Below are 115,631 nucleotides of genomic sequence, written 5' to 3'. Positions count from 1 at the left end.
AATCCATAGGCCTGTCACAATAATCAATATATCGACTTATCACACAATTTATGTACATAACCTCAATATTTGTTTTGTTGCCACAATATATTGTCCATTATATTTACATAATTAATGTCACCATGTTTTTTTGCATTTCACTTGCGCCTGTGTGTTTTGCAGCTTCTCGTATATAATGTGTTGTAGTCATGAGGTGCTCGTTCGAATTTTAAAAATGCTTTTACAAAAAGAGTTTTATGTTTTTTAGGCCTTTTTTAGAATCTGTGCCTTTGTGCATACAGACATCTGACTGCTAAGTAAGGACTGTGTTTTCAGCAATAGTGTGCACCCTTGATTTACAAAGAACAGAAAGTCAGGAAAAAATCTGTAGATGGAAAAATCTCCATACGTCTTGCATGATTATGCTGTTATATTATGATTATATATTCAGTGGCATAAAACTGTCTTAAAATGACAATAATATTGTTTATTGCAATTATTTCTGGAACAATGTATGGCACAACAAAAGTTGTTATCGTGACAGGCAGATTACATGTAATCAGTTACTATATCCACCTTATCTTTCCCGTAAGAACGTAAAATTAAATGTGTAATTTGTACGTTTAATGTGTCTGGCTTCCGGTCTCATTGGTGTCCAGCTATTTTTAGCTGTACAAAACAACTTGCTTTGCTGCTTGATATTGCAAACTGGTGTGTCTTACCATATGTATTATCTTAATTATGAACGGAAATCTTACATTTCCAGAAAACATTGTATTGTATTTTGGGGTGAAATAACCCTTTAAATATGCACAGCCTTTCCAAAGAGCCATTTTCTTTTTTTCTGAGTTCTTGGTTTATTTGATTCTCTGAATTTAGCTGTTTTCTATATCATGGACCATTAGACTGGAGCTCTTTCACATATTTCAGTGTTTTTCTGAAGCACATGAACCTTTTTTTCACATTCATTTTCATGTTTAGAAAAATAAGGACGGTTTATTTGAAGCTACTACAACAAGCATAATATACTCATTTGTCTTGCGAGTCACTGCAACACAGTCTACAGCCAGATATCAACAGTTGTCATTTTTTTTCAACAACATTCGCCCGTTTCCCATTCTACAAACACGTTTGAAAGGACACACATACAGTATCATATTACTTTAAATGGTCCAACACTGGGTTAGTGGGTTGTCTATAGTTCTGAAGTCTTGAATCTCTAAAAATCAAACTACAATAATACAACTGCCAACCAGAACAGACTTGTCCATTTACTGTGGCTAAAAGAGCTTATTTACAATCATCTTTGCAAAATAATGAATGGCCATTAACTGAAGAACAAACTGATATGTGCTAGCCATCACCAACCGAATGAATGAACAGAACAGAACGAAACGCAACTTTTACTTGATTGTGCTTTTTAACCCACAAAACCACTTCGTCGTTGAAATGGAGCGTTTTCGTAGAGGCACCAAAAGAAGTGCGCGAACATCATAAGAATTTCTAAAGCTATTGACTAGGACCGGAAGTACAAACAGTATTTGTATTTATATATATATATATATATATGTATGTATATATAAATTTATACAGTTCTGTTCCATGTCCGTACCTTTTATTGTACGTTCTTTCTTCTGACGCTCTCTGCGAGTTCCCATGCAAAGCCCTTACGAACGCAGAATCTGGCAGAGTCCTTTCTTATTAGTGATCAACAAACACATGATAAATGAATGGATATGCACACAGAATCGTCTCAGTATTGACTCTAGAGTAGCTGGTGCTGGGTCAGTCACTGAAGAACTGCTGGAAAGGATCGGATCGAGTCTAGACTGGCTCTTGTACGCTTCTGTTCTTGCTTGGGCTTGTGGCTCAACCGTCCGTGAGTTCGCGAGCGGTTAAACAGTCACTTCGGTCTTGCTCCCTGTGCGGTAGTGATGGTGATGCTGCTGCTGCTGCTGCGGGACGTAGTGCAGCTGCTCCACCGTTTGCGTGCGGCGTGAGGCGAAGGCCTGCCTCTTGGAGGCCGTCTGGTTCATGGTCGCAGTGTTCTGCGGGGGCGTGTTGTTTGAGGCACTGGGATGGGAGTGCATTTTTGTCATCTTATAGCGGTCCAGGATGGGCGTGGTGGGCATGAACACGTCCGTGTGGGATATGGCTCTGGACATGGACTTGTCGCTGTGGAACCCGGAGCGCTTGATGGACATCATCTTGTCGGGAGAGATCAACGGATCCTGGGAGTGAAGGCGGTCCTGCGAGTAGAGGCGGTCTTGGGAGTAGAGGCGTTCCTGGGAATGCAGGCGTTCCTGAGAGTGAAGGCGTTCCTGCGACATCAAGCGGTCCTGCATGTGGATGCGGTCTTGGGAGTAGTGGCGGTCCTGCGAGTGCAGCCGGTCTTGAGAGATGAGGCGCTCGTGGGAGCGCAGGCGCTCGGCCGACAGGAGCTGCTCATCGGAGAGGATGCGTCCGCCGTATGGGGAGATGCCATAGGGGGACACCGGGTAGTCGTTGCCGTTGCTGCGCTCGGGGGACAGTACCCGGTCCTGGGACATGGCCCTCTGAACTCTGCGGGGGCGCTGGCGAGGCGCTTGCTGCTGTTGCTGCTGCTGTTGTTGGGCCTGCTGCTGCTGGCTGCTCTGGGACTCCTGGTTCATCTTGATCATGTGCAAGGGAAGAGTTCCTCGTGCCGCTAGGTCTGGAAGATGCCTCTTTCTGCTGTAGTAGTCATCAACGTCCTTATCCGCTGTGTAAAAGCACAAGCAGTGTAAGTTTCAGAACATTTAAGTCAACATGAAATCATAAGTTAGTTGCTGGTCAAACTGCCTTTGTCTATCAAACGACTGACTTTTCGGCTGACTCTTTAACCACCTGGGTTCTGTTCTGACATGTGGAGACTTTGTTAATGCATCGTCAATGGATTAAACCAGGGATAGGCAACGTCCGTCCTGGAGTGCTGATGTCCTACAGAGTTTAGATCCAGTCCTGAAAAAAACCTCCCCTGGCTGTAGCCAATTGGACTGTAAATAGTTCAATCCAAAAGTATTGTTTAGTGTAAAACATGTTGACAATTAGCTGATAGGCAGTCGATTCATTAAACGATAAGCTGTATATTCAGCATAGTAAATCCTCTCCTCCAGTGACATCCATTCAAAGAAAACGGCCTCTGGTCTTCTTTCCCAAACTGGAAGCGCTAACTTTAGCCATCATGCTTTTCTGGCTAAAGGTTGCAGGCTTGCCGTCTATTGGCTTTGGCCTTAGTGATCCTGAAGACTTTGATTAGCTTGTTCAAGTGTGTTTTATTAGGGTTGGAGCCAAACTTTGCAGGACAGCAGCACTCCAGGACCGGTGTTGCCTATCCCTGGATTAAACTGAGTCCCATACAACTTTTTTTTGTTACACTTTGTATGCCAGATAGCAGTCAGAGTATTAGTAGACTGTCTGCTTCATATCTGCTAACACTATTTTAATAGATATTCTACTGACTAGAAGGAACTTTGCAAGTACATGTCAACTTATTCTTCTAACCCTAACCTAACAGTTGACTAAGGAGAATTAGTTGACATGTAATTGCGAAGCTACGTATAGTTAGTAAAATGTCTGAAGTGGATTATTGAAATAGAGTGTAACCCTTTTTTCTTGTTGAACATTCTTTTTTGCTTGGAACTGCATCAGATAGTGGAAGTAAAATGGTTGCGTATGCCACTGACAGATGTGACAGAAGATACTTTAAACACAAGAGACTGTCTTTTGTCTACAATATTCATCACAGCATGGAAGCTTCAGGACACAAACACGTTCAGGACAGTCCGGGCAGCCAGCGACTGTACTGTAACGAACTGCGTGATTGGAACTGGAAATAATGAAATTATCCTCTGCTCGGAGGTGTAATGAATACATTCTGGGAGAGCTGATGTCCTTGAGATCTCAGTTACACTTGATAGATTTCTCCGCACATTTAGAGGCCGAGTAATATCGAAGTGAATGCAATAAAGGAGTGTATCAAACAAAATTACAGCCACAAATCTTTCTATAAGTGAGAATTAATCGAATAACTGGGATGAGAGTTTTGTGAAAAATAAAAAAAAACAGCACAATAATTCACAGCCCGAGGTAGTGGCAGTCATATTTGTGGGACATCTAAAACAGCGTCTCTTGAGGGGATTAGATTCAGTTTGTTGGGAGATAAAAGAGCTAAATAACACCATTTATCTCACGCTCGGCGAAAGGACGAACACTCCGTTATTTGGGGAAATTAATGGCACATAATCTGTTTATGGCGATTACAGATTAAATTAATCTTTCTTCATAAAGGAGTCTCCTTTTGAAGGTTTGTGGATATTAGCACAATAAACATCAGGAGAAGGAGGAGGATGCTGGAGATTATTAACAGGACTCTACCGTGCAGAAACGCCACAGCGCTCAGCTCTTGCCTGCTGGCTGCATCCAACACGATCTGTCAGTGCAAAACGCCACTGAAGCTCCAAAAGAAACAGCTAAGCCTTTCGGCTACACCCTACAACAAATAACTTGCTTCAGAGGCATATCTGAGCTTCGATGGAGGCGCTGCCGCAGGACAATTTTAAGGAGGGTCTGCTGCCATGAATAGTTTAGTGTATGACTGCATGTTTTCGCTGGTGGAGGCTCGGCGGACGCGAAAGAATTGCAGATGAGCGGGGCTGTCAATTTCCCCAGCCTCGGCTGGGTTCAGGGCCAGGAGTGATCTGGGGCGTTCTTTATGCAATTACACAAGCCTCAGGGGAATTTACTCTTCACTTAGGGAATATAATGAGCTGAGACCTTATTACACAGCAAAAGAACCTGCCACTAACTGAATCAATACGATGGGGCTAAGGCCACGAGAAAGCTTTACTCAGTGATATCAGATTCAGATCGAATCTGCCTGTTGTGGAAGCATACTAACAGTCCTGATGAGATAAAATGAAGGCTCTGATCTCGGCGGTGAACCGCGAGCGCCGGCGTACGAGACGCCCCCGCAGCCCCCGTTACGTCACGCTTACAGTGATTTTACTCTGCGTATAGAAGTAAATGTATACAGTGTGTTTACAAAGATAGCTGCATAAGTGCATTCACACAGGCGTCACAATCGCAGAAAACAATGCATCACGGTCGAATGTTGATTGCTGATTAGCTTGCACAGCGGACAGAAAATAAGACACGCTGATTGACATGATGGAGTGACGAAGACGCCGCAGGAGCAGCTTCTGTCACTCCGACTGCTTTCCTGGGATCTGAAGGAGCCTTGTTCTTCAGTCACATTGATAAAATGCTAAATCTCCCATATTAACAACTAGTTGCAGATCAGATTTACGCTTTCTGAATTTTATAAATCTAGAAAAATCCACAGAAAATATGATATGCAATAATTGAATTAGCAATGTATTCAGGGTTCTTGATCCAGATTATATATACTTTTTATTATGACTACTAATTTATGTTCGTTCATGATACATTATTCTTAATTTATTAAAACTCTAAAACTCTAAATTAAAAGAGCAGATCATATGGGTTTTCAAAAAATATATATTTTGCAGTTTGTAACATAGCTATCCTTCAATGTAATTAGTTTGCAAAGTTATTAATCAAAAAAGTGCATGATAAATAATTGTCTCTCAAAAGAAAGAGTCGACTCTGAGCTGTCTTAACGAGTCGTCATATTTTCAAATCTTCTGCCTGTTAGGGATATACGTCACTAGGTAACACAGACACTTCCGTTAGTTAGTGTGTTTACATCATGTCGAGAATTTTTTTTTTCCAAAAAGTTTCAACATAAAATAATTCGTTAACCCGCTGCCTTAATTTTTAGTCAACTTGAAATTTTAAGTTACTCAATGTTAATTTAAGTGACAACTGGAATATTTTAGTTGATTAAACTAAAAATTTTAAGGAAGTCGGGTAACAAATTATTGTAAGTTGAAACAACTTTTTATTTTATTTTTTTTTTTACAGTGTGTGTTCTGCACTGTGAAAGCAAGTTTCTTTAGTTTTTATTGGCAAAAGATGATGATGTGAAGAATCAGTGGTTAATTTTTTATTTTTTTTCCCCCACAATACCACAGCAAAACAATTCGTAGCACATACAAAGTTTAAACTTGCCACTGGGAAATGTCCTGATTAAGTCATACTTGCGATGGAGTTTCCGGCTAAGCGACTGCATCGGAATCGATCCCATTTTTTTAACCTTATAACATTTTGGTTTACAAGTAACCCTCCGGAGCAAAAAAAATTATTATGGTAATGGGCATTTCGTTTCCAACACAGAGTGTATACTGAAGGACCAATCACAAAAGACTTGGCCAGCTGACCAATCAGAGCAGAGTAGGCTTATGGAAGGGAGGGATTTACAGACCTTGAGCTCAGAATTGCTTCGGACGAACTGTTTCGAAATCATTGAAAAATGATTCTATTATTATATGTATAATCTGAGAAAATTAAAGATGTTTTCTGACCTTAGATGTATTTAAACCTGTTGTAGGGGACTCCAATATAATATTAGGACACTTATCATACATATCAAACATATGACCTGCTCTGGACACTGTAAAAAAAATTAAAATAAAATAAACAATTAAAAAAAAAGTTGTTTCAACTTAAGTTAAGTAAGTGTTCATGCTGCCTTAAAATTTTAAGTTTACTCAACTCAAATATCCATGTTTTCATGTAGTACAACTTAACATTTCATGTTGACTAAACTTAAAATTTAAGGCAGCACAAGCACTTACTTTTTTTTTAAAAGTTGAAACGTTTTTTTTAAGTATTTTTTTTTTTTTTTACAGTGTAGAAATTAACCTACAATTGAACCTAAAAATTAATGAATGCTGTGAGTGTTGTATATAACTTTAACTGAGACCTTATTTCATAATCACAACTAATGTTAACTAAATGAATACTTATTTTGAATTATTACTTTATAGTAAGTATCTTACATAAGCATTTTTTTTTGTATTGGCAACTCTACATCTCACAATTGGGACTTTATTTTTCTATGTGGTTAATGTTAACAAACTAAACCTTATTTAAAAGTTTAGCTGAAAATGAAACAAACAGAACAATATTTGCTAAGGGTAAACTGTCAGCAATCACGTGCACATGACATCCCGGTTCTGTGCTGCGTCACTGGCCCCTAAAGAAAGATCATGCTTAGCAGAGCTGAGGACATACTTAGTCTCTTGAGCGAGGAGTATTTGTTGAGGTCAGCTTTCACGGCAGATTCGTAGGACGGGGGGAGGTGGGAGAGGCTCTGGAAGGAGCGCGAGAAGGACAGATCGTATGGCTCGGTCTGTGAGGTGAGGATACTGTTCATCCGGGTGCTCTCTGCGGGCAAGACAAAACAAACCATCCAATCTTTAACTGGGCAAAGTCAAAATCACAAATGCAAACATGTCCACTGTCAAACGGAGGCTCTGTTTTCAGGTTTTCTGCACACATTTGACATGTTGGAAGACATTACTGTGAGGAGGGATGATTGGGGGGACGTCTATACTGGGATTTAGTGACTATAAAAAGACCAGAGTCGCAGTGCCACGGTGACCAATGGCATTCGATCGGCCGTCTCATTGATAACGGAGCGGTTTGGGTGACTGATGTGATGTGATGTGTGTGCGGCGGCCCCTGCGTGCCCGTCACGCCAGTCTGAGTCTGGGCAGGATGAGGATCAAGCCCTGGTTAAAAATAGGGCAGCGACTAGCGCAGCAGAACGGGCCGGGACGCAACAACCCTCCAGGGAGCCGGTGGGACGCACGCTCGGTGGGTGAACGGGACGGGACGGGACGGGTGGGGGAGATACGAAGGACGAGCAATGTTTACACAACAGCATTTTGCACTCGCTCAGCTCATGCCATGGGGTTCAGCTGTTTGTGGTGTGTGAAGTGGAAAACATTCATCTTCATTGGAGGGAGAAGGAGGAGGAGGAAGAGGAAAGATAGAGAATCAATGATGTTGAAGATAACTTACCATGCCTTAGAGATCTGTGAGCTGGTCAATTCAAGGGAAAAAGAACGCAGTTCAATAACAGCACTATGTGGAGAGAGCAGATGAAATTGAGTTGGGGACGGGCTGCTTTGTTTTCTCGTGCTCTTGTCATGATGAAGCATTGTGAAATGGCAGTTTGAGCTGGGTCTTTCGTCAGAGTGACTATTTGCACCAGCTGTAGAGAACAGTGTTCACACAACGTGACGGGTCTCACAGCAACAGTGTGGTGAAATCAGACAAACTACGAGAACATGTGATGTGGATGTTAGAGACTTGTGGAGACCTGTGTGCGGTACTGGTGTTCACAGGCGAGCCCTATTTAAAACCGGCTTCATTTTCTGCATACAGATGTCATTCTGTCCACCAGAAACACTCTAGGATCCAGAGTGGGCTTTTGGGCAGTTAATGAAAACCGACATTTTTTTTTTTTTTTTTTTGTATTATTATATAATCGTACTAACAGTGGCCTGGGCATTGTGTTGTTTTTTTTGTTATGAAATCATTCTTTGTTGTTTAATAAAACATATTTTCATAATTCAGGTTGTCCTACAATGCAAGGTCATCACAAAATTGATGCATTTCCAAAATGTTTGGAGAGCACTGTATATTTAGAAAGTTTGTATATTAAAACTCAGAGGTTGCGTTAACCGAAAATTTTCCGTCATTGACGGAATTTTTTTATCAGTGACAGGAAAATCTGAAGGCCGATTGTCATTTTGAAAGATTACACTGAGGGTGATCTATTTTAAATTTTAGCTGTAATTCCCACCTCTGTCCAGTTGGTGGCGATGCGCTCCAGTGTAACAGCGGAGCACTGGATCCAGAACAAAAACGAAACTGTCACAAATGTTTTCCTGTTTTTGATTACGCACAGGCGAGTACACAGAAGCTACAACGATCTATCACGCCACATCAAAGAGCGCCAAAATGGTATTTATTGCTTGAATTTCCTAATAAAATGGACAGAATTTGAAATCTGAAACTATGTTTTATATCAAAAGTAACACAAAGCCTAGACTATTGCTATTTATTGGAAGGAAGACAATCTTTTCATTCATCAACTGACAACAGCATAGACCAAAAAGATCAATTGTGATTTAAGAATCATTACTGGTTCATTAAAATGAGAATCTATTAAAATCGAAAAATCGATTTTTGTTTTGTTTACCCAGCCCTAGTGAATTTTTTTTTTTTAAACACTGCGCTGTCGTCCTTTAGGTTCATGATTAAAAATAAAAATGTGAACAAAAAATCAATTAAATGTGTTATTCTATATAAAATATAAAAATTAAAATGACGGGTAATAATAGATTATAACAGAGTTTTTACGCCCCGTCCGTCAAAATGACTGACAATGTTAAAGTCTAGTGCAACCTCTGATTAAAACATATACACTACCATTTAAATTCTTATCTTCTGCTCACCAAGGCTGCATTTATTTGATCAAAAATACAGTGAAATATTATTATAATTTAAAATAACTGTTTTCTATATGAATATATTGCAAAATGTAATTTATTCCTGTAATCAAAGATAAATTTTCAGCATCATTACTCATCTTTAGTGTCACATGATCCATCAGAAATCATTCAGATATGCTGATTTACTGCTCAATAAATATTTCTAATTATTATCAATTTTGAAAACAGCTGTCATGCCAAATATCTTTGTGGAAACTGTGATGCATTTTATTTTTTAGGATTCTTTGATGAATAGAACGTTCAAAAGAACAGCATTTGTTTGAAACAGGAATCTCTTGTAACATTCTAAATGTCTTTACTGTCACTTTTGATCAATTTAATGCATCTTTGATGAACGAAACGGTTAAATCCTTAATTTTGACCTTTCTCACAAATGTAATTTAGTGTAATTAAAAATGATTTTTTTGATATTTCTAACTTGCTGTTTCACAAGGAAATATTTTTACTCTAAAGCAGAAACAGGGTTCCATATGCAGGTATGTATAATACGTATTTATGTATGTGTGTGCGCATATTTGAATGTGCGTGTTGTTGTTAAATATTAATAGCATAAGTTGCTAGACAAACTGCAAATAGTATACAGGCTTGTATAATATTGATCTCCACTGAGACGCTAAAAGGTTTGACAAAAGTTGACTGCAGGTTGCGCTGACTAATGCTACTGTATAAGCATATGACATTATAAATCACAGCAATATGGGAAGAGTATCTCTTTTCATTCAGTGAATTAGCTGCTCTGTGTGAATGCAATAACAGGCTTTGTCATAAAAACACAGATCCATTGGGGAGTCTTTGAAGCTTGTTGGGTGGGAAAGCGATCCATCTTTAGACTCCCATACTCCACCAACCCAAGCCAGACTTGAGTGCTTCACCAAAGGCAGGGATTTAATCGGCGCTAACAAGCTGAGCCGCTTCTGCTCACTAGCGAGAAGCTTTCCAGCCGCACATTACAGAAACATCAGCTGGAAGATTTAAAAACAGCCTGAGCCTTGCTCTCTTCAGTAATACATTCTGGGGACAGACGATGATAGGTTTAAATGGATGGTGTCCTCTGAACACAGACGCCATAGTGCTTTGAAGAATTGGGCATGGAGAGCTGTAAAGGTTTCATTTCAGGTCACGGAAATATAACGTGAGGCTGCAGGTGTCAGACTTATAAGCTTTGACATGTCAGGAGAGCGCAGTAATTCACTGCATGTCTGGCTTTAAATTGCGTCCTCTTCAAGACCACTGACTCAAATCAAGATCCTCGGTTTGTTTCATGGCAGCCATGATGATGAAAATGGACAGCACCATTGATCTGTTCAAAGAACCAGCTGATCTTGTAGGCATGCGAACACAAATAATCAGTGAAAAGCACTCATACCCTGTGAAATGGTGTTGTTAAATGAGGAATATGGTTCTTACCATTTTTAGGCGTTCGAGTTGGGCTACTGAGACCAAGATGGTTGTAATTATGTTGATGGGCTCCTGCAGAAAAAGCAATGACAAGTCTGATTTGGTTGCAAAGTAAAGGCAAGCATGATCGATTCTAATCCAGAGCGGGATCGCTCCAATGGGAGAAATGGCCTTTGGCAAAAAGGGAAGCACATTAATAGCAAGATAAGCATTGCAACATGCACTACATGGCCAAAAGTGTGTGGACCACCAATATGCGCTTGTTTTAGATTGCAAGTTTTGGTGCAGAAAAGTCAATCCTTTCCATACCAGAAACACTTTCCATGAGTTGTTATCATGCTGAAATGATAAAGTCTCCTTATGCATGCACGCTATTAATTTGTGTACCGAAAATAGCCAAACCTGTCCATATACATTTGGCTATATAGTGCACATAAAGCACATGACAAAAGAAGCATCAGCAACAAACAACACATGTGCAATCAACACTAGTGGTCCAGCTTTAAGTTACTCTAAATTTAAAATGAACTCAAATGTTTACTCAGAATCACTGAGATGATACTTGAAAACACTAATTATGCATTATCCAATTGTATACTTTCAAATTGGCACTCGAATGACCACTTTTGTTAATCGCTCATGAAGGCACAGTTATTGAATGATGGCCGGCCACAATCTCAGCGATACAATGCTCTATCACTCACCAACAGCTGCAGAAAAGCAAAACCTGTCATTTACTAAATTGGCAGTTGCAGTTGTATGTTGCAGCAATAATTGGAGCGCTGCATATGCCGTGTGCATTAGTTCAGAGTTCATCATCGGCATGTCAATGAAAAGTGTTGCGGTTGCTTCGCCGGTTGACATTTCTATTTGCCCTGCTTTCAGGAGCTCTATTACAGGACTAAAGTTGCTCTGTCATCTGTCATGAAGTCCGTGTGCACGTGTGTGTAGCGCAGCGGGAGGCTGATGCGGTTGGCGGCGGTGGCTCTGTGATGGGCTGAGATGGACCGCGGCATCCACGCGTGAGGACCACGGTGTGCTGAGCGGTGATGAATGGCAGCTATTCTGAGTTGGCAAAGATGGGCTCATGAAGCGCCCGTGATAAATGGATGAATACTAGAGGGAGCACAGCGTCATGCTCGTCTGGATATCTGCTGTTGTGCCTGTTTAAAAATGCATTAGAGTGACTAGTTTAACATCCATTTACATCTGTCATGGTGCTCAGATGAGCGAAGACCCCTGTTTCGATAGAATGGAGTCGATCGTTGCCGTTACTCGATGAGATGGGCATGTTTTTACACAATGACTGCGGTTCCCTGTCTGTTTACTGTAGATTTAGTAACATAGCTTTAGTCTATACCAGGGTTCTTCAACCTTTACAGGCCGACCCAGACTCTTAACCAACCTATGGGAGGAAATTCGGTCTCACTCTGTCCCTGCTTACATCAAAAAATAAGTACAGTGTACCTATTGTTTTCATATTGAATTGCAAAACACTTTTGCTGCTATTGAGGTGGGATACCCGATAAGGTTAGGTACAGGTTTGGTGGTATTTAAGCATTGGTTAAAGTGTAAAAGATAGGTCAACAGTGTAATTCAAAATGTAATTACAGAAATTAATTACAGATGTACAGTTGAGGTCCAAAGTTTTTATAAAGAGGGATCTTAAGAAGGATCATACAAAATGCATGTTAATTTCTACTTAGTACTGACCCGAATAAGATATTTTACATAAAAGACATTTACATATAATCCACGAGAAAATAATAGTTGAATTTAAAAAAAATGCCCCCCGTTCAAAAGTTTACATACGCTTGATTCTTAATACTGTGTTGTTACCTGAATGATCCACAGCTGTTTTTTTTTTTGTTTTTTTTTAGTGATAGTTGTTCATGAGTCCCTTGTTTGTCCTGAACAGTTAAACACAAGGCAGTAAGAGCCGGGGAATGAAACCTTTTGAATTTGAAGATCAGGGTAAATTTAACTTATTTTGTCTTCTGGGAAACATGCAAGTACCTTCTGTATCCTCTGAAGGGCAGTACTAAAAAAAAAATAAGATTAATGTCAACATATTCTTTCTGTTCAAAAGTTTTCATCCCGCCTCTTATTGCGGCGTTTTTTCCTTCTAGAGCATCAGTGAGCATTTGAACATTTTATAATAGTTGCATATGAGTCCCTCAGGTGTCATCAGTGTGAAAAGATGGATCTTAAAATCATACAGTCATTGTTGGAAAGAGTTCAAATATACAAAAATGCTGACAAACCAAAGAATTTGTGGAACCTGATGGATTTTCTAAAGAACAGCGGGCAGTTTAACTGTTCAGGACAAACAAGGGACTCATGAACAACTAAACAACAAATCACAGCTGTGGATCATTTAGGTAACAACAAAGTATTAAGAATCACGTGTATGCAAACCTTTGAACGGGTCATTTTTATAAATACAATTATTATTTTCAAAATAATAAATGTAAACGTCTTTAATGTGAAGTGTCTTATTCAGGTCAGTACTAAATAAAAAATAACATGCAATTTATATGATCCCTTATATTTTGGTAAAATAATTAACATTTTGCAGATTCTGCAAGGTGTCTGTAAACTTTTGACCTGAACTGTAGATGTAAGTACATAGTAGTTAAGGCCACCTATTAAAAATTGGGATTGGAAATCCTAATACACTTCAGGCAAATAATGTTTACTGATAACATAAAAACATCATTACATGTAGAAAATATTGTATATTCTCAAAGAAAATCCTATTCTATGGGTCAAAAAAGTCTCTTCTGCCCACTAAGGCTGCATTTATTCACTCAAAAATGATTCCTGTGATGCAGAACTGAATTTTTAACATCGTTACTCCAGTCTTGTGTCACATGATTCTGCCAAAATTATTCTAATATGCTGATTTGTTGCTCAAGAAACATTTCTGATTATTATCAATTTCGGAATCAGTTGTGTGGAATCTGATACATTTTATATATACAGATTTTATTATAATATAAAGTTCAAAAGAACAGCATTTATTTGAATTATAAATGTCTTTACTGCTACTTTTGATGAGTTTAACCCCTTCACTGTCACCCCCCATTTTTGAACATAGACTTTAAAGTACACCAACCAAACTTAAATTGTTATAATTCACAAATGCTTTTGAATGCAGACCTAAAGTTGGTCATTTTTTTAAAGGAGACAATCAGCAGATTATTAAATGAAATCATTAAAAAAAAAAATATATATATATATAAAGATATAGAAGTATAAATTTACTGTAAAGAAAATGTACTGTACATTTTTTTATTTTTATATAAAATAAATCTTATAAAATTAAAGCCTTCTGTTCGTAAATTAATGTATTACTGTTCCTGCATAATTTGTAACAAAAAACAGTGGTAAAATATCTATTAAGTCTTAAGTCTTAAATGTAATATAATAAAGGCGTCCTGCTAGTGGGACGGTGACAGTTAAGAGGGTCCTTGTGTCCTTGACGAATGAAAAGCATTTTTAAAAAATCTGACAGACCACAGTTTTTGTGTGTGTGTGTGTGTGTTGACCCCCTGCAGGACTTTTAACGAACATAAAAAATCCTGTTTCTAAAACAATACATTTCAAAAGGGAAAGTAAGCTTTTCAAAGTTAGCTAAAACCCTGATTTTATTATTTTATACTGTATTTATAGGATCTGAGGCAAGAACTACTGAATTAGTCTGATGATCTCCTCTGTACTGTCTACAACGACTTATTAAAACTGACAAAGTAAAAGTTAAGGAGCGCTTAGGAGGCAAACACGTCCCAAAACGTCTCAGGTCCACTACATTCACAGCAGCACTGATAAAAAGCCAGAGCTCAAAGCGCAGTCTTAAGTTCTAATTAATAAGAAGCATCGTCCAGTTCAATGATCCTGCTTTAATCTGGGGACCAATTAGTTGCTTTTGAGAAGGCGGTTAGTTGAAGTCTGGCTGCGGGCCGGAGGTCTGCGCTCTCTCCAGTCACACTCTCTCTCTCTCCCTCAGCATACGTGCCAATTTAGGCTCGTTCGGCCTGAGTCTCTCAGGTCATTTAGTCAACAAGAAGGGGCTCGAGCCGACTGCTCGTAATGCGTCGCGAGGTTAATGAAGAGTTTCACCAGCTCAAGGAGAGGCTGCGTAACGCTGTCTGAGGTCTTCGCTGATATCAAACTCAATTAGGCAAAACTCTATCTTGTATTCCGGTCCTTTTACTGAGGTTTGTTTCTGAACCAGACAGCAGGTTGTAATGTTTGTTTTGTCTGGTTTATGACTGCATAAAAGAACACATAATACCTTTAATAGCTTAAAAGCTGATGATTTCAGAGAACGCACGAAGAATTATTGTTATCTTGAGCTGTTCGGAGCGACTCGCTGACATTAACCGCAGCGTGGTCGCTTTTAGAAGTCATAAGCTGTGCATCATTTTTAATATCCGCCCCGGTTCACGCTGAAATTTACTTTGTATGAATCAGACGCCACAAATGGTGTTGATTTGGCCTTTTGAAAGCGAAACCGTAGCGACGCCAGAGCCTACAGCTGATGAATCGTCACTTTGCACATACTCCTGTTTCACATCTAATATAACCTGACAACAACACTCGTTCCAGTTTGAATAGTAATGTCCAGATGGCCAAGCAATGATTCAGTCGTTTGACATTTCTCTTGCTTTTCCTCCAGAGAATGAAATGCGTCGACATCATCAGAAGGGGTAGCTGTTTGTCATCGCATTTGCATGAGATCTTTGTGGGCGCGTTTCATTTTACAGTATCAACACATATTCCAGGATTAGCGCAAAAGTAGCTCACAAGAAGTCAGTGTGCTTTATAATAAATCTCACAATAAACAGACTTAATCACCAGAACAATTACAGGAGTAATATAATACATCTCGTGAGACGTGATATTAAATTACCCCAATACAGCTGATACCTGGAATAAAAAAAGAGTTAAAAGTTAATTTATGATGATGGCATGATTAACATTCCCTCTGATTGTGGAAACGAAGTTCAAATCAAATCAAAAATTTATTGCAAAAAACAAGAAGTAGCAAGTAAACAAGGTCATGCGAGAACATTTGCATGAACAGCTGTGTAGCCTCTAGTGCTCGTTCCCTTCTGTCTCATCCGGTCCAGCCCTGCGTTGACGAGAATTAACAACACGCTTCTGCCTCCTTGATGAATACATCGTGCCAAAATCGTAGGTCAGTAAGCTTTCGGCATGCCGCGCACATCTTAGCGCAGCCGAATACATCTGCTTGTCTGAGTTCCTTTGTTAAAATATCTGGCTCCGTATGACAGAAAACCCAATCGTCCCTGATAAGAACGTGGCGCATAGTCTGGAAAACCCACTCGAGCCTGCCGCTCTCCAGAGGTGACGCTGCTCAAACTAATGAGAGGCCGGAAGGGATTGAGACACGAGTAGGAGGGAGGGCGAGTACGAGAACGTCACATTCCCTTCCAGAAGTTGGTCGTGTTTATGCACCTGTGCAAGATGCACACTGCTTTAGAAACAGGGCTCTAATGATATAGTCTTGTGGGGGACGAGGTCCGGGCCGACGGTCCTCGCTGACAGTTTGAATTCAATTCGCTTGCCCTTCTCCTGTTTTTGACAATCACGGAGCCGGAAAGCCACTGGGGTTTGGCATTTAACCACTGACAAAAACGGTTAACATTTAATTGTGAAATGTCGTAGTAGTCCTACATGTATGAAAATGCAATTCCCCACTGAAGCGCACGGTTTGACCCGTCCTGAAATAAATAATGCTGTAACTGAGCTGCAATCGAGTTCAAGCGTATGACATCTAATAACAGTACAGGCTGTTCTTCCTCAGTGTTTTTGTCTTGTTTTCCAGTACAAATATCTAAACATTCTTAAAATCGATACATTTTTAGAGAAATGAAATGACAGTAGACAGGAGGTTCAAATTGAGGGTCTGCTTAAAACAAGAAAAAATATTTGCCAACGGGGTCAGAAAAATTTGTTTTTCCTTTGAATTGAAGTTGATTTTTTTCTGACCATGATTGTTTTAAGCAGAGCCTTGATACCTGTAGATACATTTTTCACAAAACAAGACTAAAAATCTTGAAGAATTAGTAAAAATTCCTGATAATTTACTCACCCCATGTCATCAAAGATGTTCATGTCTTTCCTTTTTCAGTTTAAAAGAAACTAATTAACAGGATTTTTCTGCATATAGCGAACACCAATGGGGATCAGTGGGTTAAAGGTCTAAATTGTAGTTTCAATGCAGCTTCAAAGGGCTCTACACAATCTGACTTGCACCAGCATTTGTGGTGAAAAAGTATATAATTTTTTTTTTTTTTTTTGGCACAATGTCCGATCGTTTGGCTCGATAAGACCCTTTTTCCTCGGCTGGGATCGTGTAGAGCCCTTTGAAGCTGCATAGAAACTGCAGTTTTGACCTTCAACCCTTTGGTACCCATTGAAATCCACCCTGGACCACAGAACCATAAGTGGAATTGATGGATAAATAAGCTTTCAACTGATGTTTAGTTTGTTAGGACAGAACAATATTTGGCAGAAGATACGACTATTTGAAAATCTGTAATCTCAGGGTGCAAAAAAATCAAAACATTGAGAAAATCACCTTTAAAGTTGTCCAAATGAAGTTCTTAGCAATGCATATTACTAATCAAAAAATTAGGTTTTGATATATTTATGGTAGGGAATTTACAAAATATCTTAATGGAACATGATCTTTACTTAATATCCTAATGATTTTTGGCATAAAAGAAAAATTGACAATTTCGACCCATACAATGTATTGCTGGCCAGTGCTACAAATACACCAGTGCGACTTATGACTGGTTTTGTGGTCCAGGGTCACATATGGAAAAGAAATCCTGGAATGTTTTCCTCAAAAACCTTAATTTGACTGAAGAAAGAAAGACATGAACATCTTGGATGGCATGAGGGTTGAGTAAACTATCAAGAAATTTTGTCAGGTCATTTTGCTACTCCAGTAAATGTATTTTGCTTTAAGAATCTTTAGATATTTGTACTGGAGAACAAACCAAAAATACTGAGTAGGGAAATCATTTTTTGCAGTGTATCCTCTCTACCAGAGAGTTTTCTTATCATTAACTTGTGGATTTCGAGACACAGTAACCTTTGGCTCTTGAAGCAGAAGGTTGATGGGTAAATAAAGCTGGTGTATTTGCTTTGAAAGTTGTGGTGCACAGACAAGCACATACTGATTGAGTGGCTATACAGCTTCTCTCTCGGGATAAGATGGAAAAGCTCTGTGCTGGATCATTTAGCAATATCACAGACGTTTCAGCAATTTCATGGACATTGACCCAGACACGTTCACTCCATACTAAACAGGACATCAAAGCATTGAATGTACCTGCAGATCATTTTGAATGTGTTTTATTTTGTTTTTTATTCATTCACTTCTCATAAGGGTAATAATGACAGTTCAACTCACAAGAAAAACAACAAAAAGAAATCATGTATAAACATTTAAAAAAAAAAAAAAAAAAAAACCTTCGGCTTGCACATACCAGGATGGAGGACGCCGGCAGAAGATCTTCTTGCGAGGAGCATCATCACGTCGCCCACAGAGATAAGCACAGATTTTTCTGATGTCTTCTTTAATTAATAAGAAGTAACATCATTCAAAACTGTCTTTATCCCTGCGCTAGCATGTGTGCTCCTCTGTCTGTCGAAGGCACTCTGAATCCGAAGCAATGGAGGAACAGAGAATCCAGAGGAACAAAGACACTACAGGGGTGCAGATTAAGCAGGAGAAGAATGATCTAATCAGAGCTACATGGTGAGGAGTGAGGTTACACAGACTTACACATCCACCACAAACACAGACACAGGGCAGAGGCAGAGGCAGAGGGAAGAAACACACTCAACTACACAGAAGCAGCGTTCCTACCATGATGACTCTGAGACCGAACTGGCCAGTGCTTCTCCCCTAGAAGACACAACCAGGCAGAGTCAAGGTGAGTCAACACATCAAACACCTTTCACACCAGCATCATTTGCAGCAAAGCACAGGGAGGCTAGCTCATCGCAAAAAAATGATCACGCTCGCGTCCAAGTTCTCCTTCCGCTCGGCAAACAACGGCTTTAGACAAAATTAATTAGGAAGGAGTGAATCATCGTGCCGTGTTGCAAACGAGAATGGAACTGAAAGAAATGCGTCACTCGGATGAATGCGTTTTCAAATATGCTGCAATTATTGCTGTGAGCGTTTGAATAACTTTGGGGGAAAAACACAAAAATAACTGTGTTCGTAACAAACAACATTGCCTTTTCATGCTCTGGACGCACATTTTCACCCAAAACCGACAAACACAAAGCAGGTCATTGATGAGCGAAGCCTCCCACCTTTCCTCAAAAATATTTCAGTATTGTTCACCGTCTCTTTGTACAGTTCCCATTTCTGAGAGGCCTGTAATCTGCTCGTGGCAGGATAATAGTTGACTTCAGTATTCACTGTGAGACGCATCAAATCCGAGGTGGCAGAAAAATTCAATTTCTGAGTTGCACTCGCAATGCCCGTTACATTCTGTTATCCGCATCCGCCCAGGCGTACGTACAATATAACTGATTATATATCGAATACAATTCAGCGTTCATCCGGCTTGATCTCTCTAAAGACCTTATGAGTTCTTTCAGAGCTTTGAGCTCGACTAACACTGTCCCTTCAAGTGATTAATAATGAGAGAGAAGCACCACCAGGAAGGAGATGAAAAGATGCTATGAAGTAGCAAACAGTAATGCGCTCTGACCACAGGCTAGTGGAGGTGTAGCGCTTTGATCCATCATTATTGATTACATATCAGCATTTTTCACCTCGGAACTGTCGGCCACGGCACAGTCCGACAGCCGCTGTGACTGAACTTTATTACATACTAGGTTAATCCTGGGAATAATGCAAGAGAAACTCACAGGATTCATTCTCTGAGGGCAAAGAAAGTGATAAAAAACATCTTATTTTCATTGTGTGTTTTGTCATGTAGATGAGTTTGATGCTCTGTTAGGTGTAAAAGTACAATCTGTCACTGACAGAACTACTAAGCCATGTAAGCACAATAATTATTGATGACAAATTCTGCTGATTTTATTGCATACATATCATTTCTGGGCCTTTTTGTTCATTTTTATTAATGGAGCTGTATAAAATTAACCACAGTTTCAATCCACCTTATATTCAACATGAGAATGTAAGAAAAAGTTATTTTCAAACCACTTTTCATGCTTTTTCTTTCTGCACAAAAATACTTCATGACTAAAATGTGTGAGTGTGTCAAGTCTAGTCATCTTTATTTCTGTAGCATTTTACACAATACAGATTGTGTCAATGCAGTTTTATAGTAGAATCATTTATAGAAACTCAACTATAAAGCAGCTCTCAATTTCAGTGTTGGTTCAGTTCAGGTTAACAACAGTGTATACATTTTGAAATTAGTTCAATTCGGACATTAAGAGTTCAGAAGAAGGCAGCAATGTCATTATTCAGTTCACTGTTGATTCAGTTCAGAACTGCAATAGGTGTAATGCAGCTGTAAAGCAGCACTACAAAAGTTAACATCACCCAGCTTAAGTTTTGTTCATTCAGTAACGTTAGTACAGTCAAATCAATGATGAATGAATATGAAGTGTCTTATGTGTTGTATGATTGTGTACTAGTGACAAGGCTACGTCTCTGGCACAACATTGTATTAACATTCAGTATTGGACTGATTTCAGACGCTGTAACAGATGCTGTCTGTAATGGAATGGAATCAGATGTTGTCAGTAATGGACTGCAGTTCAGATGCTGTCAGTAACAAGCTGGATTCAGACGCTGTCAGCAATGGACTGGAATTCAGATGCTGTCAGTAACAAACTGGATTCAGACGCTGTCAATATCAGACTGGATTCAGACACTGTCAGTATCAGACTGGATTCAGACGCTGCCAGTTACAGACTGGTTTCAGGCACTGTCAGTATCAGACTGGATTCAGACACTGTCAGTATCAGACTCGATTCAGACGCTGTCAGTAACGGACTGGATTCAGTCACTGTCAGTAACGGACTGGATTCAGTCACTGTCAGTACTGGACTGGATTTAGTCGCTGTCAGTACCAGACTCGATTCAGACGCTGTCAGTAACGGACTGGATTCAGTCACTGTCAGTACTGGACTGGATTTAGTTGCTGTCAGTACCAGACTGGATTCAGATACTGCCAGTATCAGACTAGATTTAGATGTTGTCAGTAACAGATGCTGTCAGTACTGGACTGAAATTAGACACTTTCAGTAAAGGACTGGATTCAGATGCTGTATGTAACGTACTGGACTCAAGACACTATCAGTATTAGACTAGACTCAGATGCTGTCAGTAACGGACTGGATTCAGACGCTGTCAGTATTGGACTGGATTCAGATGCTGTCAATACCAGACTGGATTCAGATGCTGTCTGTATTGGACTGGATCAAGTCACTGTCAGTATCAGAGTGGATTCAGACGCTGTCAGTAACGGACTGGATTAAGATGCTGTCAGTAACAGACTAGATTCAGACACTGTCAGCAACGGACTGGATTCAGACGCTGTCAGTAACGAAGTGGATAAAGACGCTGTCAGTATCGGACTGGATTCAGACACTGTTAGTAATAGACTGGATTCAGTCGCTGTCAGTACCAGACTGGATTCAGACGCTGTCAGTAACGGACTGGATTAAGACACTGTCAGTATCAGACTGGATTCAGACGCTGTCAGTGTCAGACTGGATTTAGACGTTGTCAGTAACAGATGCTATCAATAACAGACTGGATTCAGACACTGTCAGTATCAGACTGGATTCAGACGCTGCCAGTTACAGACTGGTTTCAGACACTGTCAGTATCAGACTCAATTCAGACGCTGTCAGTAACGGACTGGATTCAGTCACTGTCAGTACTGGACTGGATTTAGTCGCTGTCAGTACCAGACTCGATTCAGACGCTGTCAGTAACGAACTGGATTCAGTCACTGCCAGTACTGGACTGGATTTAGTTGCTGTCAGTACCAGACTGGATTCAGATACTGCCAGTATCAGACTAGAATTAGATGTTGTCAGTAACAGATGCTGTCAGTACTGGACTGAAATTAGACACTTTCAGTAAAGGACTGGATTCAGATGCTGATGCTACTGGACTCAAGACACTATCAGTATTAGACTAGACTCAGATGCTGTCAGTACGGACTGTATTCAGACTAGACTCAGATGCTGTCAGTAACGGACTGGATTCAGATGCTGTCTGTCACTGGTATTGGTACTGGATTCAGATGCTGTCAATAACGGACTGGATTCAGCTGCTGTCAGTCAGTATCGGACTGGATTAAGACACTGTTAGTAGACTGGATTCAGTCAGTACCGGACTGGATTCAGACGCTGTCAGTAACGGACTGGATTAAGACACTGTTAGTATCAGACTGGATTCAGACGCTGTCAGTATCAGACTGGATTTAGACGCTGTCAGTGTCAGACTGGATTTAGACGTTGTCAGTAACAGATGCTATCAATAACAGACTGGAATCAGACACTGTCAGTATCGGACGCTGACAGTATTGGTTTGAAAATAGACATTGTCAGTAAAGGACTGAATTCAGACACTGTCAATAACGGACTGGACTCAGACGTTGTCAGTAACAAACTGCAATTAGATGCTGTAACAAACTGGATTCAGACGCTGTCAGTAACAGATGCTGTCAGTATCAGACTGGAATCGGATGCTGTCAGTAATAAACTGGATTCAGACGCTGTCAATAAAAGACTGGATTCATATGCTGTCAATAATTGACAGGAATCAGATGCTGTCAGTAACAGATGCTGTCAGTATCGGGCTGGATTCAGACATTATCAGTAACAGACTGGATTCAGACGCTGTCAATAATAGACTGGAATTGGAGGCAGTTAGTAACAGACTGGATTCAGACATGACACTGTCAGTATCAGACTGGATTCAGACACTATCAATAATGGACTGGAAACGGATGCTGTCGGTAACAGATGCTGTCAGTATCAAACTTTATTCAGACATTATTGGTAACAGACTGGATTCAGATGCTGTTAGTATAAGACTGGATTCAGACGCTGTCAATAATGGACTGGAATGGGATGCTGTCAGTAACAGACGCTGATAGTATTGGACTTGATTCAGACACTGTCAGTATCAGGCTGGATTCAGACGCTGTCAGTATCGGACTGGATTCAGACACTGTCAGTAACAGCCGCTGTCAGGCTGGCGTTGCTATAGAGAAGTAGACCGCAAATGAGACGAGCTCCACAAACATGTCACTGAGGTGCTGACAGAACAGAGTCACTCCAACTGCCCAGCGGACTCATTCTTTCTCAACGACAGCAGTCAATGTTCACAGAGATTTTCATTTAGATTGTGACCAAGAGTAAACAGTTCTACAAGAGCACTGCAGGAGTTGTTTGCTTTTCATATGAACAGGTCACAGCATGCTGGAGTATTTCGAATGGAATCAATGAGGTCAAACAGAATGGAAAATCATTTATGCAGCATTCCCACGTCTTTTTGCAAATGAATTTCCATGAATTTACAATGATTTCTAAACACTTTTTTTGTCAAATGCTAATCATTGGAATAGCTTTATATATACATACATATGCAGAATAAAGGTGTTTATATATATTAAATAGCTTTATTCTGCATCACCTCAGTTCAAAGGTTTTCTTTTTTCATCTACTTTTTCGGTTTTCAAGTGTATCTTAAAGTAACAGCATCTTCCTAAACTAGTTGATTACGGCAAAGTTTCTATCACATTTTTAAATTACTTTTAAACACACGATAATTACAGTTTTATTATGCCCTGATATTTTACAGTTTTGAATAACTGTAGGAGTATTACAGACACAGATTTTAAATCTTTTTGCTGAGAAATGTTTAGAGAGCCCACATTTGACCCTACATTTTAGAGTTCAAGGATAAAGATGGTTGAGAACTGCCGGTTTTTCCTTAGACAGTCTCACAAGAAAATATGTAAAATGCCTGTTTAACCTGAAGGACAAAAATGTTTGAGAGTAATATGCATCAACATAACATGTTATCCACATGGAGGGACTTCATGACCATAAATCAAAGTAAAAACTACACAAATAAATAAAGCACAGATAACACTGACTTTGAGGATGGAAACACAGAAGAGGCAGTGTGCATATTCCCAGCACTGCGCTGCTGTGAACAAACGCATCAGTAACCAAAGCCAAGCCAGTCTCACTGCAGCCAGTTACAGAAATGCTGCTTGTTATTTACAGGCTTTTTTGTCTCTCCATCACTGTCCTAAGCATCTAAAATCAACACTTGCTGTGATAAGCACTCGGGTGGAGTAATAACTCACATTAATTAAACATCCCGGGCAGCAGCTCACTTCAGAGGGGCCTTTTGTTCCTGACCACAGTGGCTCACTTCCATTAACATATTAACAAATCAAAACTCTATGTACCTGTACCTGTAGAACGGAGGAGAAGCTGTGCATACTGTAAAACAGGGTCCAGCTCTCTGAGGTATTCGCTTATATCTGTCCGTGTGATATTAACGTTAGCATTCTCTGTTCATTCATTGAGTTTTCAGTTATTTACTTGTCAGATAAGCTAGTATTTGACTTCACTACAGAACTAGATGCTGTTTGCGCATCACGTTTCCAGACAGCAGAAAGAGTCAGTGCTCCGGCCTCCAGGAATTTCAATAGGTTCAGGGTTGTGATGATTCACTGTAGTCTGGAAAGCAGTGTGAATCCTGCCTGATCTTTCTGCATAATAAACACCAGAGGTTTAATTGGGCACATTTGTGCAGATCTGATGTATTAACTATGTAGATTTTGTTTGCAGAAATGTTTTCCTTTGTAATGAATATGTGCATGTCAAGGGAATGTAAATCCTGACAGCAAAGTGTGACAATCTGAAGCTCATCTGAAAGAAACACGCATGACACGCTTCAGCGACTACCAGAAAACTGATATCATTAGTGTTCTGAATGAAAATCTAAGATGATGGAAGACAATCTTTATGAACAGGAAACAAAATAGTCCTGGAAAATCTTTCAAAAATTTATCATCAAAAAAATGTAAACATTATTACAATATTATAAAAGTACAATAATAAAACACACAATCGAAAATGCTGTTAAGTGTAAAAACAACAATGTTATTATGATTATTTTTTACCATAGTAATATGATTCCTTTAAGTGCCCTCGACTACAATATACTTGTCTGAATCCATTGTTTTATACGGTGTACAGTGATAGTATCAGATAATATGCCATGGCATGTGATGTCAATATTACATTCTAATGATAAAATATAGTAGTATAATATGATAATATCTTAGTAATATAAAATAATATAAAATAGTAACCTTGGAACTGAATGTAAATGTAATGTAAAATAACCTAATGACTATCATAGTCACATACCATAATATTTACATTTACAATGTACTACAAAAAATACTATGGTATTACCATGAAATATGCCTAATGAATATCATATAATTATGGTTCTTTTTGGTTGATGACAATAGTAAAACTGTCAGAAGGTAGAGAAGACAGGAAGCAGAGAAGAACAGATAAGTGAAATAAACACATTGTAACGTGAGATTGGAAATTTTCTTTCACGCATTCAGTGCCATGATCAAATGTACAAAGGTGGTTTTAATTCCAGGAATCAGAGCCTTTCGCTTGTTGACAAGCTCATTATAAAGGGAAAAGTGCCATGGGAGACGGGATGAAATGATACTACTGATCATAAAAGTCATTCCTCTGCTGATTTATACCTGCTTGACTTCACTAAACTGCTGTTCAAGGCAAGTCACGATTAGAAAACCTCATGACAAATGAATAATCAAATATCTGACCTCTCTAAAAACATCATCACTTATGAGACAAGCATTTTACTGAAATTTGAAAGCCACCCAAATAAAAGCATCTCTAATGCATGCGTGTCTTTGCTTAAGAAAACGCCCTAAAGTCTCTCCTTTACTCCGATCAGAGGGCTGTTGCCATGCAAAACTCTCATAGCCATGGTGCAAAACCAACAGACACTTTTCCACACAGCATTTCCCCTGCATTATCAAAGATCGTTCTTTCTTTCTTTGTGTGGTATTGAGTATGAACCAAATTTAAACAGCACTTGACCCAAAAAGAGGTCAAGCAAAAATTCGCAAATTTAATTATCATCTGTCTTGAGCTCAAAAGAAAGATTTAGGCACGACATGTCATGTCTTGAGAGGAAGAGTTCATGAATAAGAATTTGTTTGCATAATAGAGGGGAAAATCAAATTAAAATCTTGACATATTCACCAGGAGATGCAATTTTCCCATCTTGGATGGCCTTTTCATGAACAAAAGAGACAAAACAGAAGGCAGGGTTAAATATTTTCATTTGTGACTGCTGTCAGTTGATTTTTTTGGTTATCGTTCTGTACTGTACCTCTTTATAATAGCTCTGATTATTTGGTGTTCGTTTGTCACAGACAGACAGACGAGTGAGTTTGCAACCATACAGAAGTGAAGGAAGAACTGAACAATTGTCTGCGTGTGATTGTGAACTGGAAGTGGGATTTAAATTGGAATGACAGGAAGAGCAATCGACTAAATTTTACACGTTGTGGGAATGAAGTGTTCAGTGTCGCTGTTGCTTCACTGGGAAACAGGCTTTAGCACATTATCAACTGCTGAGACAACAGCAAATGTGAAAAACCACTTTTATACACACCCTTACGTTCTTGTAAACAACATGCATGTCTGCAGACGCACACACACACACGGCTTGTGCAAACCCTTACGTAAGAGCCTAAGAGACAATGCCTCTGTAAAGTCAGACAAAACCATGAGACAGGAAGCTCCCGGCGGTGGAGGAAGCGGAGGAAAGACAAGTCAAAGCAATAATTTAGATAATGAAAACAATAAAAACAGCCAAAGCATAACAATGGGAACTCAGGCTGCAAAGGCTAAATTGTCGACTTAAGCAGCCATGAATAGATCAGCTAGTCTGAAAGGGAAATTAAAAAATAAATTGCACAACATTTAGACTGTTTAATTGTAATTAGGACTTATAAAGTTAAATATATAAACATGCTTTCAGTCTTTAAAGGTTCTAATGTATTCATGAAGAATGTGAGTCAGACAGAAGGAGCTGTTTAAGAATGAATGGAAAGTCTTTCTGAATTCCAAACATTGATTTGGTTCTTCAGCGCTGCGCCGCTCACAGCAGGACCCTCAGATCCATCATGTAGATAATGCAGCCTCCACCTCTGATATTTGTCCTGCGTCTCGATCAATCCCCAAGGCTAAAACACACTTACAATGGCCACATAGAGGCATTCTGAAGCCACTGAAAACAGGCTCACAACGTCACTGTATCTGGCAGACGGACATTATGTTCGCAAATGCCACAGCGAAACTGATCAAAATCTGCTGCACGTAAATATCAAAATGTTACTTGCAAACTTACCCAAAATGAGAGGCAGTACCAGATGGCATGTCTAGTATTCTTTATAGTGGCTGATCTGGAACTGATAAAAAGTTTCACTGGGATCTTCAGTCGGATGAATTGCTAAAATTGAACATACTGTGCATCTGGATATATGCAATGTTAGACTTGCTGTAGTAATGACACCTATTATGCAAAATTCACTTTTACATGTTGTTTAAACATAAATGTGTGTTGCCAGTGTGTGTACACAACCACCGTATAATGATAAAAATCCACCCATTCCTTTTTTTTTTTTAAATCCCCATAAATAATAAGCAGTGTCTCAGAACAAGCTGTTCATAGAATCTGTAAAATGTGACGTCACATTTACAGCCCGCCCACAACTGTTGATGGACACAGACGTATTAGCCGAGACCCCATCCTGAGTGAGCCGCACAAAATCTGCCATGTTTATCTTCACACTAGAGCATTTAAAAGCAGCATTCAAGTAGGAAATGTCTTTTTATTAAAGGTGTTATTCACTCCAGAGCAGAGTGATTTTCTGCTTAATTTTATTGTTTGGGTATTAACAGTGTATGATAGCAGTATAGGTACTGTATATTACACTGCTGTCACTCAATACACAGATCTAATATAAACGTGATTTCTTTCCCAGCTATTTACCTTTACAGACATAACCGACTGTTTTTGTAACTTATGTGTGTTTTTAACACAAACTTGTGTGTATTTGACAGTTTAAGCACAATAAGAAATAAAAGAGAAGTTTAGTACTACCAAAGACTATAGAGTACCCAAGACATGTCACTCGTATAGTTTTCGAATGGGGAAAAATGCAACGCTCATTATGGCCGCGAAGCCCCGCCTTTGGAATAAATGAGCCAATCGCTAATCAGTAAAGTCAGCTGCCATTAAAAGTCCTGGTTGCTATAGAAACAGTCAGCGTTCTAAGATATGTGCTCAGTACTGCACATGCGCAGTGGCTGATCTTGCCTGAAAAATAAGCTTTTTTTTAACACTATTAGAGCATAAGAAGCAATATTTATGAGGCAGTTGTTGTCAGATTTCACTGGTGACTTCAAATATGAAATTTAATCGTAAGCTTGGTGAACAGTTTGGAGAATTTAATGTTTCTCCATTCAAAGAGATAGGTGCTGCACTTGCCTGCCCTAGAGGCGTTTCAAAGATGGTCGCAGAGTGAAATTACTTGTCTTAAAGGGACTTTGGTACTACTAAACTACTACTAGTTTAGTACTCACATGTTGTGTGACAGACACTTTCTGTGTGTGCGCTTCAGATGTGTGTGCTCAAAAAAACATATATCAGAAGTTTAAACTGATATGGCTTTAAAATGCATGATTTCAGCGTGATAGACATGATAATCAAAACCAAACAGATGGTTTTTTTTTTGGCATAGTATCTGAGCCACAAGCTGTAAAGGCACATTGACTTAATGTTCATTGTCATCAGGGTTGGATTCAGTGTGTTCAAATATGTGACCCTGGACCACAAAAGCAGTCTTAAATCGCTGGGGTATATTTGTAGCAATAGCCAAAAATACATTGTATGGGTCAAAATGATTGATTTTTCTTTTATGCCAAAAATCATTAGGAAATTAAGTAAAGATCATGTTCCATGAAGGTATTTTGTAAAATTCCTACTGTAAATATATCAAATCTTAATTTTGATTAGTAATATGCATTGCTAAGAACTTCATTTGGACAACTTTAAAGGCGATTTTCTCAATATTTTGATTTTTTTGCACCCTCAGATTCCAGATTTTCAGATAGTTGTATCTCGGCCAAATATTGTCCTATTCTAACAAACCATTAATCAATGGAAAGCTTATTTATCCAATCTGACCCTTATGACTGGTTTTGTGGTCCAGGGTCACATATAATGTTGCACCATACTTGAAAACAGTTTGCCAAGACATTTTAACAACTGCAATAAAATCTGACAACAATACAATTTCAGTTTTGCTTCTTTAACTGTATGTCAATATGATTTTTGAATTATGTTGGTTCTGTTTTGTTTTGATTTAAATGTGATGTGAATTTGTTTAATTTAGGCAATTAAGTTATTTAAATGTATTATGTGTGGATAACCCCTCTGTCATTAATGGTATGGTCCCGGTAATCTAAGGGCTGGGTGTATTCATTCAAGGTGTCTTTTAGGGAAGGGGATCCTGACTGAAACATCTGTGCCCCCAGAATTCCATAGTTTTTCTTTATTTGTGCAGTTTTTCTTTTTTTTTTTTTTTTTTTTTTTCGTTTTTTGTGTTGGCCATGTGTTTTAATAATAAAATGCCAAAATTATAAACAACTGAGTTCACACGAATAATGCTTCCTGCGTTCACTGGACGAATCCTGACAGTGCAACAGTCAGTTGAGTAGGTGGTTGGTGAATAAGATGTACTGAAGCACTTTTCAACACAAAAACCTGCAACTGTTTAGCAAATTTCCTGTATTTTGTCTCTGTGCATCTTATTGATCAGTGTTACGATTGCAATGATCTGATAGTCATTATATTTTTATGCTTGGTAATGGAGAGGAAGCATGTCAATCAATATCGTCCCTGAAAACATCCATACGGGCTCCATGGAAACCAATGGCGTGCCAGCGACTCTATTGACATCTAGGTCATCGCACCGACAGAGATTCATTATTAGTGTTTAATTAGTGTTTTTGGTGAGGGGGGCACATTTACAGTGCAGATATCATGGAAAGACCTGAACAGTGGGATACCTAAATAATATTATTATCTTCACACATTGAGATGGGGGAGAGAAAAGCAGAACTGCAAAATCCTCAAATAAATCATAATGAGCTCAAAGGCCAAGAGCGACTGGGAAAATCTATGAAATTAATCTTCAAGACACTGGAGGTAATTTGTTTTGAAAGGCGCAATCTAACTCAGTGAGTGGAGCATGATAGATAATAACATTCTGATAGTGCGCGCCGCACTCGAGACACGGTAAATAAATACATCTGGACAAGCACACAAATGTGGAGAAAGGGCAAGCTAAAAGATGAGAGGATAGATGCTGAAAACCCACCAGCATTCGTCTGTGTGGAGGAGAAACCCACCTGCTGCTCAGTAACAGAGAAGCACTTTCTCTCACATTTGCACAAACCAACCAGCAAAGAGAAACAGAGAGAAAGCACTACTGAAGTAAATTCAATTTACAAAGATGACTAAAAAGGATTAAGTTCAAAATAAATCATTTATTTAATCACAAAATAAGATTGCCTAACTGGACATGTTGGCTAAGAATGCATGATGTTATTGCCATCATTTCATAAATACATTAAGCTCATGCCAGTGCTCGGCTGCACGATAAAAGTTAAACTGATCTTTCTTTTATGCAAAAAATCATTAGGATATTAAGTAAGGATTATGTTCCACGAAGATATTATGTATATTTCCTACCATAAACATATCACAAACTTAATTTCAGAACTTCATTTGGACAATTTTAAAGGTGATTTTCTCAATATTTAGGTTTTTTGCACCCTCAGATTGCAGATTTTCAAATAATTGTTTCTTGGCCAAATATTGTGCTATCCTAACAAACCATACATCAATGGAAAGGTTATTTATTAAGTTTTCAGAGTTTTATAAATCTCAAAAAATAAAATAAAATAAAATAAAATAAAATAAAAAATAAATAAAAAAAGAGCCCTATGACTGTTTTTTTTGGTCCAGGGTCACAAATGTGAACATGCATTTACTCATCTCACTTGCACAAAAACAGATTCATATTCCTCAAAATTAATATCAAAATTCTGCAAACCTGCAATAATTAAATGTTAATTAACATGATTCATATTCTTTAAGTGCATATATCCTTTAATCCCACTTTATTAACCAATGTCTTTGCAGCTTCTTTCTTTCTTTCTTTCTGTCTTTTTTTTCTGACTGAGAAGAAAGTGTTATTTCTTCTCCTGCATCCTATTCTTCATGCAATCCAGAATGGGAGCAGCTGAAAGGTTTGTTTCAGCTTTTTGTGTTTAGATTTCCTTCAGCCTGAGGCTTATTCATTTCACTTTTAGTGTGAAAACGCTCTTACATTTGCCAGAAATATAACTTTTTATATTAAAAATAAACAAGGAAATCCATGCCAGATGAGAAAAAGTAATGCAAAAGTAACATAATGCATTACTTTCCATAAAAAGTAACTCATCTCTAAAGCTTTTTAGAGAGCGCATGTATGTATGTGTCATCTGAAAGCTGAATAAATAAGCTTTCCATTAATGTATGGTTTGTTGGGATACGACAATATTTGGTCGAGAAAATTAAGAAAATAGCCTTTAAAGTTGTCCAAGTTCTTAGTAATGCATAATACCAATCAAAAATTATGTTTTGATATATTTATGGTAGAAAATGTACAAAATATCTTCATGGAACATGATACTTAATATCCTAATGATTTTTGGCATAAAAGAAAACTATTGTAGGTGATTATGCTTAATAAATTAACTGGCGCACTTCTTCAGTGAAATAAAGGTTTGTATATGTTTCATTTAATCTATAAAATCTTTACTGTACTGCAAATTATTTTATTTTACGCAGCGGAGCATACAGGGATAAGATGTCAGTCAGCTAATGCGTCATTTTGCATGAAGGAAATGCCTGATTTTATGATTCGAATACTTAATTTAATTTATTTTGATGTTAAAATATGTTCTCTAATCTCAGTACTGTTTGTTTATGGAGCTATGCTTTTTTCATCCAAATAAATTCAGTTTGTCTTAATTTTGTCTATGGGTGTTCTTGCTTATTAATAAATGTTCACCCTTTGATTATCACTGTTGCTTCTAGTAATTCTGTGTTCCAACCCATTTTAAGCCAGCAATATAGTAATTTTTTAAACAATAGTTGAGTTAGACCCAGCATGCGTTTTGTCCAATATTTAACCAGCGCTGGGTTGCCAAATAACCCAGAAGTGGTTGTTTTTAACCCAGCATTTTTTAAAGTGCAGAAACAACCCAGAAGAAACTTCTTTTGTAACTTTGTGGATGTGCTGGCCTCAAACAGAAGCGACAAACGGGCCGCAGCTCTCATCCAGCGCTCACCTCTCCCCTGGGCTCCCGATAACTGATGCGTGACTGACTTCACCGGCTTTAATTAAATGTTTTCATGCTTGCCTTCACTGCTGTATCTCTTACAGAAATCTGGCTTGGTGAAACTCCAGCACTGCAGATAGGATTTTTCTCGCAAGCTGACAAAGAGATCGCAATGCAGCGTGAGCCAGCAGGATCCCGCGCTTTGAGCCGTTCATCAGAAGGTTAATGTAATTACATTAAATGATAATTGCACTTGTACTGTTCCGTCTCCAGGAGATGAGTTTGAGATACGTGTTCGGCATTCACACTTACTTAGCGGAAGCCGTTAGGACCTGAAACCAGATCATGCATTATGCCCTAATATGCGGATGATGAAATTGACATTGCATGGGTTATATATGGTCAGGTGTTAATGTTCTCCTGACTCACTGAAAATGAATCATGCGTTCCTTAATTGTGCTTTACCGATTCCTCTCTTTTTTACTATTACATGTTTTGTCATTATTCATAATAAGTGCAGCACAGAGCTGCAAGGTGGTGTTTCTAGCTAAGTGAAAAACAGGAAAAAAAAAAGGTTTCACAACATTTTGATGTCTGTACCTGTGATTACACACGTTGGGTGTGCTGTTACCGCTCTCAGAGGGAGGCAGGATCCGTTCCAGAAGATTTTAAAGGAGCCAGACACAATATTAATAGCGCAATGGCGCGGCACTCACAGGAAGCTAATCAGTTCAGTGTCGTCTGAGATTTGATGCATTAAGTAAGCATTAAACACATGTTCCAGTGAACTGGATGAGAAAAGGTTACTGAGAATATAAAGAACTGCTGTGGATGCTGTGCATGATTTACCTAGACATGAATTATATGTGTTCAATAATTTAAAGTTTAAATTAACATTACTAGTGCATGTTTTTATTCATTTATTTTAATTAAATGGATGTTGTATATGACTTTGTTCTTTCAGACAAAAACAATCTGAGTTATATTAAAAAGTGTCCTGGCTCTTCCAAGCTTTATAATTGCAGTAAAAGGCTGTTGTTGTTTTTGTAAGTACAATAAACTGCATCCATCCATCATTAAAGTGCTCCACACAGCTTTGGGGGGTTAATGGGTTAATAAAGGCCTTCTGAAGTGAATCGATGTGTTTGAGCAAGAAAAATATCCATATTTTAAAGGGGTCATCGGATGCCCATTTTCCACAAGTTGATATGATTCTTTAGGGTCTTAATGAAAAGTCTATTACATGCTTTGGTTAAAATTTCTCAATGGTAGTGTAAAAAACGCCTTTTTTACCTTGCCAAAATCAGCTTTGCAAAAATCAACCTGTTCTGGTCAATGTTGCTTTAAATGTTAATGAGCTCTCTGTGGAGTGAGGAGCCTGTTTACTTTAGCCGCATTAACCACGTTTAGCCACGGAACTTGCTAACTAGCATCTTATTAGGAAAGGCGATTGCAAAGATTCATAAAAAAACAACAAAAAAATCCTTATACTATACTAATTTCTGCTATAAGTGAAGCTGGATCACGAATGATTTGCGCAAACATAGACACATTTGTTTAGATCAGAAGGCACATTCCCTTCACAAACAAACATAATCTACTGCATCTTCAGCGGCTCAGATGTCGGGAGGAAATGACGACTACTATGTTCATTATTACATCCAACAACAGAACACCTCAATCGCTTAGGAGCCATTCTTGTCTACGTCCCTGTTGCAGCATCAAAACAATGGCGATTTGACTGTTACTGCTCACCCAAGGCGGGTCTAAGGTAAGATGGCAGTGTCAATCGATCATCGTGGGAGTGGCCTCTGTCGGTGCGTCGTCACACAAACAAGATGCTGAAAATGGCTTGATTTGAAAAAGGGGAAATTATTTTTACAGATTAAATAAAAACCACTGGGTAGTTTTTTATCCTTATAGGGAGGTTGTGTACACACACTGCCAACACACATTTATGTTCAAACAACATGTAAAAGTGAACTTTGCATCCAATGACCCTTTTAAAACTTACCATATTTAAAACTTTAATCTCTAGCTTCTAACTTTGCATGTTCGAAAGACAGTGGCATTGTAAGACATAGGCAAACGCAAAGTTTTATGGATATTTTTCTTACACAAAGGCATTGATTCACTTCAGAAGGTCTTTATTAACCCCCAGAGCCGTGTGGAGAATTTTTTATGATGGATGGATGTACTTTATTGCACTTCAATATCTTGATAGCCATTCACCGCCATTATAAATCTTGGAAGAGCCTCAACATTTTTTAATCTAACTCTGATTATTTTCGTCTGAAGGAAGAAGAAAGTAATATACAATTAGAATGGCTTGAGGGTGAGTAAATCATGGGGTAATTTTCATTTTTGGGTGAACTATCCTTTTAAGGTGGATATTTTTGAACAATATTTATCAGTATTATATTACACTCTAACCAACAAAATGCACAATCGGGGCATGCACCACTTCAATACTTAATAATCCATTATGCAAAGTAAAATCTAAAAATAAACAGTGAAGAATACAGAGATAAAGACAAAATGCAAATTTTCATTATTATATATTTTGCCTTCATCAGAATGTGCAAATCTGCTAATACAAGGACAGTCTGGAAACACAGAGTGGGAACAGGCCTAAAAAACATCTTCATGATGAAAGAAAAAGATAAACACAACACATAAAATGTTACTAGATACAAACAGCATCTGCTTTGTCTATATTAGCCATTCATATACAATCCACACATTACACACTCAGTACCTGACAATAGCTAAAATACTTTCATCTTTGTAAGTATTATCATATCTGTTTTTCAGGTGTTCAGTGGCGACTGTGCTAGAGATTGAGTGGATGTGGCTCCACGTAGATCTCTCTGTTTCTCTGATGTTCTCGACTCCTGAGGTCACCTCGACTGAGAGAGGAGCAGAGGAGGAGCGGAGGAGATGAGGAGAGCACTCGAGGGATGCAATCTGACATCAAACATCCTCCCACAGATAGATCTGAGATGTCTGTGCTCTATTTTGTCCAGAAGATTACAATACACGTTCAGCATTAAAAATGTGTGTTGGAATAATGCCTCTGGATCAAGGTGATATTTAGGCTTGTAAAAGTGATTCATCAAGGATCAGGAGGAATCGATGTACTTAAAGGGATCAGAATTCATCAGTCTCTCATCATTTACTCCAAACCCATTCAAAATATAAGCCCTACAGATGCATCATTATAAAACTTGATATTATAATTAAAATCATTAATAATATTACGACCACTAACAATAATGTAGATATTGACTATGAATATATACAGCCGTTCATTATGCATCATTCAGTGAGCCTTTTCTTACAGCTTTAGGCATCAATACCATTCCATCATTTCCTCATAGAGCATTTAATGTAGAGTAAAACTCAGCTATCATTTCCACGCAGCACCAAAGTACAGACAGACCAGACACAGTGCTAATATGACATAGGCTACATCCAGCTTTGACAACCAGCTTTCTCAGCCATACTGTGATGCCTGCCTGGATTTCTGCTCTGCGTGCTTCCTAACGTCGCCTCAGATCTGCTTTCTGAGGCTTTTTACCCTCTGCATCACCTCAGCGTTAATATTGCACATCTGTATTTTTTAAATGAATATTGAACAGCTCTGCTGAGAGAATTCAGATTAAACTGAAAGCTTCTAACACAACAGTAAGTTCTGATCCTCAAATATATTTGATCAGGTGGCTAATATTTAATATTAATAGCACTTTGCTTATTTGTGTTTCCGACCATCTGCAACCGAATATGTGAAGTAGAATACATTCTTCTAACTACAAGGAATTTTGCAAATACACTACCAGTCAAGTTTTTGAATAGTCAAATTTGAAGTCTCTTCTGCTCACCAAGCCTGCAATTATTTGATCCCAAGTACAGCAAAAACAGTAAAAAGTGAAATATATTTACTATTTAAAATAATAATAATATATTTGAATATATTTTAGAATGTAATTTATTCCCGTGACCAAAGCTAAATTTTCAGCATCATTACTCAAGTCTTTAGTGTCACATGATCCTTCAGGAATCATTCTAAAATGCAGATTTGCTGTTCAAAAATGTATTATTATTGTTGTTGTTGTTGTTATTATTATTATTATTATTATTATTATTAATATTAATATTTAAAACAGCTGAGTACTTTTTTTCTACTTTTCTTTTTGGTGAATAGAAAGATCCAAATAAATTATAGAAATTAATACTTTTATTTAGCAAGGATTAACAGTGGTGATAAAAATATTGTTACAAAAGATTTCTATTTCAGATAAATGCTGTTCTTGTGAACTTTCTATTCATCAAAGAAACCTGATAAAAATTTTACTCAGCTGTTTTCAACATAATAATAATAATAATAATAAAAATGTTTTTTGTTTTTTTTTACAGCAAATCAGAATATTAGAATGATTTTTGAAGGATCATGTGACTGGAGTAATGATGCTAGACATTTGAAATCACAGGAATGAATCATATTTTAAAATAAAAAAATGGTAAAAATATTTTACTGATTTGCTGTACTTTGGATCAAATACATGCAGGCTTGGTGAGCAGAAGAGACGTCTTTAAATAACATTAAAAATAGTTGGCAGTGGTAGTGTATGTCAACTTATTCTACTAACCCGAACCCTAATCTAACAAGTCCACTAATACTCCACTGAGAGTTAGCTGATGTGGAGATGCAGAGTTACTTGTAGTTAGTAGAATGTCTAAAGCAGACTATGAAATAAAGTGTAACCCACATGCGTATAATTGTTTGCACGTTTGAGATTATCAAAACTGAAAACCATTAAAACAGATTTTGTCAACCCATCCCCTGAGGAGTGATTGCGCTGATCCATCTAATTGCACTCAACTTCTTCAAATCTAGGCTATTGTAAGTGTCCCGTCTGAAGCATTCATTGTGCTGGAGAATGACATAAAGGACCCTCCATCCATTAGCCTACATATCCAGCACTCAGAGTCTCAGTGGGAGTCGGACTGAACTCTTGAGCTCCTGCTACGCCTGTGTTTATTAATGCTCAGAAAAAACGAGAGTTACGCAAGCAGCACTTCAGGGAGGTTCAGAGTGACAGACCTGCCCATTTCACAGGTCACGCTTCCAAAACTTATCAAGATCTCCCACAACACCTATATTAATGCATTAACCGGAAGAGAACGCTGATGTGCAACCTGAAAACAGTAGATTTGAAAACCAGCTGCCCTGTTTACCAAAAGGAGGCGTAAAAAAGTGATTTTTTTCAGAGGGAGCACAATGTCCTTCCCAGGTCTTTCACACATTTTGTGCAATTTCAAAATGGGCACCAATGAAAACCGTAATGAGGCAATTATCCACACACAGCTGGCACGGAAAAGCCTCACGGACACACTTTACTGCTCTCGTACACATTCATGCACACACGCACTTTATGGGGACATTCCATAGGCGTAATGGTTTTTATACTGTACAAACTGTATTTCTATCTCCTTACACTAACCCTACACCTAAACCTACCTCTCACAGAAAACTTCCTGCATTTTTAGAATTTTTTTTTAAATAAACAACATTCTGTATGAAATTCCCACAAGGACAAGGATTTTGGATATTGCCATCTTTGTGGGAACATTTTGAACTGCGCGCACACACACACACACACACACACATACACTCTCTAATACAGATATAAATATATTAGAATTTGCCACTGATTCTAATGGTTTTTTTTTTGTTTGTTTGTTTTTGCTGTTATATAATTGCATTCTAGAAGGCACTGAGAAATAAATAAATTACATGAATTAATAAATTGTCTGCTACTGTAATTATCACAAACTAATAATTTATTTATTCTGATTTTGAACACTATCCCAATTATGAGGTAATTTTCCACTATTTCATCATTGCTTCATTTTGTTTTTGCTTTGGGCCAGTGGACGAGTGTATTTCTTTCTATTTGTCATGTTCTTCATGCATCATTAATGTTATGCACAATGTATTTTTAAGTGACAGAAAAGTAAGTGGACTTTCACTAATCATTTTCTATAATTTACAGATTTTAATTTCATTTGACTACAGTATCAATTATTAAAAGGGTCACAAACTGCAATTTGTATTATTTTATAATGTTCTCTGAGGCTCACTTATAATGTTAGTGTGATTTCACATCATAAAATGTCATAACTTAGAAGTACTAGTCTATTTTCTATCCTGTTTTTGAGCCTCTCTGCAGTACAGTCTGTTTTTATAAGCGGAGCGCATTTAAGACTCGCAAGTAAATGCCCACTGACGTGATTGGCTAACAGTTTTACTCATTAACAACAGATGGATGCTGATGTGATTTGGGTTAAAAATGTATAAATACTCAGTATATGTCAAACGATCTGGAACAGAGAATGCAATAGCCTTTACTCAAACGTATGTGTTGCGACATTACTGTTGGATCCAATATAGTCAGACTCTGTACGCATTATTTTTTACTTTTAATGTCTCTAAACAGCCTGCATCATACTGCATCATAATGTCATTGACCCTGATATAGGCCTAAACATGACAACCAATCCTAAGCATCGAAATTTTGGATGTGAGCCCAAGTGATAGAGTCTAGTTCTCATTCCAGACGTAACGTCACTTTCCGTTCTCATTGCATTTGTGTGCTTTTCCACTGTGTGTGAGAATGGATCAGGTGGGATGAGCTCTGCCTTCCACTGTCTTCATTCCCGCAGCTTCGATATGAATAATAGATTATAAACCAAAACCAGCGTTTGCCTCGCAGGTGTCAAGCACTACTCTTGTAAGGTCAAGAAAGTGTGCTGGGAAGGATATTATTTATATTTCACTTCCCAAATATGATATGCTCACTTCATCGATCCATTAAGTGTGAAATAATACATTTTGTGAAGAGGCTGATGTCTCTGACCATAAATAGGTCACCTTGGGTGGCGGCTGCTTATTCAATCTGGAAGGAGCTCATTAAATCTTGATGGTATGTAATCCACATTAATCCATCTATAGGAGTTTCTTTATGTGAGGTCCTTTCATATAAAAGTCAGTCGTTCAGAAACAACGTCCTGACACGATCATAAATGCATACATTCACACACAAAACATGCCATTTGCAAACAGTATTGTAATTCACGTCTCCTCCTTTGCTTTGCCTTTCATCTGCTAATGTATTCATGAAAGCATTGTTGGTAGGGGGTTTGTAAATTCTTTTCCTCCTCATGCACATCTGAGATTAGCAGCGCGCCAGTGTCTGTTTCGTGCTGAGATTAATGCTCTGAGAATCAGCTATACAGTCCAGCATATCCGGCATACAACCACAATCAGATTAGTGTCCATTTTAACTTCACTCAGTGGTATTTATGTCCAAAGGAGAGAGAAAGAGAAAGTCATCTTTCAATGTGACACAATTTCTAATTTAATTTGTAGCATGGGGAAGTGAGGGCAGTGTTAGCGCATTACCATAATAAAATAAAGGAGACGAATGATAAAGCCATAATTTATTGTGTGTCATATTGAATGCACTGCTTTTTCAAATAGCATAAGTTGCTTTATAGCCTGGCAGTGACAGCCCTACAGCTACAGTATATTAATCAGCAATGAATATCATATTTAAGCACTAAGGCACTCGCAGCTGTGCAATATTGTCAATACAGTCATGGGCTAAAAAGCGTTGTTGGGCGCGACATGCAACTGACCGCTTGCAACTGCTTCAGCCGTCAATGCATTCACAATATAGTGCAAAGCCAAATGCTTCATTGCTTTTATAGGACACACTGTAATAAAAATACTGGTTTTCATTAACAAATGATTTTATTAACCATATAACATTCTAAGAAGATACAGACCCAGCAATGTAAACAAAAACAGAATGTTCTGTCATGCTTTAAATGTGTGTGTGTCATTGCTGTTTGTCTTTACAACATGTACAATATTGTGTCATCACTGTTTTGACTAATGCAACTGAAACCATTTTTAGACTATACTAGAATTCTCTGCATTCTTAACATCAGTGATTCTCAAATGGTGAGTCGCAACCCAGAAACAGGTCGCAAATCAGTTCTCATATGGATCACGAGCAGCAAGATGGAAAAAAGTGATACATGCACAAATAAAATGCAACTAAGCATATACTAGTCCAACAGTATAGCAAAATAAAAGGACTTAAAGAAGAAAACTATTCTTGAATCATCTGTTATTTGGAAGCTGATGCTCACACAATAATCATCCCACTGTCTGACCAATAATGTTTTGGGCTGGTAATGGTTCATTAATGTACAAAATTTGGTTGCCACTTGATTTAAAAGGAGGCGAAAGTCACTTGAGGACCGCTGATGTAAAAGGCTTACATATCCTACCATGAATAAACCATACGTCACCAATTTAGCTAAGGAGACAATCAAACCGCTTCATTATGTGCAGTTTACTGAGTACAAGGAAGCATCTTATAAAATGGAGAAATTAATCAGTGTGGCACAGTGTGACATATCCATTTCCATTACGTGTGAATAATCTGCTGGTATGAAGTATCTGGCTGCAGTTCAATGACATGCCAAGTGGCCTCGTCTTAATACCAACATGCTGTTCCACTAAATGGTTTCTTTTTCTCCCAAATGATGTACGGATTCCTCAAAGATAATAAATATCTAAGGCGAGAACATTTGCATGAAAAACCTCTCAGATTCGGATGCATAAAATATTAGCACTTACTGTAACAAGCTCTGATAAAAAGCTGCCTGGCCCATGGGGACAGAGTCCTGATTGATACTGTACTTTAGTGAGAAGCCCACCAAACCAAACCCAAAGTAAATCAAATCAAACCAAACCAACCTAATGCAACCAAGCCAACCCACCCAGTCCAAAACCAACACAATCCAAAACCAACCCAACCCATTCCAAGCCACCCAACCCAGTACAAACCAGCCCAACCTAACCTAACCCAACCCAACCAATCCAACACAAACCAAACAACCCAACCTGAACCAACCCAATCCAAACCACCCAATCCAACCCAAACCAAGCCAAGCCAAGTCAACCAAAACCAACCCAGCCCAGGCCAGCCAAACTCAATCCAAACAACCCAATCCAACCCAACCAACCCAGGCCAGGCCAGGCCAGCCAAACTCAATCCAAACAACCCAATCCAACCCAACCAACCCAGGCCAGGCCAGGCCAGCCAAACTCAATCCAAACCACCCAATCCAACCCAAACCAACCCAACCTAACCTAACCCAAACCAAACCAAGCCAAAAGCCAAGCCAAGACAACCAAAACCAACCCAGCCCAAGCCAGCCAAACTCAATCCAAACCACCTAACCCAAACCAAATCAACCCAACCAAACCACACCAACTTTACAATTCACTCTTTTCTTTTCCTTCTTTTTCAGCTCATTATTGTGAACAGAACCTGAAGTAGAGGAACATACAGTGGTGAAAAGAAAATAGCTTAAGAGCTTAAGTGATTTGGAAAGGCAAGAGTTTTTGTTCTTTTTGACAGTTAATACTTGCTTGAAATTTCATATGGGTATAATAGGATTTTTATTTATTTATTTATTTATTTATTCATTCCTTTTTTTCTAATCTGGTTTCTTTTACATATCTGGGTATGAGTATTTCACATTAGTATTAAAAAAAAGGATTCATGTAACAAGATGGAAAAAAAATATAAAAAAAATATTTTTAAAAAATATATATAACCACACAAAATTATATATAAAGAAGCATTTTCATCTTTGTAAAAGTAAATGATAAAATGTTGTCTTGCATAATTAATGAACCTTTGAAGACATTTAGGCCATTTCTCAAATGGAAGGCTGCATCCTCCAGAGGTCACATTTGTAGGCTGCAAATGTCATAAAGAAGATCTTATTTCAGAATATTAACAGTTACAAATTTGACCATTACTCTTAATTAAGTTGTAATATCTTTTTGATATAGGATGGTAGAGAGCAGACAGGAAAGTATTGGGTGGAAAGAGAGGGGTGCAATCAGCAAAGGACCTCAAGGCTAACCACAAGGCTATATCGGAGCCAACAGAAAACGTGATTTTTAATCTGGACTTGAACCAGCAAATACAAATCAAGATAAAAGCTGCATACACATAAACATCTACATCTCAAAATAATGAGAAACATATAAAATATATAGCATAATAAAGGATTTAAAGAAAGTCTTATAATGTTTGTCCTGTCAAGTACCGAAGCACGTTATAAAATCTCCATTCATAATATTTATATGATTAGTAATATCTAGCCATAATTTTATTACCCCTCAGTTTGTGGCATCTCTTCTCTGCGAATAGACACTATGAGGAATAAAACCAAGCTGGATGGTTATGAAAGCTGACTTTCTATGGATGCTTTGCTGCACTCAGGGAATATGGAGTGAGACAGCTGGACCAGCGGAGCAGAGGACGACTGCGCTGACATTTAGAGACTTTGCTGTTTATGGACACAGTGGGAGGCTCTTCCTGTTTGTTGTCGCACTAATGAATGCACTGCTAAGGATCCTGACAGCTCAGACGGGTCACCTGGACACAGATTTTAATCACTGCTTTCAGACTCATATGTTAGAAGCTGACAATGTGCCTTAACCAGTCACCATATGACAACTCTTGTGTCTGTCCATGAAGGCAAAACTGCTGTGACTTGATCAGAGCCAATCAGAAGACTGTGCCAATGGAGCAGACCAATCAGATTTCACATGGGCGGAGCCCTCAAGCACAAAGCTTCAAAAATAGAATCCAAGCAATCAACATGATCTTGTGTCTCTTCTTTTTATTTTCCCAGTTAATGTGTTTACTTCTGTTTGCATAATTGCACATTCCTCATCGCTGTTAAAAAACAATTGCCATTCAGGCTTGCAGTGGTGTTTGCACAGTCTCAATCAGTTTCCAAACACAGCGATAATGCATTACAAATCTACTCCATTTGGGGGAAAACATTTACGTCCACAGGCTATAAAACCCACTAGGGTGGCGCTGAGTCATACACAGCCTTGGTTTGAATGGTGCCGTATTTCCATAACATAATAAACTGCAATCAGGCATCCGTCAGGTTGATTTGATGTTGCTTATGTGAGCAAGGAGGTGCGTGTTAATAACTTTTCAGCCACGGATAAATCACTTAAACTCCAGTCCTTCCACCCACTGGTTGTTATGCCGTCATGTCAGTCAAAATGAAGCGTGTATTCCAAAATAATCATTCCCGTCATCGGAATAATCAATGATCGTAGGAAATGATCAATCCTGGTGGAGTTAGGCGAGACTAAACCAGTCATTGTCTTTGGACTGAGCTCAAATTATGATAAAATGATAAAATGGCCTGTTTAAAATTCCATCTCATTTGGATGCCGTCAATCAAAGCTTTCGGTCTGACGGTTCTTCTAAACAAAGATATTTCAAAACCGATATGCAAATCATCTATATTTAACATATCAGGAGAGAAATGCCAATGAGTTCTCAGCTCAAGAATAATAAGAGCATTTCTGAGCATTTTAATATCAGTCAGAATGACTTTTATTATTGGAATGGATATTCCAAGAGATTGTTTTTCAAAACAGAGAGAAAAGGGACCAAGATTGAAGATTGCTTAAACATTTATGGATGGCTAAAACGTGATGCGCCATCTCACCCAGAGAGGGAAATTAGGAAAACACATCCCATAAAACAAATGGAAGCCCTGTGTTTAATTCAACCAGTCTGAGCGCTTTTATTTTTCACATTAGCAGGCTACGGAAGCCCATTTCCACCCCAGAGTACAAAAATGGAAAGGGCGACTGTGAGAGAAAGTTTAAAATATGACATAATATCACTCTAAATACACCTAAAATCACACTGTGAGTTACAAAATTACAGTTATCAGAAACAAAGTTGCTATTACACTATGCGAAATACACTTTCAGTTTACTCTGAGGTGGAAACAGGCTTCCGTTCCTATATAATGTGTGCAAAACAAACTGGATAAATGTCAAATCTACAGTACAAGGGCAAATTGCTGCATTCCCAATGCTACTGGGTCAGTATGCAACTACTTTTTCTTTTTCCCCAACTCACCGGGGCTCTACTGAAAGATGACATGAGGACTAGCATATTAACAAGTTTATGTGAAAGGACTGTCTGGATCTCTTAGGGGAACTGCTCTATATTCAAGCCGAGCAGAACCAAAGGTCAGAGCCTTGAAAACCAATCATATACAGCTGCCTTCCCTCCCTCATCGAGCAGTTTGTGCAAACCTCTCCAGGAATGAGATGTGCGAATGAACAGCCACTTTGGGTCACTCGGAATATTACTCCGTTACATACATATATGAATAATTATTAGTGCGGCACTGTTTGTGAAGCATTTCAGAGAGGAGCTTTCCTGCTGATGGCTGACATACTCTGTGATACTGTGTGACTTCTGATGTAGAGGGACAATTGATGAAAATGGCATCATTATTTTCAGTCATATTTATGACGAGTTCTATGAATAAAAAACAAAAACAAAAAACTTTATGCAGCCTTACACAGTTTGTAGTGACCACAGCTGTTAAAAACAACCAAAAACATGCATGTGGTCCATACAACTTATATACCAATATAATTCAGAGGCATTTCCTCTGGAAGCAATGTCTCCTACTGCATGAGAAAAAAATGTGTACTACAAAAATAAAACAATGCCAATATTCCAAAATACAACATTTAAAAGTAGTATCTAAAACTAGTAGCAGGTAAAAAAAAAAAGTGGGAGTCCACGTCTCTCTCGCCTCCCCTGAGAACATTGAATTTGAATTTGAATTTGAATTTGAGTCCCTAAAGCGTGCAGTGAAAGTAATTGAGAATGAATAGGGGAAAGTCACTTGAGAGGAGGCAATGCCTCAAACACGTTATCATTGGATATGACTGGATATGTTTCGGCTGTGATTGGCTGTGATAAATTCCGACTCTTGCACTCGTGCACGTTCTGCATTCGTGAATCAGTCTGAATGAACAATATAATGGCGTTAATGGAAAGACTAATGAAAGTAAAAGTAGGTAAACAACTCCCTTAGATATAACCATCTGACTTGAAATTGCACGAAAACATGGTTGGTGAGAGTTTTTAGTGAGTAATTGGCTTGGTGTAATTTTTAGTAGTAAATCTCTGTGTTTGTGACCAATAATTACAAAGCTTTGATGACTGATGATCTGAAAAATTAAAAAATAGTTAAAAGTTAACTATTAAAAAGAATAGCTAAACATAAGTTCAGAAATAAAATAAAATGTTTAAACTGTTACTGCCTTGAGTTATTTTTTTTTTTAATAATTGTAAACTACTTAAAAACAAAGAAAAAAGAAGAAAAAACGATATGTTGAATCAACTTAAAATAATTTGTTACCCTGCTGTCTTAAAATCGTAAGTTCATTTAACTCAAATAAGTTTAGTCAACTTGAAATGTTAAGTTGTTCTAAGTGACAACTTAGATATTTGAGTTGACTTAAAAATGTGGTTTGTTAAACTTAAAAGCTGATTAATTTACCTGGCTGCCTTAAAATTTTAAGTTGAATCAACTCAAATATCTAAGTTGTCTCTTAGTACAACTTAACATTTCAAGATGACAAAACTTTTCCTGAGTTGACTGAACTTAAAATTTTAAGGCAGCCTGGTAAAAAAAATTATTTTAGGTTGACTCAACAAATTGTTTTTTACAGTGCAGTAACTTGATGAGATTCATACTTGGCTTTAATAAATAGAATATTGATTAAATCATTAATGTAAAAATATAAAATTGATTTTTTTTTCCATTTTCTTTTTCTGATAGTGTAAGTAATGTTTATTTAACCAAGAAAATGTGACTGGGACATGAATTTACATTTGATTAAAAAACTCGAGAAACACTGCATATGAATCTTGAGTCACTGAGTCTTGTGAACGAATCATTCAATCCAATCTGTGACTGATTCAACCAAATTCAATCACTAATTCTATTCTCTAGTTCAACTCACTGTCTCAATGATCTGGTTACAATAGCAGCTCACTGGAGAGAAAGATTATCAGGGAATAATGGCATACAGTTTGCTCTGTTTCTAAAACACAGCTACCATATGGCTTCAGAGGACTTGGAATATAGCGCACAAGCGGCTGTCATTTTCATTTTTAACAGATGTTAAAAAGCAGTTTCTCCTTTTGTATTCCACTGAATAAACTAACAACATGAGGGTGTGCAAATAATGACTGTGGTAAACAGAAAAAATCTCAATCATATTACATAACTCAAGTTCACAAAGCACAAACTTTAAGAGCTCCTTTCCAGCTTTTCTTTGACTGACTCAGACAGTAGAGCTCTGGGACATTAAGATCTGGGCTTTAAATAAGGTACATGGCATGATGACACACACAAGCATGACTGAACATTTGACAAGAGGTTGTTTTCTTGATCAGCCGTATGTGAAGCATGCAGCGAGCCGATGTTTGTTGTGACCTCTGTAACTCACCCTACAGGGAACGACAAACTATTCACACAGTCTCTTTGCAATTATGTACCTGGATGGACACGCGATTACTCAACAGTCTGCCCGCACACGGGTTCTACCACAGCTAGAGAGTTTTCCTCTGCAATGACCCTTTTAATCACCATGGTGAATCTCAAAACCTGGACTATTTTGGAACACGAGGCAAAAGCGATGAGGGCGATACACAGAATGAGAACTGGTAGCATGGCAACAATCAGAGGAAAAGATTGAGAGAGAAGGCTAGGAGCAAAAACAGAGCAATTTATCAAGGAGGATAACATTCCACGACATGTCCGCTTGTGTTATCGAGAGGGCCGTGAGCCCATCCTATATGCACCGCTGGTCTCGGTCTGATCGTGACAGCGGCAGAATCAAAGAAAACCATTGATCTTAGTGCATCATTATCAAGAGGAGAGCTGTGTTCGCTGCTCTCAGCCTCGCTCTGATGAGGCAATAGTTTTGCTGGAATGAATCAAACGTGATCACTGTCGTCAATAGACTTACGAGGCTGTGAGACATACAGTCTGCTCAATGGGTTGTACTGCTGTGCACAGCCTGTATTGATTGTTAAATCGATGAACATTGAAAATATGTCTTGTCAAAAATGTCTTAAGACATGCATGTCAAATTAAATATGGCGTCTACCTTGACTTAGGCTGTCAATGCTGAATGTACTATACTGTAATAACTAGACATCTAACGTCATATCAAATAATTTCATCAGCAGTAGACAAGTTTATAGGATGAAATCAGGTTTCGTGGTTTTAAGTATGTATGTTATCTTTAAGCCATATGCAAGTGCACTTCTGAAAAATTAAACTTTCAGAAGACATATGTATTATTAACAACAACAACAAAACAGTTTTACCCAAAAAAAGATCAAACATTCTAGTAAATAAGGTCCCTATAAACGAGCAAAACTAAAAAACACCAATAACAAAACATTGCAATCATGGCTATTCATATTGCAGCACCCGTCTAAGAAATGAAAGGTGTTTTTGTCATGTTCAAACGCAGCAGTCTGGAAAGCATTCACCCTGCAGCAGCGTCCATATCCTTTCTGCTCATATTTCATGACTAACAAAAATAGCCGTTCCTTCCACCACGACTAGATGGCTGAATAGGCCATTGTGAAAAGGGCACTAAAGACACATAACCCAAAAAAACAAACGTCTTGAGCGGGGTGGAGGCAGACAGACACGAAAAAAAATAAATGGATTTTAGGTCAATGCATTGTACCGGAGGAAATGAAATTCAGGCAGAAAAAACGCAGGCTTAATGGAGATTGTCTTGTCCTCTCATGGTTATTTGGGACGTGGATTTCTATGAGTTACCCTGGAGTACAGTGTTAAGAGTTGTTATGAGCAACTCAATAAGAGTTAACTGAACATTTTGAAGCCGATAGCATGACAGCATTTTATTTTACCAAAATAACAGGGATCATACAAAATCCATGTTATTATTTATTACTGAGAGACTCATATGTAACTATTGCAGAAGGTTCAAATGCTCACTGATGCTCCAGAAGGAAACACGATGCATTAAGAGCCAGGGGGTGAAAACTTTTTGAATTTGAAGATCAAATTCAGACTTATTTTTTTCTTCTGGGAACCTCGTAACTATCTTCTGTAGCCTCTGAAGGGCAGAACTAAATGAAAAAATATGATATTTAGGCAAAATAAGAAAAATGTAAACATTTCCATTCTGTTCAAAAGTTTTCACCCCCAGTTCTTAATGAATGTTTTTTTCCTTCTGGAGCATCAGTGAGCATTTTAACCCCTCAGTTGTCCTCAGTATGAAAAGATGCATCTCAAAATCATACAGTCATTGTTGGAAAGGGTTCAAATACACCGAAATGAATTGGTGGGACTGTTCAGGACAAACAAGGGACTCATGCAAACTATCACTAAACAAAAAAATCACAGCTGTGGATCATTCAGGTAACATCACAGCATTAAGAATCAAGGGGGTGTAAACTTTTAAATGGGGTCATTTTTATAAATTCAGCTATTATTTTCTCTTGTGGACTATATGTAAACCTGTTTCATGTGAAATATCCTACTGGGGTCAGTACTAAATTAAAATTAACATGCATTTTGTATGATTCTTCTTATTTTTGTATAATAATATAATATTAATGATTCTGAAAGGGGGATGTAAACTTTTGACCCCAACTGTACATGCACACATATCACTTACGCCAAAAGAAATGCCAACACCTCTTATATCTTACCTCTTTTCCTTTGTCCATCAAAGGAGTTACAAACATAGGCAGGTTCTTATGAGCAATTCTTTTGCATTGAGTAGATTCATTGTTAGCAGTCTGAGTCAGCAGAGAGCACATGAATATTAATCGCTGCATCACAAGTGAGAACTGACACATGTGGAAGATTTGTAAATGAGCGACCCTGCGTGTGGGATGAAGAAGCTCTGCCACGTCAGTCAACTTACCGCCGGCTATTAGATGAAGCTTAATGTTTTATGTACGTGTTAAAAATCACGCAGCTGGTGCAAACACTCCGCGTTCTGCTTATAGAACATTCTGACGCAGATTACTAATGTTACACTACAGATGTTGAGATTGCAAAAGACGCACAAAGAACAGAGATAAGACAGATACCACATGGTTTGGTGTAAAAATCTATAAAAATCTGTAAAACAAAATACAATGTCTGTTTCAATTTCAGTAAAGTTTATGGAACTCTAGCAAATCTCTGGAAAGAGACCTAACATAAGACTTTTTATTGTTTGTATTAATACACCTGTCTTGGAATAGAATTTAGAATTTTTATTGAATTGATAATCAAATAAAGTTAGTACATTTTATGTTTCATTTTCTTGTTTATTTAAATTTGATATTTTAAAATCACAACATTCAAAGTGCATTTTGATAACAGTGATGCAAAACTTCCAGATGTCATAAAATGAACAGAAAATAAAACAGCTTTTATGTGTAGAGAATGAAATCAGTGTTTAGCTGCAGTGAAGAGCCGAACGGAGCGGATTTCTTTCACCGGTGTTTGTGGAGCGAGTGCAGAGCGGAAAATGGAAAACACGGAGTGGAGCGAACTTATAATACAAAAAGCTTTGAGCAAGAAGTGGAAATCTCCATAGCTCCACTCACATATTGTGATCCAGTCAGTTTGTTTCTTGGCAACATGCAAAGCTCATACAACAAACTACTCAACATTAAAGGAGCCATAAACAGAAAAAAAAATCTAAATTTTCCTTATCTTTTAACATATGACAGGTCATTGTAGGTCATTTCCAGTTGGAATTTGCACTAGTGGTCAATCAGTGGTGTGCTTATGAATTATGAATATACCTTCAAAAACTAAAACAAGCACCTCAGATCAAGTCAGATTCAGTGTATGCAACCAGCACTGTGAATTCCTAGCCAACATGATGAGAAATAAATGTTAGACTGATGCTTTTTTTTGCACCTCATTTGTTATGGATGATTTCAGTGGCATTAAAGAGCGATATAGAATCTTGTTACCTTTTACGTGGCTCCGGCCAAGCGTCACAAAGCCTGACGATATGAAGTTGTGAAGGTCATGGCCGCCGCCTCGAGTGCTCTCCTTCGAGTAATGTGCTCCTGTAAATGGACACCAGAACATTAATGTAGAAGATCACTCAGCATCCTGTCGCACTTTGCTTCCAAGGTAAACAGCCGTCAGCAGCATAACAAGCAAAATTCCCAGTGCATTTCAAGACTTATGACTTTCCATAATTCATAGGGCAAGGTCACCTTATCCACTCAACAACACGCTGCTCTGTCATGAGAATATTAGATGCTGGCACCGTCCAAGGTGTTATATTTATTCTTGACGTTCTAATTATCAATGAAATACCAGCATGTACATGGAGGAGTCAGAAAAGTCACACAATAACCTTGAGTACCATCTGGGAGTTTACTGCGGTAGCATTCGTCGTGTTCAAATCTAGGCACCATATCAGTGTGTTTCTGGGTTTTAGTGAACACAGAATCTAATGCTTTTTATTCCTTAAAGGAGAAGTCCACTTTCAGAACAAAATTTAACAGATAATGTACTCACCCCCTTGTCATCCAAGATGTCCGTGTCTTTCTTTCTTCTGTCGTAAAGAAATTATGTTTTTTGAGGAAAACATTTCTGCATTTTTCTCCATATAATGGACTGATATGGCGTCCCGAGTTTGAACTTCCAAAATGCAGTTTAAATGCGGCTTCAAACGAACCCAAATGCGGTTGTAAACAATCCCAGCCAAGGAAGAAGGGTCTTATCTAACGAAACGATTAGTTATTTTCATTAAACAAATACAATTTACATACTTTTTTACATAAAATGCTCATCTTGTCTTACTCTCCCTGAACTCTGTGTATTCTGGCTCAGGACAGTTAGGGTATGTCGAAAAACTCCAATCATATTTTCTCCCTCAACTTCAAAAATCATTTCAAAATCATCCTACATCGCTGCAGAAGTACCGACCCAGTCTTTGCAAAGTGAACATGCAAAGAAGATCAAACACCCTTAACAAGAAATGTAAAACAGCGATATATGGCGATTTTGAAGTTGAGGGAGAACATGAGATGGGAGTTTTTCAACATACCCTATCTATCATGAACCGGAAAAAAAACAGAGTTTAGGGAGAGTAAGACAAGATGTGCATTTGACATTAAAAAGTATATAAATTGTATTATTTTTATGAAAACAACTGATTGTTTCATTAGATAAGACCCTTCTTCCTCAGCTGGGATCGTTTACAACCGCATTTTGAACTACAAGCCACATTTAAACTATATTTCTGAAGTTCAAATTCAGGGCACCATAGAAGTCCACTACATGGAGAAAAATCCTGAAATTTTCCTCAAAAAACAATTTTTTTACGACTGAAAAAAGAAAGACACAAACATCTTGGATGACAAGGGGGAAAGTACATTGTCTGTAAATTTTTGTTCTGAAAGTGGACTTCTCCTTTAAACTGTATGTGTTATCCACCTGAAAATTACAGTTGTGATTTGATGTGTTCACCATTATACCATTTCAAATCTGTATGCATTTCTCTTTATTCTGTAGAATGCAAAAGATGTTTGAAAATAGACATTACAATACTATTGTACACTGATTATCATATCATATTAAATGATAGAAAATCTATTTTTCAAATGGAGCGTTACAAAACCATTAGACAAAATCTAAAAACAAATCTTTAAAAAAATGTGCATGTGTGTTTCATGGCTTTTATGGCTCATATAGTCTAATATAGTGAAAATATGGAGGAAGAAAACAGAGATATGCCATTTGGTACAGATATTTATATGATGAAATTCTGATGCTTGTAATGTAAATCAGTCAGATCTTTATAACAGTATAGTAGATACTTACATAAAATGATATAAATATCAATTGTCGATCTATATCTCCAATAATATGTCATAGTATGATGAGATTTAAATGATCAACACATATAATGCAATGCAATACAATGAAGATTGACAGAAGAACAAATAACTTTTTAGAACAAATTTTTTTTTTTTTTAGGGAGTGGGAAGATCATTTCTTCACTGAGGAACAGTGAAAGTAAAGCTTCTGGAAACAAACATTCCTCAAAAGATCCTGATGACCAGATCTGCTTCAGTTCAGTAAGTGTTCATCTTGAAACATTATTCTTACGTTTACATGATAAAAATCATTAAAGATTTGACAGCAAATAGACACTTGAAGCATGATCTAAAGATGGACGTTTGTACAATTATACTAGACCTTTTACTTGATAAAGTCTAAACTATGAATCAGAGGACAGAAGGCATGTAGCAGTTTGTGTACGACAAAACTAACAATAACATTTTTGGCCTAAGAAATTATTTAACTATGCTTTATATGCTTAATAGTTAATTAATCCATCAAGAATGTGTTCTTTTCATAGCTAAATGACAAGCACAACAGGATGTACAAGGCGACGAATCAAAAGGTTGAGCTGCAGGAAACACTATGTTAAAATGTTGTTTACAGAGGCTTCAGAGATGGACAGATTCTCATACTGAGAGCCTGCATGTTCAGCCTTTTGCTTTGGATCACTAGGAACAGTTGGACAAACAGAAAAAACAACAGCACAGCACTCAGGTAAGAGAAAGATCTGACACAGTCCTCTGAATCAAATAAATGAACATGAGGCAGGGGGTAGAGAATGCAATAAAGCCACAATAAACTTCTTTCACACTAAACCCCGAGAAGCCCAAAGCATCTCGCGCACAGGTGAGCCGTCTTGCCGAGAATTCATTACGCTGTGCCGTTACATGACTATGTAGCTGAATTTAACAGGCTGTTATATTGCCCCCCTGAGGAAATCCCAAAAAGTGTGCTCAACCTTGCCATAGGGGCAAGAATCCAAGATGTCGCTTAAATGATAACGACTTCAGAGCCGGAAACCATTAGCGAGTCCTTGTGATGCTGTGCTTTGACACACATGTGCTAGAGGAGAAACACGCCATGCTCACGTGGGACGCAGGTAAGGCTTCTCAAACCGCAGGGAGAAATCACAGCCCCTACTGCACTAAGATTTTATGGCCCGTCCAACTTTGCTATTAATTGCTAAGTGCAGAGATGAGGAGGCAATAGGTTCAAAAATGTGTAGAGCCATATCATTATGAAATTGCCCATTGGCGCTCCACATCTTAATTAAACTAATTACATCATAGTTTAATAAGCTAGACACATTTTATACATGCAATGCTGATCTCTTAAAGCAATATTTGAGCAAACACACACAAACGCCTACAGAAGAACATTCGCTCTGCTGCTGTGCTACTTTCCTTCGGCAACTCGGAAAAAAAAAACTGCTCTGGTAGAGAGGCATTGTTATTATGTTCATCAGGTATATTTCTAATCAGATATTTTATGCATGCATGTTTCTCAGTGTCAAATCATTCTTTAGTCGCTTCGGTGTGCATCCTGCTACAAGTGAAGCATTTTTATACTTTCCCACGGCTGCCATTTTATAATTCCCTGCATGCTTCCATAAAGAGAGTGTTAGAATACAGTATAAAAACACTAATTATTCACAGTCAGGCAATGAAAACCAGGATTATTCTCTCAGATCATTTTATAAACTTCATTTTAGACTCTCCTCCCATAAATGCTTTTGTGCATCAGGGCATGTGGATATGCATTTTCTCTTTGAGTTGATTCAGTAGATGCTATCAGTACATCGCACTCCAATTTGTATGCCAATTACACACGCTTCTGTAGAGGCTGTCGCTGTCCCTTAACATCGACCCGGGCCAGGACTGGGGGTCTCTGGTGAAAAATATTGGCTCCACTCCCTGGGAATGAGATGTTGTTAGGCTCTGTCATGGCTGACAACACAAAGTCACCCAGCACAGCTCCAGCTCACAGCGTCCTACATGAACACACAGCTGCAAATACATCTGCATCCAACAGCACTTGTGGCATAATGGTGAATACCACAAAAAATAATCATTTTGACTAAAAATAAAAGTAATTTAGAAAAGCTAAGCTCTGGGTTAAAGTGAGGCACCGTGAATGGGTCAGTTTGTAAACCGTGTCTCTCTCGCCTCCCCTGAGCTCACGGAGCTTTAACAGACCTTCTAAAGGCTACCGTGGGTTTGGTGGGGGTAATTTAGAATGAATGGGGGAAAGTCACATGAGAGGAGGCAATATGAATGAATGTTCGCTGTGATTGGTTCCAACAATTATTCCCGCCTCTTGTGTTCGTTTGCGTTCTGCATTTGTGAATCAGTCTGAATGAACAATACAATGGCGTTAACTGGAAGACTAATTTAAAAAGTAAGTAAATAACTCACACACTGAGATAAAACCACTTTCTTACGTCAAAATAAGACTTAAAATGGTGTTTCTAGTGAGTAATCAGCTTGGTGAATTTAAAAGTAAATCTCGGTGTCTGTGACCAGTATTTACCTAGCTTTGTTGACTGATGATCCCAAAAACGTAAAAATAGTTCAAAGTTAACTATTAAAAAGAATAGCTAAACATGAGCTCAAAAATAAAATATATTATTAGGGGTTCAAGTGTGTAGCCCTGAAACCCCATTGTAATTGTTGGAATGGTCACGGATTAGCGATCTCCATGCCATGCAGACCAAACCAAAAATCACAGAGACTTAAAACTTGGAGGGATGGTAGTACTCACACCGCCTACAATGTGACCAAGGCTCACCCCAATCGACCTCACGGGGGCACTACAGCTCATAACTCCTAAACCATCAGTCGCAGGCTCAAGTGTCTTTTTTTTTAAATGTCTCATGCTGGACAAAATGCACGCCTCAGATTTGATTGGGTATTTCACATTTTTTGAAAAACCTACTTTATGCAAACTAGTCCTAGGTTTTTCGCCCAATCGAAACCAGACCTGTGCAGAAAAATTCTCTGGAGAGTGAATATTAATAAATATTAAAAAAAAGTTAAACTTTCGACTCACTGTTGCAAAGGGGCACCAAAACGTTCAAAAGGGACAGGGTCACTTTCAGTAAAATGTCTATAACTGCTGAACGGAATGAGATATCTCCGCCAAATCTGAGATCTCAGGAAAAAAATCACGGGGCTTGGCCACTTGGTGGCACTATAAGAAGGAAAAAACATAAAAATGGCTACTCTTGGTCCGGAGTGCTATAAGTGTCTACAAGGACATTTGCGTATCTCAAAAAACATGTCCGGCTTTGGCTGACGAAATTTGAGCACCTGTTAGACAGGGCTAACAAAGGCTGATTGGAATGAAACTCGGTGGGCCTGTTCGACTCACGGCCCCAAAGGTCTAAGAGAAATTGGAAAGAAATCGGCCACTGGGGGGCGTTATCGCAGTTCTCAAGTTGTAAACGATTATACGTAAATGATTGTACAGTTTTTTGCACATATGCGTGATATTCGTATCATACGATAGAACTCCTCATTACAGACAACTTTGCCTCTAGAACCATTGCTGTCAATCAAATTGTTTGTTAAATTATTGAGAAGATATTAAAACCTACTTTTGTGAACTAGTCCTAGGTTGTTTGCTCAATCTGGACAAAAAAAAAAAACTGCAGTATAATTCTCTGGACTCTCTAGGCCAATAATTTTTTTTAAAAAGTTGAAATTTACCCTTTGGGAAGCTATAACAGGGTCGGTTAGTAAAGGGGCCTGCCTGAATTTACCTCAAATCCTATAAAGTCTAAAGGAAAACTCAAAACTTTACAAAAATGGCTGAGCACATGCGACAAGTGATTCTAAACAAGCATGCAAAGATTTATGGAGATTGGACCACAGCTGGCGCTATAACAGTCATAAACATTAAACAAACATAATATTTCTATGGTAAATTACCTGGATTAGCCAAAAATGCTTTTTTAAATCATTGATTTTTCATATGTGCTTTGATGCTTTAAAACACTTGAACCACGATAACCGCTATTTGCAGCGGTTTAAATTGTTACTGCTTTGAGTTATTATTTTGGAATAAATAAACATAAAAAACTTAAAAACACTAACTTGAAGAGATTCATGTTTGGCTTTAATAAATAGAATATTGAATACATTGTTAATACAAAAATATAAAAAATATTATTTTTTTTTTTCTTTTTCTGATAGTGTAAGAAATGTTTATTTAAGCAAGAAAATGTGACTGGGGGGCATGAATTTACATTTGATTTAAAAAAAAAAAAAAAAAAACTTTGCCTCCTCACTGCAGAACGCCACCACACACCACTGAGATAACATGATTTTGGATGAAAAAAAAATAATTGCTTACCTAACCTTCCTGTCTAAAATCAAATGAGAATACAACTTTCGAATACAACCTCAAAATGAATGAGAACAACATTACAGCTCAAATAATACAGACATTTTAACCGAAGAATGATGCAAGTGCTTTTCTAAAATCATAAGATTCACATTTTTTGCTTTTAAAACCTCCAAAATTGGCCTCATTTATTTCCTCACTGTAACCCAGATTTCATCAACAAAACTCTTCTGTTGACAGTCAAAATCAATTTTGTTTCGAGGTAATCATCATCATGCCACAAATGCTGTCAAACTCGTATTGAACCATATCTGTTTCTTTAAAAAAACAACAACAGATAATTCTGGAAATGGAGAAAAGATCCTAAAGATCTTGGGCTAATGAGCTGCAGTGTATTTCAACAGCCTCGTATCGACCCTGAACCCAGGTCAGGAGTCAAGTGCCCTCATTTACATCATCCTGCACTACAAGGTCACTTTGTAATGAGGATATGGAAAACATGCAGCATAAATCTCACTTAGAGCACATTATTAGGGTTTCCAAGAGCTGTAGATCATCTAGAAGGATAGCTCTTAAATATAAATCGCCTTCGGTTTGCTGTTGTTGCCATATGAGTGACATTTATCTCCCTCAAGTCAAAACTGCCGCTTGTGCGATCATAACTCATGAGAACGTCCAACAATGCTGCGAAGTCCCTCTTGACCTTGAACATAATGAAATTCAGCGCAGCCTTCAATCCAAACACAGCTGAGAGGAGGCGGATCTTTATGGCTCGTCTATAATAGACTCCCATTTAAATATGCCATGTAGAAGTCAGATGTTTACCAAGCGTTAACCTGGCGGATTACACGCGACAGGGCTGAAACACATGCCGCGATGAGAACGGCATTAAATATAAAGCATCTGACTGACAGGCGTCTAGCACACAGTCTGCAGCGCAACATACGCAATCCAACAACAAGCCCCCTGATATATTCTCATATATGCCAATATCATAACTGTGACTGAACGTTGTCCAGTGCTCTGTTCCAAAGCCTAGCGAGCGGCCTACAGAGACAGCATTTAAGACATCATAGGAGGGCTGCAGATGCAAATGCTGTTCCAAAAGGTAGCTGGTTTAATTATGCTGCCAGCTCTGACGTCTCGTTCTGGCAAAACGCTAAGGCAGTAATCCCAGAATGCATGCATTCAAGCTCAGTGAAACAAATCATCAAATGCAAAGAAATATTTAGTCTTTCAACCAATATTTGTTCATGCAATGTGTCTTTATGATTTTTTAGAATGTCGTGCTGTTAGCTTAGCAAGATGCTAACACCAATCAGTTGTGGCATGTGTAGTTGCTGCCTATGTAATTATTCCAGATCAGTCACTTATGAGGTCCCATGATGGTTTTGGTGCATTAAGGTAAATCAGTCATGCATTTTATAAAAGTAACTCCTTCAGTTTGGCTTCTCAACAAACAGTTGAATAGCATCAGGCTGCGTACCGTGATTAGATTTGGAGCTGTGGACTGGGGTGTAGTGGTTTTTGGAGCCCGTGCGCTGCGGAGTGTTGTCTTTGGATGAGCTGTTCATCGCCGCAAAGTTCTCACAGTCGTACTGAGATATAGGAATGGGTCCTTGCTGTCTAAGAATATCCGCTAGGGCTCTGTGGAGAAAAATAGAGAACTATATGACATGAAGTCAACAATAACAACACCTTTTCAATGTTTGGGTGAAAGATCACCTCTGGCTACTCTGTACTCTAATTCCATTGGATTCATACAGAAATAAAGGGAGAACATCTATAAATAAATGCTTAATCATCAGCCACATTTCAATATTCTCAGGGTTGCACCTGGTATATATAGGAAGCCCAGAGGATGTGAATTCACAGCTGCATTATGAAAGTCACTGTTAGCTCTGTAAATGTTTACTGTTACCAGAGAAAGTGAATTATTTTTGCATTTGTTACCCTGCAGTAGCTGAACTGGCGGAAAAGTCAACAGCACACTTTCCTATTACATGCATTCTCAGTTTGCTTGTTTGCTTGTTGGTGTTTATTTGTGCGTTCCAGCGTATACTATACAATACAGGCCAGTTTAATACTTTAGCAGATATTATTTCTGCCACCAGAACAAGCCTTCAGACTAAATTATGTTTTATACATTCAGATGTTCATGTAAAATGGAAAAGTGCAGACAGTCTGTACTAGAGGATTCGAGCGTGAAGCTCTGAGTTCCATCCAACCATTCATATGGGCTGCAAAATGCACTGCAGCAATTCTATTTTATACTATGACATTTTTCTCTGTTTTTCCTATGGAAACTGATTGTACTTCTGCATATAACGTATCCACATCCCAAACTCGTGATTGAGGGAACTGTTTTTTAAAATGTTCCCAAGCCCTCAGCCTCAGAGTTGCCAAGCCAGTAATAAACCAACTGGCCAATGAACACGGAGCCTTGGTCGTGTCCTGCGTGAACGGTGTGGGGTTCTGAGTCCAGACAGGCAGACACTGTGATGAATCTGCGCTTGTTGTGCCCACCAAATGAAGGGGAAAATTGAAGCGTCTGTAATGAAGCGTAAACCCTCCCACCCAAACACAGAACTGAAGGGTGTTTGCTTGGCACTAGCGCTACCGGTGCATATTAAAACTCTACTTGGAATTTTGATCACAGCCCTGTTAGCATGTGTGATATTCCATATGGAGAAACAAAAGATCTTGCAGATACCGCAGATGGTGGAAGCGCTTCTATCCAGTCCACTTGCAACGTTATCAATCACTCCAAAGTTCTAATATGCAAATGAGATTTTGATCTCGTTAGGCTGTTAGGAGCAGTTTGGAAGCCCTAGAGTTCTGGGATAATGAATGCGAGGAGCTCACCTGTGAATGTTCATTTCCTGAGGTGGTTGGGTTGCTTTGTCATACGCGACTTTAGTGGAAACCCCAAGGACTATAATAAAAGCAATGACACCGCAGGTGATGTAGACCGCGGTGTTCGTTTGGTCCATGCTCGGATCGTAAGTGTCACCTGTTGGAACAGGAGACGGGGGCACAGTTTTCACCCAGTCAGGCTTTACGTAGTTCTTGCACGTTTTCTGGTCCAACCGGTTGCCTTTAAACTGGCAACAGAATCGCAGGTAACACGAGCCGCAGCAGTAGCGGTGGTCGGTGTTATTGCACTCGAACTCCTTGTCGAACTGGCCGCTCACGTCGTAGTAGCCCAGGCAGGTTTCGTGCGTGACCTGGGTGATCCGCTGCGTGGACGCGGAAGGCGCGACGGTGGTGCCGTTCAGCTCCTTCGGCTTCTGAGTCCTTTTGGGAGCAGGTTTGGCTCGTTTGGCAGTCAGCGTGCCAAACACGTTGAGAGGGTCCAGATAAATGAGCAGCAGCAGAAAGTGCCGTATACCCATGGCGCGGCGCGTCTTCAGGACCCTGTACAGCTCTCTGTGGTTCCCGCTTCAGGCGCGCTGATCCTCCGCTGTTCTCGAGTCCCGCATCCTTGACGATGAGCTGCTTATGAAGATGCTGATGAAAGGCGCCATTCATTTAACTCAGATTTTCTGCCCCCAGCGCGGTTTTGTGTTTGACTCAGCTGGGCGTCACTGCTGGGGTTTCCGACGAACTCTTGTCAAACGAGCCTTCCCATCTTGCTCTGGGAAGAAGTGGAGACCAACTTAATTGTTAGCTAATTAAATGTTTGCACACTAACTCTGATAATAAACGCACCAGACTCGCATTCGCATCAGCAGTGCCAGATTTCTAACGGTGTATTTAACATTTAGTATCATTATTTGACTTCACTCACGCTTTTTATTCTGTTTTCTAATTTTTAAACACGTTATGAAAATGCATGATTCTTAAACACTGCATCTATGGACATATATATATATATATCGATCTGATTTGGCAAACAATGCATCCGAAATACAATTGCAATGGCATTCGATGCCAATACCATCACAGTACATGGGAAGACGGTTGAATGTATTAAAAGCCAGTTTGACTTCCATGTTTTGCTTATGTGTAAATTAAATACAATCAATTAACAGCTAAAAATCACTTCAAACCGATGCATATCAACACGTCTAATGTTCATTAGCCAATGTAATCGCTTTTACGTGGTTACATGAATAGTGCATTCAGTCTTGATCAGCACTTACCTTGACTTTACTGCTTCAGGCGGGTGTGTTGGCTCTTGCCAAGGTGAAGTGAAGTGGCATTCAGTATCCTATCCCGAACAGACCCATCTGAACGGTCCGCCTACCGTCTTTCGCTCTTGCATCAAACGCTGGCGTCACCGTCCGTCTATGAGCAGCTCTCTCTTTCTCTCTCTCTTTCTCTAGCAGGGACTTGGGTCTTCATTTCCTCGCCACACACGTTACCACACCTATTCACCGGCTTTTACGTGTCATTTGTTATAGTTGCACATGCGTTCTATATGAATATAAAATTGCATGGATTTTCACTGCTGTTTAGCCAGACCTCAGACCGTGTGCAGAAAGTGCAGAAAAAAATCTGCAAACAGCACTGAATAGATTTCCTATAGCAGTCTGTATCCTATCTCCCGCTCCTGCACGCTGTCATTGATTTCAGTTCCTGCAGACTTTTTGCAAGTACTAGAAAACAGCTGTCATAGGAAGTCACTTAAAGCATTACTGTTGTTGTGTGACAGACTGTTTGAACGCTGCTCCAGCAAGTGCTGAAGGAATGAACGCGTATACTGTCTTCTCCAACCTGCTTTAACTCGCAGATTCTTCAGGACACTCTGTACACTCCGTCTGGCTGTTCTTTGTACCATGAATCGCTCCCTGTGCCCCTTAATTACTTTTAATCTTAAGGAGAGCTGGAGCTGCAGCTGGATTAGGCTGCAGAGAGCTGAACACAGATGATTTGGAGATGAATGATTCATAAAGGGGCCTGTGGTGCTCAGGGCTTGACTGACACCATCTCTGCCTTAAAGATTAAAAATGCTACTACTGTACAAACGTTGTGTCTAAGCACTATCATGCCAGTCTTGTAGGGTGTGGTAGTTATTGCACTATACAGTTCAGTGAACCAATATGACGCTATTGTGGGCGCTGGAATAATCTGCATGAAGTCACATGGTTTAACAGCTTTTCCAGGCAGGTATTGTGAAGTGCCTGTGCTGGGTTTTAAGAGATGTTCGACTCTATTATGTAACTGTAATTTGAAGAGAGCTCTTACAAATTTGGTCAGAGCGTTCTTTATATTTTGCAGTCAGTTAACAGGTGTATGCTGTTGGTTATAGTCTGAGCAAATGAAATTTATCAAACAAAAACAGCATTTTGTTATTCAGCTATCATAAATTAATTAGCAGGGTTAACATCAAGAAACAAGAATACTATTTCGAATATTTTTAAGTTCATCCTACACAATCCTCTGATTATGAAGCCTGAAAGCAGTTGCTAAGTTACAGCTTCTTAGTTGTTCTATTTTTTCTTTTTCTTTTCTTTCTCTCTCTCTCTCTCTCGCTCTCTCTCTTTTATTTTAACGATGCCATCCATAGTTTCTCTAATGAAATATTCAAGCGCTTCTTGTGAAATTCTCCCTTGGACTTCACATATTGAGCTTTAACAAATGCATACTTGTTTTAAGATTGCATTCACATTACATATTGCATGCTCTGGGAGGTAAACTATATAAAAAAAGAAAGTGAACTTATTATTAATGGAAAAATGAAACGCGAGAGTGGAAAATGCTATTGCATCATAGAAAATATCCACAAGGAAATATTCAAATCAGTCTGTTTCCAATCCAGGCATTAAAGTAGCTCTGGATATTTTATATCAAAACATAATTCTTGGCCAAAAAAAAAAAAAAAAAGAACAACTACAGACTATATTTAGGCTGTTGGCTATATTGGAATGAGAAAACGTCGAAACACAAATAGAGCAGCATGAGAATCTAGTAGCACAATATAGAAATCCAGTCAAATAATTCCATGCTTGAAGCATAGCAGGTTCTGTATGTACATCATTTCAGCTTTCTGTGGACCATTATTATATATATAAATGTGTGTTTTTTTTCCATTATAAGCCTCCTCATGCATTTCTCCCGAAGGCTTGAAGGGCTTCTGATGTGTCTCGTCTCTCTGTCGATATTTCTGACCCAATTCCTTGTGGAAAATTACTTAAATTACAGCACGAGTGTGCTGAAGAGCTCTTTAAGTCAACTGCCCTCTTGTGTTTCTGCATGTGTGTGGAGTCGCTGTAGACAAAGTGCTTTGTCAAGACTTTCATTTTTTCAAATGCTGTGTCTTGTACACTGGAGGCAGAAGAAGAGAAAGCACAAGCTAATAAGTGTCAGATTCAGTAAATGTATATATGTATAATCTACCTTTTATATAACATTTGAGAAGTGTCTGTTTATCTACATAAATAGATAAAGCTTTTGACCCAACATGGGTCATAATAACAAGAAACTTTATTTCATTTTATTAAAGAAGGTAATATTATAAATACAATATATACACTACTTGTCAAAAGTTTTTTTTTTTTTTTTTTGTCTCTTCTGCTCACCAAGCCTGCATTTATTTGAGTACAGCAAAAACAGTAAAATTCTGAAATATTTTTACTATTTAAAATCTATTTTAAAATGCATTTTACTCTTGTGATCAAAGCTAAATTTTCAGCATCATTACTCCAGTCTTCAGTGTCACCTTCAGAAATCATTCTAATATGCTGATTAGCTGTTCAAGAAACATTTGTTGTTATTATTATTATTATTATTATCAATGTTTAAAACAGTTGAGTACATTTGAGTATATTCTTTGATGAATAGAAAGATCAGCATTTATCTTAAATAAAAAGATTTTGTAACATTATACACTATACCATTCAAAAGCCTGGACTCAGTATATATATTTTTGATATTTATAATATAAATTATAGAATTGAATACTTTTTATTTAGCAAGGATGCTTTAAATTTATCAAAAGTGATGATAAAGACATTTATAATGTTACAACAGATTTCTATTTCAGATAAATGCTGTTCTTCTGAACTTTCTATTCATCAAAGAAGCTGAAAAAATTCTACTCCACTGTTTTCAACATAATAATACTACTAATAAATGTTTAAAAAAAAAAAAAACAAACAAAAAAAAAAAAACAGCAAATCAGAATATTAGAATGATTTCTGAAGGATCACGTGACTGGAGTAATGATGCTAAAAATTCAGTTTTGAAATCACTATTACATTTTAAAATATATTCAAAAAGAGGAGAGTTCTTTCAAATAGTAAAAATGTTTCAAAGTTTTAGCAGAAGAGACTTATGTAAGAGCATTAAAAATCTTACTGTTCAAAAACTTTTGAATGGTAGTGCAAGGCTTTGCATTGTCTGGGACAACAGAGCCAGATTTATTCAGCAACTTCATAGCAACATAAATTATTAACTTCATAGCAAACATAATTCTTCAAGTAAAGGCAACCACAGGACTTGTTTTACTCATGAAAAACACTGTTCTGGGGGAATGGTACAAATACACGCAATAAGTAGATACGTGTATACAAACACACATACATAAATGCTGCTTGCCCAAACTGAATTATTAAAATGAGTGAATGCAACAATTCTTAAACATTTTCTCACAACTTCATTACATTTTGTACAATCTATTTAAATTTGTTAAACAGAGGTTTACATAATACTTCTGCACTGAAACTACATTAATAATTTCTGCTGTGTTAGTGTAACACTACTAAAACAGGACAGGGGAATTTCTAGTACCCAGCATGCTTTGCATGGGACTGAATGGAGAGAGTAAATGTTAAAATGTTAAAATTAAAGTGCTTTTTCATGAGTCTTTGAGCAAGATGAAAAAAGTTGTTCTTTCAAACATTCCAATGTTCTGTAAAATGGATTTAGAAGAGTTTATGTTAGCATTGTGCACACGAAAAACATTGTATATAGTACTTTATTTTAAGGTGTCCTTGTTACACGTTAAATGTATTTACTATTATAATAACAGTTAATTATGAATAATTATATGCAAGCCAAACCCTAATCCTAACCCTAACCAGATGGTAAGTGCATGTAGTTAATCAATATTACTCAGTACTTAAATAACCATATTTAATACTTAAATAACCTTGTCAACAAGCACCGTCCTTCGGATGAGACATTAAACCGAGGTCCTGACTATCTGTGCACTGTGAAAAACAATTTGTTGAGTCAACTTAAAATAATTTGTAACCTGGCTGCCTTAAAATTTTAAGTTTAGTCAACTTGAAATGTTAAATTATACTAAGTGACAACTTAGATATTTGAGTTGAATCAACTTAAAATTTTAAGGCAGCTGGGTTACTTACCCATCTGTTAAGTTTAGCAAACACATATATCTAAGTTGTTACTTAGTACAACTTAACATTTCAAGTTGAATAAACTTATTTTAGTTGACTGAACTTAAAATTTTAAGGCAGCAGGGTAACAAATTATTTTAAGATGACTCAACAAATTGTGTTTTTTTATTTTTTACAGTGTGGTCATAAAAAATCCCCCAAATTTGCCTCTGAACATAACGGCCTCCTAACAATCCCCATATACTGAGATTCATTACTCTGTCTCTTCTTCACCAATAAGCTGGTGTGTGGTGGTCGTTCTAGCGCAATATGGCTGCTGTCGCATCATCCAGGTGGATGTTACACACTGGTGGTGGATGAGGAGATCCCCCCTCACAATGTAAAGTGCTTTGCGTGCTTAGAAAAGTGCTATATAAATGTAATGGATTAATTAAATGTATAATTACACTGTAACAAGGGCACCTTAAAATAAAATGTAACCAGCCTTTTACTTGTGCTTCCTGCTAACACCATTACATTGTGGTAATAAAAAGTTATAATTAGCTTGGTACTGTGTACTATTGCTAGCTAGCTATAATAGTAAACAGCAAGAGATTCAATTAATATGACTTCTACTTTTAGTGTTTATGCAATTCTAGAGCTTGCAGATCAAATTAATCAAATTAATGCCATCTATTCATGTGTCACTCAACTGCTTCCCAATGCTAAATGAGGAATCAAAGCGGTGGAAAATACAGTATAGTCGGAATAAACTCAATCCCATTCATTAAATCACACGCACACAGAGCAGCTGACACATAAAAGGTGCATTTATGCTGAAAGCTCTCATTCATTACGCTCTTTATGTCTTCTGAGTGTATTTTCAGTGAAATTGTCCCTGTGACGCGTGTCAAGGTTGTGATGCTTCTAATCTCATCCATCGTCTCATCTATCACTGATAGACTGAAACATTTTAGGATTTTAGACCGTATAATTAAAATGGTAATAAAGCAGGGGATGTAATCACAGTTTGTAAAATCTCATTCTTGAAATATAATCCATTACCTTTCATTCTCTATACATACAAAAACTCATTCTTCTGCATGTGAGACATGCAGCATTCGTCCCGTTTGCCATTTGTCTGCTAAATGAAATCCTTTTAACATCACATAGTAATCTAGGTGTTCTCATAAAGCGATGTTCACATGAGTATCTATACTTACCTTAAGCCATACTATACCATAAGGAAATGCTTTACTGCACAACATATGTGCGTAACATACTAGAACTGTGACTCCCTTCAGTGCAGCACAAATCCATCCTAACACACATATATATATACATATATACTGTATTGTTCCTGCATGGCTAAAGCATCACCAAAAAAAAAAAAAAATTCCTCTAAGAGTCAAGATCTTTCTTAGTCACAGGTGTTGTCAAGGCAACTTGGCCTCAGCTGTGGTCATAATTTTCTAGCTTTGTGTCTTGCTTGAGTGACTTAGCATTTGGGTTACTTGCAGGACTGGAAGTGCTATTTAAAGGCAAATCCCAGCTAACATTACCTCATCTCTATGGGACTTCTAACTGTTGTAGTTTCACAGAGTCACCACATACAGTACAAACCTGCCAGAGTGCTTACTAATGACACAGTGTTGATGATAAGTTTTTTTTTTTTTTTTTTTTTTTTTTTTTTTTCCAGTCACATTTACTTGGTTAAATAAACATTACTTACATCAGAAAAATAAATTCTATTTTCTATTTTTTTTCATTAACAATCAATATTCTGTTTATTAAAGCCAAGTATGAATCTTATCAAGTTAATGTTTTTAAACATTTTACATTTATTCAAATAATAACTAAAGCAATATCTTTTATTTGTAAACTTATCATCATCTATTCTTTTTAATAGTTAACTTTTAACTCATCAAAGCGCTGTAAACATTGGTCACAGACACCGAGATTCACTTTAAATTTCACCAAGCTGATTACTTACTAAAAACATCCACAGATGTTTTCATGCCATTTTAAGTCTTATTTTGCCATAACAAAGTGGTTATATCTAGTTGTTTACTATTTTTTTTTTAAATTAGTCTTGGCATTAACGTCATTTATATTGTTAATTCAGAAACACAAGAGCCGGGATTTATCATATAGACCAATCACAGCTGACCATAACCTGTCATATCCAATCATATCACAACTGAGGCATTGCCTCTTCTCAAAATGCTTTCCCCCATTCTCAGTTACCCCCCACCAAACTCACAGCACTACACTGATTTTTTGATGTAAGTACATAGTAGGTAAGGTTTTTAATGTTGTATTTTGTAATATAAGCATTGTTTAATTTTTGTACTACAAGAAAAGTCCCTACATAGTGTGTTTTCACAACACATCATCAGTCGGCCATGTTGGTGGCACTGAACATAAACAGTGCCACTGAACCCGAACAAAACTTGCATATTTTGCAGATTAGTACTGCTGAAAACGATCAATTATTGTTATCTTTTGGGCGGCAAAAATTAGAGACTGCCAAAAGTTATAACAAATCAAGGAAAAGGATGCAAAAAACTGAGGAACTGAAGGCATTTGTGGTTGGCCAAACTGAACCAGGATTTTCAGGGCAAGAATCTTGACAACATTTATGTTTGTTCTTATCATTTCTGGTCAGGTAGGTGAAATATTAGGCTAATATCTTAATTTATACGGCTTGTATGTATCTTTACCACTTATTAACTCTATGTGATTTAGCAGCTTCTACATGTTTTTCCATCATTTAGACAGCATAAATGAGCAGTAGCAGCATGAATGTAGTCAGTAGTACATTAACCGAGCAAAACAAAACAAAGTGCAAACCCTCTATAGCATGTCTATATGTCAGCAATATCACACAATGAAAAGTGTTACTGAATATCAACATGACTGTGATTTGTACTTACAAAACTACAAAATACCAGTGCACTTGAGAATTGTAACATATAGTATTGCTAACTTTGTGAGGTTTGTCAAATAACTGAACTGCTGGAGAAGTTTACAAAAAGACTTGAAACCTTCCTAGGAGCTCAACATAGAGCACTGAAACAAAACGGAAAAGACAAGACCCAACGGAGAGCGAGCAGGGATCTGACCCTCCTACCAAATTGAGCGGCTGGAGAAAAAGGGGTAATTGTCAGAAAAGCTAAAACACTGACAGACTTTAAGAGCTCTTTGGCTGAAACAGGAGAAACTGCCAGGACATCAACAATCTGTACATCTCTTCACAGGTTCAACCTCTCTGGGAGTGTTTTCACAGAGAAAGACAAAATCATAGCTGTTTGCTAGAAAAAAAAAAAAAAAAAGAAAACCTGTGGAAGGAAATGTAGCGAGTTGTTGTTGAGCTGCTTGTATTGGATGCAATTTCAGGTGCAAATCAAATACATGCATATCTCAAAACTCACCTGCTCAATCTTGTGTCATAGTGGCAGTAAAACGCTGATGAATGATCTGGATTCCTGCTCAACAGCAACAATAGATCGAAGCATCTAATCTTGCTCCTTTTTTCCTGCAGAGTTGATCTCCAACAAACCTGGGGTGCTTTTCTCAAAAGCATCATTAACCAACTTCAGTATCCAACTTCAGCTGCAAATTCTCTTGTTAGCAACAAGTGATTCAGTGTTTGCAAACAACATCGCAAACTTGTGGGTTGGAATACAACTTCAAACAATGGGTTAGAACAGGGGTGTCAAATTCCAGTCCTGGAGGGCCACAGCCCTGCAGAGTTTAGATACAACCCTAATTAAACACCTGATCCAACTAATCAAGTCCTTCAGGCTTAATTGAAAACTGCATAGTATGTGTGTTGGAGCAGGGTTGGAACAAAACTCTTCAGGGCTGCGGCCCTCCAGGAACTGAGTTTGACACCCCTGGGTTAGAAGCACAATTTCTTGTTAGTATGATGTTGACTTATATAGATCATGCTCTTGTGCAAAATAGCAAGCAAACATGCAGTACTTTTGATATCCTTCCCCACACACTCACAGCATGTCGTAAATCAGTGAAGAGTGCACATGGGCATCAGTGCATAAGGGAACCCCAGCGTATTACAGAAACGGGAAAATGCAGTGAATCAAACACTGAATAAAGCAAAACAACTGGGGAAAAAATAGTGAATTAGTCCTCAGACACCCTCACAACAGCATCTCAGAGATGGTTTCGGGAAACAGTTGGTGACTAGTTCATTTCTGTAATGATAGTTATCATACTATGGTGGTTAAACAGCGAGTTACATCATTGCACAGGAAAAAGAAAAACAACTTGGAAGTTTCAAGTGATCCTGAAGACCTTGATTCGCTGGTTCAGGTGTGTTTAATTAGAGTTAGAACTACTTCCAGAAACTGGGCATTGATTTTAAATAACCTGTTTTCAGAGGGATCATGTGAAACTGAAGACTGGAGCAATGATGGTGAAAATTCAACTTTGATCACAGAAATAAATTACACTGTGCTATATACATTTACGTAGAAGAAAATATATATTTTAAATTGTAATAATATTGAATAATATTACAATTTTTACTATATTACTGGTTAACAGAATACACTTCAGAAACACTAAAAATATTACCTAACACAAATAAATTGTAATGTATATTTAAATAAGTTAATAATATATTATATACAATAAATTATCTATTATATTATTATTCATTTTAGTATGTTATTTATTTTTGATGAAAACTATGGAAATGTTACTGTCAAGTTAAAATTACAAATAAAAAAAGATTAAATGTATTAAATGTGATGACACTGAACCTATGTAGTTAATCACATTGATTTAAAAAAATGAATAATTCAGTTTATTATACATTATGCAAACCTACCAACATCTGTTAACATTTGTGTCTCCAGAATTGTTCATACGCAGTGTTGGGAATTTTACTTTATAGTAACTGAGTTAGTAACTGAGTTACAGCATTATAAAAGTAACTAATTACCAGGGAAAGTAACTACTGTATTACTTTTTAAAAACATGTCCAAATATGTAAAATAAATTGGATACCCAAATATTAAATATGTTAAATGAACGAAATTTAAATGAAATGAATGAGATTTTTAGTTTACTCATCATAAAGTTTAAATACGTGAATGTACACTTAGCATTAGTCAGACAAACATTATGATATGACATTATGATAATTTAGCATTAAACTTTAGTAATTAGAACTTATTAGAACTAGTATAACCATGTATGAATGCATATTTGTCATACTGACTGAACTTAGGACTGGTGGTGGTGCTTACGATACTGTTTGTAATTTAGTGTTTCTATAAAAAAAAAAAAAAATTCTGAAAATATAACAAAAATACTATGAATTCTACTACTACTAATAAAATAAAATGCACTATTGATTCACAGATATTAATCACGTTGTCTGCATTTGCTCAAACTGATTTGCTGAAATCAAAATGGGGTGATAATAGGTGAGCGCAGCCTACTACTGGAGAAACTGACAGCTTATAAAAGCTAAAGAATTCCAGAGTAACTCTGTTATTTTGACAGGAAAATACAACAAAGAATATTGTTTACATGATGTCAATTTGGATGGTATATAAGACTCTCGATCTGTATGTTTCTTTGCGTGTGTGTAAGACTAAGCAACGTCATGTGCCTTCAAACTAGTGTTTACGGTTTGTTAAATACTGGTACGCTGTGCATTCCATTCAGATTAACTGAAAATAAAACTATAATATTATAATAAATTATAGTAACGCCACATTTTATTGTCAGTAACGGTAACGCTGTTGTAACGGGGGAAACTTTGTTTGATTACTTGTTACTGAATAAAATAACGCCGTTAGTAACGCCATCTATTTATAATGCCGTAATTCCCATCACTGTTCATACGTACATTGCTTTAGTTTTGTGTCTCAGTGCAAACATACAAGAATGTCTGTGTGCTGGAATCACAATACTACAACTCTAACTCACTTCTGGCCCTAATATGTGATTGAAGACAAATGGAGAAACAGCTCACCTTTGACAGAGAGTGCTAGAGCTCAGTCTTTCCTTATTTAAAGCCTTTCGGCCAGCCTTTCACTACACTCATCATTCCCCTTCATATCAGAGTGACTGAGAGCCAAAGAAACGTAAAGCACCACATAGCATTAGAGTTATAGGAACTGCTACGGGCTAACATGAATCATGAGTGTCTCAGAGGAATACTTTTACAGCTGCCACTGTTTTCCTCTTTCCTGACGTCGACTGTGGGATGAATGAATTAAGTGGGTCACAGCTGCTAAGACGAGCACATATTTCAGCTTGTTCAGACGAGTTTTCCTAAGGCTGTATGGGCAAAGAAGTGAGCATGCATGTTAGCCTGATACCCTCTCTTTTTACTCTCTTCTCTCGTAGAGCCAGAAGTGCATGAGACAGAATGCTAAATCATTCATTTACACAATGCTTTTACATCCTCCTCCTGTCTTTCCGTGTTTGTTGTGCTCAGATTTTAAGGATTTTTCCAGGTCTTTCAAATGTGTATGTGTCGTAAAGTAGACTATCACAGACAATACTTTTTGTCATTCTGGAGGCTTTAAAAACAGAAATGAGATGCTCTTATTTTTTCAGCTGAATTATTCCGTAAAATTGCATTTGTCATTTGAACTGTACGGGTGTCTACTGTAAACTGTCCGTTTTGAGGAAGTGGGACATTTCTACAGTAGGTGGATGAACATCTGGTTATATTACTGATATAATTCCTGTGGGTGATGTTTTAATTTAAATCCATGTTTAAGTGCTATAATCGGTTCCCCAGTGCATCTACCAACCCAGAAAATGTGAATAAGCACAACCCAGTAACATTGTTTTGGTAAGTCTTTTTCTGCAGGCATGTGAAAAAATGAGCGTCAGATTTTGCTCCCCCTGTGATGTAGTCAGGGGATCTTATTATACTATTACAGCCCTTGAATCTGCACGTTTCCACCCAAGGCACCGTCTTCTTGTTTTCATAAGCGACAAGGGTGTACCAGTTCTAACACCATGGTGAAAGTTCGAGCGAAGCATGCTAACTGTTCTGTTCTTGGCTGCACAGACGAGTCCCAGCCTCAGAGGAGACAAGAGAGCAGTGGATTTATTGATTTATTTACTGTATATTACGCTGTTGCCACACAGATCTAATATAATCATGTGATTTATTATTATTACTTGTGTGTATTTGACCATAAGACATGAAAGAGTGTTTAGCACTCACATGCCATGTGACAGCTGCTTTCTGTGCGCATGATTTGGATGTGTGCACTCAGAAAACCCTATATCAGAAGTTTAAACTAATATGGTTTAAAAGGCATGATTTCAGAGTATCTGAATTATAAGTTGTAAAGACAGCTCTATTCTGAAAAAGGGGAAAGGGGAGCAGCAGCTCATTTGCATTTAAAGAGACATGCACAAAAACAGCATGTTTTTGCTTCCACTCAAAATAGGCATTTTCAAAATGATATAATAAATGATCTGTGGGATACTTTGAGCTAAAACTCAGGGCCATAACTGGTCTTCTTTAACAAATTACAGTTGCAACAGGGACTGGCTGCCTTCTCTATGTGGTTTAAGTCAAGTCACATTTATTTCTATAGCGCACTACAGATTGTTTCAAAGCAGCTGATGAACAAGAAAATACCAGAATCAGTGATGGAAACTCAACTGTGTTCAGTTTTGTCATTATTCAGTTCAGTACAGTGTTGGTTCAGTTCAGATCAATAACTGTGTGAAATTCATCACTTTGAAACTCAGCTAGAAGTTGTTGTACAGAAGGCAGCAATGTCTTAATTCAGTTTAATGTTGATTTAATTCAATTCAATATCAATGTTAATGTTGTAGAATGTGATTAAGCTGGATGTGTTCTCATCCGATGGTGTCAGTCAACGTGGACATATCGACATATTGGCTTTCAGACCCCAGCTAAGTAAATTGTAATTTACACAAGATTTGGTTTAGAAATCAGTATAGTTAAACTGTCTTAAATTTCTGAATTAAACAGAGTAGAGCATTGAAATAATTAGGTTAGTTCAAACAAAAATGAAAATTCTGTTACTCACCCTCCCTTAAAGGAATAGTTAAACGAGAAGTCCACTTCCAAAACAAAGATTCACATATAATGTACTCATCCCCTTGTCATCCAAGATGTTATTGTCTTTCTTTCTTCAGTCGTAAAAAATTATGTTTTTTGAGGAAAACATTTCAGCATTTTTCTTCATATAATGGACTGATATGGTGCCCCGATTTTGAACTTCCAAAATGCAGTTTAAATGCAGCTTAAAACGATCCCAAATGCGGTTGTAAACGATCCCAGCTGAGGAAGAAGGGTCTTATCGAAATGATCGGTTATTTTCATTAAAAAAAATGCAATATAAATACTTTTTAATCTCAAACGCTTGTCTTGTCTTGCTCTCAATGAACTCTGTGTATTCTGACTCAAGACAGTTAGGGTATGTTGAAAAAGTTAAATCGTATTTTTTCCCTCAACTTCAAAAATCATTTCAAAAGCATCCTACATCGCTGCAGAAGTTCCAACCCATTTTTTGCAAAGTGAACATGCAAAGAAGATCAAACACCCTTAACAAAAAAGGTAAAACAGCGTTATGGGACGATTTTGAAGTTGAGGGAGAAAAAACGATCAGAGTTTTTTGACATACCCTAACTGACATGAACCGGAAAAAAATACAGTCCAGGCAGAGTAAGACAAGACCAGTGTTTCTCAGCTGGGATTGTTTACAACTGCATTTGGGATAATTTGAAGCCGCATTTAAACTGCATTTCGGAAGTTCATAATAGGGGCACCATATCAGTCCATTATATGGAGAAAAATGCTGAAATGTTTTCCTCAAAAAACATAATTTCTTTACGACTGAAGAAAGAAAGACATGAACATCTTGAATGACAAGGGGATGAGTACATTATATGTGATTCTTTGTTTTGGAAGTGGACTTCTCCTTTAACTTCCCGAACAAAAAATTACAGATAATGTACCCCCTTGTTATCCAAGATGTTCATGTCTTTCTTTCCTCAGTCGTAAAGAAATTCAGTTTTTTTTTTTTAGGAAAACATTTTAGGATTTCTCTCCATTTAGTGGACTTCTATGGTGCCCGCGAGTTTGAATTTCCGAAATGCAGTTTAAATGCAGCTTCAAAGGGCTCCAAACGATCCCAGCTGAGGAATAAGGGTCTTATCTAGCGAAACAATCGGCTATTTTTTTTTAAAAAAATTAGCTTATATACTTTTTAACCTCAAATGCTCATCAGTGTCTAGGTCTGCGTGAACTGTTTTTTTTTTCCGGTTCAAGACAGGGTATGTTGAAAAACTCCCATCTCATTTTCTCCTCCAACTTCAAAATCATCCTAAATCGCTTCAGAGGTACAGACCAGTGTTTACAAAGTAAACATGAAAAGAAGGTCAAACCCCCTTCACAAAAAAGGTAAAACAGTGACATAGGATGATTTTGAAGTTGGAGAAGTTGGAGTTTTTCAGCACACCATAACTGTATTGAACCAGAGTTCACGCAGACTTAGACAAGATGAGTGTTTGAGGTTAAAAAGTATGTAAACTGTAATTTTTTTTTTTTTAGAAAATAACCAATTATTTCACTAGATAAGGCCCTTCTTCATTGACTGGGATTGTTTAGAGCCCTTTGAAGCTGCATTTTGGAAGTTCAAACTCAGGGGCACCATAGATGTCCAATCTGTGGAGAGAAATCCTGAAATGTTTTCCTAAAAAAACATAATTTCTTTACCACTGAAGAAAGCAAGACATGAACATCTTGGATGACAAGGGGGTGAGTACATTATCTGTAAATGTTTGTTCTGGAACTGAACTACTCCTTTAAGACCTTTATTTGTCTTCAGAACACAAATTAAGATATTTTTGATGAAATCCAAGAACTTTCTGACTCAGTCTCCATAGACAAGTTTAAGGCCCTGAAAGGTAGTATGGACATCGTTAAAATAGTATCATGTGTCATTAGTGGTTCACCCTTAAATTTTAGGATGCTAAGGATATAAAAAATAATGAATTTATTTAATTTCATTGATGTCCTTAATACCTTTGTATGCGCTGAACATGGAAGTATCAATGCTGTCTATGTAGGGTCAGAAAGCTCTCAGATTTGATCAAAAACATCTTAATTTGTGTTCTGCAGATGAATGAAGGTCTTATGGGTTTGGTACGACATGAGGGTGAGTAATTAATAACAGAATTTTCATTTTTGTGTGAACTATTCCTTTAACTAAAATATGCTTTTAGAATTTCTGTGCTTTACTGCTTCTGTAGACTTTTTTTTTAAAAAAATCCTCAATGGAGAAAGGCATTTTTGTGTTGTCAAATCATCAAACTGAGTCATGCCAACCAGCCAAACCTCCAGCCTTTAGCTTTGCATTTGTCATTTTCTATCGCTGCTTGATCTCTTTGCTGAGTTTCTGGTTTCATCTCTAGTCTTGAATCTTAGTCTGTGTGTCAGTTTCAGACTTTACAATTCTCCTCTTATGTATCTGTAATATCTCATATTCTATTGCAGGTCACAGAAAAGTTACTCATAATTATTTTCTTTAATTAATTATAACACACTAACCGTTTACTGCAAATAAGCCTGTGTTCACACCTCTTGAGGCTCGCAGATCTGACAGCACGTCGACTTCCTGCAGCAAAGGTGTTAAAAACAGCGGCTCATACATCATATCTGAGACTGTGATGATGGATGGATGATCAAAGGTTTTGGCCAGCAGCGAGGCCAGAGAGCGAGCTCTTCCGCATGAGGACACATGTTCATTTACCCCACACAGCTGGACCACGTGTCTGCAATCCCCACGAGACGCTTTGACCTTTTTTTACTCCATCACAGAAAAGCCATTAAAAGCATGGCATGAGTGAGACATCACTTATGCTAAAATGTATTTTGGACCACCTACAGTAAACCTGTCGTGTCCGAGTCTGACGCTGTCCTTCTGCGCATCCATGCGGAAACACCGTTAAAAACTGCAGCCAGCTGTGCAATGAGAGAAGATGGATAATTCCTGTTAGATTTAACATGAGCACTATAATCAGCGCTTCTCCAAACTCGCTTTTTCAAAGACTATGATTCTGCTTAGAATCTAACAGTAAGTGTTAAAAACACCAGTGAAAAGAAAACCCAAAGGGCATAAAAACCTGTTTAAGAAATGCAGAGCACACCTTCGCATTCATGCATCTCAGTTTGTGTGTTGCATAAATGTGCATAACGCTGACACTGCACTGTACTGATGGATCAATGTCTCTTTTATGTACAGCAGAGCATATTCCAGCTATAAACAGGATTGACACAACAATACAAATCCCATTCTTGTCTTATCAAATCCTTTTCGAAGTAGAGAAGGAAAAGTTATACAGAAAAACTCAAATGACCTTGACTGCTGGATCGTTTGCATGGGAGGAATAACCATGAAGTTCCATATTTGAATGCTAAGGTACCTGGGAAGGTTCACACTGATTTTAAAATAATGTAAATGTCTAAAGTCATCTAAAGTCATACAATAGCTTGTGTGAGAAACACAATGTACACAATTACAATGTTAAAGGGATAGTTCACCCAAAAATGAAAATCACCCCATGATTTACTCACCCTCAAGCCATTCTAGGTGTATATGACTTTCTTCTTTCAGACAAATATAATCAGAGTTATATTAAAAATGTCCTGGCTCTTCCGAGCTTTTTAATGGCAGTAAATGGAGTTTAAGATTTTGAAGTCCATTTTTTATTATAACTCTGATTGTAGAATGACTTGAGGGTGAGTAAATCATGGAATAATTTTTATTTTGGTTTAACTATCTCTTTAAGTATTTTATACTTAGCTTCAACACTCTCTATAGTGCTCAATATCTGTACGTCTGTGAGCCACAGGCCCGTATCTGCAGCCGAATCACTGATATTCAGCACAGTGTGACTCTGCTTCATTTAACCACATTCCTTCCTCTTCTCATGTTCATCCTTTGGAGTGACTAATTTACACAGAATCCACTACGGTTCAATTACTTTGCCACTGCACCCAGACAAGTCAGAGACTAAATGAGTCAAAGCGTATCCGCACTGTCACTTTTAATCAAAAAGTTAATGGTTAAAGTACGGGCTGCTTTACCAGGTGCCTCGTTAGGTTTGACACTGATCGTCGTACCTTCATTAATATAAGGCTTTTTCATCTTCAGACCTCACAACACAACTTATACAAGACCTAAAATAAACTACTGTAAATATGTGATGGTGGACCACAAAACCAGTCTTAAGTAGCACGGGTATATTTGTAGCAATAGCCAACAATACATTGTATGGGTAAAAATGAGCAATTTTTCTTTTATGCCAAAAATCATTAGGATATTAATTCATCATGTTCCATGTTCCATAAGATAGTTTGTAAACTGTCTGCCGTAAATATATCAAAACTTAATTTTTTGATTGGTAATATGCATTGCTAAGAACTTAATTTGGACAACTTTTAAGGTGATTTTCCCAATATTTAGATTTTTTGACACCCTCAGATTCCAGATTTTCAAATAGTTCCATTTCGACCAAATATTGTCCTATCCTAACAAACCATACACAAATTGAAAGCTTATTTATTCAGATTTCAGATGATCTCTATTTAAAACAAAAACTGGTTTTGTGGTGCAAGGTCACATATTGCAAACAACATCCACTTTGTCACCAAAGTCACACTGAACTCATAATGGACAACTCTTGGACAACAACTGATGACATTTGCATCAGTGCGAGGACAGGACAATAATTCTCCCATCCAACAACTCGTCACTCGCATGAGATCACAACAATTAACAAACGACAATGAGCCAACAATCCATCAATTCCAGTTCAAGTCCAGCCCTACAGGCTTCCAGTTCATTCCAACTTTAAGGACAATTAGGGCAAAGACAAAAGTCTGCTTTTAAAGCATACGTGCACATATGGTTGGCTCATGAAGTAAGCTGTAGGAATTAGTTTCAGTACTTCACGCATGCCGTGTGATTTAAATAACGCTTTTCTTACTTTGGAATTTCCTTCCAGGTTCTGTTGAACTCATGACTGCAACACCTCTAATGAAAACAGATGGCTCAAAACAAATTACCACCGTAAAGCTCGCTTTGGCATTTTCTCCATACGTCTTGGTTCCCCTTCGTATGCTTCTCCGACAATATGTGAAAAATGGTCGAATCAATCGAGGAGGAATTTATTAGCCACCTTACTTAGACTGCCAAATCCGACCATCTGTTTTTATTGGACAAAACACAGAAATCCAATGCTTCGGTTTAATGTCTTGGCACGGGAACGATGTTGTGTTTTTCTTTTGTTAGACAGAAGACTTGCTTATTGCTTCTCTGACTGATGCATTTCAAAGCGCTCATGGTGTCGGTCACCTTGTTTGTTACTGCAAACTTTAATGAATCTACAAATTGACAAGTCATCAGAAAAAAACAAAACAAAACAACAAAAAAAAAATACAAATCTTAACTTGCACAAATAAAACAAATGTTATATCTGTGCAACAAAACAAATAAATCAATATATAAACACACATGAAAGTTCCTTTCCAAAGATGGCTTTGCTCTATGCAGCCATGACATTTTTATTTTCTTTCTGCAAAGTTCTCACGCTGACTGGTGCCAAGTATGCTAATACAATTGGATGTTTGTTAAAGCGTTCAGGAGAGTTAGCAGAGCTCTCAACGCTGTATTATTCATGAACTCTGAATCATAGCACTTTTTAATATTACATTTATCTAGGCTGTACAGGCGATAGCGAAATCAGCACCAGTTCATTTTATACCAGCTAAACATAATACGATTGCAGCTATCGGTCTGATGAATAAAGGTAACCATATGCAGTTATGCACACTACATGCAAATATGTACTTTAATCCTGCAGCATACTGAAATGGCTGAATTTACAATAGCATACCATCATATAACAGAGTATTATGGTTGTATTCTGAATTTAGCTAATGTTTTGTTTGCTTAGAGACTCTTTTTTCTTCGCCCCCTTATTTATTATTTAAAACCAGAAATCCACCCCCACTATATAATCTGATGGTTTATCAGCATTGTTGCCAAATGTTGGCACTTAGTAATGTTAAAAATGGCACAAAATGAACATATACTGGTACTACTAGCAGATGCTTTTGTCCAATAAATGAGCCAACAATGTTTAAAGTTTTTCGTATAGAAAACTTCCACATCGTTGAAGAAAAACACAATAAAAACTGCATATTTTCTTCTTCAGTGTTTTATTAAATAATTAAAAAATACACTCTTCATTATTGAATGAACAGGCCTACATCGATCTGTTATTTTCTATAAACTGTAAATGCATAAAACATTTTAATTACGGTATAAAGTTCATTCAGAATAATTCATTTTTTTAGTGTTCACCATGGCATACTTCTGGCAAAGTTGAGCCTGGGATTTGGTCGAGCCCCAGCAGCAATAAAATAAGATTTATAACGTAAAGGCCTTGGTTTTTTTTGCTTTCAAAAAGAAGGCTGATGCAACTGAGACATTTTACATAACACGAAATGACACTTAACTCAGAAATGATGAAACCTTTTTAACTTATGCAGATCTTGCCTTTTATTCAGTGGAGGAAGTGCAAACACTGCCTACACACACGACGCCTATAAACAGGTGGTGATATGATAAACAATTTAATTGGCTATGATGTGTAAACCTCTCGCTATCTCTATCTCTCCTGTTCTAAAGAATATATATTCTAACAACATTTAAAACCTCATTCTGTCTCTATTACAAACATAATACACCACTAGTTTTTCTCAACACCCACACTTGGACTTTGGCTGGAAAAAAAAAAAAAGAACACTAGACTATACAGCCTTTGGAAAATATATTATTACACGCTCCTCTGGGTTTAGATGTCAGTTATCGCAGTCTGTTGTGTAACGGCCAGCAGCTCTTTAAGAGGGACGTGCTGTAGGAGCCTTACTGGGCTGTCAGGGTTTGGAGACGGTGAGGACGGTACAACCGTTCAGTCTAATTTCTCCCTGTACTCGTTCTCACAGATGAGACCAGACAGCTCGAGCTGTCCGACATCATTGGAGTCAGGAAGAAAGTTTCCTCTCGTAGCCGAGACGTTACGCACGTCTCAGGCAGATGGGGCTCTCGGAAAGAAGTTTGATTCCAGTCAACAGCAGAGAGCCCTGGAGATTCAGGGGAAATTTAGTGCACGCATCGTTTAGCTCTTTAATTTCAGGCTCCTGACTAGAGCTTCAGTGTTCTATGGCTGATTGGCTTTTCTTCTCATTACTAACGTAGTCGCTCTCTAGAGAGTCCCTCCCGTTGGTTTTACCAAAAATGATTTATTAAAACGCACTACAACATATTCATAAACAAACCTCAGGTTTGGGTAAAATCTGTGAAATGTCATATCAACTTGATGCCGTGGAATTTAATAAATTACTTTCGTGCTGAAAGCCCATTTTGGTAACTCAGGTTGAGACAGGTAGAGAAAGATTGCTGAAGATGAAGATGAACCTCCTGCATTCACTTTCACACGGCAACACATTTTGATGTAAGTTTTGTCTGTACAGAACGATGATCCATCAACCAGTGTGTTATTAAACGAAATAAATAAAAATGATTGCTAATTTAGTTGATAAAGCTCACAGCACTGGGGTAAGAGGGCACAGCTTTAGATTTTGTTTTTAGATCATCAGTGATCTAGAGAAAAAAATTAAGTTGTGGGTCATCTTGCCCCATCTTATCCTACTCGATTAAATCAAGTGTGCGCTGTGCTAAAGTTTTTGTGTGCATGTAATGGGACCTCTCTCTTATATTCAGAAAAATATAGCAAAATCTTCTACACACACACAAAATTGGTTCTTCAGCAGTTCTTTGCAGTGGTTGAGGTGTTATAGCTCGCTACTGTATAAAGAACCTATTAAGCCCAGTATGGGTCTTCAGTTGTTTTTGGGGTGGTTAAGGTGCTATATTGCACCAATGCTATGCAAAGAACCTGTTAAGCCCTAGCTGTTTTTTAAAGGTTCTCTAACTCTCTTTTAGTCTCTTAGTTTAGTTGGGGATATTAGTATATATATATTAGTATATATAAACTAAAACATTGGAATACAGTGTATTTCCTGAAGATAGCGTGGTTCTCAGCCTTTCTACTCCCAAGGCCCCACATTAGGAAATATTCCAAGGCTGCCACATAAGACCTTTTGACCTCAGACAAGAATAAAAGTGATTCAGAACAGCTTTTCCAATTGCAGTAAATTTCCATTCATAGCAAACAAATGGGAGTGGAGTAACGTACACTACCAGTCAAAAGTTTTTGAGCAGTAAGATTTTTAATGTTTTTTAAAGTAGTCTCTTCTGCTCACCAAGCCTGCATTTATTTGATCCAAAGTAGAAAGCAAAACCAGTAAATTTTTGAAATATTTTTACTATTTGAAATAACTTTTCTATTAAAATGTAATTAATTTCTGTGAATCCTTCAGAAATCATTCTAATATTCTGACTTGCTGCTCAAAAAACATTTGTTATTATTATTATGTTGAAAACAGGTGAGTAGATTTTTTTTCAGATATATTTGATAAACAAAGTTCAGAAGAACAACATTTATCTGAAATAGAAATCTTTTATAACATTATACATTTTTATCATCACTTTTGAAAGATTTGCAGCATCCTTGCTAAATAAAAGTATTCATTTCTATAATAAAAAATATCTAAAATAAACAAACAAATAAATAAATAAATAATTATACTGACTAAATGCTGAACTTTGGATCTTTCTATTCATCAAAGAATCCTGAAAAAATCAAATGTATGCAACTGTTTTAAATAATAATAATAATAATAATAATAATAATAATAATAATAATAAAATGTTTCTTGAGCAGCAAATCAGCATATTAGAATGATTTCTAAAGGATCATGTGACACTGAAGACTGGAGTAATGATGCTGAAAATTCAGCTTTGATCACAGGAATAAATTACATTTTAAAATATATTCAAATAGAAAGCAATTATTTTAAACAGTAAAACATTTTTTAAAATGTTACTGTTTTGCTGTACTTTGAATCAAATAAATGCAGGCATAGTGAGCAGAAAAGTCTCTTTAAAAAAAACAAACAAACAAAAAACAGTTTGCCGTTCAAATACTTTTGACTGTTAGTTAACTCTAAGGAGGAGAATGGGGTTCCTCTTATGGTTTTACATAGCACTATTTATCAAAGGTGCTGTATTGCTTTACTGTGTTCCCCTATGATTACAAGCCAATGAACCACCTTTTTTTCACCTCATTTTTGTTTAGAATGTACTTTAACTGGTCAAATTTCTCTCTTTGTAAAGATTGCATTAGGCGTATTTTATGACAAAGTACTTCTACAGAGAAAGACATGCAATTTCTAGTCTGCTTTACTTGAGCCAGATGTTTATTTAAATGTTTATGGTAATCAGTCCCAAGCTTTATTTAAATAAAGATCAACCTTACAGATACTGTATATCACCATTTGTGGTGTGTGTGTGAGTGAGAGACTGAAAGACAGAGTGTCAGTGTTTGTGTGTTATACTATTTGTGTGTGTGAAAAGAAAGAAAAAACAAAGACACTGCTGTAATGAATTTGTGCAAGAATACTGTGACACATTTTGATGATTCATAGCAATATGGGAACTTTCTGAAGCAACATACTGAAATATATTGTTTTCTTAAGAACACTAACTTAAAAGAGTAATTTCCTTTCATTCTTAAATCTGAGAACAATTCTGTCAAATAACACAATGACTGATGTTCCCCTTGTGAAAAAGCACAGAGCGTTTCTTTAACAGTGTAGGGAGCACTGAATGTCTGACGATGACAGATGAGGCTTTTCTTAGAAAAATAAACATGAATCATTACCAAAGAGTGCTCAAATAAACTATAATAAATTACCCTAGGCATTGAGAAGCACAAAACGGTTAGCAAAAAAACTAAACAAAACATCAAAAATAATAATAAAAATAATTGTTCATCGTCATCTCATCAATCCCCCAACTCCCCCAGTTTATTCTGGTTTACTTAGGTAATGACTAATCATTAACATTTACTTTTCTTAGACAGATAGATAGATAGATAGATAGACAGATGTTCTGAAGAACATATAATAGTTGACATAAGAGGCGTAAGGTGCTACGCCGTACTATATCTTATAATAGCATGCAGGAACAAAAGTAATGTGCCATTTCTTCTCACAAGTACATTCCCATTTCAGCTCCAGGTTTACAGACAGGAGTGTGAAATAGGCAGGTTTGGAGTGGAGACATTACATTTGCAGAGTGCGGAAAGAGCGCCATTAGCACCGAGCTGTCTTGGTTTAATCTGATCTCATCGTTACACAAGGGCTTTAAAAGAGAACGCTGAATGAGCATTAGGAACGGCGCGTTACACCCCGCTGTACGATTATCGGTAAGGCTTCTGGTGTGAGCGAGTGCAAAGTAATTCAGAGCTATTCAGAGGAGCCATCATGAGCTCATTTGATTGTGTATCAGGTGTCTGTGTGGTTATTTACAGAGATGTTCTTTGCTTTAGTTGCATTGTAATGACTTTAGTGGGGCGCTGAAGAGCTTCCTAGCCTGAGGTGACTAGCAGCGATCGCTGATGAAATGTGAACGGCGGATCGCTTTCGTCTTGACCTTGCGCCAAGCTATGAGCAATTTCTCGAGGAAGCTAAGTTACATGGCTCGGGCATGAATCTGGTCGGCTGCCAAGCCTCGACTCCTGAAAGTCAAGTTTTTTCAGAGTCAATAATCAGCATGTAGCAGAGCTAATTTCCATAGCAATGAAGCTTATTAATTAAAGCAGTTCAGCAGTGCTTTAAAATTCTTCTGAAGCATTCAAGACACACTGTGGTCTTCAAACATCCATCTGCTGAAAACCACAGTCATTCAGTGAAAGTTACTCATTATGTATTCCTAGGATTCAGTAAGTGTTGATGGCGCAAATAGAAAACTATAGGCCTCTTCAAAGTAATTGTACAGTAATCACATAGTGGAGTATAATCGTTGTCTTTATATTGTTTAAATATATGCAGTCTTAATTAAGCCAAGTGGATTTTGAATAAATTATTTTTTTCATAAAAAACAGTATAATGGCTTTTTTATTTCTGAACACAGCAGGAGATCTTACTAACATATCAAGTTACTCTTTTCCACGCAGTCAAAGTCAAGCCGCAGTCAAATTCAACTTCAATTTTGCTTGGTTGAAAAAAATAAAAAATAAATAAAAAAATAAAATAAAAAAAATCTATTACCCATCTCTGGTCACACTTTGTGGCCTATGAGAAAATTCCATCAAAAAGCACTTTTATATCTCGGCTTTTCCTGCTGAACAAATGTGATGAAATTGGCTTACAGAAACCCTGTGCATGAAATGGACTTTCAGAGATATCAGTTCAGAGAGAAATTCAGCTGAAAGAAAAGGCCAGATAACCTCGTTTATTACTGGCTCTCTGGGATACTTGACTTAGATTGGTCAATTCCAGCATCCTGGAGTCAAATATTTCCATGTAATATCTGCCAGATGATCACTTGTTTATTTGCAACAATGAGCAGCGTAAAATTCAGCTTGTGTATCAAAGAACTCTAAAACTGGCTCTTAACTGGTGAGTCACAACCCAAAAAACACTCACGAGTCTGTTTAACAGCGCCATGTTACATATCTTTTGTTGTTGATGTCAAAGCCTGTACATTTTTTTGATGCTAATTCATGTGTCACTTGGTAGAAGCAGCAAATCAGGAAGATGCCAACATGGACAGGCTGTATGACCTCATCCTCTGAAAAACGTGAACTAAGCTGTGAAAGATTGCATTGTCTTGGTTAAATAAACATTACGTACACTATCAGAAAAAGAAAAAGAATGTCATCAATATTCTATTTATTAAGCCAAGTATTAATTTCATCAAGTTGGAGTTTTAATGCATTTCACATTTATTCCAAAACAATAACTTGACAGTAATAATTTAAACAATATACAGTTGAAACCAATATGCAGTATTTTTTTTACCAAAATAAGAGGAATCATACAAAATGCATATTATTGTTAATTTCATACTGACCTGAATAAGATATTTCACATTTACATATAATCCACAAGACAAAATAATAGTTGAATTTGTTCTTCAAATTTGTTTTTTCAGCATTTTTGTGTTTTTAAGCCCTTTCCAACAATAGCCGGGTTCTATGCGAAGCTGCAAATTTAACTTATGCACAAAAAATTGGAATATCACATAAAACATTTACGAATAAGCACCGTTTCCATCCAACAAGTCAAAGAGAACAAAATTGTCACTTCCTGATAAACTGACACTATATATTACTAGGAAAAGTAGGAGAAGCCACTGAATATAGTAATGTTCATATATAATAAATTACTTGTGCCTCAGAAAGAGCAGATGAAACACAATAAATGTGATCATTTCTTTCGGAGGTGGATGCCTGCTGTTTGGGAACGCAGTCGTGTAAGACAGTTCTGGGAGGCAATTATACAAAAATACTTTGATGACAGACTTTGCTCAGGTATTTCAGAATGACCATAACAACATTGCAGATGTGGAACGAGATCGGTCCACTGGTTAGGCGGATTTTGCCGTTCCATAGCGCAAAATCACATGACTTTTTTAACGTGTATGAAGGAATTTATTCAGCAAATGCATTTTCATCTCCCATTATTTGCATGAACCTATTTTCACACAATTCAAAAACCACCTCAAGCAAGCGTAAAAACGTTTTTGCGAATAAGGGACTTTTATTCAAAATGTGGCATTTCCATCACTCGTTTCTGATGTGATACTTCAAAATGTGCATAAAAACAGGGTGATGGGAACATAGCTAATGACTGTATGATTTTGAGATCCATCTTTTGACACTGAGGACAACTGAGGGACTCATATGCAACTATTACTAAGGTTTAAACGCTCACTGATGATCCAGAAGGAAAAATAATGCATTAAGAGCTGGGGGGTGAAAACTTTTGAACAGAATGAAGATGTACATTTTTCTTATTTTGCCTGAATATCATATTTTTTCAAGCTACAGAAGATACTTACATATTTTCAAGAAGACAAAATATGTTACATTTACCCTGATCTTCAAATTCAAAATTTTTCAACCCCCGGCACTTAATGCATCGTGTTTCCTTCTGAAGCATCACTGAGTTTTTTCACAGGAATGAGCACAAACACACAATTTTATCGTATGAACCAGTCATAGCCGATCACAACCAGTAATATCCAATCATATCGCGATGGAACCATTGCCTTCTCTAACGTGTTATATATATTAGGGGCATTTTCGAGGAGGCAAGGGAGGCAGTGCCTCCTATATATATATATATATAGGTCAGATGCAAAATCAGCTAAAGCCATCTTGGTCAAAAATGAGATAATGATACTGAGTGAATGCTCTCGACATATTATACGTCCATCAAATACTTTTTCTTCAAACTCGCTAAAATACCAGCCTCAGCCCAATCAGAAGTACCAGTACTTACATAGAAACCTATACATCTGAGCCTGATGAAAATGCATTTTTTTAAGGAAAGACGTCAGATGGATTTAGCTGGTTTTGCATCTGAACTCTTCATATATATATATATATATATATATAAACATCAATATTCAAGAGACATTTAGAAAGCATGATCATCACTTTTTCTGTTCAGCCTATTGCATGTTATTTAACATATTTCTGGGCCAGTGGGTTCTTTACATAAAATATGCACTGTTATGTTTACATAAACAGTATGAAGGGAAAAGACATAAGCTGCACAAAGGAGGATTTCATGAAGCAGTCCTATGAGACAACACCAGCAGCCAGAAGCAAAACTGCCACTTGAAAGATGGACAATATCAAGTGGTATTTCATGCTTGAAATTGCCCAAATATGAAAAGATGGATGAACAAAGTCAATATGAACAAAATGAACAAAGTTGTATAGTCTATCATGTTAAAGCTAAAGCTTTCAAGAATCCCTGGAGAGGTAAACAGTCATTTCCCCTTGTCTTGGAGTAATATATGGGTACACAACGAACATACTGGAGAGTTTTAAAGCGTGCAGGCTTTCATCAGACTGCGCCTTACATGGGTGCATGAATGCGAGGCAGGGAACAAGCAACAAAGCTGGGAAAAAAGAGGAACAAACGAAAACAGATTACAGGGATTCAGTCATTTATCAAGGCCAAGCAGACAGATATCGCCTCACAGATAGCAGAACGGCTGAAAACAGGCCCTTTGAAATCCCAGGCCTGACTCCAGCCCACTGGCTGCGCATCTGCAGCTGCATCAGTGCTCCAGTTCACTTCTCATTTTTACTTTAAAAGGAGGATTAATTCGCAAATTCAAAAACATTGTGCACTGGCTTTTAAAAAAGTCCTTGTACTTCACTCCATTCTTAAAAGTGGGAGATTGCCTTTATAGCGACTCAGATTTGTCTTTGGCCTCAGGTTCAAGTTTAAGAAACTTCACACACTCCTTCAGCAGTACGAGTAAGAGGAAAATTTCTGTCCTCAGGCTTGTCGCAAAGCCATAAGAGTGGAAAATCCTCCATAAGGATTCTGCAAGATAATTTAATCCTTTAACAATTTGTCAGGATCTCTCATACAAAAGATTGTCTTTAAATCTTTAACAAACCATTGCTTCCTGACAGGCCGAGGAATAAAACTCACGGTTCACTTCAGCCAGACCTTCATCTCTAGGTCAAGACTGCTTTTTATCAGCCCTGAAAACTGCTTAATGCTCATTCATCTTGTCCTCAGAAAAGAAAAAAAAAAAAAGAAAAAAAAAATTATGCTTTTACCACTGATGTGTTTATTAGGTCTGCATTCATTTCTTGCTCCTGAAAAAGCATTTGAAGGTACATATTCTCACTTACAATAAATAGCTCACCTAAAAACGTACATTCTGTCATCATTTTCTCACCCTCATGTTGTTCCGAACCTTATTTTGAAATATCTCTTGGTGTTTTTTGTCCATACAATGGAAGTCAGTGGAGTGCAATGTTATTTTGGGCTCCAGTGACTTTCATTCTATGGAGAAAACAGTTCTTCAGAATTCTTCTGTTTTTCAGAAAGCGTTCCTCTAGCTTAAACTTGAAACGAAACGTCTGGGTGTCCTGGGCTTGATTCCTAGAGAAAGCAAGAACTGATCAAAAATGTAAATGTGTACCTTGAGTGCTTTGGATGAAAGCATCTGCCGAATACATAAATGTAAATGTAAAGTCAATCAGGATTGAATGACATTCATGTGACATTCAAATTTGACTCAATCTTTTTGTCAACTTGTTTTCTTTCAATTAGCACATCTTTCAAGAACTGATTGTTTATCCCTATTGAAAAATAAATATAAATATAAATATAATGCATTTACATATTTATGTACTTAATAAAAAAACCTGCAGTTGTACTTCTAGTGTACTAAACTGGTATACTTAAAGTCTGCTAAATTGGAACAACTAATTTTTTACTTAACACACTTTAATTATGTGGAAGTAGTGCTGAAGTCCAACTAAAAATATACTTTGTATATTATATCCTTTGTATATAAGTATATTTGGTTGTGCTAAAGTGGAACTACTGCAAGTATACTTTAAGTACACTTTAAATAGCTTGCATTTAAAGACAATCCTCATCAATAGTGACATTAAAACACCTTTTTTGTGACATTGTTTTTACCCTGTCAGTAAGTTTTAGTACAATGTGACCAAAGCATTTTTAGTAAAAAAAAACAAACAAACAAACAAACAAAAAAAAAACATCTGGAACACTGTCTTAGTAAATACCAGTATATTATAGTTTACATTATGCCAGTGTTTCTCAACACTGCACATTTTGGTATGTCTCTAATCAAAACAAATACATCTGATTCATCAGCTCCAAAAGCTGAAATAAATGGAGAAGGAAGACAGTGTTTGGCATCTCCAGGATTGACAAACACTGATCATCCACTCATGTTTCCATTGACAGTAATTTCATAACAGACAATTACGCACAAATCAACCATGAAACGAGCCACAACAAAGCTCTGATAATGGATAATGTGTGACAGGTATGTAATATACAAAAGATGTCCTTCAATGAGGGTTAATAGGCCGGCGTGTCCTAGAGAATGACGCATTGGCACATCTTTAGAAAGATAAGAGAGCCGGGAGATGAAATCACACACACAGCAAGAGTAAAAGAGCTTCATTATTTAAGCGTAGCTCCCATTCACGACACGGCTCATCTCGAGGACGCTAATGGGGAGGGTTTGCTGGTGCAGACACTATGATGAATGCATTGGGGGGCTGAAAACTTTCATATTCAGCCTTAACAGCTGTTTTTCTGCATGACGGGCTCGTTTAAAGAGAAATCTGTCATTTGGGTTGCCGTCTGCTCTTTTTGCATTTACATTATGGTACAGAAAGCATGTTTGGTTGCTTTAGAGGTACTGGTAATGTAATGGAATCAAACATTCACGTTAGGTGCTTATGTCTACATGTACGCCAGAGAGGAATAAAAGACATGCAACTGAAACATATACAACTGTGTAGTTTATATACTACCTTGCCATATTTAGGGGTTCAAACCCTATTGTAATTGTTAGATTGATCACAGATCAGTGACCTCCGCGTAAAAACTGATTGTGTAGACCAAACCATAAGTCCTAGAGACTTGAAACTTGGAGGAATGGTAGTACTCACACCACCAACAATGTGACCCCGGGTCACCCCAATTGGCCTGACGGGGGTGCTACAGCAATCAAAAGTATGAAATTGCTCAAAACTCCTAAACCATCAGATTTGATCATGAGCCTGGCAAAACTTGTTTTGCTTTTTTTTTTTTTTGACAAACCTACTTTTGCGAACTAGTCCTAGGTTTTTTGCCCAACTGGAACCAAACCAGTGCAGAAAAATTCTCTGGAGAGTGAATATCAATAATTATCAAAGAAAAGTTAAACTTTTGACTCACTGTCACAAAGGAACGCCAAAACGCTTGAAAGGGGCAGGGCCAGTTTTAGTAAAATACCTATAACTCCTGAATGTAATGAGATATCTGTGCCAAACTCGGCACACTTATGTAAGAGGTCAATCTGAGGTCACAGGAAAAAAAATCACTGAGCTTGGCCACTTGCTGATGCTATAAGAAGGAAAAAAACATAAAAATGGCTATAACTGCGCAACTGGCTATAACTTTGTCCTATCAACATGAAAATCGGTCTTGATCTGAAATGCCACAAGTGTCTACAAGGACATTTGTGTATCTCAAAAGCCAATGAAATTTGAGCACCTGTCAGACAAGGTTAACAAAGGCTGATTGGAACGAAACTTGGTGGGCCTGTTTGACTCATGGCCCCAAAAGTTTTGAGAGAAATTTGAAAGAAATCTGGGGGGCAATATCGCATTTTTCAAGAGCGTAAACAACTGTACATTGTGCAATATTCATATCATACAATAAAAATCCTCCTTCCGGACAACTTTGCCTCTAGAACCACTGCTGTCAATCAAGTAATTTGTTAAATGATTGAAAAGAAACTGGAAAAAAAAAAACTACTTTTGCGAACTAGTCCTAGGTTTTTCACTCAAACTGGAAAAAAACACTGCAGTACAATTCTCTGGACTATCTAGGCCAAAAAAAAAAAAAAAAAAAAAAAAAAAAAATATATATATATATATATATATACATATATATAAATATATATATATACATATATACATATATATATACATATATATAAATATATATATATATATATATATATATATAGAAATTTATCCTTTGGGAAGCTATAACGGGATAGTTTAGAAAAGGGGCCTGTCTAAGTTTACCCAAAATCTTATAAAGCCTGAAGAAAAACTTGTGATTCTATAACTAAACTAGCATGTGTATCTAAACTAGCATGCAAAGTTTTAAGATCGGACTACAGCTGCCACTATAACAGTCACAAGCGTTAAAAAAACAAAAAGAAAATCTATGGTAAATTACCTGGATTTGCCAAAAATGCATTTTTAAACCATTGATTTAGGTGGTTATAGGCTTGCTAAATAGTGTCTTTTTTTCATATTAAATGCCTTCAAGTGCTTGAACCCCAGTAATCGCTGCTTGCAGCTATATATAGATTTTTAGAAGAAGTCTCTTTTGCTCACTAAGGCTTCATTTGTTTGATCAAAAATATGCTACAAATTGTGAAATATTATTACAATCTAAAAAAGATGTTTTCTATGTGAGTATACTTTAAAATGTAATTTATCTCTGTGAACAAAGCTGAATTTTCAGCATGATTACTCCAGTCTTCACTGTCACGATTTTTCAAAAGTCATTCTAATATGCTGATTTGCTGCTCAAAAAACATTTCTGATTATTATCAATGTTGAAAACAGTTTTGCTGATTCATATTTACAGTAGAAGGATTATTTCAACATGAGCTACCTTTGAAAATTTCCTACAGTTTTGGATTTATGCACAAAATAAGGCCTGTACTCAACATTATTTCATATTTTCAAATTTTCATATTTCTACATTACACATACCTCAAAAGTAAATTTTAACAATGTTTTAAGCCGCAAGTTTTTAACAATTGCTAAGTAAGGTCTGCCGGGACCGATGCTTTTCAAGAGTGAAGAAACAGATGGAAATACTTGGAAATGCTAATTCTCGTCCAGCTTTCAGAACAATAGTGTAAGTAGCTATATATCTCAGTAAGAGGAGTGAGGTAATAAAGGTTTGTCTGTGGGTGGAGGAGTATCTGACAGTGAGATGCCCTGTGTCTGATGACTGAAGTGACCTTTGGGACGTTCTATTATGTGGCACTGGCCTTCCAACGCTTCAGATGAAATCAGTAGTGAGCTTTCCATCAGTCCCTCAGGCCCTGGGTCAAGAGTCAGAGACAGTTCAGACATAAAAATAATCATTTTGAGGAGAACCTTCTATGCAGTGAGATTAATCGCCACATGCTGTTAGCATACATACCGTACATACTGACCTGAAAAATCATAGTCATCTTAAAATCATATGGTGCAAAGAGAATGGTGTAGTCATAAGGAGAATCTGCAGCTGCATTTCCCAGAGCACTGCATGTCAATCTTCATTAATGTGAGGATAATGAGTCTTCTAATCTAATATAATCTATAAATCGAACAGGCAGGATAACAGGGTAATCTCTGAGTGATAATTTGATTTATTCTCCATAGAAATTAATTCTTGAAACAGACATACAGTGCACAGCATAAATGAGTACACCCCTTCTAAAACTTAACAAGTTTAGCAATCACTCTTTACTTAGATGACATGTTAGGGTTCTTTGGAGATATAATGTTCCAACAAATCTGCTTGATCAATTATCAAAGAATGTCAAAATTATTTAGCAAAATAAGACTTTCTTATTAAAGTGATAAAATGTTGTGTTGCAAAAATGAGTACACCCTCCTGAAAGTTACTTCCTAAACTAAAAAAAAAAAAAAAAGGGGGGGTAGGTTTAGGGCTATTTTTGATCAACAGGTAAGTATATTTAACCAAAACTTTTAAAGACAAGTAATTTCCTGACAATTAAAAGTGTTATATGGCCCACTGATGTACTCACCCCCTTGTCATCCAAGATGTTCATGTCTTTCTTTCTTCAGTCGTAAAGAAATTATGTTTTCTGAGGAAAATATTTCAGCATTTTTTTCTCCATATAATGGACTGATATGGTGCCCCGATTTTGAACTTCCAAAATGCAGTTTAAATGCTGCTTCAAACGATCCCAAATGTAGATCCCAGCTGAGAAAGAAGGGTCTTATCTAGCGTACGATAAAAGAGGACAATGGTACAAGAGGAATACCAAATTATTGTTTTAAGTAGTACAGAGATTCAAAAACAATGGATTTGTGACAAGGCTCCTGAAATGATCAGATCTTCACTTTAGAGGAGAAGTCCACTTCCAGAACAACAATTTACAAATAATTTACTCACCCCCTTGTCATCCAAGTGTCACACACAGACGAAGGCAGAGACAGAGGTAAGTATAAAACAGGAGTATAATGTTTATTGGACGAATTGTCACACAGAATTCAGTGGTAAGCTTTAGCAAAGATCTTATCTTGAGCAGTCCAGCAATGGGATAAGTCACAGCAAGGGAGCAGGTGAGAGAAACACAGTCCATAAATCCAGGAGGATCCGTGAAGCGAGGTAAGTGATCTGTAGACCAGACGCTGACTGACTGCGTGGATCAGGTATATATAGGGGTGTGGTAATTGGATTCAGGTGCACAGTCAGTAATCAGGTGATCTTGAACGGTTGGGTGGATCCTCCGGGGGGTGTGGTCAGAGTGTGTGGCTGAGTGTGTGACTGAGGTGAAACCCTGACACCAAGATGTTCATGTCTTTCTGTCTTCAGTCGTGAAGAAATTATGGTTTTTGAGGAAAGCATTTCAGGATTTTTCTCCATATAATGGATTTCATTGGTGCCCAGATTTTGAACTTCCAAAATGTAGTTTGGTCCCGCTTTATATTAGGTGGCCTTAACTACTATGTACTTACATCAAAATATAAGTACAATGTACTTATTGTGTTCATATTGTATTGCAAAACACTTTTGCTGCTACTGAGGTGGGATATGGGTAAGGTTAGGGACAGGTTTGGTGGTATGGGTAGGTTTAAGGGTGGGTTAAGGTGTAAGGGATGGGTAAACATTCTAATTATAAATGTAATTACAGATGTAATAACATGCAGGTATTTTTTTAAAAATATAAGTACAATGTAAAAGCATGTATGTACACAATATGTGCATTGTATTAAATGATTAATTTAAGTGTAAGTACATATTAGTTAAGGACACCTAATATAAAGTGGGACCTGTAGTTTAAATGCAGCTTCAAAGGACTCTAAATGATCCCAGCCGAGGAAGAAGGGTCTTATCTAGCGAAACGATCTGCCATTTTTTTCGGGAAATAAAAAATGAATACTTTTTAAGCACAAAAGCTTGTGTAGCACAGGCTCTGGGATGCGCGTCCATGACACTATGTACTACTGAATCACGTCCAAAGGTCACGCGGAACGTAGGCGGAACCCAGTGTTTACAAAGCGAAAGACTAAGGAAGCTAGTGCCACACAAGCTTTTGTGCTTAAAAAGTACACAAATGTTTGTTTTTTGAAAAAAAAAAAAAAGACAGATTGCTTTGCTAGATAAGACCCTTCTTTCTCGGCTGGGAACGTTTAGAGCCCTTTGAAGCTGCATTTAAACTGCATTTTGGAAGTCCAAAATCGGGGCACCAATGAAGTCCATTATATAAAGAAGAATCCTGAAATGCTTTCTTCAAAAACCATAGTTTCTTTATGACTGAAGACAGAACGACATGAACATCTTGGATGACAAGGAGGTGAGTACATTATTTATAAATTGTTCTTCTTGAAGTGGACTTCTCCTTTAAGTTCTCATTTCGTGACATGTGAATTTTTGCTAGAAAAAGAGCAGGAGAAATAACATGCAAACGTCTCAGAGCCGGCAAAAGCCATGAAAAGAGAGACACTTTATCTCACAGAGTACAACGCAGCCTGCAGAAGTGACATGCATGGTTGTTGTCACCACTAGAATTACCTACTGTAGCCAAAGCACAATAAACTAATTTAACCTCTTCCAAGGCCCATATTTACAAAATATAGACTTCTGGGAATCCATACTCTGGTCTTAAGAGACCAAGTCAATCATTTCAGATCCAAAAGCATCCAAAATGTTCTGGTGTTGCTAGAGGAGGAGTACAGTGAGAAGTGCCTGTTTCCCACAGTGACATTCAGTGGTAGTAAAGCTCTTATATAGGGATGTATGAGTGCTGAAGGTGTGAGGGAGTTGTGCTTTATCATTGCTGTCATGAATTCACACACCACTGTGTGTTATAATACAAAAAACAGAAGCTGAAGATACCCTTACCCTACCCTCATTCCCTGCATTACTGGGCATTTTTTTTCAACATGACAATGAAGATATTCATTCTCCCAAGGTGAAAAATCCTTCAGTGGACATGTATTTCACTCAATCTTAACGTTCTTGAGCAGCTGTGTGGGATTCTGTAGAGATTAGCTGAGCAACACTCCCCATTAAAAACCAGGGCATTTAAGGAGGTCGTCCTCCAGGAGTTAAAGGACAGATGTGAAGATTTGTCATGAACTTGTACACTCAATGGCAAGAAGGGTCAGAGCAGTGTACTTAAAGGTCTGGAGGACATACTAAGTACTAGCATATTATACATTTGCTAAATTAAATCTAGGGTTTACTCATTTCTACAATCCTTCATTTTAACAAAATTGGTTAATTAACTTATTTTACAGAAAATATTGGTATATATTTTGTTGTTTTTATTAAGTATATGTTTAATACATTTAAATTTTGCCATCTTTCCATGAATTATATCAGTGATCATTAAGAAAATAGATCTTTTATATTTATTCAGAGAGGGTGTACTCATTTAAACTGTGCGCTGTATGACCAAAGATCTTGAAGCTTGTCAAAGTCATACATGTGGGTAAACTATCCTTTTAAAAAGATGACACAGTCAAAGCCATTAAAGAGCACAGAGTTTCTCCTGATGGGACGAAAGCAGAGAAAGACACTGCCAGCTCTGTTTCACTCTCGTGAACACACAGAGTTGGTATGAGCAGCACGAGGAGCAGATAGATGGATGGATGGAGCTGTCCTGCATTCGTCTGCATGCGGCTGGACTGCGCAGTGCTGCCATAGTAACACCGGCTGCGGTGGGTGTAGAGGTGAGGCTGGCACGCGTCCAGCGCTCGCATGTCACACCGCTGCAGCAGGGGGCTGATCGCTTTCTGATGTCACAGCTGCTGGAGATCACTAATGGAGTATATACACAGCAAACGCAAGGAAAAAACATTTTATGGAACATCATAGGACAGCGGCTACATAAACACTCGTGACACAGACTGCAGGCTTGGCAGCAGCAACCTTCAGGGGATTGTGTTCATTTGTATGCAAAGGACGAGTCTGTTTGTCGTGGTTAGTTTAGACAGTTAATTGTGGTATGAAAGTGATTCGCCATGGCAGAGAAAGGTGTCAGTGTGAGTCCCGTTTGTACGGCGCACTAATCAAAGCTCCAACAATCTGCAGGACATCTTCATCATTTAATTTCTACACACAGCTGAGAGAAGTTTGAAATCATCTTTTATACCTAATCACTTCCGACTTCCTGCAGATAAGACGCTTTAGTTCGATAAAGATCAGACCTTGGAGGAAGCTGCACAGGCTAATTCAGTGCTTTTCTATGAATTCATTCTTTCTCTTGTTTCATTCCTACGTTTAAAGAGTGGCTAAAGTCAGAAATTATATTTACACTCTACACAAAGAAAATCCAATTAAAATTGAAAACATTTCTTAAACATTTAACATTAACTTGTGGGTAGCAAAAAAACAACAACACTCTGTATTTTTCTAGATAATATTTTAAAGGAGAAGACCACTTCCAGAACAAACATTTACAGATAATGTACTCACCCCCTTGTCATCCAAGATGTTCATGTCTTTCTTTCTTCAGTCCTGAAGAAATTATGTTTTTTGAGGAAAACATTTCAAGACCTTTCTCCATGTAAAGGACTGCTATGGTCCCCCGAGTTTTTGCAGTTGTAAACGATCCCAGCCGAGGAAGAAGGGTCTTATCTAGCGAAACATTTGGTTATTTTCTTTAAAAAATACAATTTAAATACTTTTTTTAATCTCAAATGCTCGTCTTGTCTTGCTATGCCTGAACTCTGCGGTTCAAGAGTTCGAGATTCTGGTTCAAGACAGTTAGAGTATGTTGAAAAACTTCAATCGTATTTTCTCACTCAACTTCAAAAATCATTTCAGAATCATCCTACATTGTTGCAGAAGTACCGACCCAGTCTTTGCAAAGTGAACATGCAAAGAAGATCAAACACCCTTAACAAAAAAGGTAAAACAGCGATATAGGACAATTTTGAAGTTGAGGGAGAACATGAGATGGAAGTTTTTCGACATACCCTAAATGTCATGAACCGGAAAAAAACAGAGTTCAGGCAGAGCAAGACAAGAGGAGCGTTTGACATTAAAAAGTATATAAATTGTATAATTTATATGAAAATAACTGATCGTTACACTAGATAAGACCGTTCCTCCTCACCTGGGATCGTCTGGGAAGGGAATGCTTCACAAGGGGATCATTATCCATCAAAAATCTTTGATAAAAAAGTACAATAATAAAGAGCAAAATTACTAAAGAAGACCATTTTTTCACCCTTTTAGCTTTTTGCTGCATTAAAAATTTTAAACATTGCTGTCTTTGAGGATATTTACTATTTAAAAACTTAATTTGAATATGAAAAGACTTACCAATCAACGACAAAAATAGAATTACATTGTGCCACAACGAGTTTGCACAGTCCAATATACAGAAAATGATGATAAGGATAATCATGGCCATCTTCCATGCAATAATAAGAGGCAAATGAGAAAATAATTGTGACACTAAAGCAAATGGGGAAAAGAGTGCAACTCTTTAGTACTACTAATGCATCGCTGAGGGAAGAAAATGGTTGTAGATCTTTGCCAAATGATGCAGCGTTTCCAGATCGACGCACCTCAGAGGTGCCGGCCAATACGAGCGCTCTCGTCAGTTCATCAAACCGCAGCTTATTTTTAAATACCGACGTCGGTTTGTTGTGATTTTACAGTTTGCAAATGCTGTTGCTTTGAAATGCATTTCAGGCTTTGCTCTTATTCAAGCTGAGAAAGGCTGCTCTGTTTGGTGAATTCATCTCCTCCGGCTGACGGATCAGGAACAGACTCATAACCTTGCACTTGTGAATCCTGGCCACACACAGACAAACACACAGCACATTTGCATTCATCTCATTACAAATTTATTTTCTGATTCATATTAATGGCAGTTGATAAATTATTTACTCAGCTTTTTCTTTATTTCTCAAGGGTCATATCAAAGGCCATTTCTAAATCCTTCCTATTATCTATTCCAGAATAAATTGTCCCTGTCCCACTGGTCCCCCTTTGACCTTGCTGACTACAAACTTGGGAGGGAATAATCAAGCACTTTGCTGTTTTTTTTCCACTGAAATCCAAAGAGCAGTGACTTTAAAAATCAAAGATGGGTGGCAAAAACCAATAGGTAGATTTTCTATTCGGCCTATGTCATGGTAATACTACTGTCAGGACTGTGGAGTTCATAGAAATAATGCTACATTTTTTGTTTTAACACCAGTGAAAAGATCTGATAATGGCAGCAGAGTGACGTTTCTGGGCAAAGTCAATGGAGTGACGTTTTCTTGTGTAACGGCTGGTTATTTTGCCTGCTGTGTCCTCTTTCTCTCTCTCTCTGGCTCTCATGAGAGACAAATCCATTACAGACTGCCTTTATGAACTCTACTACAGCTTTAAAAAGCTTAGGTCTGCTTTTTGCCACACTCAACGGGAAAGTGCTCGGACTCGGAGTAAGTGTTTCATTATTATTCTAATTAATGGAGAAAATTAAATGGATCTGTTGTGTTTAAGTGAATGATTTTTCATATACCTCCTCGGTAACTCCAGCGGAGGGGATTTATACGTCTGCCGCCCACTCCAATTATGAAATCCATATCTCCTTCAGTTCCCCTCTAAATCTCCGTCCCTTTCTATCTCTCGTCTGTGTTCGGTTATCAGAGCGCTCAGCACGTAATCAGCTGTATGATCTCGCTACTCAGTAGAGCTTCACTCTGTAAATGTTGTCATATATCTTGGGAGCACATTTATTGCTGTTGGAAGAGGAGATTACCCTTAATGAGCCTTCCTGTGAAAGAAATAATCAGTAATTATGGGCACTGAAGTGTACACTTCATGCTGAACACAGTAGCATCATATAAAGGAGGTCACACTGCAAATCAATGGATGAACTGCTGATAAAAACAGATCAGGGTATTTACAGATGTCATTTTCAGCACATGGTAAATGTGCTGAAAATGAAAAATGGATAATTTTAAAATAACAGTGATCAGAATAAAACACTCACTAAAAAAAGCTAAGAAAACACTTAAAATTGAAATCATCTTTCTAAAGCCACCTGACTTGTGATTGGTCTTTGTGTGAATGTCTACAAAACCTGAAGACTTTCTGAATGTATATAAGCAGTAGGCAATTTTAGAAAGGAATATTTAAAAGTTGAAAAAGAAGAATTCTGGATAATCAATAAATTATGAATATGTGAATAAATAATGAATGTGTGAATATGTAATCATGTAGTAGTTTTAAAATACCCGTAATCGGACTACAGTTACCTTTTTTATGGATTACCTGATTACATATTTACACAATATAGCAATAAATTCTCCCTAATCCATCTTTTTTTTTATGTTTTAAAATCTTTCTAAAATAGCCTGCTTATATATATTCAGAAAGTCTTCAAGTTTTGTGGACATTCACACTAAGAAAAATCATTTCAGGTTTCATCAACTACTAAATTTTTTAATTATTAATTTTCACATTAATTTTTATCTTAATTATCACTCTGTAGCATTCTATGTCTTTGGAAGGCTTTTGTCTTTCAGACATCTCAAAATGCACAAATTCACACAAACTTTTGTTGTCATCTGATCCTCTTTCACCTATATGTACTTGAAGTACCCCTGGGATTTTAAAGTAAATATTTTAATAATGAATATTATATTTGCATGTTCATTGGTTCTCTGACGTTGGTATATATATATATATATATATTAGTCTTTTGATTTTTTTTATTGATTTTAAAATTATTTCATATAATTTAACATTTTTTTATGATTGAATTATTAGCTTTTCATTAAACTCTTAAGTAGTCCTTCACAAACACCAGTTTAGGAAACACTGACATAATATAGTGTTTAATGCATATAATGATAGATTTTTTTTATCTTTGTATTTTATTTCAGTATGGTAAAATATTATCCTATTTAAATCAATGTGATAAAAGAGTTAGGTCAAAAGTAATCTGATTACATTACTTGAAATGTGTAATGTAATGGATTACGTTACTAACTACAATTTTTGTCATGTCATTTGAAATCAGTAAAGGATTCCAATTTGTAAGTAATCTACCCAGCTCTGATAAAAAGTAACTGTAGTCTGAATACTAATACTCTAAAATTAAATGTAATCTAATTGATCCTTTGCAAAAGCCTGGTTACTTTTAATATGAAACAAAGTCTCAGCTTTCAGTTTTTGTAATTTTTTTTTAGAAATTCAAACGATAAATACTATTTTGTGGCTCTTTAAATATGGCTCTTTTAATAATTTTTTTAAGAATTCAAACAATAAATACCATTTTGTGGCTCTTTAAATGCCTCATTTCAATTGGCACGTGAACCGATGTCAATACACACAATTTTTCCAAGTCCAAGTCCACCAACATTAATCTACTTTCTTGTCTTGTTTGTTTGATGGACAAAATGGTAGATTCGCCGTTGTAATAGGTCTGATTGGCTGTCAATCAAACTCCCGCTGAAGATTCAATTTCAAGGACTTAGTTTTTGGAATCTGGTTATGTAATCCAGATTACATGTAATCAGTTACATGTAATCACCTCAAACCGGCTGCGTGTGGCAGTATGTCAGCGGAGGAGCAGTGTGAACATCGTCAATCAATGGGAAAGAGAGACCAGGCCTCCATGCCTCCCACGGGACACTAACTTATTCCTCCTGTTCCCGGACCACAGGCCTTGTTTGATTTCTGAGGGCTGGTGTGCTGAGAAGAGAAGCAATGCATCAAAACGCCTGCACAGGGGCTGCAGATAACAGAGCTCAGCCTGAGGAATAATAGACTTGATTGAATTAGCCATCCATTTCTCGCCATGCTCATAAATCTGGGATGCCTTGATCTCACTGGCAGCCAAAAGAGGCCTGGATTGAAAAGAGCAGCAGCCTCTCAGCCATGGCAATCACAATGCGCCTGAGCCCAGAGAGAGCCGCGTGTCACGCAGTTAATGCATGGCTGCTTCGTCTGTATCTAAAAGCTTCTCCCTTTAATCTGGGAGAGGAAGGACAGGGACCTTCCCCGGCTTGGGCGACGTCTCGATCGCTGAGCCTCTGGATGGCAGAGGACACGTCATTATAATCTCTCAGAGAAATTCAGAATAACATAGATATAAAAATTGCAAGGTAGGTGTGCTGAACATTAGATTGCAAAACATCTGAATCATACATCTGATAATGTTCTAAAATATTCTGAAGGCGCTTTTTTATTACCTCAAATGACAGCCATTCACCCATTCACTTCTACAGAGTGATTTAGATCTGATTTGAGCTTCAGATACACTGAAATATTTTAACTTGCACGGCTACATGCATACATCTGGCTGGATGTGCTGTAGACAATTCAAACTATGAGTGTGAGCTACTGTTATAAATGATGGATGCTTCTGGATAAAAAAGTGTACATTTTAAACTCTTTAACACTCTGAACTAAGGCAGCTCAAACTATGTTCCCTCCAAAAGTAATGGCTGCCATGTAATCTATATGCGTTGCTGTTCATTCATTATTCACACATCCTTCTATGGTCAATAATCGGATAAAAGCCCTTTCTGTTACTGTCCTTTAGGGAAAACCTAAACAAAAACTTCAAAGATCCTTATATGTTAAACCTAAAGTTAATTAAACTAAAAATAAAAATTCTGTCGTTAATTACTCACCCTCATGTTGTTCAAAACCCGTAAGAACTTTGTTCATTTTTGGGACTCAAATTAAGATATTTCTAATGAAATCCGAGAGCTTTCTGACCCTGCATACACAGCAACGCAACTACCACGTTCAAGGCCCAGAAAGGTAGTAAGGACATGGTTAAAGTAGTCCATGTGACATCAGTGGTTCAACCTTAATTTTATGAAGCTACAAGAATACCTTTTAATGCGTTGCTGTCTATGCAGGGTCAGAAAGCTCTCAGATTTCATCAAAAATATTTTAACTCTTTCCCTGCCATATACAGAATTTTCCGTTATTCCTGAGACAATGCTTCCCTGCCAAACACAGAATTTTCTGTGTTTCCGTGTTTCCACTGTTATACACTAGGAGACGCTATTACACATCTTCTGAATGAGTCTTGAATGTGCCAATCAAAAACACAGACCAGGAAGATGCAGAAAGGAATGATCTCGTATGTATGTATATTAAACATCAGTGTTTGGGGTAACGCATTACAAGCGATGATCCAATTCAACCATACTAATAAGCAAAAATTATTTTGTGTACACTAACATTCATACTTCATTTTTTTTTTTTTTATTGCTGAAGAGCGTTCTTCTCCTGAGAGAATTTACTTTTCCTTCAGCCTGAGGTGCATTAATTTCACTTTTGGTGTGAAAGGGCTTTTACGTTTGCCAAAATGAGATTTTTTTACAATATAAACAAACAAGCAAGCCCTGCCCAGATAAAAGTAATGCAAAAGTAACGTAACACATTACTTTCCATAAAAAGTAACTAAGTAACACAATTAGTTACTTTTTTAGGGGGGTAACGCAAAATTGGGTAACACTTTACTTGAAGGGGTGTGCATAAGACTGACATAACACCTTCATAATCATGACATGACACATGTCATGAATATAAAGGAGGTTTTAAGCATGTTTATGACAACTGTCATTAAGTGTCATTCGCTCAGTTATGTCATTTTTATTGCAAAGATGACATTGTTCGAGATGCCTTTGTTATGACAACTTGACATTACCAAGACAATGTACTATACAACAGCTATATATGTTATATACTATATATGTTGTACTATATGACAACATTTATACAGAAAAATATGAAAGTGAACTAATATTTTGCTTTAAGGAAATCAATAAAAAAAAAAATGGAAAAAATGTAAGAAATAGAAATGCGTGTGCACCTGTTGGGCAATTATTTGTTATCAAGCCAGATAAGAAGGATCAGTCTATTGACTGTCCAAGAGAACTGGATTCCAGTGTTTGAAAAAAAAAAATACAATACAATACAGCACAGTCCGTACAGATGAATGGCAAGCCTACAAGAGACAGCTTACCCAGTACAGATGTCGTCAGTATTCTGTCTGCCATAAAAGACACTTTGTTGATCCAGGGACTGTTGCTTATACTCAGCAAATTGAACGTGCAAGGCAGAATGGATCAGTCTATTAACTGTCCAAGAAAACTGGATTCCAGTGATTGAAAAAAAAATAAAAAATACAATACAGCACAGTCCTTACAGATGAATGGCGTGCCTACAAGAGACAGCTTACCCAGTACAGATATCGTCAGTATTCTGTCTGCCATAAAAGACACTTTGTTGATCCAGGGACTGTTGCTTATACTCAGCATATTGAGTGTGCATGGCAGAATTACAAGTTGGAAATAAGTGACCCTGGACCACAAAACCACAAAAAGTCTTAAGTGGCACAGGTATATTTTAACAATCGCCAACAATACACTGTATGGGTCGAAATTAGCGATTTTTTCTTTTATGCCAAAAATCATTAGGATATTAAATAAAGATCATGTTCCATGCAGATATTTTGTAAATTTCCTACCGTAAATATATATCAAAAACTTATTTTTGATTAGTGATATGCATTGCTAAGAACTTCATTTGGACAAATTTAAAGGCGATTTTCTCAATATTTTGATTTTTTTGCACACTCAGATTCCAGATTTTCAAATAGTTGTATCTAACAAACCATATATCAATGGAGAGCTTATTTATTCAGCTTTCAGATGATGTATCAGTGTCAATTTAAAAAAATTGACCCTTATGATTGGTTTTGTGGTCCAAGGTCACATATGGTGTCATAGAGGAAATCGTTTTTCTCACAGTGATAGAGTGGCACCACTGGTTAGGTGTACGCCATTATGGTGGTATCTTGGGTAGACTTTTCCATGATGTAAAAAAGCAAGTCAAGAAAATATAAATGTGTGGGATGCTGTACTTAACTGTTTGTGCAATGATATGGACAGAACTCTGCATGACTTAACCCACCATTGTACTGCTTTCATTTTAATTTTTGAGTGAATCGCTCTCCAAATGCAATAAAATACAATTTTATAAATTTTATTTATTTATTATTATTATTATTATTATTGGATGATTGAATTTACTTCTATAACACCAGTTAATCTTTTTTTTTTACAACATTTGAAATGGTCTATTATCTGACCTTCTGTTGGAGGAAACTTAAAAAAATAAAACACACACACACATAATTATAAAATATTCATGATGCAGTTATAAAATAATTTGACAGAGTATTAGCACTTAATGACATTTTAATGACGAATTCAACTTGTACCACTGTAGTTCAGGTCAAGAAAAAATATTAATGACACTGTTATAAAATGATTTGACAGAGTATTAGCCTTAATGACATTTTAAGGATAAATTCAGTTTGTACCGCTGAAAAAAAGTGGTCAGAAAAAAAAAAAAAAACATGACACAATTATAATGGCCCCATGGCTGTCAAAACCAGCCAAATGACAGTTTAATGTAATGTTAACCCATAAAGCTAAGTAGTTTATTAAGTTTGATAATGAATCTGCTATGTCATATTTATGACAGATTTCTGAAAGGTTATGATGTCTTGGTAATGTAAAGTTGTCATGATAAAGACACTGGCAGGTTATGATGTATTGGTTTATGTCAAGTTGTCATAACAAAGGCATCAAAAACAGTGTCATCTTTGCATTAAAAATGACATAAATGAGCGAATGACACTTAATAACAGTTGTCATAAACATGCATAAAACCTCCTTCATATTCATGACATGTGTCATGTCACGATTATGAAGGCATCATGTCAGTCTTATGCACACCCCTTCAAGTACAGTGTTACCCAAAAAGGTTATGCATTACTCTTAAAAGTAACTTTTCCCAACACTGTTAAACATAAAGCGATAATCAACACTAACCGCATATAAATGAATACTGCCTAATGTTACAGAGTGAAATGTCAGTCCAGGAAGTTGTAAAGGCCTGTGCGAGCTTTGGGAGTATGGATGGAAGCCATCTACTGGATCTTTGCTTTGGTAATATACTGAATATGAAACAGATGTGGTATTTGATAAAAATGCAATTTTCTCAGCTTTTTGCTCAAAATGTTGCTTTTTTAAATGAAACCTACCTACATTCAAGCATTGATAAAAAAAAAAACATGCTTGAAGCTAGAATAAATGATTTTTTTTTGTTTGAAAGTAGAGGGTCTGATTTTTATTTAGATATATTGCATGTTTAGATATTCATACAACAAAATATTCTGGGGGCCATGAAATTTTCATGAAAGTCAGCAAAACACTGGCGGTGGCTGGCAACTTTTTTTCAAAAACGCTGGCAGGGAAAGAGTTAATTTTGTGTTTCGAAGATGAACAAATGTCTTACGGGTTTGGATTGACATGAAGGAAAGTAATTAATGACAAAATTTTCATTTTTGGGTGAGAAATCCTTTTAATGACTGTGGTAGAGGGTTAAAAGATCTTATCAAGTAACCTCAAATCAATATTACCTTAAAAATTAGAAATCAACATCATCCTGACATTCATACCAGCTTTATATATCAGTTCACATCAGTACAGTAGTACTGTGCTTTTACAGGCCTTATTGTAAACGAATTATTAACAAATTATATTATGGCTTCATATAAATTTAAACCAGACTTAAATACGATGCTCTAAAATGATCATTTTGTGCGAGTACAACTAGTGATGGTTGGCACAGTGCTGACCACAGCAAGATTTTGGCACCAAAATAAACATTTCACCCTGCTTGATTTGGTTTTTTGACAAATAAGTCTCATCGCCAACCCTCATCATCGGCGGTGCTGCGTTGTGTGCATGTGGCTCCTCGTGAACAGCTCTGTGTGTTTGAGAAACACTATTCAAATTTGTGAATGATTCACAACACATATCTCTGTTTGTGGGATTTTTTAGCAGCAGCACACCAGACGAGCTGTCAGAGTCCAACTGAGACCGTCCTCACTGTTGCTCAGTTCTTTACACACTATGCTGATTTAAAGGCGTCGTTCACCAAAAAAATTATCATTCTGTCATATTTTACTCATGCACAAACCTGTGTGACTTTCTTGAACTATTGCTTTAACTTTGAAGGGGTCCTATTATGCTTTTCACTTTTTGAATTTTAGTCAGTGTGTGGTGTGTATGTTCGGCATAAAAAAGATGTACATAGTTACAAATCTCAAAGTCCACTCCAAAGGGAGATATTTAATTTTTTTAAAAATCCCTTTTCAAGAACTACAACGAACGGCTCCTTTGGACTACAGCGTTTGTTTTCCGGATGTTATGATGTCACATCGTGGCCCATTAGAATATCTTTAAAATAAACCCCGCCTACAGAAATTCTAATGGTTGGGGGGTGGGTAGGGACGAGGTGGGGGATTAGCCTAACTTTAGCATTGCAGCACAGAAAGCCACTTCTGGGATGCTTCAATGAACAGCGTCGCAGCGGGTATAAACACAAGCATTGGCTAGAGTGGCCATGTCGGAGCCATGCAGTAGATATGTGCAGTGTGTGGTAAGAGATATATTCATCATACAGTGTATTTAGCTTCACTGAGAGTTTTTTTTAAATGTATAAACTTGCACTAGACTAAGCTAGGCTCATCAGTGATGATGTTCCTTGCTCGTTTTCTGTAGCTGCTTTTTGAATAACTAAGGAAATGTAAGCATTATAATTAGTAACTTACAATGTTTTTTCAGCTGTTGTCATGTTAAATAGAAATTAAGTCGTATTAAAAACATTAGGCTGCTTTTAGCCTAATCCTGGTTTCAGGCAATGAAACTAAGTATGTAAATAAATAAATTAGCATGATAATATCATGTATTGCCGATCTCACAGGCTGACGATAGGACCCAACACTACTGTAGCGTATTATTTACCCTCCATGCATCCAAGGTGTATATGACTTCCTTCTGTCAGACGAATGCAATCGGAGTTATATTAAAAATTATCCTGGCACTCCCAAGCATTAGAACCTTCATCAAACCTGGAACTAATCGAGCCATTTGTGCCAGGCTAGGGAGAAAGGTAATGTAAAAATCTAAATTATGTGAAAAACCACCAAGCATGAGAGCATGTTCTAGTACACCCCCAAAACAACATCAGCACTTTGTAAAAGAGCATAATACGACCCCTTTAAATAAAGATACAATAAATACAATAAATACATGCATTTTGGCAACATTTTTTCCTCTATTTTTTTTTTTTAAACAATGAAGAGTCTGTTGCACAAACTCAGAAGCTGGAGAATGTGGAAATAACATGGCTTTTATAACACGGCACAGCTCTCAATCCTGTTGGGCCCTTCAGACTCAGTCTCTGAACACGGCACAGGCCTATCAATATTCCTGTCTTACGATGCCCTTTCATGAAGGCCAAGCTGGGGTGGGCTGGATAACTAAGGTACATGCTGGAGGAATTTTCTGAAACCTGACCAGCAAGCAAAGCTGCTCACAATCGCGCCTGCCTGCCAATGTCTGTGGAAGCGCTTTATATATTACACACAGGCTGCAGTGCATGCGCTGGAAACATTAAATGATTGTGTTCTGCTACGTCTTAATAATTTAAGTCATCCATTTTGTTGGCTCTAAACCGAGACGGTGGTTATAATGCGTGTTTGCCCCACACTGAGAGGTGGATGGCGTGGATCAGGAAAATGTGTGCTGATAATTACGGGTCCTGGGATGACAATGACTCAGTTAATTGCTCTAACCTTTTCTTGCCAAGCTGGAGCCGCATGTCAGCGTTGGAGGTGAAATTTGGCCTGTTGTTGTTCAGCTTCATTGATTGCTGTATTTGCTGATTTATGATTCATGTAATCCACAGCCGACAGGCCATATTAAGACATGACGCTGACAAACAATATTGCACGGTCATAAAACAAACACAAGAATTCAAGTTTATAAGTGATTAGTAATTTAAAGACAAACACATGTATGTGCGGTGTATCTACAATGATTAAGTGATAACATTGGAAATGTCATTTTTTACCCATTACATGAGACATTAATCATTTTGAAAAGCGGAATTTACTAAAATAACCAAAATACTAAAATCTACCAAAATAATGTTCTAGTTAAAAATTTATATGGTCTTTATGCCATCTGAGAGTTAAAGTCAGGGTAAACGATTCCAGAGAGGCTTGCAATAGCAAGCTAGCTTTGAAAGCATAAGATCCCACACTTCCTGAAAATCACTCTCCAAAGTCACGCCTCCTCCAAAACACATGAACGCACACAGGCAGACCAGAGGCTAACCAACAACACAATGAAAGATGGCGTTGGTGGAGTGTTAAATGCAACACTGTCAGATTACCTTATGTTGCATTCACTACATTACAAAACACTACAAAACCTTCCATTCTCACTTGGTCTGTAATATCGTAATGTATGCAAATACATATGTTAAAGGAGAAGTTCATTTCCAGTACAACAATTTACAGATAATGTACTCACCCCCTTGTCATCCAAGATGTTCATGTCTTTCTTCAGTCGTAAAGAAATTGTGTTTTTTAAAGAAAACATTTTAGGATTTCTCTCCTTTAGTGGGCTTCTATGGTGCCCGCAACTTTGCACATTCACGAGTCGGTACTTCTGCAGCGATGTAGGATGACTTTGAAGTTGGAGGAGAAATTGAGATGGGAGTTTTTTTGACATACCCTAACTGAAACCGAAATACACAGAGTTCACGCTGAGCTATAGACAAAATGAGTGTTTGAGGTTATTCTGGAAGTGAACTTCTCCTTTAACAGGCAGGTAGGACAGCCTATCAGACCCATCAGACTGAATTTTACGGTCCTACACTCTTGAAAATAAAGGTGTGATGCCATAGAAGAACCTTTTTTGGTTCCAAAAAGAACCATTCAGTCAAAGATTCTTTAAAGAACCATCTCTTTCTTACCTTTTTTAATGATCTGAAGAACCTTCTTTCGCCACAAAGAACCTTTTGTGAAATAGAAAGGTTCTTCAGATGTTAAAGGTTCTTTATAGAACCATTTAAACAAAAAAGTTTTTTTGCTTTATTTTTAAGAGTGTATGCCTTCCACAGTTGATATAAATACATATAAACACATTTAGACCACTTAACTTAGTGATTGCTATCGGGATGTGAAGAAACCTTCACCTTTAGCATAAAAAATGTTTTTGAATCAAATCACCTGCACTGCCTTTAATAAGTAGATATTTTTAAGTAGATTTTTAAATCTAAATTGCATACCTTGGATTTAATTAATAATTAAAATTAAATTATAAACACAACATTTAACATCAGAAGCATCCGCAGCACTTTCTGGTGCATTTAAGCTATTTGCAATTCACTGAAGGTACATTCTGTTCAGTTTGTACGCTCCCTAGGATTCAGTGGGAATCATACTTTCTGCGCATCTCAGCAGAAAACTGCAGTGATTTGTACCTGCAGCAATACTACGCTAGTTTTGTAAAAACATACGCATAGTGATTTTTATGAGAACATGTAGGATACAGTTATTGATATTACAGCCAGTAATGCAGCACAAAAATGGAGCAGGAATGTCGTCCTTCACATGATTATGCCAGCATCCATTTACTGAGTGCCAGAGGAGCTCCTAAAACGGTGTACGCTTTGTGAGCGAGGCCAAGTCCACCAATCGGTCTTGGCATGGCCCAGCGGGCTGCAGGAAGCACTACAAATTGCTCTCATCCACCGAACCTGCCAAATCCCACAGTCAGAGGACAAATGTGATAGATGGTCCGTCTTCTGAGCTGTCAGTGGGTTTATTTTACAATTAGACATCTCCAGGTGGCGTAGCTAAACACAGAAGGCTCGTCTTCAGACGTGAATCCTGTTTACGTCAGACTCGGGTGAGTATCTGACAGGTAGGTCTCTCATAAATGTTGCTTGAAATCTCATTATGCCAGACCTTCGCCCCGTTCCTGATGGGGGTTTTGCCACACGTCCTTGACGCACGGATACAGGCGCGGATTTTTCTCACCGAGGCGTCGGGAGGATCGTAATTGCATCGGGTGATTTGTGCTTCGAGGCACAATGACGCTAATTCAAAACAACTTGATCCTTGGGTAAACTAGAGTATGTGTGGATATGAATACACATATATAACAAATGCCTTTTGTTACGATCATACTTATGAAGTGATTATTCATGCTCAGATCCCTTAGTCCCCAAATAAATGAAAAGAGCTTAGCTCTGCAGACTCATTAAACAGACAACGGCTAGAAACAACTCAGAACGGATCAATGAAGCACTAGCTTATCATACTGATGTTTTCGAATGAAAGCCGCAGCGGTGAAGTGTCAAATTGCACACTTCAGTCCAATTAAATTATCATCTACGCTGCATTCAAGGCAAAATATGATGCTGCTCATTGTTTGGTTTTCAGAATGTGAGGAATCTCATAAATTCCAGCCCTATCTATGGCAGTCTGTCTCCAAAGGCAAATCTACCTGATTAAAAATAGACTCAGATACTTCAGCAGAAGCACAGGGATAAACCCAAAGTCCCTTTAAGGCGAGTCAATGTGCTCGGCAGCCATTTTACAATGCAGCTATTTCCTATTTTCATTATGCGAGTAGCTCTTGCGAGTATCTGAATGGGCCAAGACATTTGGTCAGGACTGCATTCCAATATTGCACGTCTTCAAGTCAGCAATAAAATCTGACAACAATGCTTTAGAATAGATGTTGCTTCTATAGCTCAAATCATGCTAAAAAGCATATTTTTCACACTGCTCCAGCTATTACAAACATGTCTGGCTCTTTTAACTGCAAATGCATTACATCAGTCAGAAATGTAAACCATAAACCATAACATCACAATGCTCATGTTTTTTTTTGTATTCCCAGCACATGAAATGAAGACATATAAACAATTTCATAACAGGCTGCCCACGAAATGAGGAAACTAAATCTGTTTTGCCCTTAAATTATGATTTTTATTATATTTCAGCATGAGCGCACTGTCTGTTTAACACGGTGTTCAGAGATAAGAGCCTCAAACACACCAAAAAAATTAAAGGTGATGCAAAAGAATGTGTGCAATACTCATGACAAAACATCAGACGAGAAATCGCTTCTGAAAATTGGAATCCTTAAACGAAGGCATTTGTTTTGTCTCTGAGGAACGATGTTTTGAGATTATAAAGATTATAATAAAGACCGTAATGCCATTTCAATGGCAAACGTCTCACGAGAAACCATGCGGAGTCGAGTGCCTGACAAAACATTAGCTGGAAGACAGGTAAAAGGTTCTTTACTTCAGAGAAACCACTTCAGTTCAACCTGAAGAGGCAGTGACTGAGCAGCCTTTTAATAAAGGCACAATATATGCTGGGTATAGACCATTAAAGACTCAGGAAATCAGAACTGTGGTTTTATAGCTTTTAGTCCACATCCACTAGATTTGATGCCATTTGTATGCTAGTGCAGGGGTTTTAGACTGAGGGTGTTCTGTGGTTCACATACAGACACTTAAGACTAAATAATAACATGAAAAAGAGTTATATATAACATTATACACAGTTGAAGTCAAACGTTTACATACACCTTGCAGAATCTGCAAAATGTTATTTTACCAAAATAGGAGGAATCATACAAAATGCATGATATTTTTTATTTAGTACTGACCTGAATAAGATATTTCACATAAAAGACGTTTACATATAGTCCAAAAGAGAAAATAATAGTTGAATTTATAAAAAATAATCCTGTTCAAAAGTTTACATATACTTGATTCTTAATACTGTGTTGTTACCTGAATGATCCACAGTTTTTTAGTTTAGTGAGTGTTGTTCATGAGTCCCTTGTTTGTCCCACAGATTCTTTGGTTTTTCAGCACTTTTGTGTATTTGAACTCTTTACAACAATGACTGTATAATTTTGAGATCCATATTTTGACACTGATGACAACTGAGAGACTCATATGCAACTATTACTGAAGGTTCAAAGCTCACTGATGCTTCACAAGGAAAAACGATGCATTAAGAGCCAGGAGTGTAAACTTTTGAACGGAATAAAGATATGTGCATTTTTCTTATTTTGCCTAAATACATTTTTTTTTTTGCATTTAGTACTGCCCTTCAGAAGCTACAGATGAAACTCCCCAGAGGACAAAATAAGTTAAATTTACCCCGAAAGTTTTCACCCTGACTCTTAATGCATCATTTTTCCTTTTGAAGCATCAGTGAGCGTTTAAAACTTCTGTAATAGTTACATATGAGTCCCTCAGTTGTCCTGTGTATTCCCTGTATTTGAATGGTTCAAATACACAAAAATGCTGAAAAACCAAAGAATCTGTTAGACCTGAAGGATTTTTCTGAAGAACAGCGACAAACAAGGAACTCATGAACAACTGTCACAGCTGTGGATCATTAAGGTAACAACACAGTATTAAGAATCAAGTGTATGCAAACTTTTGAATGGGGTCATTTTTATACATTTTCTCTTGTGCACTATATGCAAATGTATTTTATGTGAAATATCCTATTCAGGTCAGTACTAAATAAAAAAAAAAAAAACATGCATTTTGTTTGATCCCTCTTATTTTGATAAAATAATTGACATTTTGCAAATTCTGCAAGGTGTGTGTAAACTTTTGACTTCAACTGTATTAATATATTGGGGGGCCCTTGGCATCAAAAAGCCTAACAAGACAAGAATGTCCCTCCCACAATACATTCTGCAGCCAATCAGCAAGTATGTTTACGTTTGTGATTTGCCTAAAGTTTATTGGCTGTTTAACTCTGAAGAATGGCTCTTGTCCTCTTGATATAGATTGTTCTTTTCTTCTTTTAACAGGTTGTAAATTGAAGTTGGCTCCTGATAAATGTGGTAGTTTAAGTCTTACTCCATCAGTTACATTTGGGAACACAATTCAGGATACCTGTCAGCAGGCAGAAGATACATTAGCCATGTCGTATGAATGGGGTTTAATCATGTACACGCAGCCATGTGGGCTTCAATTCACAAATATCCCCAGAGCATTAAAAAGAATAGGCAGGAATGATGACAAAATCATAATCATCACAGATGGATGAATCAACTGCGCGTTTAGATAAACCTGCTGTGTGAGGATCTGTTGGGCGAGATAAGACTGATCTCTCTTTCTCTCCGCGAGCTGCAGGCCTTGTGATTATCTTTGCTAAATCAAACGCGTGGGGATCAACTTTTGTGTGTGGGTTGAACAGGACAGAGCTGCACTTGACGCTGCTGCAGGGTACGAAGATACATTCTGTTACTAAACACACGTATTCAATCTGTATCCAGTCAGTCGAGCCCGAGATCCGCCGATGAAAACATCCACACGGATGCGCGTACGTCACGGGATGCCTGACGCATTGTCTTTTAGCTTGATTAAAACACGAGAAGAAGTGACATTTATCAGGCCGCTGTCAGATGGGATACATGGCTTTGCTGGCGCACATCCATACATACACACGCGTACACTTTAGCTATTATTCGAAGGATTTCTTCAACAGCCACACAAATCCTACCCTGTAAGCCGTCATTGAGAAGGATAATAAAAAAACAAATTAGCCTCCTTCCCACTCCTCTTTTCTGAATTATTGCTCTGCGGTTGTGGCACGGCTGATATTGAACGCTCAGAGGAAGGTGATGAACGCAAATGTAAACACTCGGCTGTGATTAGCAAAGATGAGAGGTTAGAGCCACGTGGTCATCCATAGACAACCGTCCTTGGACTGACGCAAAGAACCAGTGCACTTTGACCCTGTGGAAGTCACAAAAAAACTGCTCTCCCACACTGTGCCTGCAGCGTCAACAGTCTGATCTAGAAATTACAGCCTTGCAGCTCGACTATCCTTGATATGAAACCTAGCCTGACTGGTATTTATTGCAGCTCTCATCCTGGGGACCATCTGATTCATCAAATCACTTTCACAGACTGTCATTTCTTACATAAAACATCCCCAGATATGGGAAAGTTGCAGTTTGGGTGCAGGTACGAAGCGGAGAGGAAGCGAAACGGGAGCAACAATGCTTTTGATAGCAGAACAGGCATGTCTGCTTAAATGCTCGGGGAAGCTCAAGCGTGTCAGGACTACAGATCCTTTGGGAAATCAAGACTTGGAGGAAGGCAGACTCTCTGGAAAGATCCCCAGCTCTAAGCACTGAGAGCTGACATTTTGAAATGTGAAGTTTTGGACCACCTGCTGTAAACGGAGGTCCATTTTGAGGCCTGATTAGAAAGAGTTGTGAAAGACCTCATTTGTCTTGTTACATCTGGTGCTCAGCTCTGCTTCTTCTGCTGAGAATCTCTCCTGTAATGAGATCAAGCTCTGAACGATCGCTGTGTGATGTCTATGTCTTCATTCATCTTCTGACGCTGAATTATGCAGCACAGATCTGTTCTTCACAAAAGCTGTTCTAGGAAAAATAAATATTTGACATCGTTTCCAATCGGCTTTAGGACCCTCGGAGATCTTGTAAAAACTTTCATTAGTGATTTGAGAGCACGAGGCCAAAGCGGCTAATCGGAGACTGCGAGCCGGGCTCACAAAACAGAAGAATGCACAATGATTTTAGATTTTACAAGATGTTTTAGTGCTGGAAATGATATTGATTCAGAGAAACAGGAACATTACTGCTGCAAGCTATTGGGATTGCAAAAAAACGTTTAAAAAACACATCCACAGGCTGTTGATTCAGACTATTAAAAGCACATTTGCACAATCATATCTTCTATGAGTAATGAATAATTTAATGTCCTTCACATCAATGATTAGCTCGTGATACATAGCTGCACAGCTTTAAACAAAATGGCCACTCTGACCCTGCAATGCAGTCTGTGACAAAGCAGAGAGTTTATCTTCTCCGAGTTTAACAGCTGCAGCACAAAACATCAAGTTGCGGTTAGATTCAGGTAAAGAAATCACATTACCTCTTCTCCACACAACCAGTGAGAAGAGCCTTTGTGATTGACTTCGAGGGAGAGTTTTATTGCTGTATTTACTTTACGATCAGTCACAGAGCTCGTCTACATCCTGTCACTCGCACATTAACATTTGCGTTTATTGTTGCCGTCCTAATATTGCTGTTAGGCAAAACTAAACATCTTTGACGGTGCGTCACCCTAACGTTCTACTCAGTTCCTGGATGTCTTCTATGAACAGTTCAGAAAAATGCAAGCTTTTTACTAGCTTTTGTCCCTCAGGACATAATTATTTCCAACACCTTATTATGCTTGTCCCTAGTCAAAAGATTGTATCCTCTGGCATCATCACCATCATCATCACATTTCTGGAGGAATATCTCCACAGTGTGGTGGGAAGCTATAAAACATTACTGAGACATGCTTTCACTTCTCACATTGATTATTTTATACAAGAAGGAATGTTATAATGCTCTCATATTTCTCAGACACTGGAAATGGAAGTATAAATTAATGTTTTTGCTTACTTTGTGGTGCCTTTTTTGTGATTTGACTAACAAAACGCATGCTTTTAGTTGCTTGCTGCTTGCGAAGATCATTAGCGCCATCTGCCGGTCAGATCGTATTAGCAACTACTTTCTTTTTTATATTAAAATAATCTAGTCCTTTCTTTCAAAATTCACTATCTTCATAGCTAGCATATGCTGTAAACACGTTTGCAAATCATATTTTCACAGTCTTTAAAATACAGCTGGAGCGACACTTGATTTTTTTCACACAGCCCTGGTGAAATAACCAGCATATGCTGGTAGGTATGTGTTGATGCTGGAATGCTGGTTAGGTAGGTTTTGATGCTGGTTTAAGCTGGTCCTTAGCTGGTTTATGTTGGTCCTTAGCTGGTTC

The 115,631-nt window shown here is 37.4% G+C and overlaps 1 protein-coding gene across 5 annotated transcripts; it reads right to left on the bottom strand.

Moving 5' to 3' along the window:
- Positions 1-468: 468 nt before the first annotated feature.
- Positions 469-60,868, bottom strand: LOC127174222 (protein shisa-6). Of its 5 annotated transcripts, XM_051124555.1 has the most exons (9): positions 60,731-60,868; positions 59,451-60,222; positions 58,072-58,232; positions 50,351-50,449; positions 18,757-18,795; positions 10,854-10,916; positions 7,948-7,968; positions 7,156-7,308; positions 469-2,719 (listed from the first exon to the last, which is right to left on the bottom strand). In XM_051124555.1, exons 2-9 carry the CDS (start codon positions 59,978-59,980, stop codon positions 1,875-1,877), a joined length of 1,911 nt encoding a protein of 636 aa, XP_050980512.1. In that variant the 5' UTR covers positions 59,981-60,222; positions 60,731-60,868; the 3' UTR covers positions 469-1,874. The 5 variants fall into 5 exon arrangements, with proteins under 5 accessions (XP_050980512.1, XP_050980513.1, XP_050980514.1 ...); XM_051124556.1 differs by lacking the exon at positions 7,948-7,968; XM_051124557.1 differs by lacking the exon at positions 18,757-18,795.
- Between the last annotated feature and the right edge of the window lie 54,763 nt (positions 60,869-115,631).

The sequence above is a fragment of the Labeo rohita genome, chromosome 12 (genome assembly GCF_022985175.1).
Source record: "Labeo rohita strain BAU-BD-2019 chromosome 12, IGBB_LRoh.1.0, whole genome shotgun sequence".
NCBI classification, from domain to species: domain Eukaryota; kingdom Metazoa; phylum Chordata; class Actinopteri; order Cypriniformes; family Cyprinidae; genus Labeo; species Labeo rohita.
The sequence above is the reverse complement of the archived record's forward strand: the minus strand, read 5'-3'. Positions and strand labels throughout refer to the sequence as shown.

Coding starts and splice junctions, on each gene's coding strand:
- LOC127174222 (XM_051124555.1), bottom strand. CDS start 59,980: ATGGGTATACGGCACTTTCTGCTGCTGCTCATTTATCTGGACCCTCTC. Junction 58,233..59,450: donor CAGGAAATGAACATTCACAG/GTGAGCTCCTCG, acceptor TTTTCTCCACAG/AGCCCTAGCGGATATTCTTA. Junction 18,796..50,350: donor TGGCCGGAGCCACGTAAAAG/GTAACAAGATTC, acceptor TGTGTCTTCTAG/GGGAGAAGCACTGGCCAGTT.